The following is a 144,179-nucleotide window of genomic DNA, read 5'->3' as shown; positions in this document are numbered from 1 at the left end:
GTTACTTGGTGCCTCTGTATCCCGTTTTAGATGTATGGCCAAGATTCTTCAACATTATTTGACAAAGAGTAAGGAGCTCCTCCATTGTTCTGGTTAACATTGTTCCTTCAAACAATACCATCATAGACTAAAGTATCAGTAACCTTATTGTTTATTAGAAATGCTTTTGGAATATATGAGATATGGGACTATACTCATTGGAGTTTAGAAGGATGAGGGGTATCTAATTGAAACTTTGAAAATACGGAATGGCCTGGACAAAGTGGATGTTGGGAAGAAGCTTCCTTTGGTAGGAGAGTCTAGGACCCAAGGACACAGCCTTAGTGTAAAGGGAGGAACTTTTGAGAATGGGGATAAGGAGAAACTTCTTCAGCCAGAGAGTGGTGAATGTATGGAATTCACTGCTACAGATGGCTGTGGAGGCCAGGTCATTGAGTACATTTAAGACTGAGATAGATACATTCTTGATTATCAAGGGGATTAAGGGTTACACGGAGAAAGTGGGAGAATTGTGTTGAGGAACTTATCAGCCATGATTGAATGGTGGAGCAGACAGGATAGGCCAAATGGGCTAATTTCTGCTCCTATGTCTTATGGTCTTGTGGTCTTATAATTACTATATAAATGCAAGCTTTTTTTTCTGAAGGTAACTACTTTACAATACAAAAGGTACACAAGTGAATGTTTGATGCATAGTCCTGCATTTTACTGCCCTTTTGGTCTATACGTTTTTATAGACTGAACAGGTGATCTGGCTGCCAGGCACTTGTTAGTGTTATGCCTTGTTTACTCACTGAGTTGCCCATAAAATTGACCTAGAGTTCAAACCCTCTTTCCTTCTGATTTTCCATTCCACATCCCAAAGGAAAATATTGTGCTTCATGTAATGTACTGGTAAGTTTACTACTTCGTAAGGTAACCCAGTGTATTTTGTGTATATTTTCTGCAATTTCTCAGCTGGAATGCCCCAGATAGAAAGGGGAAATCATCTAGAGCCACTGCTCCTGAGGTTTAAAGTATAATATTGTGTGTGAGGCCTTATACCAGGACTTAGTATGGATTGGGCTCATTCTGCTTTCCTGACAGTTGAGTATAGATATTTGATTGGTACTCATTGTTTAGGATCGCACATGGAAATGGCCATATTGATGAGATCGTGTATTCAAAATGCATCAAATCATACTTTAAAAAGAATCAACTGTTTTCAGAAACAATGTGGGGAAAAACTTAGCCAGAATAAATATGCTAGCACATATTTATGTATTTAGTCACAATTATGAGCCAAGCAAAGTGCTCAGTGATGCAGATATGAAGCATGATTTGGAAATGCAAGAAAAATATCATGTGACATCTGTTCTGGAGTAACTCCCATAGAAATTGCAAAGGATTAGAGAGCTGTTTATGCCAATTTATTTCAATGAAGGGATACAGCTCTTGGGAATGGTTAAGTATTATTTCGGAGGATAGAATTCATAGACAGTGGCTGTGTTGAAAAGGCAGCCAGGGCATAGGGAATGGACTGGATTTAACGGTTATCATGGACAGATTTGGATAAGCTCACTTTGTATTTCTACTTTGTTCCAAGGGTGTGAATGATAATTTCACTGCCCAGTGATGTGATCATCTGTGGCAGTAAATTATAACTTAATAGTCAAATTCCAGAATGTGTTAGAATGAAACCATGAATCACCTTGAGAACAGATAGATGCAGCAATGTTAATGGTGCATTACTGACATTCTTTCAGTCATGCCAGAGAGTATTGGAATTCATTTGCACCTGTGACTGATGAATTATCCCTGTTCTCATTTCTGAGAATTTCACCATTAAAATGTCTTCCTTTTTATTGTGAATATCCTCTGGCCTCTATTGAAAGTATAATTGCCATCTTTATAACTTTTTTTTGTACTCTGCTTGACTCAAAAAAAGGAAGAAAGGTAAAGTTTCCTATTCAGAGCAGCAAAGATGTTATCTACCTCTAAGCTTCTGAGAATGCTGCTCTTGATACAGAGGTAATTAACTACTTAAATAATCTGGAATAAACAATCCAAGGAACATCTGCTCATGTCAGTTGATAGTTCCATCTTTCTGCCCTCTAAATAGCAGTTAGTCTTTTTTTTGAAAGGTAGATTTAGACCTTTATATCACAATTCATTGGAGTTAGACGACTTGCGTATCACATAATTATTCCCTACTAAACATTCAACCCAGGTAAATGCAAATGGCCTAAATTTAAATGAAGTGAATGTGAATGTTATATACAATTAAATGGCTTCAGAGTAGTTAAGATTTTTTTTTAATTTACCACCCACCTATGTAGTCATTCATATGGCTTAATTCTCCTCATCACAATGCGCAGTAATGGATGGCTGCATTACTTGCAAATAAAAAATTGTTTATCTTACGCTCTGGACTGCAAAATCATCAGAGGCACAAATATCTCCAAAGTTAAAATCTGTTATCTAAATAAACAAACAGCATAGCAAAGATAGATTAAACTTTGCACGTCCTAAAAGACTGGGCTAAGCATCAAGAGTTATGGAACAAAGACAGTGAAATTAGTTTGAGATATGGATCAGAATGATAGGATAGAACAGTCAACCAATCTTGAGGAGCTCCATGAATGGAGTCACAATAGGACATCCACAGGGCTGAGGTAGCATATTCAGAGAAATGGCCTCACCACAGCTTAAGGGTTTAGAGGCAGAAAGGCAATGAATGGCAACCAAGCAATTCAAGAGAAATAGACAGGTAGTGCACAAGTCCACTAAGATCGCATTCTCTTTTTGTTTTGAAAGCTGGAGGGGGCATTTGTTTCTCAGGGTGGTGCAGTTGGAGCCAGGTTTGTTGACAACACAACAAATAGCTAAGCTGTACCAGGCAGGAGTAAGAGCAAAGGAACACGACAGTGATAAGGGTTCATTTGTTAGGGGAACAGACAAGCATTTCTGTGGCCATAAATGTGACTCTAGGATGCTACATTGCCTCCCTGGTGCCAGGGATATGGATGTCATCAAGCAGCTACAGGATATAATTCTGGGGAGGTTGATTAGTCAGAAGCTATTGTCACATTGGTACCAATGACTTTGGTAGGAAGAGATACGTCCTGAAATCAGAACTTGGGGAGCTAGTAGAAAATTAGCAAGTTGGATCTCAAATGTAGCTATCTCCAGATTACTCCCAGTGCCACTTGCAAGTGAAATAGAAAGATAAGGCAGATGAACACATAACTGGAAAGATGGTCCTCGAGGTAAGGCTTTGGATACTGGGGGCATTGCCACTGGCTCTGGGGGGAGGTGGTACCAGTACAAGGAACAGCTTGCACCTGATTAGAGGTGAGGCAGAGTTCCTTGTGGATGTTTTTATGGTGCTGTCCAGAGGAATTTCACCAGGGTATGGGACCTAAGAGAGAATATTTAGGAGGGATACCAGCATAATCGAAGCACTTGGAGAGATGGATAGCAATAGTATAGATAATAGAAAGTCATTGGTGAAGTCTGAGTAAGGGAGAAAGTAATGAGGTTGCTGTAATTTTATATATGTGAATGCACAGAGTATAGTAAATAAGATTGAGGAATTACAGCTTGCTATGTGGAATTATTATATGATAATAAGAGACCTGGCTCAAGGAAAAGCAGGACTGGATATTAAATATTACTGAGTGCTAAGTGTTTGGAAAGATAGGAAACGAAGGAGGAGAGGTGGCAGTGTTGGTTAAAGAGCTGGAGAAAGGGTGCCAGCTAGAAAAGATGTACAGCTGGATCGAGTCCATTGGAATCAAGTGTCAGTGGTGGAACACTGAGGAGGCAGTGATAATTATACTGCAAGGTTTTACATGCTAGCCTTGATTGGCGATTGTCCTTTTCTCCTAAGAGTAATTAACTGGGGCAGAGCCTACTTCAATGAGGTGAATACAGTCTCAGCCAGGATTGACTGGAACATAGCATTGCTCAGCTATAGATTTTCCTGTCAATGGGTTACCTTCAAAAATGTGTGTTCTGGCCAGCATGCATTCCCTCACAGGAGAAAGGGCTCCATGGGTGTAAACAGAGATGGAAATTAACACAAAAAAGTAACCGTTTACCAATGATGGGTGTCAGGTAGAAAATGCAATTGAAAACCAAGCGAACTAGAGAAGGTTCAGAGATGAGGCGCAAAAGCATGCAAAGTGAAGATGGATTATGAGAAAAGACTGGCAGCCAATAAAAAGTGATCTTTTAGAAGCACATCAATCATAAGATTGGTAAGAGGAGTTGGGCCAATTATTGAAAAGAAAAGGGAATTTTTTTCTTTATTCATTCATGGGATGAGGGTGTCAATGGTTAGGCAGCATTTATTGCCCATCCATAATTGCCCAGAGTCAACCACATTGCTGTGGGTCTGGAGTCACATGTTGATCAGACCACGTAAGGATGACAGTTTCCTTCCCTAAAGGACCCAATGGGGTTTTCCCCCGACAATCAGCAGTGGATTCACGGCCATCATCAGATTCTTAATTCCAGATATTTATTAAATTCAAATTCCGTCATCTGCCATCAAACCGGGGCCCCAGATCATTATCTGGGTCTCTAGATTAACAGTCCAACGTTAATACCACTAGGCCGTTCCCTCCCTACATGTAGCAGCAAGTGACATGGCCAAGCTGTTAAATGAATACAGTACATTGCATCTGTTCTTACCAAGAATATACATGACATCCTGCATGTGGTATCGAAGAATCTCTGTCACTAGAAGGGTTCACAACTAATCAGGAGTAAGTTTGAATGGGGTACTGATTCTTAAAATTAACAAGGTAGTGGAGCTGAATAAAAAGACCCAAGGATTTTGAAGGAAGTGGAAGTGGGTGTAGCAGGGCACTGGTCATAACATTTCAGTCTTTTCTACATTCAGGGAGGTGCCAAAGGACTGGAGAACTGGAAACGTCACATTCTTACTCAAATTAGGTTGTAAGGAGAAGTCCAGCAATTACAAACTGTCAGTTTTACTTTAGCAGTGTGAAAGCTTCTTGAAGCAATTATTCAGCATATAATTCAGTCACATGAAGGAAGGCATTTCTTCAGTAAGAGCTAGCTTGGATTTCTAAAGGGAAAATCATATTGGACCAACTTGCTGGAGTTTTTATTTGAGAGGAAACAGAAAGGGATAGTGAGGGTAATGCTGCTGAGGACTGTCAAAACCATTCAGTACATTGATTCACAGTTAACCTGTGGGAGAAGTTATAGCTCATGAAACAAGATGCAGTACTAACATGGATGCAAAATCGCTGAGTAATAGGAAACAGTAATGGTTAATGGACATTTATTGGGATTGAGGAAGATTTGTAAAACAATTCCCCAGGGGTCAGCATTGGGACACTTGTTTTTCCGAATCTATATTTACAATCTAGCTCTTGATGTCTGGGTGACAATTTCAAATGTTGCAGATTGTATGAAACTTGGAAACATTAGAAACTGTGAGGAGGACAGTGCTGAAGTCCAAAAGGACATAGGCAAATTGGTGGAGTGGGCAGGTAGATGGCAGATGAAGTTCAATAAGGAGGAGTGAGGTGATGCACTTTGTTAGGGATGATCATGGGCAGATAATATAAAATACTGGGTACAGTACTTGAGGGAATGCAGGTGCAGGGGGTATATGTACGTAGATCACTGTCGATGGTAGGACAGTGCTAAGAACAGTTCAACTATTTAGCACCCTGGGCTTTAGTAATAGGATGAAAGAGCACAAATTAGAGAGGTTATGCTGAGTGTCTCCAGGATACCTACTGGTTCTCAGTAGGAGTGTTAGTTTAGTCCTGAGTGCCATGTTATAGGAAGGATGTGAATGCATTGGTAAAAGTGCAGAAGTTTACAAAAGTTATTCCAAGGTTGTGGAAAGTCAGTTATGGGGATAGATTTGAAGTTGGGACTCTTTTCTCCTCAGGGTGAAGATGCTGAGAGAAGATCCGATTTAAGAAAAATTTCGGAACAATGGGAGGCAGGGATTGGGTATATGGGGGAAAACAAACTGTTTATATAATGACAGAGAACAAGAGGGCATAGAGTTTAAGCGATTCACCAACTTAGCAAATACTATGTAAATAAAAACTTTTTCATACAAATAGTTTGGGATTGGAATGTACTACCTGAAAATGTAATGAAGGCAGAGTCAATTGGGGCATTCAAGAGGTCATTGGATGATTATTTGAATAGAAATGCAGTGTATGGGTTTGAGGAAAAGCAAGTCAATGGCAGTAAGTTATAATGCTTGTTGGTGAGATGGTGAAAACACAAAGGGCTGAATGACTTCCTTCTACCCCAGAACAATTTTTTGATTGCAGTTTTTGTAAAAAAAAATTGGAAGACTGTCCAGCTAACAGCACACTTCACTTTGAGAGTCATTGAGAGTGTTGTTGACTCCTGGGGGAAAGATTTTTGTTTGCTGTTGGGAAGTGGGCAATGCTGGCTGGCCCATCCGTATCTGTCCTTGAGAAGGTGCTGGTGAGCTGCTTTCTTTGAACCACTGCAGTCCACGTGGTGTAGATTGAACCACAATGCCCTTAGGTGGGTAATTCTAGGATTTTGACCCAATGACAGTAAAGGAACAGTGAAATTTCCAGGTCAGGATGGTGAGTGGCTTGGAGTGGAATGTGCAGGTGGTGGTGTTCCCATGTATCTGTTGTTTTTGTGCATCTAGATGGAATTGGTCATAGGTTTGGAAGGTGCTGTCCAATGATCTTTGAATTTCTGCAAAGCGTCTTGTAGATAGTAGGAGCAGTGTGTACTCAGTGTCAGTTGTGAAGAGTGTTTGTGGATGTGGTACCATTAAAGCAGGCTGCTTAGGCTTGGATGTTGTTAAGTGTTATATAGAGTGTTGGAGCTGCACTCATCCAAGCAAGTGGGGTCTATTCCATCACACTCCTGACTTGTGCCTTGTAGATGGTTGACAGGCTTTGGAGATTCAGGAGGTGAGTTACTTGCTACAGTATTCTTAGCCTTTGAACTGCTTTTATAACCACTGTTTGTGGTGAGTCCAATTGAGTTTCTGGTCAGTGGTAACCCCAAGGATGTTGATAGTGAAGGATTCAGTGACGGTACCAATATTCAATGCCAAGAGACAGTGGTTAGATCATCTCTTATTGGAGGTGGTTGTTGCCTAGCATTTGTGTATCACTTGGCAGTTGTCAGCCCAAGCCTGGATATTGTTTAGATCATGTTGCATTTGACCATGGGCTGCTTCTGTATGAGAGGAATCACGAATAGTGCTGAACATTGTGCAAACATCGGCGAACATTCCCACTTCTGACCTTATGATGAAGGGCAGTTGAAGATTGTTGGGCCTAGGACATTATACTGAGGAACTCTTACAGAGTTGTCCTGAGGCTGAGATCACTGACCTCCCAACAACTATAACCATTTTCCTATTGTGTCAGGTATGAATCCAAGCAGCAGAGTTTTCCCCCTTATTCCATTGATTTCAGTTTTGGTAGGAGCTCCTTGTTGCCACACACAGTCAAATACAGCCTTGATGTCAAATACAGCCATGACATCAAAGGCTGTCATTCTCACCTCGCTTCCGGAATTCAGCTCTTGTCCGTGTTCGATCAAAGGCTGTACTGAGGTCAAGAGCTGAGTGGCCCTGGCAGAACTTAAACTGGGTGTCACTGTGCAGGTCCTCGCTGGGCGGGTGCTGCTTTTAATCCTGTTGATGACACCTTCTATCATTTTACTGATCATTGAGAGTAGAGTGGAGGTAATTGGCTGGGTTGGATGTGTCTTGTTTTTTGTGTATATACATGGGAAATATTCCACATTGTCAGGTAGACACCAAGAGTCTGCAGGACTGCAGAGCTTAGATCTGATCCATTGGTTGTGGGATCACTTACTCTGTCTATCACTCACTGTTATGTTGTTGGGATGCAAGTAGTCGTATCTGGTGGCTTCACCATGTGGACACCTCATTTTTAGGTATGCCTGGTGCTGCTCCTGGCATGCTCTCTTGTACTCTCCATTGAATCAAAGTTGATCCCTTGGCTTAATGGTCATGGTTGGGGGTGTATGCCAGTCCATGAGGTTGCAGACTGTGTTGGAATACAGTCCTGTTGCTGTTGATGGCCTACAGCACCTCATGGGTGCCCAGCCTTGAGATGGCAGATCTGTTCAAAGTCTGTCCCTTTGGCATTGTGATAGTGCCACATAACACAATGGAGGGTATTCTCAATGTGAAGGAACTATGTCTCCACAAGGCCTGTTTGGTGGTCACTCTTACTGATACTGTATTGGACAGATGCACCTGCAGTTGGCAGATCGATAAAGATAAGGCCAGATATGTTTTATTCCCCTTGTTGGCTCCCTCAGCACTTACAGGGTCCCTATCTAACAGCTATCTCCTTTACGACCTAACCAGCTCAGTCAGAAGCCCTGCTGCTGAGCCACTCATGGTGTTGGAAATTGAAATCCCCTACCCAGAGTACATTCTATGCCTTTACAACCCTGATCGCTTCTTCCAAGAGTTGTTCAGCACAATGGAGGAGTACTGATTCAACCAAGGGAGGATGAGAATCATCAGGAGGTTTCCTTGCCTATGTTTAACCTGAAGCCATGAGACTTCTCAGTGTCCAGAGTCAATGTTGAGGACTCTCAAGGCAGCTCCCTCCTGACTGTACACCACTGTGCTGCCACCTCGGCTGAGTCTGTCCTGCTGCTGGTACAGGACACGTCCAGGGATTGCGATTGTAGTGCCTTACAGGTATGATTCTGTGAATATGACTGTCAGGCAGTGGCTTGACTAATGTGTGAGACGGCTCTCCACATTTTGGTACTAGGCCCCAAATCTTAAGAATAGGTGGCTCAGTGGTTAGCATTGCTGCGTCTCAGTTCCAGGGACCCGGGTTCAACTCCAACCTTGGGTGGCTGTCTGTGTGAGTCCCCTCTGGGTCCTCTGGTTTCTTCTCACAGTCTGAAGGTGTATAGGTTAGGTGGATTGGCCACGCTAAATTGCCTCAGATTGTGCAGGCAAGGTGAGTTAGCCATGGTAGATGTGGAATTACAGTGATATGGTGGGATGCTCTTCGGAAAGTTGGTGCAGACCCAATGGGCTGAATAGCCTCTATCTGCAGTGCAGGGGCTCTATGAACTAAGAAGGGCTTTGCAGGGTCTACAGAACTGTTCTGCTGTTGTCTTTTCTGGTACCTCAGTCAATGCTAACTGGTCTATACAGTTTCATTCCTTTGTCGAGACTTCATAGCAATTGATACAATTGAGTGGTTTATTAGACCACTTCAGAGGGCAGTTGTGACTGAGCCATGTTGCTGTGGGTTTGGAGTCATGTGGGCCACAGCAGATGAGGATTGTAAATTTCCTTCCCTGAAAAAAGTTAGTGAACCTGGAATATGAATTATGTCTGCTATGAATTTGTCTATTTTCTGTAGTTCAGGCATCCACTAATAGAATTGCTAAAATGCATATAAACAGATCCTTCAATCCAACTGGTTTATGCTGTTGTTAGTGCTGCACTTCTTCCCAGTTTTATTTAATTCTATTAGCATCACATTATTTCCCTTCTTACTCTTCCTTAGAAAACTAGCTTTTCCTTAAATATGTCTATGCTCCTCACCTCAATTTACCATGTGGTTGAGAGATTTACGTTGTAACTACTCATTGGATAATGAAGCTTCTGAATTCCCTATTAGACTTATTCATGTGTATTTAAATTTATGACCCCTAATTTTGTTTGAACCCACAAGTTGAAACATCTCTATGTCTCTTATAGGGGAGACAATGGCCTAGTGGTATTGTTGGTTATTGTTGGTCCCTGTTAATCCAGGGACCCAGGTAAGGTTGTGGGGACCAGGTTCAAAGCTAACTGTGGCAGATGGTGGCATTTGAATTCAATAAAATATCTGCAATTAAGAGTCTAATGATGACCATGAAGCCATTGTTGATTGTAGGGGGGAAAACACCCATCTGGTTCACTAATGTCCTTGAGGGAAGGAAACTGCCATCCTTACCTGATCTGGTCTACATGTGACTCCAGACCACAGCAATGTGGTTGACTCTGAACTGCTCGTTGGGCAACCAGGGATGGGCCATAAATGGCGCTTAGCCAGTGACTACCCTCATCCATTAATGAACAAAAAAAATTCTCTTTTATGTTGAAACCCTTTCACTATCTTAAAGACCTTTCTTTGAATACCCTTCCTTCTTCTCTTTCAATGAGAATCACCATCGACTGTTTAATCTTTGATCACACTAGAACTTACATGATATATCTATCAATGTGAATAATACACTCAGTTACAGTCAGCTATGTGTTTACCAAGCAAAGGAGACTGCCCAAAACTATTTCTGACCCAGATCAGATAAAATAAAACAGATGCAGTCTAGAGCCCACACAATCAGCATCTGAAAGAATGGTTATTGAAACCATACACCCTTCTTACAATAATATCTGCTGTATTCCAGCAAGCAAAGTGTTTAATTGTGCCAAGAACACTTTGGTGACTATTGCGAAAAAATAGGTAAGTGAGGGTCTACATTGTGTTATGTTAATGTATTAATGATAATGGTTTAATTATTGACTTTTCTTATCAGAATTTGGTTATCTTCATCTGGTTAACTTATTTAAAGCTGGAAAACACATTATAAGTTATCAAGTTTGGTACACATGTAGTTGACTGTAGCTGAGTTTATTATTCACAGAAATATATCCTTTAAGCTCTAGTATGATTAATTAGCAAAGATTATTAGAAACTAACAAATGTCTGTCTATTTAGCTTGCATATCCACTGCAGACAAACTGCCAGACTGAGTCAAAACATTGTATACATACACAAATGGAGTTATTAAAGGTAAACTGTCTTAAAGACAACAGATAACAGGTAGAAAAGTGGTTAGAGTGCCTTGTGATGAAAAAGTAGACTGGTTGGTGGGTGAGAGGATAGCATTACAGATCGTTGAGAAGGTCGAAATGGATGAGTAATTGGATGAGGTGCAAGTTGGGTCAAGAATCATGTGAGGTTTCTATCAGGGGGTCGGTATATTGGTGTTTCTTGGGGCTTAGGTGTTTAAGTAGGTGGATCAAATGCCAAAGTGAAATGGTCGGCTACCATGGGCTCAAGTGTTGTGAGGAGGGATTGGACATCAGATGGGGGTTGAATGGTGGAGGCATTTGGATGATGGTTGAGTTCAGGGTTGGGTGTCTGGGTGAGTTAGAGTCGGCTGAGAATCTTTAATCAGTGTCATTAACTGGGGGTTGGTGTGAGTAATGCGGGGGTTGGGGTCAAAAAGGTTGCTCAGGGTCAGTGATTTGGTTGTCAGTTTTATACATAGCCAGGAGTTAGACCCCGAATCATCTGAAGTTTCTGACTGTAACTTCAGGGATTTTTTGGAGGGTTCCACTTGCTGGATAATTGCCCATTTTACTATTTAAACCTCCCAGGCAGTTACCACAAAATCAATACATTGGGACTTTAAGGGGTCCCAACACGTATCTTCACTGGGTGCGTCTGGTCTCCCACTATCCAGAGGCTAGAAGATCTTGGCTAATCTCCTTTTCTCTATTCATACGGACTAATGCAGAGTTCTGTTACGTGTTCAAAACAACACTTAATGTTTCTAGAATGATGCTTATTTAGTGACATCCTCTAAACTGACACAAAGCCTATGGATTCTGCTGAGAAGTATTTGGTATGTATGAGCTACCCTAGCAATTTCTGGGAGTTTGAAAGCTGCTGTGGATTAATTCCTGTAAACTGAAATGATAGTGATTGCAACACAATCACTGATGTTTCAGTCGGGAAACTCATCATCATCATCATTAACTGCACTAAATGCCAGTCATTGCTAAGACAAGCAAAATGAATGCAATGTGACAATCTGTGTCTGATTGCAAAAATACAAGAAAATAATTAGCTCCATAGAATTTCTTAAGCTTGCAGGTACTGTCCGACATTTGGAGGAGACTGCACTGCTGGTTTCCACACTCCCGTATGTTCTGCTGTTTGACACATCATTTTTACAAATGGAATCATTTTCAAAAGTTCCAGTAAAATAACAACTCCATCATTGCAAAACATGGGGTGGGGTTGTGGGGGGGTGCGGGGTGCACAGTTCGTGGCTGAACAGGCTGCAGAGAAGATTCTCATTTGCCTAACTGTAGTATAAACTTGCTTCTTGATTCCTCTCCTTGTACAGATACCAGTTTAGGTTATTTGATTAGGTGAAAGACAGGACCAGGTGCTTAATTGTGAACCATGGGAGTATTAGTTCTAATCTTTTACATTCCCTATCACATTATACCCTTATTTTTCAAGCATCTTATCTAATCTATTCTTAAATGTTGTCACAATCTACACTTTAATCACCAGCACTGGTAGTGCAACCTGTTTCTAATTATGTTTTTCAATTTTAAATGTTTTAATCAAGTTACCACATTATTATTTCCGTGAAACAAGACCCAAACGAACAAGTTGTCCTTCGTATTTGTATTTCCTCATACTGGGCGACGTCTTTCTGAATCTGTAATGCTTACTATTGTTTCAGTGTCCATCTTTGAACCCAGAACTGCAGGTTGTATGCTACACTGAGGCCTTAATAAAGATTATTTCGATTGACCAACCCACCTAAGTGTTTGCACTCTATTTCATGGTTATTGGAACTATGCTATTGTGTGCGTATTGCTTGCTAAATACTCTTATTGTAAAATTGAATATTTGTTTTCTGAAATAAGGGTTGTGGGAGATCACTTAGTTCATATGAGAGAGTTTAGTTGGCTGTTCATTTTCCTGGCTACTTCCTGCAAGTGCTGGATCAGTTTAGTAGAGGCAACAGTCTCTCTCCAGTATACCAGCCAAATATATCTATTCTTGCTGGAGCAGGTTGGGCAACTCTCTGGGGTATGACAGCTGCATCAACCCTATCATTAGCCAGTGTTGGCTGTCACTGCTGATTAGAAACAGGAATCTTGATTTACCTATTGGTGCTGAGAACAAATGTAGCTCCCTCAGTTACCTATACTGCTACCTTAACAGTCACCAGCCAATTCAGCACTAATTAGGGAAGGCATTGACATGGTGTTAATGTCACTGGCCATGGTAATCCTGAGCCCCGGGCTGCAAATCTGGGGACAACTGTGTGAATCACACCCTGAAAATGGTGAAATTTAAATTGAGTAAAAGCTGGCTGAACAGCAACCACATAAATATTGCCAATTGTCATAAAAACTCATCTTGGTTCACTTTAGAGTCAGGAAACTGCCATCTTTACCTTGTCTGCGTTATATGTGACTCCAAACCCATCGCATTGTGTTTGGACTTTCTACTGTCATCTGAAAAGGCTTAGCGAGCCTTAATTGTATTGAGTAGCTACAGAATGAAATTAACCACTAAATTAACCAATGAAATTAAAATTAAAAAATATATTTCAAAAATTATTCACAATAAACATTAAACGGTCTAAGTGTTTTTTTAAAAAAGTCCATCATGTTCCATTTGCTTAGTTCACTGCTGTAGAATATTTTCATGACATTTCTGAAACTGTAAGTTGACAACATTGACCAGGAAGAAAACTGTAGAAATGCAAATGTCGTTACACATTACAATCAGCCATTCTTACAATATTGGGAAATCCCAAGTGTACATCAATGTTCAATCACCTAGAAAATCAGACGGCAGGAGTGAACTGAGATCAGATACTATGGAAGTAGCTCCAAGCCAATTTGAGGGGATGGAGAAGCTAGAGGTTCCTGTATACAGTTAGAGAGGCCAAGCTGAGCTTGAAACAGTAAGTTACTAAATATACAGAGCATACATTATGTTCAAATCATTCCAATGGTATGTGTTGTATAATTGTTACGTTGCACTTTTCTACTTTGAAAAGATCCAACCAAATGTAACTGTCCCTTGCTTGCATTAGTTAAAAACCTGACTCCAGTGTCAGTTCTTCTTCAAAATGGCTGCTCCTCAATTGTGGTGTTCAGCTACCGAACCGGGTAACCTCTTCAAATGAAATTGGTACCAAAAATAACAACAGCAGACGCAGCCCTGTCAATCCAGCATAGTCCACCTTAACAACATCTGAGGGCTTGTACCAAAATTGTCCTTTTAGCCTGATACGGTTATGGTCACAGAATTATACCTTTTACAGACAATATCCCAACATCACAACCATCATTCCTAAATATGTCCTGTCCCAGCAGCAGGACAGACCCACCAAATGTGGCAGGGCAGTGATACACAATCAGCAAGGAGCTGCTCGGGATGTCCTCAACATGATAAGGAAACCACCTGATAATTCCCACTTATTACTTCCCTCACCCTCCTCCGGCTGATGAATCAGCCCTCGCCCATGTTTAAAATCATTTGGAGGAACGGTTGAGGGTGGCAAGGACATTGCTGGATGAGGTCAACAGTACATGGCGAGTGAACTAACAAGAGAGAAAAGTCTACTTGATATTATCTTCACCTGCAACAGTTCTTGGGGAGATGAAGTCTTGTCTTCACACTGAGGATGCCCTCCATTGTCTTGTGGGGCCCTAACACTATGCCAAATAGGATAGACTCTAAACTGATCGAGCAACTCAAAACTAGGCACCCATGTGGGCCACCGGCAGTAGAGAATTGTATTTAACCATGTTCTGTAACTTGGGCGGCATGGTGGCACAGTGGTTAGAACTGCTGCCTCACAGCGCCAGAGACCTGGGTTTAACTCCAGCCTCAGGTGACTGTATGCGTGGAGTTTGCACATTCTTCCTGTGTTTGTGTGTGTTTTCTCCCACAGTCTAAAGATTTGCAGGTTAGGTGGATTGACCATGCTAAATTGCCTGTAGTGTCCAGTGGTTAGACATGGGAAATGCCAGGTTGTAAGGGAATGGGTCTGGGTGGGGTGCGCTTTGGAGGGTTGGTGTGGACTTGTTGGGCTGAATGGCCTAATTCCACACTAGGGATTCTATGGTTCTCCATGGCATAGCATATCCCTGTAGTGTTTGGCTTTGAGACATTTTTTTAAATCCTGATCATCAGGGTGAAGTGGACATGACAATGGGCAATTGAGGAAAGCGAAAAATTACATGGAAAGCAGGTCTAGTGCAAAAACAGCCTGTTTTGGCTGGAAGATAATGGCACTGACCTTGGTTGGGGTAACAGACTTGTGCATTTAACACTGACACCTAGAGTTATTTTACAAAGAAATGCCTGGAAAAGTACTGAAAGTACTAAGATGTGGTGATACCGCAAGTAATATTTGATTCAGAATAGTATTAATATTGAAGACTTTGACCCATTTATTGGACTTCCACCGTCAGATTGGGCTTGTGAGACTGGTGACGTGGACCTTCACCATCGAATTAGGGTTTGTGAGATGAGGGCCAAGGAATTTGAGGTGGATCTCCAATTGTCACCATTGCTGGTCCCCGATGAGCTGAAAGGCAGTGGTTTGAATATAGAACATAGAACATAGAACATAGTTTGTATATGTATAAAGCATTTTCATCTAAAGGTTTTATTGTGTGTGTGTGTGTGTGTGTGTGTGTGTGTGTGTTTGTGCGCGCACGCCCATGGTATATATTGTATATGGATTAAGCTAAGAACCAAACAGCACAATCCCATAACCAGTCATGAATGATGGTGGACAATAAAACAACCAATATTGGGAAGCCTAGCTGGCACATCGGTGCAAAAGACAGGGCTGAAGTGTTTGCATCCATCTTCAGCAAGAAGTACTGCATTGATAATCCGTCTTGGTTCCTCCTAAGTGCACAGCAGTACAGATGTCACGATTCACTCCATGTGTTATCAAAAAATAGCTGAAGACACTGGATACTGCACAGGCTATGGGTCCTGACAACATTCTGAAAATAGTAATGAAGACTTGAGCTTCAGAACTAGCCCTACCCCTATCAAGCTGTCCCAGTACATTTACAATACTGGCATCTGTCCAACATTGTGGAAATTTGCCCAGGTATGTCCAGCACAAAAATAGCAGTACAAATCTAATCCAGCCAATTACTGTCCTTTTCAGTTCACTGTCCATCATCAGCAAGCTGAATGGAAGCTATTACAAAGAATGGTGAAGGAACTCAGCAGGTTGGCAGCATCTGTAAGAGAGGAAAACAAAGTTAACACTTTGAATCAGGAATGGCACTTTTTTTGAACTTCACAATTCCTTGATTGGCATTCCAACCTCAATGTTTAATGTTTACTCCCTTCACCAGTGAACACAGTCCCTGCAATAATTTGCAAAGACTCCACCCACAGCACCTTCCAAGCCCATGACCTCTACCATCTAAAAGGGCAAGGACAAAGGATACACAGGAACCCCACTAGTTGCAAGATCAGCCCCAAGCCACACGCCATCCTAACCCTAGAACTATATCAACTTTACGCCACTGGGTCAAAATCCTGGAACTCCCTCCCTTGCAGCACTGTGGCAATATATAGACCAAATGATCCTCAATGGTTCAAGAAACCAGCAGAAGCCCCTTTCTAGGGAAATTAGGAATGGGCAATAAATATCGGCCCAGCCAGCGATGGCCACAATCCATGAACAAATAAGTTAAAAAATTCGTGCGGTTCTATGTTCAGAACGATTATCCTGAGAGTTGTGTATGGCTTACAGTATTACAGTTATCCATTAGTGCCATTTTTTGAAATAATGAATTCACAATGTGTTCTCAACAAAATTACTCAGCCATTTTTTTTTCAATAGAAATAGCAATGTTTCACTGCACGTAATGAGTGAGTGTGTTTACCACAGTTGCTGATGTGGAAACTCTTTGCATTAATAATTAAAATGCTGAATAGTTACATCTAAACATTTTAATTAATCTATCTTGGATAAATAATTAAAACTGTACAATTACACTCAGCATTCAAGCATTTTAATTTATGTGCCCTGCTATTATGGGAGTGACACCAAAGTGCGCAAATGGAGGCACAGGGCTGATCGGTTGAGGTATATGGTTTATATCCCTTGAGTAGCTAATGTGATGATTCACAGGGCAGCATGATTTTGTTTTCCATCAGGCCGAGGTACTGGAGCAGTCAATAATAGCCTGCTCTAAAGCTTAAATTTTCATTTAACTGCTGAGCGTAACAATAACGTTTTATTGATACATCTAGGCGAGGACCTATAACAAAAGCACCAGCAAAGTCACATTAGTCAAAATTAATGACGGGCCAGCACATATCAGCATAGGAAAATGCAAGCTCCCATACTCAGCGGAACAAGTTCTCACAGACAGGCAACATGTCCCACCATTGATCACAACACACCTTCATCGAATACTGCCTTTCACACCATTTGGAGAGTGGACAGACACTTCTGATGGAATTTTCTAGGAGTCTGAATGACGTGAGCTATGGGCAAATTTGTGGCACAATTGAGTGAGAAGTCCAGTGAGACCTATCTCAATGTCGCCAGCAACTTGCTGCACCTTCTATACATTTGCTGAGCCGCAAGGTGAGTTTCTCACCAGGCGGCAGCAAATGCCTTATTAATGCTATGATACATCTCATTGATATTCAGCTTCCTGTGTTACCAAATGTGTTGAACAAGCTAGTCATCACGATTACTTAACAATACTCAACAATCTGTGGGCACCAGTTACATGCACCTCTCATCAATGAACATTGCCAAGTGACTTCTTCACAACTCCCTCTGATCCACTTGCAGGATATATAGGAAGCACAGATGTACATTGCAGAGCACACCATCGGCTAACATAGGATGCTGCAAAGTCACTTTGCACCCAGGTATAGGCACCCAGCTCAAGAATTGGGCCAGGCTCCATCTCACGGCCATCTACTTGTCCTCTTAGCACATGTTCATTTAGCACCTATCTGAATGCTTTCAGCACCACTGCCTTGCTGTGCTGTGCCAATTTGCACAGTCACATAAAAAGGCCTCTTGCCTTGCTGGTCTGCAGAACTCTGTTCAGGGGGATTTACACTGCTACATCAATCTCAAACCTCCACCATGTACTAACAGCTTATGCAGCAAACATACTGCATGTGCAGCAAACAGTCAGCCATGTCTCAAAGCCTTAGGGGAATAGTCCTCACTGAAGTCCAAGGGGATATAAATCAGTCTTGGGGGTGCGGGGACAGAAAATCAAGGACAGATCAAGGGCACAGTCCAGGGGATTGGCCATGATTAGTCATCAGGTTGGGCGATTTTAATCAGGTTGTCTGTGCATCCAGTCTCCAGAGAGTGTGTGTTGGTCAGTCTTGTGGGACTGTGACAGGCAGTACTGTGTGGGTGTTGGCGGGGTGAGGGGAGGGCTATTGCATTTGGGGAGATGTACAAGCATCAGTCAGGAATCTGGGCACTTCTCGTTCAGGGCTGGCTGCTTAGATTGCAAAAGAGGTTGAACCATAATCACTTTATCAAGTCCTTCTAGAGAACCTGTGAGGGTAGAGGAGAGGACAAGGAGGGCTGCTGCCAGTGGAAGGAGACTTGGGAAACTATTGCTCAGGATTAGGGACTGCAGACTTGTGGTTGAGGGGACAATAACAATTTGTATCGATATGTACAGGGGGCAGTTGAGAAGCGTAGGTGGAAAGGGAAGTTTGTCCACGGTCAGGAGCACCCTGACAGTGAGGGAACAGTGTACGATGACATTGACACAGAGTTCCTCAATCACAAAGGGGCTGAGAGGAATGATGGGCAGGTGAAGGCTTATGTATATGGGTTGGGTCAGGACCTGGGGAGATGCAAAGCTTATGATAAAGGTATCAGGAATGGCAGCTGGATGTTGGATGCCTCAGTGAACACACAGCAGTGGCAGCTGGAAGCCACCGGTGTAGAGCAGTTGCTGTTGCCTTCCATTATGCCTGTAAACAAAACTCCTAACAGGGAAGAAAATGGCTCAGAACAAACTCAGATTAGCAGGGCCAGTGACTCAAAGGGCTGCTGTAAAGAGAAACAGCATTACACACAGACACAGACTTGTGGGCTCCCTAATGCATTGGCTAACTGTATGCTGTACGCCTTCCCGCCCAAGACATCACACCAGCATATTTGGACACACAAGCTACAAAAAGCATAGGGATGTTTAGGTCAAAGGGCAATGATGTCAGGATATTTCCCAATATACACATTGTTTATCATGCTCCCATTGGCTGCAGTAGGCTTTCAACACAGATATCAATCCATGGTACATTCTGTATGAACATGGAGTTGACATCATGCTGCTGCCGTTACATTTGGGGTGTGAGGTCGTGTTGAAAAATACCGAGATCAGTAAGAGGTAAAAATAGCATCTGTAGTGGTGCTGTTTGAGGTAGTGATGGAATCCAAAGAACAGTTTTACAGTAGCCTCTCTTATACCCAGTTTCTACATACATGAACATTTTATCACTGTGGTCTCACATAGTTGTATCTATTGTACACAAGTTTGTGAGACATTTGTCCTGGGGAAGCAGAAGATGGTTCAAGCATTTGCTAAATGCTGGCTGTTACTTCTGATGGGATTAGAATGTCTGGCCGGTCTAAACTTGCATAATTTAGAGGTGTTAGTCCTTTTTTCTATAAAGTTAGTAGTGTTAGTGAAAATACCAGGCCTATATGATGTAAATAAGTAAGAAATTAAATCTGAAAGTATAGGGGATATCCACTGAATGGCGATTTGTTCTGGGTAGAGGGCCTGGTAAGATGAGACTGAAATTGATTGAGAAGGCAGGCTAGGTATTTAATGTGGCAAGTTTGGTGAGATATGAGAGAGATCTTGCCAGGCCTCGCAGCGAAAAACTCTCAAAAACTCAGTGCAGTTCCCACTTAACCAAAAAGCATAAGATTTAGCACTTTGTTAATTGATTGACGAAGAGTCAAGAATTGTACAAAATGGCCAAAAATGTAAAGGAACAATTTTTTTTTAATATCCTGACAATTTTTTTCTCTGGCTGCTGGCAACAATGTCCTGGAGAGAAATCTTCAATTCCCGGAAACTCCAGATCAATGACTATCAGCATTAACAAGGACTAATAATAATCAGCCATCCAGTGACTTGTTCAACTGAACTTACATTCATTTTTACTGCATGAACTTGTCTTGAAAATCTGGTCAAATATCATTAGACAAATGTATATCTGGCAACAGGAGTCATTGAGCTAAGGAATGAAAAATCCACACTGATTTCTTCTCTCATGGGCACAGAAAAGTTGAGGACAATTCCATCTCTCTTATGACCACCTTTGCTAAACGTTAGCTAATTTGGCACAGAACAGAGACTGAACTTGGGAAGTTCCTGCTCTGCAAATGCTCATTCTCCCACCACACAGTGCACTTATACCTCAAAAAGCTGTTTAATTTTTTTTATAGCTTCTGGATGAGTAAACTGCTGATTTCACTTTGTAGAAATAGAAATGAGTTAAAGATTTATTATAAGTGTTTTTTAACGTATTCTGAACACTGTGGACCTATAGAACTTTGGTCCATTGATCTTCTTTTTACCTGCAGCCCTCACTTCCTATACCCTGGGACAGAACCTTGTTTGTGTTTTGTAGTTTTGTGAAAAATGTTTCAGGAGACAACCTTCATCAATCCTGCTTATTCAGAACACTATGTTGATGCTTTGAGAATTTGCCAGGGTCAACTGCTTATGTTGCGGGATAACAAAGGGTTGGAAGGCTGAATTGGTGCATCTAATGTTTATGTTTGATAATTAAGTGCGCTGGATTATCTGGATGAATGTTAAATCTCCTCTTCTTCCACTTTCCAGTTGATTGCTATTGCACAGTTTTAAATGATTGACAAGAGTTGAAACATCAGCATGTGTGCTCCTAAGATGCTGCTTGGCCTGTTGCGTTCATCCAGCTCTACACTTTGTTATCTTGGATTCTCCAGCATCTGCAGTTCCTATTATCACTGCTACAATTTTCACCTCACTGCGAAGCCTCTTCCAGGGATGCCTAACCTGAAGAAGTTACCCTCCTCCCTCCAGACAAACCTCAGGGGATCTCTCTCCCACTGCAACCTCTCCACCTATCTTCTCTATCCATCATCGATCCGCCACCCCCTCTCTCTCTATTTATTTCAGAACCCTCTCCCCCTCCCCCATTTCTGATGAAGGGTCTAGGCCTGAAATCCCAGCTTTTGCGCTCCTAAGAGCAGGCTCCTTGGCCTGCTGTGTTCATCCAGCTCTACACTTTGTTATCTTGGATTCTCAGGCATCTGCAGTTCCCATTATCTCTATATCTTAATCTTGTTGCATTCCCAAACAAGGTTTTCCAAAATGAACAGTATGCTTGATACTACGAAGGCAATTGTAAATTCCATGCTAAATTGTTCATTTGGAATGCCAATCGCTCATGAATGAATGGCAGTGACAATTGGAGATGGTAGATGTACTCAAATCTAACTGTTATTACCATGCTAGAGAAAATAAAGTGGTGTCTTCAGGGACTAAGATATTGGATTGAGCAGTAAAAAGGATCAAATCCAATGGCCTTGTTTGAGAAATATTTCACTTTTTCTCTCCTCTACCTCTGAGGTTTTGGAAAATACAACATAAATGCAAGTCTTTCATTTCTTTTCAAAGCTGTTGACAGTGTGCTGAGACTCAGTTTCCCAGTTGTCCTCTCGTACCTCTGCAAAAACCATTCTTCCTGGGTGAAGTTAGACACTGGGAATCAGCAAACCCTTTGACAGATGGAGAGCACCCTAGCTAAGCCTGAACTTTCCTTCACCTAATACCCATGCATGTACTTCCAACAAAGGTCACCCATACAGCAGTTGGGAGTGAAAACACTCATAATTTATTCCTCACTAACCCCGGACTGCTGAAGCTGAAAGCCCAGCACCCTGGATCAGAATAGCAAATGCAGTACAGATTGGGGATTGAACCTGAATAACATTGCTCACTAAATTCTGCAGAAAACTCATAGCATAAACAAGGAAGCAGAAGAGAAAACGCTTCTTTGATTAAGTTAAAACAGCCTGAGTACAAGTAATTGTGAAATGCTTGTCAGAAGAAAAAACTCAGGGAAAAAAAACTCTGGAACCATTACCCATTTACTTAACCTTTCAGACAACTTCAACATTCTTTCAGTGACGATTACATGCATTCTTCCAAAAGATATCTTCCCATTATTAAAATTCCATTTTAAAGTGCATTCTTTATGCAAAACTTTTAGACTTGTTGCTACTCACTTTGTTTTGATATATGACAACACAAATCATTCTGAAACACATTCCACCTCTTACGTAAGTAATCACTGTGAATCATTTTTCTTCTTCCTTCTCAAACATAGAACAGGTTTGCCACAAATCGTCTGAAGGCATTATCTATTTAAAAGCCTGTCTCAAAGTTGCTATTCAAAAGCATCCTGTCTATTTCATAAAGTTGTACAAAATTCCTCCCTACTAGTTCATTCAAATTTTTTTAATTATAGAAAATGAGCAGAAATTGGTTTTCTTGGATTATACCAATACAGCAGCCCAAATATTGTGCAAATTTTTCATTGCAGTATCCTAACTTATTTTGTCTATAATTTTAAATGTATTAAAACTTTTAAAAATAGTGAAAGATTTATTTTGGCAGCTTTAAACATCAATTAATATTACATAAATCACTTCTATTTTGGATGTCTTCAAAATAATTTACTGGTTTTAAAACTTACATTTTTCATTTCCTAATTCTTCCAGGCATTGGTCTGGTGGTTAAAACTGAATAAATTACATTAAATTGTGATGAAAGTTACAAAGTCCTTCTAGCAGCCACAAAGTGTATTTTGTTGCTGTATCCTTTTGTTCACTATGGAAGGAGAATGTGCAAGGATGATTTAAAATAATTTTTCTTACTTAGAATCTTGTTGGATTAACTGACACCATAAACCAAATCACCTACTCTCACGAACTATTAATTCAGCATGCAATTCCAAAACCCCAAATAAATTTCAGTATCAAGTCAGTTTTGTACTACATCCATATCATTTTTAAAAGTTGAATATTCTGAATTTATATCTTAAATTTTAATGTTTTCTCTGCCACCTCCTTACTTCTATGAACTTTCTTGCACCATTTGGCTGCTGACAATAAACATTGTCAATTGTTTGCAGGTCACAGTTGAGATTAATAGTAATAGGTGGAATGGGAGAGGGAGAATTCAGCACTAATGCCATTACAATAGTAGGGTCCGGCAAGATCTTAGCCTGACCTACTTTGTTAACGTTAAAATATTGACTTTTGATGAACTTTACCTATTGTGGTGCTCTGAAGTAAGGCATGAATCAGCAGCAATCACTTGGGTATGCTCCTTGCTTTATCCATTAGTTACTTATACTGCAGCTCAGAGGGAAGTGGGGGAGGGGAAACATCAATTTGATGATTGTCTTTTATAGTTTTAGTGCTGTCATTGTGGAGATTGAGAGCTCTGTCTTTGGATTAGTCAGTGTAAAAGCATTTTAGCTAGTAAGTGAGCACTTAGGGGATAGTGAATTAAATTGCTTGTGTCTAATTCTGTATGTTAGCATGCTGTTCGAAGTATATTAGGATATTGAATAGTAGTAGCAAATTGAGTATTTCCATATTCATCGTTTTAACAATTAATCAACACTTATCGTGAATTTTAACAAAAATCAGCATTTCTTACAGGGCTCACAGATCGTATTTCAATATTTAAATTTACATGCTTTAATCAAAAGACATTCAAAATGACAGCATTCATCTTCTGAAATCGTTTGAAGGTGATTTAAGAAACTGATTGGCCAGCTATGCATACAACAACCAACGCTTTCAAAATAGTTCAAGGAAAGTGATAAACTTAGAGCATGGATCAGTACCTGGTGCTATGATGTTGTGGCCGTAACAGAGACATGGGTTTCTCATGGGCAGGAATGGTTGCTGGATGTTCCAGGGTTTAGAACATTTAAAAAGAATAGGGAGGGGGGAAAAAGAGGAGGGGGTGTAGCACTACTAATCAGAGAGGGTATCACAGCTACAGAAGCTTCCATTGTCGAGGAAGATCTGCCTACTGAGTCAGTATGGGTGTAAATTAGGAACAGCAAGGGAGTAGTCACCTCGTTAGGGGTTTACTACAGGCCCCCCAATAGCAGCAGGGAGATTGAAGAAAGCATAGGTCGCCAGATTTTGGAAACGTGTGGACACAGTAGGGTTGTTGTAATGGGTGACTTTAACTTTCCTAATATTGATTGGAACCTCCTTCGAGCAGAAGATTTGAATGGAGCTGTTTTTGTAAGGTGTGTTCAGGAGGGTTTCCTAACTCAGTACGTTGACAGGCCGACGAGGGGAGAGGCCATTCTAGACGTGGTGCTTGGAAACGGGCCAGGGCAGGTATCAGATCTTGTGGTGGGACAGCATTTTGGTGATAGTGAGCATAACTGCCTCATGTTCTACATAGCTATGGAGAAGGAGAGAGTTAGGCAAAATGGGAGGATATTTAATTGGGGAAGAGGAAGCTATGACGCGATTAGACATGAGTTAGGAAGCATGGACTGGGAGCAATTGTTCCATGGTAAGGGCACTATAGACATGTGGAGACTGTTTAAGGAACAGTTGTTGCGAGTGATGAGTAAATATGTCCCTCTGAGACAGGCAAGAAGGGGTAAGATAAAGGAACCTTGGATGACGAGAGCGGTGGAGCTTCTTGTGAAAAGGAAGGAGGTAGCTTACATAAGGTGGAGGAAGCTAGGGTCAAGTTCAGCTAGAGAGGGTTACACACAGGCAAGGAAGGAGCTCAAAAATGGTCTGAGGAGAGCCTGGAGGGAGCACGAGAAAGGCTTGGCAGAACGAATTAGGGAAAACACAAAGGCATTTTATACTTATGTGAGGAATAAGAGAATGGTCAAAGAAAGAGTAGGGCCGATCAGGGATAGCATAGGGAACTTGTGTGTGGAATCTGAGGAGGTAGGGAAGCCCTAAATGAGTTTTTTGCTTCTGTCTTTACGAAAGAAACAAACTTTGTAGTGAATGGAACCTTTGAAGAGCAGGTGTGCATGCTGGAATGGATAGAGATAGAGGAAGCTGCTGTGCTGAAAATTTTGTCAAACATTAAGATTGACAAGTCGCTAGGCCCGGACCAGATTTGTCCTCGGCTGCTTTGGGAAGCGAAAAATGCAATTGCTTCGCCACTTGCGAGGATCTTTGCATCCTCGCTCTCCACTGGAGTCGTACCTGAGGACTGGAGAGATGCAAATGTAATTCCTCTCTTCAAGAAAGGAAATAGGGAAATCCCCGGCAATTACAGACCAGTAAGTCTCACGTCTGTCATCTGCAAGGTGTTAGAAAGGATTCTGAGGGACAGGATTTATGACCATTTGGAAGAGCATGGCTTGATTAACTGCAGTCAGCACGGCTTTGTGAGGGGCAGGTCATGCTTCACAAACCTTATCGAGTTCTTTGAGGATGTGACTAGAAAAGTTGATGACGGTCGAGCTGTGGTTGTGGTGTATATGGACTTCAGTAAGGCATTTGATAAGGTTCCCCATGGTAGGCTCATTCAGAAGGTCAGGAGGAATGGGATACGGGGAACTTAGCTGTCTGGATACAGAATTGGCTGGCCAACAGAAGGCAGCGAGTGGTAGTAGAAGGAAAATATTCTGCCTGGAAGTCAGTGGTGAGTGGTGTTCCACAGGGCTCTTTCCTTGGGCCTCTACTGTTTGTAATTTTTATTAATGACTTGGATGAGGGGATTGAAGGATGGGTCAACAAGTTTGCAGACGACACAAAGGCTGGAGGTGTCGTTGACAGTATAGAGGGCTGTTGTAGGCTGCAGCGGGACATTGACAGGATGCAGAGATGGGCTGAGAGGTGGCAGATGGAGTTCAACCTGGATAAATGCGAGGTGATGCATTTTGGAAGGTCAAATTTGAAAGCTGAGTACAGGATTAAGGATGGGATTCTTGGGTGTGGAGGAACAGAGGGATCTTGGTGTGCAGATACATAGATCCCTTAAAATGGCCACCCAAGTGGACAGGGTTGTTAAGAAAGCATATGGTGTTTTGGCTTTCATTAACGGGGGATTGAGTTTAAGAGTCGTGAGATCTTGTTGCAGCTCTATAAAACTTTGGTTAGACCGCATTTGGAATACTGCGTCCGGTTCTGGTCGCCCTATTATAGGAAAGATGTGGATGCTTTGGAGAGGGTTCAGAGGAGGTTTACCAGGATGCTGCCTGGACTGGAGGGCTTATCTTATGAAGAGAGGTTGACGGAGCTCGGACTTTTTTCATTGGAGAAAAGGAGGAGGAGAGGGGACCTAATTGAGGTATACAAGATAATGAGAGGCATAGATAGAGTTGATAGCCAGAGACGATTTCCCAGGGCAGAAATGGCTAACACGAGGGGTCATAGTTTTAAGCTGGTTGGAGGAAAGTATAGAGGGGATGTCAGAGGCAGGTTCTTTACACAGAGAGTTGTGAGAGCATGGAACGCGTTGCCAGCAGCAGTTGTGGAAGCAAGGTCATTGGGGACATTTAAGAGACTGCTGGACATGCATACAGTCACAGAAATTTGAGGGTGCATACATGAGGATCAATGGTCGGCACAACATTGTGGGCTGAAGGGCCTGTTCTGTGCTGTACTGTTCTATGTTCTATGTTCTAATACTTTTAGATTGTGGCAATAACCCACTGGTGATAACATTCTGGTTAAGATTCATTCAAGACTGGGTGTTGGGCAAGCAAACAAATAGGATGGGCAACATAGTAGAATTGGGAAAGCTGGTTGCGAGAGAGCTAGGTATCTCTAGTATTTCTGTGGAAGCTAACCCCATTTGTGTGGATGATGACATCAAGGGTTAGCATGTACACAAAGCAGAGAAAAGACAAAAGGGGGCTGTCTGGAGACTCTGGAGGTGATGCAATCGTGTTTGAGGAGAAATGACTGTTGGGGGTGCCCTGGTTTTCTTCATTTAATAGGAGTTAAAACATTTTATGAAAACGTGAATGATTTGGGCAACGGAGAGGAGTTGGAGAAATATACAGAAAGGATACATTGCCTTGGTCTTTCAGATGATATTGGGATGTGTATGATCTATCTTTGAGGTGGCACGGTGGCACAGTGGTTAGCACTGCTGCCTCACAGCACCAGGGACCTGGGTTCAATTCCACCCTTGGGTGACTGGCTGTGTGGAGTTTGCATATACTCCCTGTGTCTGTGTGGGTTTCCTCCTGTGGTCCAAAGATGTGAAGCTAGGTGGATTGGTCACACTAAATTGCCTGTAGTATTCAGGGATTTGTACATTAGGTGGGTTATAGGAGGATGGGTTTGGGTGAGTGCCCTGAGGGTCAGTGTGGATTTGTTGGGCTGAAGGGCTTGTTTCCACCCTGTAGGGATTCTATTCTATCTTTCTGGCAGATGCACAGCTAAATGAAACCGTTCACATGCATGAAATTGATGGTTATTTTCTTATTATGATGCCTTGAAAACAATTAGACTCTGTAACACAAAACTACAGCAGTTAAGAGATTGTGTTCATCCAGCTGCTGCCAAATTATCCTCAGTCTGCATTCATTTAGGTCTGATAGCTACAATGGTACTATGATTAGCTGAGGCACCGATGAGTTAGTGAGGAGACAGATATCTCACATTCTGTTCCTCATTGCCATTCAGTGCAACGTGGTTCTTAATGAATTAGTGGTTAACTAATGGGATTTGACCTATCACTGTACACTTCTACTGAGCTTAAGTTCCACTAGTTTTACTGCTGCCATCTCACACTTAATAAGAACTGTCTTATTTGTCAGCTGAGATGGGGTATATCCAACTTGGCTCTAACCTTACAAGTGAGTCTGGCCAAGGTGACCATCAACAGGTCCAGGAATTGGACATTAGATGAAGTCATAGTTTCCCACTGCCTGCCCCACTTCTGCAGCTACATTCAAGTCGGAGTGTCTCTGCCAAGGGAGCATGCTGTGTCTACCACTATCCTTGAAGCTTTTAGAGAGGGAGGTGGGAATTGCAGGGATTAGAGTGCATATTAAACCCTCCAAATCCATTTCAGTTTAGGTTATTCCCCTCTGTTTCTTCCAAACTTCTCTTGGATTTGTTGTGCACCTCGTGGTAGTGCTTGATAGTAGTTCTTTTAAGTCGTAGTACAGGTGATTTGGTAGTAGTAAATAAGGTGTGTAATAGCATATCTGAACCAAATAAAACCTGACAAGTGGAAGAGAATCTAGTCTAAAGTGCTTAATTTGCCTCTGCTTAATTTTTTTTTATTCTGGAGCCCTGGGTTGTGAAGTGCAGGCTTCATTTTAGCAATTGATCAACATTTGCGAATTTTAACAAAAATTGTCACTGCTTATGCAGTTCAGAAATCACGTTTCAATAACAAAATTGACATGCATTAATCAAAACACATTCAAGATGTCTAAATTCATCTTTCGAATCCATTTGGAGGTGATTTACAAAGTTAAATTGTCCAGCTGTATCTCTCTTTATGCTCCATATTATTCCAGCCAATTGAGAATTTACCATCACATTCCCATTGACTCTAATTTTGTGAAAGCTTCTTTTCCACATTCGGTCAAATGTGGCTTTGATGTCAAGGGCTCACGTTCATCTCAATTCAGCTCTTTCGCCCAATTTTGAAGCAAGGCTGCAACAAGATCAGGAACTGAGTGACCCTGGCAGAACCCAAATAGAGCAGAACTGCACATACTATTACTAAGCAAATGCTGATTGATGATAGTGTTGATGACCTTGGTCATTACTGAGTAAGCTGAAGGAGTGGTAACTGGCCATGTTGGACCTACCTTGTGTGCAGGGAATAACTGGCGATCTTTCAACATTATTGAGTAGGTGTCGGCCAACATTTTCTCTAAGCTGTATGGCTGTCCTGCCAGTCTGAGGGTCTGTGCACACCATTTGGAATGCTAGTTCTGGACTCTCTGCCACTGCCACTCATGAACATTGGAAGCTGAAGGAATGAAAGGGAATGTAGATGCCAACATTGGGGCTCTAGTGGCTCCACCCTCGCCTGAGTAGGGGCATGACTCATTCTGAAGCACAAACCTTCGTTACTGTTGTTGGGATGTTGTCAGGCTCAGCTTTTGCAGTATCTTTGATAGATAATAGTTTGTATTTGAGTGTAACTGATAGTTGTTTCTATTGTTGCAATTATCAGGAATTGTTAATGATTGTTATGATTACAGGAAAAATGTCAGGGAATATCTATTGGAATAATTATTGCAGATGTATTGATTGATTGTGAAATTTAGTGGTCATTCATTGGAGAAAGAGCTTGGCGTGTTTGAAAGTCCTCAGTGTAGTATTTGGTGAAAATAACACAATGATGGGAAGCTCGTGGCCAGCATCTGTTAAATGCCATTCACAAAGAAGCAGAATGTTTTTTTTCTCTTCTGAGAAAGATTTGTGATTTATTTGGATGGAAAGTCACATTGGTTTTGGAGGGATGGAGATTTTTGCAGGCGCAGTTTAATTGTACAGATTGGAAATCAGAAAGGGACCAGCTCCCACTGGGTTTACGCCGAGGTTTGTGCATGTTTGGAATGAGCTGCCCGAGGAAGTGGCGGAGGCTGGTACAATTATAACATTTAAAAGACATCTGGATGGGTACTTGAATAGCAAGGGTTTAGAGGGATATGGGTCAAATGCTGGCAAATGGGACAAGATTATTTTAGGATATATGGTCTGTTTCCATGCTGCACAACTCTGATTCTATGACTACTTTTGAAATTTCCAATCTAGATGACAAGAATCGAATCCTGTAGCTTTCCTTTCACAAAGAAATATGAAAATAGTCAGCATTAGAGTGGAATTCCCATCATTACTGCCTGCATTGCACATTATTACATGGACATCAGTATGTTGTGAATAAATAACAGAACAGCTGTAAGTGTCTCAAAGCTGTCTACTAATTGAAGAACTTATCTCCAAGGTTTGTTTGCAATTTTTGGTATTTTATTTTTAATTGCTTTGGGGAGCTGCAGGGGGAACTTCAAATATCCAGAGTGAAAGAAATATCAGAGATCAACACAGGAATAGAAACTCAGCAGGTCTGGCGGCATCTATGGATAGAAAGCAGAGTCGACAATTTCTGGCCCAGTGACCCTTCATCAGAATTGACTTTAACTAGGAAAAGGTGATATATAGGTTGAAAGTTGGGGGTGATGAACGGGTAAAGGACTAAAAGATAGGTGGAGATGGTGCCCAAAGAGAGAGAACAGCAGTTTGAAAGACAAAGGGTTGGATGATTGTGAGCGGGGAGAAAGAAAAGTTGGTAATGGAAACCATTTGTAGGTGATGCTAGTCATCAACACTCCTTCAATCTCCAGAGTTTAACACAAGCTTCCCTAAGACAATACCAATCTTTGTAAATGAAAAGGGGAACAAGTAAGGCCAAGGGAGAGAGAGACACACAGTGTTAAAAGTATATAGTGCTAATTTGCTATTATTTCTGAAATGAATCTGCAGTACCTGACAGTCCAAGAACAAGCTTTGCCTTCATTGACTCTGGTTCACTCACGAAGTTATGGATGAACAATGCCATTTTCCATGTAATGATTAATGGCCTAGCTTAAATCAAGAAACCAAACAGATTTTGACAGTGACTGTCAAAGTCAATAGCGCTATGAATGTTTTAGTCACTCTGTTTGCTTCCAAGTTGCAGTTGGTGGCTTATATTTACATCCAGGATGTGTCTAGATCCTGTACACGGCAGGTCCTGACAACTTCAGACAAGTTTGGGAAATTATCAGTTTCTTGATGACTCCATGCAGTAACATTACATGACTATGTATATTGTTGTGTTGGATAAGGCTGAAGATATGAGAATCGATGTGAGGTTTTTCAATGGACTTGAAGATGTTAACTGCAAACCAGACATTAGCTGCAAGCCTAACTGCAGCTGGTACTTGGGTGCAGTAATCTATTTGCCTTAACCACTTTCTACAATGTTTTCTTTACTTGACAAAGGTGCAGCACTCTGAAAGCTTGTGACTTCAAATAAACCTGTTGAACTGTAACCTGGTGTCGCGTGCCTTCTGACCTCTGGGAAACATGGCACACCTCTTGTTTCCACAATGTGTGACCTCACTTCAATTATGAATTTACAAGCAAGGCTCATTGTAATAACTTATTTATCAGCTGGAGTGGTCAACAGGAAGGCTTTGGAGGGTCTGAGGAGTTGGTAGGACAGGAGTGACATTGTCACAGTATGTTGTAACCTTCACAATTTTGCTGTTCCCAGGAGGAGTTGTGTGCAGATGAAGCAGTGGATGAATCTGAAAGTCAGTGACATGAAAATCAATACCCTGAGGTTTCTTCCATGCGAGCTAACATGAAAATTCATAGGAAAACTGTTGGTAATGCTTTCTGTTTGGATTGAAATGGCACCCTTAGAAAACTTCCATCACTAGGAACTCCTTAGCCTTTCTGCTAAACCCAATAATTCCAATCTTAAATCTTTGCTTTTCTGGCCTTCATAAACATTCATGCTATGTCACCCAACCACAATTTACAATACATCATTTTGGCAACAGAAACAACTCAAAATGCAGTATCAGGTTTATTTTACAATTGCAGTTATCAACCCTACTTTTAATCAGAATATTCTTCCTGGTTGTACTTTTCTATCAGTTATCGTTGTGCTCAGTCCGGTGCTACTTGAGGTCCGGTCACATCTGACATTGATGGCTACTGATTTTGATGGCTACTGATTTTGTAAAAAGTGTTCTTGAGACTGAGGTGTTTACCATCATATGATAGAAACAATGTTGGCCAGGGATTACACCAGTCTAATGCTTCTGTTGGTAGACTTCTAGACCAGAGGTCATGAGTTTGAATCCTGCCATGATGAGTTAGTTGGATTTGAAGTAACAATTGTTAAATCAATGCCCTTCAGAAATGGGACCTGCTACGTGAAGAAATATTATTAAAGAAGATCCTCAAGATTTGGAAAGAGGCAAGTTTCCTTATTCTTGTCTCAAGTCTAGTGACCCTTTAGTGCTTTGTTTTATATTATTCGTTGTTCTTCTCCCTTGAATGCCCATAAAAGGGGATGAGTACAGATTATGGCAAATCTCGCCCCCTCCCCCCCACCGCCCCTCCAAAACCCCATGCCCTCAGGGACAGACGAGGAGGGCCAACATTGGCATAGAAATGAGTTAAGGGCATTTCTAGCCCTCTTTTCTCAACTTCTGATATTGGCCTTTAACAATATCTATTTCCGATAGTGTCTCAAAAATGTCAATTGTGTACTAGGCATCTATAGTCCCTCTTCCCTTTCAATCCCTCACCCAATCAAACTGGAGCGTTTGGGAGGACAGATGTGTATCAAATATTGTTTTATTTTGCTAACAGCACTGCAATAGAAATTGGCCAAATGGCATACTCTGCTCTCATTTGTTACAATCATATGATTTTCATTTTCCATTGAGGCTGCCCTATCATTCATTGAGAACATGTCTGATCTGATTGTGACTTCAATTTCTCTTTTTGCTTACTTTAATAATCATTGGCTCCATTGTAAATGAAAAATCCGTGTGATTCATCTTTGAATATATTCAATGATTCAGCCTCTATTGCTCTCTGTGAAAGAAAATTCCAAAGTCTGTCAACCCTCGGAGAGGAGAAATTCCTCATTTCTGCTTTAACAGGGTTCATGTACACAGCAGATACTCATGTGACTCAGCCAACACTGTCTATCCCATGCAGCAGGCAAGGATGCCCCAAGTCTTGGTATCTTGGTGAGACCATGCAGATGCTGCGACAATGAACGAATGGGCACCATGCAACAATTGCCAGACAGGAATGTTCCCTCCAAATTCGGGAACACTTCAGTGGTCAAGGACATTCAGCTATCCATCTTCAGATAAGCAGCCTTCAAGATACACAACACAATCACCGAGAGAAGCCGAAAGCCAAGTTCGATACCCTAGAAGGTGACCTCAACTGTGATCTCAGGTTCATGGTGTGCCAGATGTGATCCCATCTCACTGTTTGGTATCTGTAAAATCTTACTTACTGTTCTATTTTGACACCATCACCTTGATAAATTATTATGATCTCTCTACCTTAATTAGTTTGTACAGATTTAGATTACTTATTACTTTAGTTAGACTCTCAACATGCGACTTTTATACGTTTTATGTTATTCCAGTCATTTGATTTGCCTCCAGCACCACCTTATTTTCAATATTTTCTCATTTTGTTTCCTGCCTCATTTAGTTGGATTCGAGGTCATCCCTTCATTTGTTATTTAGTTGTTGCCACTTTACTCACACTGTCTGAACACTCTTGATCAGCTGCAGAGGCCTATTATTCAGCCTGTCGACATGCTACTCACACCAATTGTACAATATTTTGGTCTCTCTGCCCTTGATCTGTCTGTCTATAAATTCTGTGCCTGTGTGCTTCCTTCTCACTTCACCTGATAAAGAGGCAATGTCCTGAAAGCTTGTGATTTCAAATACATGTCGTTCTAGATTCTCCACCAAAAGAAATACTGTCTTATTACCCATCCTATCAAACCTCCTCAAAATCTTATGTTTCATTAGGTCACTCCTCATTCATCTAACCTGTAATAACTCAACCTTTCCTCAATATGCAATCTTTTCATCCCAGTAATTAACGTACCGAACATTCTCCGAGCTGCTTCCGCTGCACACATGTTCCTTCTTAAATAAAGAGACAAAGATTTTACACAGTACCCTGAGTGCAGTCCTTGCAATGACCTCAACGCTGTATCAAAACTTCCCCCCTGTTATATTCCATCCCCTATGTAAATTGCCAACTAGTTGTTATATCTGCACGGTATGTTTTTGTATTTAATTTATAAGGATTTATCGGCAAATGAATGGTGAGAATATAAGTCAAATCATAATAATCAGTCAAATACAAAATAAGAGGAGGGGGTGCAGGTGAATGGAGAACTGAAGCAGCAAATTTTGTGGCAACAACAAACAAAGAAAAATAGTTATAGGGCATTACATTCAGGAGTACAGAATAAGGGTCTTGGGAAATGATACTGATTTTCTTTAAACAATGATCCAGGATTCCCTACAACACTGTATACTTTTGGTTCAGAAATGATAGCAAGGTCATTATGGCTTTGGTGAAGCTGCATCATGGATGAGGCATCTGAACAGATTGTGTATATTAGTAATGTGTACTTTTCAGAAGATTATTGATTATTTCACTGTGATAGACACCTGTTAGTTGAAAATTGTCACATAAAGATTAATAAAAATTCTCCAAGACTGTGAAAAGAGAGAAACTTAAACAGAAAATGTTACAAATATTCAACAGTTTTCACCACTACTGTGGACTGTGTTGTGGTTAATGATCATGTCAACAAGCTTGACCAAGCTGGTGAAAGGTCACTATTGTTTTAGGTCTCATGGTCAGTATATCTGCATGCCTTTAAGAGATGGGCTTATAATATCACCACTGTAAATAGCAGCTGTCCTGTAGATATTGTAAAGAGTGCACCTTTTGATTTCTGTTCGAAGATGATTTATAAAGCTACATTAGCATAGCTGTGCCAAAAACCACAATATCTCTGGGCAGCATGGTTATTCAGTGATCAGCACGGCTGCCTCACAGTGCCAGGGATCCAGATTTGAATCCAACCTCAGGTGACTGTCTGTGTGGAATCTGCACATTCTCCTTGTGACTGTGCAGTTTAGGTGGATAGGCCATGCTAAATTGCCCATAGTGTCCAGGGATGTGTAGGTTATGTGGATTAGCCATGAGAGCTGCAGGGATACAGTAGTGCGGTGAGGTTGGGTGGGAAGCTCATCAGTAATGAGTTGGTGTTGTATTGTTGGGCTGAGTGGCCTGTTTCCGCACTGTAGGGATTCTATGATCTCTCTTTATGCTATGCATGATTCCAACCTGCAGAGAGTTTAACATCAAATTCCCATTGACTCTAAGATAACAAGGTGTGGAGCTGGGTGAACACAGCGGGCCAGGCAGCATCAGAGGAGCAGGAAAGCTGACATTTCGGGTCTGGACATTTCTTCGGGTCCAGACCTGAAACGTTAGCTTTCCTGCTCCTCTGATGTTGCCTGGCCTGCTGTGTTCATCCAGCTTCACACCTTGTTATCTCAGACTCCGGCATTGGCAGTTCCCATTATCCCATTGACTCTAGTTTGTTGGGATTTCTTGATGCCGCATTCTGTTAATTGCAGCATTTTGTCTTTTGCACCGGACCTCTACACCACCTGTTCCCTTCTCCTCTGCCTCTGTTAAAAGTATTAAAAAAACCTATTTTATGACTCTTTTCAATTCTGAGAAACAGTCATACTGAACTCGAAATTATAACTCTATTTCTGTATCTGCAAATGCTGCCAGACCCAATGAGTCCCTCCAGCATCTTTTGTGTTTGTGACAAAGTATTAGGATTGCTTTCAGGAATCTAAAGAGTGATAACCCAATTTCAATTCTTAAATTTAAAAGCAATGCCTCATTGATCATTTGAATGTTGATCATCATATTGAACAACTTACTGCAACGTGAAGGTTTTAGAGGCTGTAAGGATTAAATACATCATTACATATGGTTTAGGTAAATATCTCATATTGGTTGACCTGATGTGTGACTATCTATTGCCTTTACTGCTCTAGAGTATCAGATGCCCAAGGGGAGGGAGTGGGAGGGTGACTTTTAGCTTACAGGGCCTCTGAGAGGCTTTATGATGACTGCATGGAGTAGATCTCAATGTTTAGCTATGCACCAAGCTAATAATTAGCTGTGTTATTCTGGTATCATGCATATTTGTCATTATTGAATCCATGTACAGTGGTTGTCCTTGCCTCTTCAAATGTCATGGCAAACAGATTATACATGCAAGACTGCTACCTTGCATGCCAGTCATCATGCCATTCCTCACTAGGTCATTGAAGTGCTTCCAGCACTTCACTCATGGTTCCACCATGACCAATAGTTTTTCACCTCTTCAAACACCTCCATTCAAGTCTTCGGAAGGCTGGCTGCTCTGTTCTACCTGCCTTCTGGGGTTGGTGATTGTCTCCTCTCCTACTCAACCTGAACGAGTACTTCACATGGAGTGATGCTTCCTCTCACTCCTGTCATCCTTCCACACACTGTCATCTGCTGCAGCCTTGTTTAGCATCCTCTGTCAGCAGTCAGTAGAAAGATTCAGACCTGCCTTAAAGATAGTATCTGTGCACTTGCTGTCAGCACTAACCCAATAGTTGGCAGGTAAGGTCCACTCTGCCACAAGCCAGATATAAGTTGACTGCACTGGGCAAAATATGCAAACTATTCCCACACTCCTGTGCAATAATTTTGAAATGACCTTGATGTCGGATTTAGAGACAATCAGCAAATCTGTTTCTCACTGCACAGAGGCTACCAGCCTTATTAAGTATTACAAGCATTTTCTGTTAGTATTTCAGATTTCCAGAATCTTCAGTATTTTGCTTTTCTGTTACTGAGAAATAATTCAACTTCTTGACAAACTGAATGGTGAGTGAATTGGCTAAGAAGGCCGTGGAGAAGGATTGTGTTGCTAAATTTAAGAAATAACTGGATTAATCTTTGGTGAAAGAATGTAACAGGCAGTTATGACACGGTGTGTGATATTTTACAGACTTTAATAAAAAGGAAAAAATAGACACATTTTGTAACCACTGATGCAACATTTACAACAGGTTAACATTTTGCACATTCTTTACTAAAAGTTGTTGGTCCTCTTTCCTCTTGTTTTCAACCTTTAATTTTCTATTCCTACACTTATTTTTTTTTCCTTTTTGAGAATAATTTCATTTATTTTTGGCTTCCCATTTCTGACTTACACTTGAGGGTGTTTAATTTTCGGCTCAGGTCAGGATTGTATGGTATTTGTCATTTGGTCTAATCTCTGGCACATGAAGCAGTGAATGAAAAAGTTTAGTGTCAGTGTCAGACCAGAATTACAACTAAATAAGTAAACCCAATTGTGATCACTAAGGGTTAAAATTCTAAATTGTTTTAGCTTCAATTGACTTCAGGACGGACAGTTTGACTTAATGTATCAGATAAAAGTAACTTTGTGGTAACTCAAGCAAATGCCTTGTTACCAATAAAACTACATTTAACTCTTTGAATCTCCAAGAATCACACATTAATGCAAGTTTCAATTGTACAAATGCAACACTTTCACACTGATGGACTTTAGTTGAAAACAATGACTAGACATAGAAAAATAGCTTTAATTGCCTGTGATTCATTGCACAAGGAACAACTGAAGTGTGCATACATCTTTAAGGGTTCATTGTAAAATGTAGACATTTACCTGCATCTTATACATTATGGCAAGGCAATAAGAAGGGTTGGCTTTGATTATGAATTTAATCCATGTATTGCTGATGGCACATTAATCTGTTTGTATCCTGAGGAGGTTGGCGCTAATGCAATCTGAGCAATATATACAGAGCAGTGTTATTACCATAAATTGAGTTTTTATCATAATCTCAATACTATGGGGTTATTATATTAAGATACAATATTGAAGCAATAATGCACAAAAAGTTTCAAACTTATTGCATGTTTTAGTAGGCAGGAAAACTGGCAGATTTCATCTCCGCAATTTCAATAAACTGAATTCTTTTCATAGCTTCCAGCATGTGAGCTTGTTTCATCACCTAATATTTTTAATAATGGTTTATAAAACCTAAGCACAGGCTGTGATACAGAAGAATAGGATTAAAGTGGAAAAAAACAAATAAAATATTTCATAATTTGAGTATATAAATAGTTTTGGAAGAAAATTATAAAACAAAATTCCAAACTTTAAGATACCTGCTTTCAAGAACTTTCACCCCACTATTATTTGTGCTTGGAACTCTTAAGTGAGATGAGAGATTAAGTAGTTAGTTGTAAGGTTTGTGTACACTGTTCTCCAGCTGCTATGCTCCCACATTGTCAGGCTCTTCTTCAGGCCCAGACAGAAAAATAACTGGAGGTACGCTAATATTAAACACATTCAGGGAAGTTATTTGGGTGGAGCTGAGAAATAAGAAGCGCATGATCACCTTATTGAAATTGTATCTTGGACTCCCCACAACAGTGAGTGGGAAAGCGAGAAATAAATTTATGAGGAGGCCTCAGTGATCCGTGAAAATACTTGAGTGGTTATGGTAGTGGATTATAATTTTCCGAACATTGACTTGGACTGCTATACTGTTAACAGCTTGGATGGAGAGGAATTTAAGTGTGCACAAGAAAATTTTCTGATTCAGTGTGTCGACTTTCCTGCTAGAGAAGGAGCAAATCTTGGGAAATAAGGCAGGGTGGGTGACTGAGGTATCAGTGGGGGAGCACTTTGGGGCCAGTGACCATAATTCTATTAGTTTTAAAATAGTTATGGAAAAAGACAGACTGGATCTAAGATTAAAGTTCTAATTTGGAGGAAGGCCAATTTTGACGGTATTAGGCGAAAACATTCCAAAGTTGATTGAGAGTGGATGTTCACAGGTAAGGGGATGGCTAGAAAATGGGAAACCTTCAAAAATGAGAGAGCTCAGAGACAGTATGCTCCTGTTAGGGTGAAGGACAAGGCTGGTAGGTGTAGGGCAATGCTGGATGACTAGAGAAATTGAGGTTTTGGTCAAGTAAAAGAAGGAAGCATATGTCAGGTATAGACAGCAGGAATCAAGTGAATCCTTTGAAGAGTATAAAGGCAGTAGGACTGCACTTAGGAGGGAGACCAGGAGGGGAAAAAAGGGACATGAGATAGCTTTGGCCAAAAAGGTTAAGGAGAACTTAAAGGGATTCTGCAAATATGTTAAGGACAAAAAGGTAACCAGGGAGAGGATAGGGCCCCTTAGAGATCAGCAAGACCACCCATATGTGGAACCATGGGAGATGGGGGGGATGCTACCTAAGTATTTTGCATCAGTATTTACTCTGAAGAAGGATATATAAGAAAGAGAGCGCGGGGAAATAAATAGCGACGTCTTGAAATTGTCCATATTATAGAGGAGGAGGTGCTGAATGTCTTAAAATACATAAAGGTAGATAAATCCCCAGAACCTGATCAGGTGTACCCCTAGAATGCTGTGGGAAGCTAGGGAAGTGATTGCTGGGCCCCTTGCTGAGATATTTGTATCAGCAATAACCACAGGTGAGGTGCCGGAAGACTGGAGGTTGGCTGATGTGGTGCCACTATTGAGAAACATGGTAGGGAAAAGCCGGGGAACTATGGATCAGTGAGCCTGACATTTGTGGTGGGCAAGTTGTTGGAGGGAATACTGAGGGACAGGATTTACTTGTATTTGGAAAGTCAAGGAGTGATTAGGGATAGTCAACATGGCTGTGTGCATGGGAAATGGTGTCTCACTAACTTGATTGAGTTTTTTGAAGAAGTGGCAAAGAAGATTGATGAGGCAGAATGGTGGATGTGATCTAAATGGACTTCATTAAGGCATTCAACAAGGTCCTTTACTGACAGTGAAGAAGGTTACCTCAGATTACAATGGGATCTTGATTGCATGGGTCAATGGGCTGAGGAGTGGCAGATGGGGTTTAATGAGGTAAATGTGAGGTGCAGCATCTTGTAAAGGCAAATCAGGGTAGGACTTAACGGTACGGTCCTGGGGAATGTTGCTGAGCAAAGAGACCTTGGAGTGCAGGTTCATAGCTTCTTGAAATTGGAGTCACAAGTAGATAGATAGTGAAGAAAGTGTTTGGAAAATGCTCACCTTTTATTGGTCAGTGCATTGTGTAAAGGAGCTGCGAAGTCATGTTGCAACTGTACGGGACATTGTTTTGGCAACTTTTGGAGTATCGCATGCAATTCTGGTCTCCCTGCTATAGGAAGGATGTTGTGAAACTAGAAAGGGTTCTAAAAGATTTGGGAGGACGTTGCCATGTTTGGAGAGTTTGAGCTATAGGGAGAAGCTGAATAGGCTGGGGCTATATTCCCAGGAGCATTGGAGGCTGAGGGGTCCCCTCATAGAAGTTTTTAAAATCGTGTAGGGCATGGATAGGGTAATTAGGCAATGTCTTCTCTCTTGGGTGGGGGAGTCCAAAACTAGCGGGCATAGGTTTAAGGTGAGAGGGGAAAGGTATAAAAGGGAGCTAATGGGTAACTTTCTCATATGCGCATATGGAATGAGCTGCCAGAGGAAGTGGTGGAGGCAGGTACGGTTACAACATTTAAAAGGCATCTGAATGAGGATATGAATAGGAAAGGTTTAGAGGGATACGGGTCAAATTCTGCCAAATGGGACTAGATTTATCTGGTCAGCATGGATGAATTGGACAGAAGGACTTGTTTCTGTGGTGCATTTCCTTGTGACTCTGCGACCTCAGGACACTTTTGTGCCTTCCAGGTGGGCTGACCTGTGGAATGGTGGTGTGGAGTGGCACACAGGCAGTCATCCTTACAAGGCATCTCACTTTCACTTCATCTCTCAGGTACTGGTTGGTACTCTGTCATCTCACTTTTGATGGGCCTTGATCTTCCAAACATTTCATATCTGACTGATGGACTTGAGTTTATAATCAGACCATGGCTTGAATGGGCTGGATGCCTACTGAAGAGCTATGAAAGGTTTCAAAAGCTGTGTATTCCCACTTTAGCATTTCCCTTTAAGTTTGATGCCCATGCAGTTTTGTAGCAGCACCACTAGCATGCTTTCTGCACCTGTACAAAATTGGAACTGAGCCTACGCAAGTGAGCTAAACATAGTGACTGTTACAAAAGCAGATCTCTATTTGAGTTTGTCTTAAACCTTAACCAATTGTGCCTAATCTATACCATTGGAGGAAAACTTCTGAACTTTGCCTGTGACAGGAGGGTACCAACAAGTGAATGCAACCTGCTCCATGCAAATCATATTTTTGTTTGAAATCACATTAGAATCTAGACCCTGGAACATTTTTTCCTCACCGTAATCTGTGAATGTAGTATTAACAGTATCACCCTCACACTAGCCTGGCTGATTAACTCAGCACAGGCCAAGGTGAGAATTTGAAGATCTACATGATTCAGAATTACTCCACACAGGTACTGTTAGCCACTCAACCTCTGAGAGAGCTTAAACATACATATTAATAATTCAGTGTGCATTTCTGTTAATGAGACATACTTGAAACTAAGTAGTATGACATTTAAAAGCAATCATGCAATTGTCTTCTTGATCCATTCGCTGCAGAGTTCCTAACTTACAACACACGGCAGGAGATTAAATGTTGCTCCTGCAGTTAAATTTTCACTGTCTGTTCCATATTACTAGATTCTTTTATTTCCAGATTGACATAGTTTCAATTCCACATGTTCAGTCAAACCAGCATTTTTTTCCTCACAGCTACTGTTGCGCATACATTTAGGTAGAATACAATCATGATTTTGAGAATTGGTCAGGCTTCTGCATTTTTAAGCCCCTATTGAATTTGTGTGATCATGAATTTTCCTGTGCAATGATTTCACATTGCAGCACTTTACTAGATAGGTAATTGTTATTGATACATATGATTTATGAAATACTAGTAATTCTGGTAATACTGGTCTTGAAGGTAAAAATCAGCAACAAGAGTCAGCTATTTAGCCCCTCAAGCCTGTTCTGACATTCAATGAGTACATGGCTGGTCTATTTGTAACCTCAAATCTACATTCCCATAAGCCCCAATAACCTTTCAACCCCTTCCTTAACAAGAATCCATCTACCTCTGCCTTAAAAATATTCAAGGATTCCACTTTCACATCTTTTTAGGGAGAGAGTTCCAAAGGCTCGTGACAGTCAGAGGAAAACAAAATCATCTGATTACTGTTTTGAATGGGCAACCCCTAATTGTTAATCAGACTCCTAAATTTACTCATAACAGGAAACATCCTCTCGTCATCCACACTGCTGAAGACCCTTCAAGATATTATATGTTTCAATCAAGTCACTTCTTACTCTTCTAACTCCAAAAGATACCACACTAACCTGTTTAACCTCTCCTTATGAGACAATCTGCTCATTCCAGGTTTTTGACAAGTAAACCCTTGAACTGACTCCATTACTCCACATGCTTCCTTACAAAAGGAGGCTATCATTGTGCACAGTAGTACATCTGCACATACTAAAAACCAGTTTAAAGAAAGTTCAATGATACTTCTAATAATGTTATTTGTAGAGTTAGGCTAAATATGATAATCTACATTTTGTGATTTCTCCAGGTTGCTTGAAGATAAATAACAAGCCAATTGAAAAATCGGGAAAAAAATGCCTTTATATTCCTTGCAGTGTACCATAAATTGAACCTGGCAAAATTGCAGTGACAAGTCGACACTGTGCTGAAGAGACCCTGCCAGTTCACAGGGAGGCTTGTCCCACTTAATTTCATGGGCAATTAGAGGTGGGCAATAAATGCTGGCTTTATCAGTGATGCCCACATCCTGTGAATGAAAGAGTGGAAAATTATTCTTCTCACCTGTCATAGACCTGTACAATTTGTGAGTGGCCTGTACAGAAAATGTCCAAAGCTGAAACACTAGGGGGGCTAATAGTCCAAGTTTGTGCTGCAGGTGGCTGCCTCTCCAGCTAGCCAGACATATATAATGCCCTATTTACCACAGACAAGGCTTCCAATAGTGTGACAAAGTCATATAGTCAGCTCATAAAACACTACTTCTAATAACTGAAGGAACATAATCTCTAATAATAAAACTAGTTCATTTCATATTCTGTGATGTGAATTGAGGCTCAGATAGGGCTGTAAACTGCATTTTTCACATTACAGAGAACATTATAAAATATATTTAACTTCTCTAAAACTAGTGTTCCGCTTTGTTTTGGACATTTTGCAAAATAAACCAGTTTCTGTAGTTACAAATATTTTGTCCCAAGAAATGCATAAGGGGCTCATACAAGGTTAATCGGATATGCACAAGGGGTCTCAGTATGGGGTCCTTGGGTCATGCTATTTTAATAGATAATATTCGCCTATAAAGATGAACTGTTGATTGTAGTTGGGGCCTGTTTAAGTCGGGTTTTTTTTACAATATTGAACTGATGAAAGTATGTGCTACCAATCAAAGATTTGGAATAGTCTGCATTTTCTTGGGGACAAGCAAAGTACCGGGTTATCAGTAAGGACAAAACTATGTGTATGGTTTAAAACCCACAAGAAAAATGATCCCTAAAGAAGTAGGCGAGTATATATGTGCCTCTAAGAAGTAGCCCAATAGTGTTGCATCTGAGATGCTAACACTTACATTTTATCCTTTATGTTGTATTTAAATGATCATTTTCTGTTTATATTAGGTCTTTTTGTCAGATCAAAACGATTTTTAGCATATTATTGGAACAACAGAAAGGGGATGGTTATGGCAACTAAAGCGTAATTCAAGCAATAACTCTTTTTCATTATAGATAGGATAACATTTCTACAGTGTATGGTTCTCAATAATTAATAATCATTACCTTTTCCTTCCTACCAGCTTAATCGGTATTAAATTTGCCATGTTTTCCCTTCTGCAGATATTGCCTCCACTTACCCAACCAGCATCCCTCATCTGAGCAGATTGAGCAGTCATTATTAACAAATTCAGCAAATATATTCCAGTTAGAAATTTATTTATAGCTTGATTTGTAACTGATTTTTTTTAGGTTTATGCTAGATAGCATGGATCGTGCATATCAGTTGTCCCGTTTTCCAACCCAAAAATCATAGTTTACATATACTAGCATGGAAGTTGATTGTCCTTTTCAGTCGGGACATGCTATATCTGCATTCGTATTCAGCCTCAGTTTATCATCCCAAAAATGCAAGCTATACTCATTGATACCATGCAACTGGGCACAAGGGATACAGCAGGCAATATATGGTGTATTGTGAAGACAATCCCACACAGAGCAGACCGTGCTCAGTGAGTGAGGAAGAGAAATTAATCTTCCAACAAAACAAATGAATTATGAACTGAAAGCAGAAATTCTTGAACAAGCTGTGCAGTCTGGAAACATTTCGGTCTAGTGGCCCCAGACCTGCTGAGTTTCTCCAGCAATTTCTGTTTTTGTGTCAGATTTTCAGGCTGTTCAATGTTTAATGATAAATGAAACTGGTTTCTAGCTAAAAATTTTAACAATTGCTAACAAATCAAATAACTATGCTGAGGTGAGGGAATTCAGTGTTGGTGAAAATCTGTTCACCAATGAGAAGAAGAAATTCACTCTGAAAATGATATCCAAGACCACATAGGCCACGAGAATAGAGATTTGTAGCAGAATGGGTCTTAAGTAGTCAGCACGGTTATACCATCACCAGAAATACCAAACCCCAAGTGTAAACTCTGAAGAAAGATTTTGGGGCAAAGCTAGTCGCTGCAATTGCTTTATGGAATCAAATTGTCTCTAGGGTTGTGGCAGAAGATTAAGATCGGTCAGAGGTTACCAGAAGTCCTTGATTCCCAAATTACACTTCTCTAGCAATTCATCATGACACAGCAGCAAAAGCACAAGTTCCCATTTTGTCACATTAGCAACATGGATGAAACACCAATTAATTTCAATGTGCCCATAAACCAAATTACGGAATGAAAAGGTTCAAAAATAAATCTTGTGAAAATCATGGATATGAGAAAACATGATTCCTGATGCATTGGCCTGCATTGTCAACCAGATGAAATTAAAGCTTTTGGTAACTTTCAAATGTAAAACCTGAGATTTTGTACATATCCATGACCACAGTTTGATGGGTGAGGGTGGAATGATACTGTAGATTGATAAAATGTAGAATAGGTGCCTCAGTGATTAATGCAAAGAATGTAACTTTTAATAGTGTGGGACATGGAATCATAGAGCTGTCAAGCATGGAAACAGATCCCTTGGTCCAACTCATCCATGCAACCAGATATTCCGAATTAATGTTGTCCCATTTGCTAACATTTTGCCCATATCCCTCTAAACCCTTCCTATTCATGTACTCATCCAGATGCCTTTAAATGTTGTAGTTGTACTAGCCTCCACCACTTCCTCTGGCAGCTCATTCCATGCATGCACCACCCTCTGCATGAAAAAGTTGCCCCTTTAGGCCCTTTCTAAATCTTTCCCCTCTTATCTTAAACAATGCCCTCTAGTTTTAGACTCACATATTTAGATCACACATAACTAATGCGATCAAAAGGAGGCTTAGAAGAAAACAACACCAAAATTGCAGTTATATCAAGGGTTTAACATCTATCATCAACCTTCAGGTATGTGCCCTAACAAGCTATTCAATAATTACATTCACATCTAAAGGTGGATGACAGAGAAAAATCTTTCACCAAGTGGAAATAAACAAGCTAGACCGCTTGATGTGTTTTTCTGAGCTCATAATCTCCAAATGTCATGAGATCATTCAACAAATGTGGAATATCTAGTTCGGTGATGGAAAAGAAGATGACTGAAACAAACACTAAGAATGTTGGAGAAACACAGCACGTCTGGCAGCATCTGTGGAGAGAGACACAAAGTTAAGGTTTCAAGTATGGTTTTTTTTTTCAAAACTATTCAAAACTTGACATCATAGATACCTTTTAGTATCATTTTGCCAAATAAATAGGTATGTTCCAGGAAGCTTTACATTGAATAGAGTCCAATGTTTATAGTTATGAATTTAATAGCCCTGGGAATGATGGATCCATTTGTGGGAAAGTAACAGAGCTAGATTCCTCTAAGAAGCTACTGTCGGTTTACATAATACAGTATTCATAATGTAGAAATTAATCTCCATTTTCACATTTGTCACCAGAACCTGAACAAATATTACTTTCAAACCCCTGTAAATTATATAATTGTAACGTGGCAGTTTTACAAATCTGAGAGAGTTACCAGTGTTTTTATCTATTCAGACTGATGGAATTAATGTTTTCTACCTTGCCTGCCTATAAAGGACTGAAATGAAATAAACAAAAACAGGAATTCCCAGAGAAACAGCACATTTGGCAGCATCTATGCAGAGTAAACAGAGTTAAAGACTTTTCTTCAGAACAATTCTTTGTTTTTTTTTGTATTTAAGTTACTGTCACATCTCTTCTAGAGGTCTCTTCACCTTGAAGAAGTTCTGCTCCTTTCTCCAACAGTAGTTCTGAAGAAGGGTCATTGGACCTGAAACGTTAACTCTGCTTTCTCTCCACAGATGCTGCCAGGCCTGCTGAGTGTCTCCAGCAATTTTCGTTTGTGAATTTTCAGATCTCCAGCACCTGCAGTTCTCTGTTCTATTTTAGGCACTGAAATAAAATGCATTGGTGCAACTACAGTCCAAGCTCTCAATAATTTGGAACTAATTCATGAAAATGTTACAATGGTGCAGCAGATGGTGCTATTCTGAAGTTTAGGCAAAGTTGCAATGTTGCAACAAAATTGTGGGAATTCTTTACTTGTTCTGTACGCTATCCAGAAATGCAGGATCATCACAAAGGTGTGATGGTTCCACTTCTTATGTTGCTGAATATATAATTCTCAATACAGTAATAATGCAGCACTTGAAGTGAGACGGAGTAAAATAAAACAAGGTGGTAAGTATTGCTACAATGCACACATTTTACTATGTATTATAATAATAATTAGAATTCAAAGCCCTTTAAGGAATATTATCTGGAAGAAAACCCTTCAGTACAGAACATTAAAGAATCCACTGCCACTTACACTTGATGTGGGTTAAATCCCAGCAGATGCAGTGGTTTGCTAAAAATCGACCTGCTCAGAGAGGTTATGACTCTGCTCTGGAGCAGGTGGGACTTGAACCCAGATCTTCTGCTTTAAACGTAGGAACATTACCACCGTGCCAGAGGAGACTCCAAAAGTGGGTGTTGATATGGCAAGGAGTTAAGAGGTTAATTAAGTAGAGATAAAGGAAGAACAGACCACAGGTGATTTAGTGATGGATAAAAAATGTTCAGTTATGTGTAACAGCACTTGTGGATTTAAAATAAAAAGGGAGACCAGGCTGGATTGGTGTGTGGTGGAGCTATAAGAATGAGGTATGGGAGTAGGCATTTCAGCCCTTAAGTCTGCTGCACTATTCTGTCTAATCATAGCTGATCTCATCTCAGCCACAACTCCATTTCCCTGCCCTCTCTCCATAACCTTCGACCTGTTACTAATTAATAATCTGTCTCCCCCACAAATTTACTCAATTGTCCCAGCATACAGCACACCCTGGGGTAGGGAATTCTACAGTTTGACAGCTCTTTGAGAGAAGTAATTTCTCTTCATGTCTGTTTTAAATCTGCTAACTTTATTTTAAAACTACGGCATCTCATTCTGGATTGCCTACAAGAAGAAACATCCTCTCAACGTCTACTTTGTCAATCCCCTTTAGCATCTTAGATACCTCAATTTGATCTCCTCTCATTCTCCTAAACCCTGCTCAATTTATCTTCATGAGACAAACCCCAATCTGTGGAATCAATCTAGTGAACCTCATCTGAACTGCCTCCAATGCATCCCTCCTCAAGTAAGAGGACTAAGGCAGTGTACAATTATTCAGGTGCCAAAATTCCATTTCCCTTCCTTATTATATGCATACTAGTTTTCTGATGTGTGTACAGAGGACCTGTGAAGTTTCTGTGGAGAAGAATGGCTGAAACCAAGTGCAGGGAGTTAACATATGACTTCCTGCCAATGTTTTGTGAAATTGAGCCGATGATTAATGACAATTGATGAAAAGGTTGAAGTGGATACTTGGGCATAAGTAACATATTTCTCAAGAAAAAAAGCAAGCTATGGTCATGGCTGGCCATAAAAGTTGTCACTTTCCACCAGAAGAACAATCAGATATAATGTATGCTGAAAGCTAGAAACTCAACAATTGATTGCTGAGGAAGGTCTGGAAAATGTATTAAAAAGTATGGACAAAATCTATAGAAAAGTTGAAACAAAAACAGAAATTTCTGGAAAAAACTCAACAGGTCAGTCAACACTGATGAGAGAAAGCAGAGTTAACATTCCAGCTCCTGTGACACTTCTGCAGAATCCTGTGTTCTTTAAATTATTGAACTATGCTGTGGTGTTGAACGTGGATAGGCTCTTGATATGTATTGAATCATAGAAACCCTATAATGAGATAGCAGGCCATTTGGCTCATTGAGCATCCCACCCAAACCCACACTCCCTACCCTATCCTGTAACGCTGCATTTCCCATGGTTAATCTGCCTAGCATGCACGTCCTTGGACACTATGGACAATTTAGCATTGCCAACCCACCTAACCTGCATACCTTTAGACTGTGGGAGGAAACCAGAGCATCCGGAGGAAACCTGTGCAGATATGGAGAGGATGTGCAAGTTCCACAGTCACATGACAGTAGAGCCAAACCTGGGTCCTTAGCGCTGTGTGACAGTAGTGCTAACCACTGAGCCACCATGCCAGCCTGGTGGGAGTTAGCTCTTGAGAAAGAAATGCAGTTTTGGATCAGATGTGTAGATATATAGATAAATATAGAACATTACAGCACAGTACAGGCCCTTCGGCCCTCGATGTTGTGCCGACCTGTCATACCGATCGGAAGCCCATCTAACCTACACTATTCCGTGTACGTCCATATGCTTGTCCAATGACGACTTAAATGTACCTAAAGTTGGCGAATCTACTACCGTTGCAGGCAAAGCGTTCCATTCCCTTACTACTCTCTGAGTAAAGAAACTACCTCTGACAGCTGTCCTATATCTTTCACCCCTCAATTTAAAGCTATGCCCCCTCGTGCTCGCCGTCACCATCCTAGGAAAAAGGCTCTCCCTATCCACCTTATCTAACCCTCTGATTATTTTATATGTCTCAATTAAGTCACCTCTCAACCTTCTTCTCTCGAATGAAAACAGCCTCAAGTCCCTCAGCCTTTCCTCGTAAGACCTTCCCTCCATAACAGGCAACATCCTAGTAAATCTCCTCTGCACCCTTTCCAAAGCTTCCACATCCTTCTTATAATGCGGTGACCAGAACTGTACGCAATACTCCAAGTGCGGCCGTACCAGAGTTTTGTACAGCTGCAGCATAACCTCTTGGTTCCGGAACTCGATCCCTCTATTAATAAAAGCTAAAACACTGTATGCCTTCTTAACAACCCTGTCAAACTGGGTGGCAACTTTCAACGATCTGTGTACATGGACACCGAGATCTCTCTGCTCATCTACACTACCAAGAATCTTTCCATTAGCGCAGTACTTTGCCTTCCGGTTACTCCCACCAAAGTGCATTACCTTACACTTGTCCGCATTAAACTCCATTTGCCATCACTCAGCCCAGCTCTGCTGCTTATCTATGTCTCTCTGCAACCTACAGCATCCTTTGTCACTATCCACAACTCCACCGACCTTAGTGTCATCTGCAAATTTTCTAACCCATCCTTCTACGCCCTCATCCAGGTCATTTATAAAAATGACAAACAGCAGTGGACCCAACACCGACCCTTGCGGTATACCACTAGTAACTGGTCTCCAGGATGAACATTTCCCATCAACTACCACCCTCTGTCTTCTTTCAGCAAACCAATTTCCGATCCAAACTGCTATGTCTCCCACAATTCCATTCCTCCGCATTTTGTACAATAGCCTACTGTGGGGAACCTTATTGAACGCCTTGCTGAAATCCATATACACCACATCAACCGATTTACTCTCATCTCCCTGTTTGGTCACCTTCTCAAAGAACTCAATAAGGTTTGTGAAGCACGACCTACCCTTCACAAAACTGTGCTGACTATCCCTAATCAATTTATTCTTTTCTAGATGATTATAAATCCTATCCCTTATAACCTTTTCCAACACTTTACCAACAACTGAAGTAAGGTTCACTGGTCTATAATTACTAGGGTTGTCTCTATTCCCCTTCTTGAACAGGGGAACCACATTTGCTGTCCTCCAGTCGTCTGGCACTATTCCTGTAGACAATGACAAGTTAAAGATCAATGCCAAAGGCTCGGCAATCTCCTCCCTAGCTTCCCAGAGGATCCTAGGATAAATCCCATCCGACCCAGGGGACTTATCTATCTTCACACTCTGTAGGATTTCTAATACCTCTTCCTTGTGAACTTCAATCCCACCTAGTCTAGTAGCCTGTATCTCAGTATTCTCCTCGACAACATTGTCGTTTTCTAGAGTGAATACTGTTGAAAAATATTTATTTAGTGCTTCCCCTATCTCCTCTGACTCCACACACAACTTCCCACTACTATCCTTGATTGGCCCTAATCTTACTTTCGCCATTCTTTTATTCCTTAAATACCAATAGAAAGCTTTCGGGTTTACCCTGATCCTATCCGCCAACAACTTCTCATGTCTCCTCCTGGCTCTTATGAGCTCTCTCTTTAGGTCTTTCCTGGCTACCTCGCAGCCCTCAAGTGCCATAACTGAGCCTTCTCATCTCATCCTAACATAAGCCTTCTTCTTCCTCTTGACCAGAGATACCACTTCCTTCGTAAACCACGGCTCCCGCGCTCTACAGCTTTCTCCCTGCCTGACAGGTACATACTTACCTAGGACACACAGGAGCTTTTCCTTGAATAGGCTCCACATTTCTAATGTGCCCATCCCCTGCAGTTTCCTTCCCCATCCTATGCTCCCTAAATCTTGCCTAATCTCATTGTAATTGCCTTTCCCCCAGCTATAATTCTTGCCCAGTGGTATACACCTATCCCTTTCCATCACTAAAGTAAACATAACAGAATTGTGATCGCTATCACCAAAGTGCTCACCTACTTCCAAATCTAACACCTGGCCAGGCTGATTACCCAGTACCAAATCTAATGTGGCTTCACCCCTTGTTGGCCTATCTACATACTGTGTCAGGAAGCCCTCCTGCACACACTGGACAAAAAGTGACCCATCTATAGTACTCGAACTATAGTGTTCCCAGTCAATATTTGAAAAGTTGAAGTCCCCCATGACAACTACCCTGTCTCTCTCACTCCTATCGAGAATCATCTTTGCTATCCTTTCCTCTACATCTCTGGAACTATTCGGAGGCCTATAGAAAACTCCCAACAGGGTGACCTCTCCTTTCCTGTTTCTAACTTCAGCCCATACTACCTCAGTTGACGAGTCCCCATTCTTTTTGCAACTGTAATACTGTCCTTGTATTGCCACACATCCCCCCACCTTTTACCATCTTCTCTATTCTTACTGAAACATCTAAATCCCGGAACCTGCAACAACCATTCTTGTCCCTGCTCTATCCATGTCTCCGAAATGGCCACAACATCGAATTCCAAGGTATTAACCCATGCTGCAAGTTCACCCACCTTATTCCGGACGCTCCTGGCGTTGAAGTAGACACACTTCAAACCAACTTCTTGCTTGCCGGTGCCATCTTGTGTCCCTGAAACTTTATTTCGGACCTCCCTACTTGCAATCTTTTCTATACTTTAACTACAATTTTGGTTCCCATCCCCCTGCTGAATTAGTTTAAACCCACCTGAACAGCCTTAGCAAATTTCCCCCCCAGGATATCGGTACCCCTCTGGCTCAGGTGAAGACCATCCTGCTTGTAGAGGTCCCACCTACCCCAGAAAGAGCCCCAATTATCCAAGAATCCAAAATCCTGCACCATTCCTGCAGCCACGTGTTCAACTCCTCTCTCTCCCTATTCCTCGCCTCACTAGCATATGGCATGGGCAACAAACCAGAGACAACAACTCTGTTTGTCCTAGCTCTAAGCTTCCATCCTACCTCCCTGAATTTCTGCCTTAAATCCCCATCTCTCTTCCTACCTATGTCATTGGTGCCAATGTGGACCACAACTTGGGGCTGCTGCCCCTTAAGGATCCCAAAAACACGATCAAAGACATCACGCACCCTGGCACTTGGGAGGCAACACACCAGCCGTGATTCTCTCTCGTCCCCACAGAACCTCCTATCTGTCCCCCTAACTATGGAGTCCCCAATGACTACTGCTCTGTTCCTCTTCCCCCTTCCTTTCTGAGCAGCAGGGACAGACTCTGTGCCAGAGACCTATGCCCCACTGCTTTCCCCTGGTAAGTCCCCCCCCCGCAACAGTATCCACAACGGTATACTTATTGTTGAGGGGAATGTCCACAGGGGATCCCTGCACTGCCTGCCAGTTCCCTTTCCGTCCCCTGACCGTAACCCATCTGCCTTTTTCTTGTACCTGAGGAGCGACTACCTCCCTGTAACTCCTCTCAATAATTGTCAAAATTCTTAAAAGAAAATCCTAGGAAAGCATTCATTCCCAGCAGCTTTCACAGCTCAAATGGGACATTCAGCAGTTACACAAAGAATGAAGTATTCAGCAGTAGGAGCGATGCAAGACTACCCAGATCAGGCTGAAAGCATCAATCTGAAAGAATAAGAACTTTAATGAGTGATGATAGTGATGTGTCTGGCATTAATAAACAACAAAAATTGAGAAACAATAACAGAGGAATGAGCCTCAGGAATGCTTGGCACATGGTCAGCAGATATTTTAGGTGGGACTGGAAGTGCCAGCATGAAATGAAATGAACTAATTGGAATAATAAGTCTTTTTGAAATTATGCACAACACGGAAGGTTTGGTACAAGAAAATGGTGATATTCATGAGGTGGAGGGAATTGTACCAGTTACAAGAATATTTTGGCTGCAGATTCATTCAGTAGTGCTGTGTCCAACTTTGGATGCATGAGTTTGAAGTGGATTGATTAAAATGTTATCAAGATTATTTAAACATAAAGATTGAAGGATGGTTAAGGAATTTGAAAGTTCTACCTCCTTCAGGTTTTGGGATAACAGCATGCTATAATCACTAAAATGAATGGTGATTATCTAAGAAATAGCCACAGTTAGCCACTTTATCAGCATAGACGTAGTTAAAATTCCTGCTGAAAGATGGAGTAAGGGATAATGTATACACTAAATTTTTGGACAAGATCAGGATAAGATGTGATTTTTGCAAATAAAATATGGAATGACACAGTACAGTCACAATGGTCTCTTATTAGCAAAAGACTTTTATAAAATTGTACCATTAGAATTGAAGGGATGGAGTAAGGAAAATTATTTACTTAATAAATAATTATTATCATCTTGTGCTTCATAGAGATGAAAACTAGATTTAGTTATTCTACCGCAATATGTAAGAAGCAGAAAAGAGTAGTAATGGACAAGGCTATAGAGAAATATATAGGAACCAGAGTGGGGGTACTGGCTAAAGTCCTAACTGACAATGTGGGGAATAATTGTCAATAAGGTAATGAAAATATTAATATTGTGGTAATGAATACAGCAGCAAAAAGTTCCTTCAATAATACAGTGTATGAAAGTAATCCCAGAGTATTAGGTGAAATGCTTCACACATTTCCAGCAGGCCAACCAAATTGTTAACATCTGTCCTGACATGAACTGTCCATGTGAAGAACTCACTGCACTGCAGTAGTCGGAGCTACAGTCTGTGTTAGCTGGTTTTTGAGGGAAATCCAAACATTCCTTCAGTAATGAATGATCATCCCCTGAATTGAGAAAGGACAATAATCAGTTCCACCTTTTCTGGGCATATGAAACCTCTTCTGCAGCTTGCCTTCTCTCACACATGTATAGAAAATACTTCCTTTTGAAATGTTTCACCTTATGAACATATAGCTTCTATACTGATTAACTTGCAGAAGAGGTATGAAGATCTTCATGATCTCCAACTGCAGTAAGGAGATATGTTCTAACATCTCGGTTGCAAACTTTCTCTTTGAAGCCCTCAATGTCTGGGTTGTTTTTGGCCTTCTGAATCTCATTAACAAGTACTTGTTGATGAACCATCTGATTAATAAGACTGACTGAGCCTTATCTGGTACCACAGTTTATAACTCAAATACTCTCCAGCTCTCCAATGCTGTCGAGCTCTCTAACTCTTTCCTTTGGTATCCTTTATCAACTTCTCTAACTTGCTTTTAATCATCAAGCTTTCTTGCTCATAATGGCTTTTGTTTTTTATGCTATTCCCAACCTATGCCACAGTCCTTGTTCGTGTCAAAGTATGACCTCTACCTACCCACTTATTGCATGTACAAAGTCCTTACTAGGGCCATGTTCAGTTCCAGGACTACTTTCAGAAATTGTACTGCAATATCTGGCCTTCCACATCTCCACCTCATTTTGTCAATCCATGGATCTTACCTCTAACCTACATCTTGCCTACTTAGTCAATTGTTGTATTAGCTGGTGGCTCTTCCTGCTGTCCCTGTTATGGTGGCATTCCTTCATTTTGTGGCCCTCTGGCATTATTGTTGTGCCAATTTTAGTTTGACGTGCTGTGGGGCAAACACAGTGGAGTAAATTATTGTACACCTCCTTATTACTTTCCATATTCAGTCAGCCCTTCACTTGCTCTAATTCCTCACTTGTTTATATGAAGTGTATGGTTTTCTTACATTTTCTGTGAATTGTTTAGATTTGGAAAGTGTGCAGTCAATGTCAAATGCTATCCTGGCGTGCACCCTAACTGCTTGGTGGCTCTGCAGTAAAATTAGTATTTTTCCAATAGTACCTAGGACCTTACCCAGCCTTTCTATTCTTTCTGCCCTAATCTTTTGTACCGTATCATATTCTCTGCATTAAATTTATTTCTCATGGCCTCATATGATGCTGTAATACATATTAAATTTTCCGTAAAGCCTCAGTTTTAATGAATACCTGCCTGCCTGAACCTGGGAAAGGAATTCAGATCATGTGAGGGAAGATCATTCAAGGGTACTAATCCACAATGATTTAGGAAGGTAAGCAGAGATTGTACTTTGACACAAACAAGGGCTATGAAGAGTAAGATCAATGAAAGCATTGGCTTCTTGTCTCATTTTAGCAATGTTTAAATTCTGTGTAATTGTTTTTTACTTTTTTCAAGCCACCCTCCATAGGAGACATATAGAAGTCAAGATGATTGATCAGACAATCTATTAGCAATGATTCCAACTGATGCTAACAGTTTCTAGAGATGCTTATATTTATCTCAGTGTATGGTGCTTTCACGGTCCAAGTAGCAATAAGGTGGGAGAAACTGAGGTGCAGTTGTGCTGAGAGCAGAGCTGCTTTTTTGTGTAATTATTCAGGCCTGCTGTTGGGTCATATGGTTTATGATGTTTAAAATCCAGGAATATCTGATGTGGAAAGCCTATCACAGCATTTGCTACTATATTGCCACTTATTCTTACTTCAGTGGGGGAAACAAGCCAGAGTTTTGATGCAGTAAAACTGTCAGGGCAGTCCCTGAGGAGCTTCCTTCTATTTCATGCACCCTCCGAAATATCAGGAGATTTCAGCTTGCTTGACTCCATTTTGTATTTAATTTACATAGGAATTTTATTTTATTTCCAGGCACTGTCTGGAATCTTTCCAAGGAGAAGCAAACAACATTATTAACAAAAAATGTATTTTGCATGAAATACGTAACAGTTTGGAATGCAAGGCCACTATCCCAGAGCATGGGAATGCAGACAGCATTAATCCGATAACAGTTGTAGGGGAAGGCATTGTTGTTTCTTTATCCTCGACCTTGATGGACCTTTTAGTAAGCCTCAGTTACTATTCTGCATTGAAATCTAGCGAATGTGTTGCATGAACATCAGATTTGCTTATTTATATTTCAGATTACTGAAAGCACGGTTTGGGGAGAACTTTTTAAGAGAAATTTCACAGGCACCAGGGACGAAAAGAACTGTGAGCACTAGCCATTACTACTGGAAAGATGGCTCTGGTTTGTAATCAAACAGCAATTAAGTTCATTGAGCAGTCGAAAACTGTACCCTAACTGTAGCCATAAGCTTTACTCTAAACCTAACTATAGCCATAAACTTTACTCCAACCCTAACAATAGCCATAAACTTGATTCTAACTTCAATGTCATGGCTATTAAATTGAAGTAAACAATTTTAATTTGTTTCCTTGTCAATACTGCAGACATTGAAGCACACAGAAGACAAGTCTTGTCATTGGGTCTTTAGTGTGACCTGAAAGAACTTGCTCCCTCAAAGCTAACGTCCATTTGCCTGTGTGTAATTGAGACTGATAACAGCCAAACTAAATCTAACCTAAATGGATGACATTTAGTGAAGCACCAGATCAATAAAAACTGCCTCAAGTTTAAACTTCAACAATTTCTACCAATGCAACAGTCAGACAAAAATGTCAATAATGTGATATTATTGATTTACACTATTTTCCTTCACTGTTGTTATAACTAGCAAGAAAATACATTTGTATTTGGAATATCATTAGTTTTGCAAGACAATTGTTTGGTTTACCCAAAATATTTTAAGATGTAACAAGAAATATCTAACCAGATAAACAGAAAGCGGGACATAATACCAGCGCTTCGTCGGAGGCTCACTGATGATGTTACCTAGAATGGTGACGAAACGTCTGAAAACTAACCTTCCAGCTCAGCGAGCAAACTCACATCCAGAACCTCAACCTGAGCTACAAATCTTCTCAAAACTCGCATGTAACAAGAAATCAGTGCGCAAATAAAGATTAGTCTCCACTTGTCAAGAGAAAGTTTAGTTAGTTAGATAGGAAAACAAATCAAAGGGATCCCCTTTCCTTTAAAACCTGTTCAGTCAAACGATATATCTTAATCTCAAGTTCTGTATGACGATTTGGGACTTTTTTCACTGGAGCAGAGGAGTTCCAGGGGTGACTTTATAAAATCATGAGAGATGTAGATAACATGATTGTCTTTTCCCAAGGATAGGGGTTTTCAAGACTGGGGGCATATTTTTAAGGTGAGAGGAGAAAGATTGAAAAAAAAGTGAGGGGCAATTTTTTTACACAAGAGGGTGGTTTGTGAGTGGAATGAACTTCCAAAGAAAGTGATGGATGTGCGTACAGTCGCAACATTTAAAAAACACTTGGATAAGTGCATGAATAAGAAATATTTGGAGGAAAATGCGACAATTGCAGGCAGGTGGGACTAGTTTAGTTTGGGACTATGGTCGGCATGGACTGGTTGGACTGAAGAGTCTGTTTCCATGCTGTAAGACTCTATGATCAATATATTCTTAAATGATCTTTAAAAAAGGAAGAAGCCTTTTTCTTTATAATAGTAGTGCAATTATTTAGTACAGAGATGTACTTAATTGTTATGTATCTATTCAGAAGTCACACGATACCAAGTTATAGTCCATCAAGTTCATTTGAAATCACAAGCTTTCAAAGTGCTGCTCCTTCCTCAGGTGAAGGCTTTATTAGGTGGCTTCACCTGACAAAGGGGCAGTGATCCAAAAATTTGTGATTTCAAATAAACCTGTTGGGCTATAACCTGGTGTTGTATGACCTCTAACTTTGTCCACCCAGTACAACGTCTGCACCGCCATGCAGCGTTTATGATAAGACATTGAAATTGAAGAAACGGTCCAAGATTTCCCTATATTAAAGACTTATATATAATATCCATGCTGTGACAACCTGCACCATTTCCTATCACACTATTTCTGTTGTGCCTTTTCCATTACAATTTACACTACAGTAGTTTGTTTTCCTTAGCTCTGACTGAGCCCTCTGCATCCTCACCCTATGAAGTTGTAACTCCTATTGCCTGTAGCGTTCTGACCTTCTCTGTCCTTGCTGACTGGTTAAACACTCGACTGAGTGCCAAAGTCTGAGCAGGTAAAGATCAGCAAGTTTAACTTCCAAGCCTTTAGAATTAAAAACACTGTGAGCACCAGAAGAATCTGAGAAGCAAGTGCACAACTATAAAATAATTGGCCCATATTAAATTTTAATGTTTAGAGAGCTGGTTTTGATTTGGTCCCAAAGAGGAATTTGCACATCCCGTCATTTTGAGCACAGTCATGTCTCTTACTTGGTATTAGATGGGAATCTCACTTGAGAGAGATCAGTGAATAGATTCGGTAAATAATGTAACAATAGGAGTTCTCGACTGAGTTTGAGAGGCAAGGCATGATGTTTGTGGATACAAAACAGAAGCTTGCTTACTCTGCACCTAATGATGTTTGTATATATAAATCAAAAAGTGCTCTAATTTTCAGGTCTGTAGTTAAGGTGTGAATGATCTCCTATCCCTATGCATCCAGCTTTTTATTAGCATGCCCACAGTATAAACCAGTGAGTCATTAGTTCAGTACTGTAAAATACACTCATTTATGGCATGGTGACATCTGTTACTTTGTACCTCAGCACTTCTGATATGGCCAAAACTGCTCATCTTGACTTTTTAAAACAGAATGCTTTGAAAGCATGAAACAGAAAGAGAATATTGGAGGAACTCAGCAAATCTGGCATCTGTGAAGAGGAAAACAGTTCATGTTTTGAGCGTTTTCAGGCAATGCTGAAACACTGGCCCTGCTTTTAAATAGGGACTTTGCAAGCCACAGTATTGTGCAGATGATTGCTAAATCTGTATTTTGTGCGTGTAAACATTTTAGCTCATTGGAACTTAGCTTGCTCGTCCTCTTGCGTAATGGTGTGCATTAAGAAAAGTTTTTTTATTGCAAAAATATGCTTTATTCATGGAAGGAAATCTTTATATACATACACAGTTAACAAAGCTGTTCAGTTGTATACTCTGTTTATTTACAGAGAATAAAGTAAACATTGGTATTTTCATTTCTCTATATTTACAATTAACCTTTTGGTATTTAGCTAAGGCATCAGCAGGGTCTTGTTACTGAATGGACCCCTGTTATGCTTTGGCAGAAGGACCTTACACAGTTGTCTTTCCCCACTGTGCCTTGGCAGCAGCTGCCCCAAGCTTTAGTTGCATCCCTTGGAATGTGCCAATCTGCAACACTCAGTCAGGGTCAACCCTTTCAACAGGAAAACCAGCAAGTTTCAGCCAGACTAAAGTGCGCCTTTTACCGAGTTGATGGTCCTTTAGGCACGGTTCATGTTTGACTCGGTGTGCATCCCAGGGAACAGACCGCAGAGCACAAAACACTGTGTCACAGACCTGTTTAGGATGAACTTCGACAAAAACCATTGCATTTCTCTGCAGACTTCCTTCGCATAGGCACATTCCAGAAGGAGGTGTTGGACAGTCTTGTCCCCTCCCCAGCCACTTCGAGGGCAGCGTGCGGTGGTGCAGAGAGTCCTGGCATGTGTGAAGGATCTCATGGGCAGAGCCCTTCTCATCACCAGCCAAGCAATGTCCTGGTGCTTGTTGGAAAGCTCTGGTGATGAGGTATTCTGCAAAATAACTTTGACAGTCTGCACAGGGAACCACTCGACAAGATCCATCTCCTCCTTTTCCCAAAGGGTCTTGAGGACACTACGTGCTGATCACTGCCTGATGGACTTGTGATCAAAGGCGTTTTTCTTCACAAATTTCTCCAGAAAGGACAGATGATATGGGACGGTTCAACCATTTTGAGCGTTCCGCGGCAACAATGCCAAGCCTATCCTTCGCGACACTGGGGACAGGAAGATCCTCAGCATGTAGTGACATTTGGTGTGTGCGTACAGAAGGTTTACACACAGCTTGATGCAGCCACACATAAAGGTGGCCATCAGGGTGAGAGACCATTGGGTACGCTTTCCTCCCTCCTTTGTCCAGTTCTTTATACATAAGGTCCTTGCGGATTCAGTTAATCTTTGACCTCCAGAGAAAGTGGAAGATGGCTGCAGCAGTGTAGGTTCGGGGAATGAGCCAGACCTGCGCCAGACACTACAACACTGAGGGTACTTCACACCAGATGACCAGGCTTTTACCCACAATGGAGTAGTTGCCCAGTTTCTGCCTCACTTTGGTGACACGCTCCTCCCAAGTTTGGGCGCATGCCCCAGCCCCTCTGAACCAAATACCGAGCACCTTCAGGTAGCCTGTCATGCTGGTGAATTGGTTGGCCTCGTTCCCAAAGAGCATGACCTTGCTCTTGCCTCGATTTTCCTTGGCACCTAAGGCCAGTTCAAACTGGCTGCAGATGTTCACGAGTCTGTTCACTGACTGTGGATCTGAACGGAAAATGGCAACTGCACCCATGTACATGGAGGCTTTGACCTGCAGGCCTCCGCTGCCGAGAATAGTCACTCCTGTCAGGCTCGCAACCTTCCTGATGGACTCGGAGCACACAAACAAGGCAGGGAAGAATGGGCCGCCCTGCCTGACTCCAGATCTGTTTGGGAAGATTTCTGATTCCCACCCATTGACTGAGGCTGTGCTGACAATGTTGGTGTAGAGCTGTCGGATCCAATTGCAGATTCCCTTCCCAAAGCTCATTTTGGAGAGCACAGCTCTCATGTAGTTGTGCAATATCCTGTCAGAGGCCCTCTCCTGGTCCAGGCTGATGAGGCAGGTATCCACCCCCCTGTCCTGCACACAGGCGATCATATCCCTGAGGAGCGCAAGGCTCTCAGCGATCCTCCTGCCCGATAAATTACCGATTGGTCAGGGTAAATTACCGATCTCAGAGCAGACCTGGTCCGATTGGCGATGGGCTTAGACAGGATTTTGTAACTTACATTCAACAGTGAAATAGGCCACCAATTTCTAATTCCCTCCCTCTTCCCCTTCTGCCTGTGGATGAGGGTGATGATACCTTTCCTCATGGATTCGCACAGGGTACCTGCCAGAAGCATGCCATCGTACACCTCCAGCAGGTCCTGCTCAGTCAAATCCCACACAGTAGAATACACCTCAGCCGGTAACCAACCACTTCTAGGAGTTTGATTCTTTTTAAAGGATTCAAGGGCCTTGGTCAGCTCATCTGGGGATAGGGGCTGGTCCAGCCTCTCCCTTGTGCTGTCGTCTAAGACCTCTGTGATAGAAGAGTGGAACGTCTGGGAGGCCGTGCTGTTAGTTGGCTTCGGGTCGTACAGTTTGGTATAAAAGCATGTCATGGGCCTTGATTTCTGAAGAAGGGTCTAGGCCCGAAACGTCAACCTTCTTGCTTGGCCTGCTGTGTTCATCCAGCTTTACACTTTGTTATCTCATGGGCCTTTGGTTTGGTTGGGGTGCAATGATTGCTGCTCCTCCAGCCTGGGAATTCTGCTGCAAGGAGGCAACTTCACCATTTCAGAAGTTGGGGAGGTGGTTGGTGGGCGCCTTCTCCTGGCAGACATTATGTACAGGAACACTCCTGTAAGAGTATTAATGTGTACCCCCCAGTGATAAAGCGTGAGCATTTAGCTGCCCTGTAGCAGCTCCCACTGCTGCTGGCTACATCCAGGCTGGTCACTCTTCAACTGCATCATCGACATTAAACTGGATGCCACATCTATCTGCTTGAGAATAGATTTCCTGTTTGTGTCCTGAGCGTTCTTGGTCAGATCCACTGATGAATTGCTGATGTTCTTCTCTGACCACTGCCTTCTGCTGGCCATCTGTCACCTGCAAGATGACCAGCAGGATGGCTAGGGAGCGTGGAAGCTAAACTGTTGGCCCCAGAAAATGTTGACGCGTTCAAAAGGGATTGTGGAGGTTGGAGAACCATGAAGCGCCGCTTTGAGTCTCCGGTGGACTGTTGGGAAACAATCAAATGGCATATCAAAAGGCTCGAGCACTTGCTGGTGAGGTGTGGCTTCCCACACTCCTGCAGAAACAGGAAATTTAATGTTGGCCAGGCAAGCCAATGCGGAAACATATCATGTAGTAAATTTGACAATATGCATGTTAGTACTCATGGTTTTTAAACCCATTTTAGAATTATACAGTTGTTAAAACCCAATGTCCACTTACCAAGATCGTATCACTGGGGCAGTCCCTACATCTCCGTTGTGTGGGTGAGCTGTTGGGTCCTTGTGGGACTGAGTTAGCTGTCCAGTTTCTACATTTCCCCAGTCTGGTGTCACCGGGGCGGAGACAAAGCAGGGAATGTCCAGTTCACAGCCCGACCGGAGGTGGTGGGGGGCGGGGGGGTGAGACGCGGCTGGCGTCTCCTGCTCCTTCCTGGAAACTTCGCTGCTCCCGGTTGCCTGGAGCTGTGGTGTGGAGGAACGCCCCCCCGCCCTTGACTCTGGACAGTGGAGGCCCGGGTTTCCCCTCCCAATATCTGCCATTTTCTGGGTGGGAGGGAATAGCTCCTCTCCTTATCCCTGGTAACTTGGATCCTCCTTTTCTGTTGGTGACTCTCCCTCCATAAGTCCTCTTCGTCAGAAGAGTGTGGCTATCGTGCATCTTCTCCTTCCCGTTTTGTTGCTGTGGGCTTGTTGGGGGTGGGGTGGCACGTGAGGTTTCTTTTTCCGGTTTCTGTTTGACTGTTTTCCACTTCCCCAACTCATCATCACCTCCTCCTCCATTCACTCTGGATTCTCAGTGGAGATTGAGTCTGTTCTGCCACTGTGCTGTCTCTACTGTGCAGCGCGTCCCTCTTTCTGTGTGCACCTCACTTCATTTTTTCCTGCTGGAGGGTGGCCTTTCTGTCCTTTTGGAGGGGCTTGGTTCATGTTGCCACTGCTTGCCATCTCAATGTGTGTACCACTGCCCCCACCCACGTCTTGGGCATGCCTTATACCGGTGGTCCACTTCCCCTCACAGGTTGCAGTTCTTTGCCTGTTGGCAGTCTTTGGTCAGGTGCCCCTCCTCCTTAATAGGGTTGCCTCGCACTCGGCTGCCATGCACACCGACCTCACGCAGGTTCAACAGACCCTCGGCTGCCCTGCATACATCAGCTAACCTCGGATCCCACCAATTGCAAAGCTGGATAATGGTGGACGATGTTCCTTTGCCCTCAGGGTTACCTTGACCTGGTCCATCACACCATTGTTTCCACTTTCACATACCTTCCCAGGCTGGTCAGGATATATGCAACAGGCATCCTTCCCAGGATGGTCAGGATATATGCAACAGGCACATGGGGGTTGTACATTTGGATGGTGAGCATCTGACTCCTCTGCTCAAACAATGACATTGCATTCAGGACAGAGAGGGGACCCTCACCTCCTTTCTCCTCAGATAGCTTCAGGAAATGCTCATATTGCTTCAGGTGGCCTTCTTCCACCTTCTTCACAGTCACTCTGCCTGTGTTTTTGACCCCCTCGGCTGGGGCACAGGTCATTGCTGAGGCCACAGCTATAAGTTGACTTTTCCCCAAATTGGTGTTAGGCCAAAGCTAGCATAAAGATCCACCAATAGCAGGTCAACACAACCTACGGTCCTCCAATGGCCAATAACAATCTTGACACAGCACTGAGCTCAATGGCTCTGATGACTCACAACTTGACACTTAAACTTAACCAAAAGGCTGAGAAGCATTAAAGACAGATAATGTTAGTGTGCAGGTCAACCTAGAGTGAATGTTATAGCAAGCTTCATAAAATTCAGTTTTTAAACACGGCAACTGAGTTCCCTTTGTTCAGAAAACACCTTTGCTGTACATTAACAGGTAAAGCCATTTTTTGTTAGTGAGTTGAAGATCTGATAACGTGGTTACACAATGCAACTCCTTTCATTCAACCAGCCCAGTTCATCCCCACCCCCACTGCATCACACAACCAGCCCAGCTCTTCCCCTCCCCCCCACTGCATCCCAAAACCAGCCCAGCCTGTCTCTGTCTCCCTAACCTGTTCTTCCTCTCACCCATCCCTTCCTCCCACCCCAAGCCGCACCTCCATTTCCTACCTACTAACCTCATCCCACCTCCTTGACCTGTCCATCTTCCCTGGACTGACCTATCACCTCCCTACCTCCCCACCTATACTGTCCTCTCCACCTATCTTCTTTTCTCTCCATCTTCAGTCTGCCTCCCCCTCTCTCCCTATTTATTCCAGAACCCTCACCCCATCCGTCTCTCTGATGAAGGGTCTAGGCCCGAAACATCAGCTTTTGTGCTCCTGAGATGCTGCTTGGCCTGCTGTGTTCATCCAGCTTCACACTTTATTATCCTTTCATTTCCTTTGTTATTATAAACCAGGTATCTACCCTGAAATGTCAGCTTTTGTGCTCCTAAGAGGCTGCTTAGCCTGCTGTGTTCATCCAGCGCCACACTTTGTTATCTTAACTAGTCTTTGCTTCAGTGGTTGAGAACATTCAGAAAATAGGCTATTGCAATTAAATTATTACAGTCATTTGAGGTAAAACCAGAAATTCAAACAGATTCAGGGTGATGAGTTTTCTTTTGGCAATTGTGAATGATAGAACTTACTAAGAGGAGATCACAAGTTTAATTGAATGTCATTCAGTTATAAATAAATAGCAGAGCGTGGGTTCTCTGGATCCCCTATGGAGATGTAATTCAGCTGTGCAGAATAGTTGGGTAACCTATTCCTCACCTTCTTGGTATAACTTCTGAATTTTAAAAATGAAATTCTTATTCCAAAAAAATTGAAATGAGAATTCCAGAACTCGTTGAACATCATGCCTCCTGATGCTGCTACCTTTTATCCTAACTAGTTGCTTGTTGAAAGTGCTATGTGCTATTGAAGTACGATGGCACATCAATGCATCCTCATCTTTTATGAATAGGCCATTTTAGCAAATGTTGAGGCTTTTGTTATGTGACTATGAGTCATTAATGACTGATTAATGGGTAGACTACAGGACAAAAGAACTCAAGGTCACCTTAGATCATTGGGAATGCACTGAATGCTTCCTCTTACAGCAGGAATGTAATAGCACACAAATGAATGGTAGAAAATCCATACAAGAATAAAACATGCTCTCTAACCATGATGGATGTCTGCATAAAGGGGTAATGTGGACTGAAGGTGAAAGTATGCAAGGATACAACTTTTTATTGTAAATTTGACAAAATAAAAACATGAAATGGTAAATGAAGCAGGATCTTTAAAGATGAAAGTATAGCTTAATATTTTGAGTGAAATGAAATATCAGCATTGAAAGATCCCTGTGAAATGTAAACTACAATTTCTTATTTTAGGTGATGACAGATCTGTTTATTTCCAGCAATTTCTACAAACATATCTGTCCTTTAATTTTTCTCTTGACATCTTCCATACTTCTCAATCCAAGTGCAAACAGGGAAAACTGGAAACATTCTTCAACCAGCAGCAAGGGTGCAGTGGTGAGAAGAACCAGTTTCAGGCCATTATCCTTCCAGCAGAGCCAGAGAAAAACAGCCTACAGGTTTCTAGAGCAAAGGGTTCGGGCAAAAGAACAAATTAGAAAGTCTTAATCAGGCTGAACTTCATCAAATAACAAAAAGGATGATGCAAGCTAAAAGAGATGCTAATGTTACAAATAAAAGAAAAGATGAGTCTGGAGGTATAAATAGCTACAGCATGCACGCGAGCGAGAGAGCACAGATTTGGTGACAATAAGGACTGCAGATGTTAGAAGCCAGAGTCTACAGGTGCAAGGCTGGAAAAGCACAGCAGGTCAGATAGCATCCGAGAGCAGATAAGTCAAAGTTTTGGGACAAAACCCTTCATCAGGGCTAGGAGAGCCCAGAAATGAGTAGAAAGAAGGCGTAGGGCTGGGGGAGGAATAGGAGAGGTGGTGATAGGCAGATGCAGGTCGGGGGTTATTGTAATTAGCCCCTCAGAAGGGTGGAGCAGATAGAGAGTGGGAAGATGGACAGGTTAGGTCAGGACAGGAGGGGGAGGGCTGGACATAGAATAAGGCTGGGGTGGAGGGATTTCTGAATCTGAAGTCATTGTTAAGGCCATTGGGCTGTAAGCTCCCAGGGCAAAATATTAGGTGCTGTTCCTCCAGTTTACATTTGGCCTCACTCTGACAGTGGAGGTGGCCAAGGATGGGCATGTTATTGGGGAGTGGGGGGAGGAATTAAAAATGGACAGCAACTGGAAGGTCAGGTTGGTTGGTGCATGCAGAGTGCAGAAGCTCCACAAACCAGTCTGAGTCTGCATTTGGCCTCCCTGATGTAGAGGAGACCACATTGGGAGCAATGGGTGTAGTACATAAAGTTGGGTGAGGTGCAGGTAAATCTCTGGTGGATCATGGAGGATTGTTTGGAGCCTTACATGGAGCTGAGCAGGGAGGTATGGACGCAGGGGATGCAGGGAAAGGTCGTGGGTGTGGTGGAGAAATTGGGGAGTGTAGAGTAGATGAGTGTCATGGGATGAATGGTCCCTGCAGAAAGCAGATAGGATTGGGAAGGGAAATTTTGTTTTGGTGGTGGGGTTTGATTGTAGGTGGCAGAAATGTTAGGATGTGCTGGATCTGGAGGTTGGTAGGGTGGTAGATGGAGACTAAGGGGACTCTATGCTTCTTGTTGTTTAGGAGAAGGGGGTTTGGGGGCAGAAGTGCAGTAAATGAAACAAACGCAGTTGAGGTCATCCTTAATTGCAGAGGAGGGGAAATTACTGTCCCTGAAGTAGGAGGATATCTGGGATGTTTTGGAGTGGAATACCTCATCCTGGGAGCAGATCTGGGAGAGATGGAGGAATTAAGAGTTTGGAATAGCATTTTTGCAGGAGGATGGGAGAGTGTAGTAGGTGTAGTCAAGGTAGTTGTGAGAGTCAGTGGGTTTGAAATGGGTGTCAGTGGTGAGTCTGTTTTTGGAGATGAGGCGGAGGGGTCTGGGAAGTGGAGGGAGGTGTCAGAAATAGTCCAGGTGAATTTGAGGGAGGTTGAAAAGTATTGGAAAAGTTGATGAACTACTTGAGCTCCTTGTGGTCATTAACATAAATGGAGGAAAAGGTGAGGGATAGTGGTGTAGTCGCAGAAGAGGGGTTGTTCCACAAATCCTGCAAAGGGATACACATAGCTAGGGCCCATGCAGGTGTCCACCCCTTTGGTTTGGATGAAGTGGGAGGAAGCGAAGGAGAAATTGAGTGAGGACCAGTTCAGACAAGCAAATGAATTTTGGTAGAGGGGACTGGTTGGACCTATGGGAAAGTAAGAAGCAGAAGACTTTTAAGTCTTCTGTATGGGGGATGCAGATGAACAGGAACTAAGTGTCCATAGTGAAGATGGGGTATTGGGGGTCAGGGAATTGAAAGCTTTGGGAGAGTTGTAGGGCATGGTTTGTGTCACAGACACAGGTGGGGATTTCCTGGACCCAAAGGGGAAAGAATAGAGTTGACTTAGAAGGAGATGAGGCAGTGTTAAGGAGCCGGCAGAGACAATGAGTTAACTGGCACACTCAGGTTTGTGGATTTTGGGTCGGAGATAGTTCCCCAATGCCACGCTACCCATTTGTCAAAGTTGGAGACTGTGGTTATCTGAAATTGTTGAACTCTACTAAATCTAAAGTACAAATTCAACAGTCTTTACCATTATTTTTCCACTTAAACAATGAAGGACTGGAATGTTAATTTTGAACTTGATTTTACTAACTTTCTTTCTCTTGGTTACTACTTGAACTTAAGATTTTGTTCCAAGGTACTTTTGTACTAAAACAGCACCACGTGTGGTGACATTGTACACTTCACGTACTCCTGCAGTTGAGCACACATGACAATAAAGCTTAAGTCATAAATCAATTAAATCAAAAAGTTACCATTGCTTCAAACTTCCCTTGAGCCTCAGGTTGAGGCCAGAGACATCAGGATGTATACAAGGTGGGGAATTAAGATGCATATTTACTTCTGGTCAAGTTACAGGTTATGAAACAAGAATTTATTAATAAAAGTAAGCTGTCATTTGTCCCGGAGACTGCAAAATAGTTGATTTTCTTTTTAATTGAAGTTATCCATGCAGGTATTTTGCACTTGGGACTACTACGGTAGCTTTATCACATTCTCAGTTACTTACTACCTCCACACACCCTTCTCAATCACAATGGTCATCTTGCCTAGTTATGACAATCTAAATTTGGGGCTTGGGTCAAATATGGAGAGCATAAAGCGTCTGCAGGCCTCAGTCCTGCTTTTTAAAAAAAAAATAAACTGCCTAGCTCTTAGATCTCAACAGGTGCCTAGTTTACCTCACTGTAAAACACCTAATTGCACAACACTATTGTCACCGATTCTACATCTCAAGTATTCTGTCACTGATGCCAGTTTAGTCTTTTCCTCATCAGTTTTCTTTTTGCAGATGACTGCCTTGATTGCACTGAAGAAAAATTGAATCAGAATGGCAGCCAAACTGATTGAAAAGAGCAGCATGCCCCATCAGGTCTCTTCAAACGAGCAAAACATTCACCAGCAGTACAGGAATCCAGTAAATTACACTTTGTATGTGCATATAGCTCTCCCAAATCAGCAACCACAGCATCTTGTATTTATATTGCACTAGTAATGCAGTAAAACATCCTAATGTCCTTCATTTGAGCTTAATCAAACTTGAAGCCTGTACCCTGGGTCTCCCTCAATTAACCATAGTAAAATTGCCAGTATAATAGTAGCAGGAGGGAGGGGGTGGGGGGAAAACGTGATCTCAGTGCACTTGAACTCCACATTTTTCTTTCAATCTTACAACAGATTGACTTTGGATAACTTCAATTAAAAAGAAAATCAACTATTTTGCAGTCTCCGGGACAAATGACAGCCTACTTTATTAATAAATTCTTGTTTCATAACCTGTAACTTGACCAGAAGTAAATATGCTGAACTTTGTGCTCAAGGCAGAAAAACAAATCACACAGCAAGGATCACTGGGCGTGATCTAAGTAGTATTTTTGAACATAGAAGTCAGACCAGCCAGATTAACACAAGAATAATAATGGTCAGATTCTAGACAGGATCTTGGTGTGTAAGGGCTTTTCCTTGAGTTATGCAGGAGTAAAATGACAACACACCAAGGTCATACTTGTATACCATGTGATTGAATTACATTCTACTTACTCCCTCTACACACCCTTCTCAATCACAGTGGTCTTCTTGCCTAGCTGTGACAATCTAAATTTGGTGTGTAAGATCCTTGAAGGCATCAGGACAGGTTGATCAGGTGGGTAAGGTATATGGGACATTTGCCTTTATTAGTCCAAGGTATTGAATAGAAGAGCAAACAGGTTATAATGGAGCTCTATGTAATGTCAGACCATTGCTGGAGTTCTATGGCAGTTTTGATTACCACATCCTATTGGAGGGATGTGATTGTACTTGAGGGTGCAAAGGACTTCACCAGGATGTTGTATGGACAGGAGCATTTCAGCTGAGACACACATAGTCAGAGTAGTTTTCTTTAGAGTAGAGAAGACTGAGGGGGTTCTGATTGAGATGTAAAAAGGTGAGGGATAGTGATTCGTTAAATAGAGAAACATCTCCAAGGAGTCAAGAATCAGGGGAAGAGGAGTCTAAGAAACGTGGTTTAAAGGAAAAATTGTATTTGCCCAGATGGTGGTGAGCACTGGCCAGGAACTGTTAAGACAGTTTTTGACCTATTTGGATGAGCTTTTGAAATAGCCTATAGCCTTGGATGCTATGGTAAGTGCTGAAAAGTGGGATGAGATTACAATGCTGCTTGTTGACTGCCATGAAAAAAAAGGTGGTCAAAACATCCTTCTTCTATGCTGCATAAACTGACCAATTATATCCAGCTCGCCAATCATACAGGGCACTTAACACTTCAAAATCAGTAATAGTATGAACTTACAGTAATTAACCACTAATCATATCTTACTAATGTCATCTCGGTATCTGGCAGAGAGTAGGGAAAATAATATTGTTGTAAATGATCAGTCATAATCTAGAAGGGCACAGCAAACTCAATGGGCTGAATGGCCTTTTCTCTTCAAACAAGTTACCTGTAATAAGTCACGGTAATTTCACTGAGATGAGTTAATGAGAATCAGAAGCATCAGAATCTGGAACACATTTTCATATTAGAATTAAATCCGAATATCCTGTAGTACTAAACCAGGCTTACAGGTAACGAAGTGCCATATGTCTGGGGATTATAGATGGGGACTGAATATCAACCTATTTAAGTAACATTTGGCACTCAAAAATCAGCATGTTTAGAAATGTTTTCCCAACACATGCAATTCAGGAATAGTAAAACACCGTGTTATGTCGTAGTAATCAGCCAGTGCCTTAATTTAGTTAAAATTTGGCAAAATATCTTCAGCAGGTACAGGTGAACAAGAGACCTCAAACTTGTAACAATTATACTATGGGCAAGGCACAAAAGAAACATTAACATTGACAACAGCTAATTTTTTTGAAAGACTCAGTCAGATGTGCTGCACTGTAACAGACCCTTTGGTCCACTGGCCTGTGCTGACCAGATATCCTAAATAGATCTAGCCCCATTTACCAGCATTTGACCTATATCCCACTCAACGCTTCATATACACATCTAGTTGACTTTCAAATGTTGTAATTGTACCTGCCTCCACCACTTCCATTGGCAGCTCATTCCATACATGCACCACCCTCTGCATGAAAAAGTTGCCCCATAGGTCCCTTTTACATCTTTCCCCCCCTCAACTTAAACCTTGCCCTCTAGTTTTGGACTCACTGACCCCAGGGAAAAGACTGTCTATTTACCCTATCCACACCCCTTGAGATTTTAAACCTCTACAAAGGTCACCCCTCAGCCTCCAACAGTCCAAGGACAATAACCCCAGTCTATTCAGATTCTCCATACAGCTCAAAACTTACAACCATGGCAATATCCTCAAATCTTTACTGAACCCTTTCAAGTTTCGTAACATCTTTCGTACAGCAGAAAGACCAGAATTAGTTTTCAAAAGTCACTTAAACAGTGTCCTGTACATCATTTCTCAATTCCTACACTCAAGGCACTGACCGATAAAGGCAAGCATACCATCACTATCCTATCTACTTGTGACTCTACTTTCAAGGAACCATGAACCTGCATGTCAAGATCCTTCTTCAGCAACACTCTCCAGGACCTTACCATTAAGTGTCTAAGCCCTGCCCTGATTTGCCTTTCCAAAATGTAAAACCTCATTTATCTAAAATGACTCCATCTGCCAATCCTCAGTCCATTAGCCTCTGATCAAGATTCTTCCATTGTACTGAGATAACCTTCTTCGCTGTCCACTACACTACCTCCTACGGTCACATCGAAATCATTTAAGTGACAAAAAAAAATGGACCTAGCATTGATGCTGTAGCACACTGCTAGTCACAGACCTCCAGTCTGTAAAGCAAGCCTCCACCATCACCCAGTCTTCTACCTTGGAGCCGGTTCTGTACCTAAATGACTGTTCTCCCTGTATTAGTGGTGTAGTGGTATTCTCACTGGATTGTTAATCCAGAGGCCCAGGTAATGTTCTAGGGACTCTAATTCAAATCCCACCATGGCAGATGGTGGGATTTGAATTAGATAGTAAGAGTCTGAGGACCACGAATTGTTGGAAAAACCCATTTGGATTCATTAATGCCCTTTAAAAGGGAAGGAAACTGCCATCCTTACATGGTCTGGCCTACATGTGACTCTAGGCCCACACAAATGTGGTCAACTTAAATGCCCTCTGGGCAATAAATACTGGCCTAGTCAGCAATACCCACATCCCATGAATGAAAAAAAATTCCATGTGATCTAACCTCGTTAACCAATTTACCACAAAGGCCGTTGGCCGTTTGTATAATTTCTACAAACTCTGCTTTTTAGGAAAGAAAGTTTGAAACTATACTAAAGCTTTGTAAATGGTATTTAGAACATAGATAGAACATAGAACAGTACAGCACAGAACAGGCCCTTCAGCCCACAATGTTGTGCCGACCATTGATCCTCATGTATGCACCCTCAAATTTCTGTGACCATATACATGTCCAGCAGTCTCTTAAATGACCCCAATGACCTTGCTTCCACAACTGCTGCTGGCAACGCATTCCATGCTCCCACAACTCTCTGCGTAAAGAACCTGCCTCTGACATCCCCTCTATACTTTCCTCCAAACAGCTTAAAACTATGACCCCTCAATAGGGGTCAGCCTCAATAGATAAGGAATGCTGAAAGAATTACTCCATGTCAAATTCATTGTTATAGTATACTTTCAGGAGCAAAACAGAACATACTGGAAGTTCATTTCCAGTCAGGAGTTCATCAAATTTGGTTCTATTGTTAAGCAGGAAGTGTCTTTCTTTCTACAAAAGATCTTGGTCGTTAATAAACATTTTACAAATATCCACCGTAAATTTGTAAAAGTGAGTAAACACATTGAGTATCTCTGATAGCAGTTAAAGATTAATGGAATTTTTAAAATGTTCTAACCAAGAGCATGAATTTGGAATTCATTTCAAAGCTGTGGCAAATGGAATTCAACTCTATTAGACTGAAGATATAGAAGCCAAATTACTGCGTACAACTCCATCGATTAGCAGTCAGAACCAGGGTAACAGCACTTTCACACTACACAGCATGTAGTGTCAGCTTATCACCAGTGCAAATGGATACTTCCGAACCTGACAGCACTCAAGTTAGAGAAGCCTAAATTATGAACATTTACTCAATGCTGCTTTGGAACTTGTCAGTCAATCATTAAAACAATGGAGAAATGCACACATTAAGAATTAGTTTAGCAGGTGACCAAAAAGCAATTGCATCAGTTGCATAAGAATGCTTTAACTTTTTTGCCCATTCATGAGTCAACCTCAAAAGCAGTGTCATTGAGGAAGCAGATTAGAGATATGTTTAAACTGGCCTATTGTCCAGTTAATTTTGATCATTTATTGTCTTTTTTCAAACTAAAGTGGTATAAATTCAAGTTTTTTTCATTTACCAGATAGCTTTGAACAGGCTTCTAATTCTGATGCCAATGAAAAGATTAGTGTGTAGTTCAGTAAAATATTTACTGAATATTATACACATAGCTGACTTGTAATAGGCCTCCATGCAGCAAAAATCAGTAAAACAGTTTACTCCGCTCAAATGTATGAGGAGCAATATTTACAAAGATCACAGTACCATTAAAAAAAAATCATTGGGAAAGGCATTAATTCTTTTGTATACATTCAGGGTCATCTTCCATAAAAGATCAATTTAGACAGTTCTTGATTAGTAAGGGCATCAAGGGTTATGGGGGAGGAGATTCAGAAACATTAGCCATGATTGAATGCTGCAGCTGACAATATACCATGGGCTTAAGACCATACAACATTGAAGAATTTAGTTGTAAAGTGCAAGGGGAAAATGTTAATTTTGGATTTGCATGTGAGGGGAACACATTTCTAACCACATTGGCCTGAGTGCCAAATGTATTTTAAGAGAGTGTAGATTGGTATTGAGCAAACTATCTGCATTGGCAAAGATAGTGATAATGGGAACTGCAGATGCTGGAGAATCGAAGACAACAAAATGTGCAGCTGGACGAACACAGCAGGCCCAGCAGCATCTCAGGAGCACAAAAGCTGACGTTTCGGACCTAGACCCTTCATCAGAGAGGGGGCTGGGGTGAGGGTTCCGGAATAAATAGGGAGAGCGCGGGAGGCGAACTGAAGATGGAGAGAAAAGATGATAGGTGGAGAGGAGAGTATAGGTGGGGAGGTAGGGAGGGGACAGGTCAAGGAGGCGGGATGAGATTAGTAGGTAGGAAATGGAGGTGCGGCTTGGGATGGGAGGAAGAACAGGTTAGAGAGGCAGAGACAGGCTGGACTGATTTTGGGATGCAGTGGGGGGAGGGGAAGAGCTGGGCTGGTTGTGTGGCGGGGGGGGGGAGGAAGGGGATGAACTGGGCTGGTTTTGGAATGCGGTGGGGGAAGGGGAGATTTTGAAGCTGGTGAAGTCCACATTGATACCATTGGGCTGCAGGGTTCCCAAGCGGAATATGAGTTGCTGTTCCTGCAACCTTCGGGTGGCATCATTGTGGCACTGCGGGAGGCCCATGATGGGCATGCCATCGAAAGAATGGGAGGGGGAGTAGAAATGGTTCGTGACTGGGAGGTGCAGTTGTTTATTGCGAACCAAGCGGAGGGGTTCTGCAAAGCGGTCCCTGAGCCTCCGCTTGGTTTCCCCAGTGTAGAGGAAGCCACACAGGGTACAATGGATACAGTATACCACATTGGCAGATGTGCAGGTGAACCTCTGCTTAATATGGAAAGTCATCTTGGGGCCTGGGATAGGGGTGAGGGAGGTGGCAGGTGTAGCACTTCCTGTGGTGGCAGGGGAAGGTGCCGGGTGTGGTGGGGTTCGAGGGCAGTGTGGAGCGAACAAGGGAGTCACGGAGAGAGTGGTCTCTCCGGAAGGCAGACAAGGGTGGGGATGGAAAAATGTCTTGGGTGGTGGGGGTTGGATTGTAGATGGCGGAAGTGTCGGAGGATGATGAGAGCTCCTCTGGGGAGCAAGAGGCGGCGCCGGTACAGTCATCAATGTAACGGAGGAAGAGGTGGGGTTTGGCGCCTGTGTAGGTGCGGAAGAGGGACTGTTCCACATAACCTACAGAGAGGCAGGCATAGCTGGGGCCCATGCGGGTGCCCATGGCCACCCCCTTAGTCTGTAGGAAGTGGGAGAAATCAAAAGAGAAGTTGTTGAGGGTGAGGGAGAGGGCGAGTTCGGCTAGGCGGATGAGGGTGTCGGTGGAGGGGGACTGGAAGAAGCGGAGGGCCTTGAGGCCATCTGCATGCTGAATACAGGTGTATAGGGACTGGACGTCCATGGTGAAAATGAGGTGTTGGGGGCCAAGGAATTGGAAGTTCTGGAGGAGGTGGAGGGCGTGGGTGGTGTCACGGATGTAGGTAGGGAGCTCCTGGACCAAAGGGGAGAAAATGGAGTCCACCTATCTGGATCTGGAGTCTGGACTTCCTACAGACTAAGGGGGTGGCCACGGGCACCCGCATGGGCCCCAGCTATGCCTGCCTCTCTGTAGGTTACGTGGAACAGTCCCTCTTCCGCACCTACACAGGCGCCAAACCCCATCTCTTCCTCCGTTACGTTGATGACTGTATCGGCGCCGCCTCTTGCTCCCCAGAGGAGCTCTCATCATCCTCCGACACTTCCGCCATCTACAATCCAACCCCCACCACCCAAGACATTTTTCCATCCCCACCCTTGTCTGCCTTCCAGAGAGACCACTCTCTCTGTGACTCCCTTGTTCGCTCCATACTGCCCTCCAACCCCACCACACCCGGCACCTTCCCCTGCAACCACAGGAAGTGCTACACTTGCCACCTCCCTCACCCCTATCCCAGGCCCCAAGATGACTTTCCATATTAAGCAGAGGTTCACCTGCACATCTGCCAATGTGGTATACTGTATCCACTGTACCCTGTGTGGCTTCCTCTACATTGGGGAAACCAAGCAGAGGCTCAGGGACCACTTTGCAGAACACCTCCGCTTGGTTCGCAATAAACAACTGCACCTCCCAGTCATGAACCATTTCCACTACCCCTCCCATTCTTTAGATGGCATGTCCATCATGGGCCTCCCGCAGTGCCACAATGATGCAACCCAAAGGTTGCAGGAACAGCAACTCATATTCCACTTCGGAACCCTGCAGCCCAAATGGTATCAATGTGGACTTCACCAGCTTCAAAATCTCCCCTTCCCCCACCGCATTCCAAAACCAGCCCAGTTCGTCCCCTCTACCCAATGCATCCCAAAACAGCCCAGCCTGTCTCTGCCTCCCTAACCTGTTCTTCCTCTCACCCAGCCCTTCCTCCCACCCCAAGCTGCACCTCCATCTCCTACGTACTAACCTCATCAACCTGTCCATCTTCCCTGGACTGACCTATCCCCCTCCCCACCTATCAGCTTTTCTCTCCATCTTCAGTCCGCCTCCCGTTCTCCCCCTATTTATTCCAGAACCCTCACCCCATCCCCCTCTCTGATGAAGGGTCTAGGCCCGAAATGTCAGCTTTTGTGCTCCTGAGAAGCTGCTGGGCCTGCTGTGTTCATCCAGCCTCACATTTTGTTATCTTGGCAAAGATTGATAGTTCATTAGATTACTCAATGTCAATTTGTTTGTCATCATCTGAATTGCTGGCTGAAACAAATGAGGGTAGCCTAGCAGGAAGGGCAGCATTTCATTTTGCAGCTCAGTATCAACTTCAAGTACTAGATGAGCTATGGAAACCAGATCAGAAGGGATCCTTGGGTGGATTGCTCAGGCAGCGGGGTTTCTTTTAAAGGCTCAAATGAACTAATTTAAAAAGGTTATTCCCCTCAGTCATAAGATGACCATTACAGCAAGACCAATGGTTACCCATCCCTAGTTGACCTTGTGGTGCATGGCAGAGAGTCACCTTGAACTCCTGCTGTGGATGTGGAAATATTTACTGTTGTTTATCCCCACCTCGAGACAGTTATCCAAAAGTGTGTTCCAAATCAGGAAGGCATAGGAGGGGATGTTTGGATGGGGCTGGGAAAACAAACCAGTCCTGTTGGTCTCCTCATATTTCCCTTATTTGCCAAAGTTCAGTTGATTGTGTAAATGCAAATCCTGGAGAAAACTTGTTTGGTAAAATGGAGAGCCAGAGATGGTAGGCAGACTTGAATGCGGTGCTCAGTGGTAAAATTAGCAGTTTTAGCACAGGTTGTGATAGGGCTATTCTTCCCAAAGGGGACTTGGAATTGGTGGGAAACTGGAGGCAAAGTATTTTGACTCAATGTACCAAAAACAAAAATCTGCAACATGGCACTTAGTTTTCACAGGACAGCAGTGAAACAAGGATGACCACACTAGTTTGTGTAGTTCTAAAGAGGCATTCAATTTAGGAGATTTAAAGCCAAGTACTTCTGAGCCGTTTTATGCATTTCCTACATTACAGCACTGTGCTCAGTTTGTACATTGCAAAGTTCCATAAAGAACTAGGAGATAAGTCAAGTTTGTCGGTTAAGGAGATAAATTTCCATGGCACCTTACTCTTCAAACTGTAGAATAGAATCAGTTTGTACAGGAGGATTAAACTGAATTTTATGTACAAGCAGCTATTGATAGGAAAACCCATTAGGACTTCGACTTCAAAACTCAGGCTTTTGTTTACCTTACTTAATTCCTTAAGAACCAGCATTTATATACAGCTAATTTGAACAGACCTGCCCAAAATCAACACTATACTCAGATGTATATAAAAGGAGGAAGAAAGATGCTTCAAAGGGCATGCAGAAGCTGGGAAATTGCAAACAGTGCAACTTGGCTGCACCTCAAAATATGCTGCTGTGGAGCAGTCCAGTTTTCTTTCCATTTGCAAGCAATGTCTGGTGCTGGCTGCTCATTTACAGAGGATTACATATTAGAATTTGTTTTTGGTCATTAAAAATGCTGTCATAAGCACTAATTTTATTGCAAACTTCAGTTCACAAGTCTCCAATCCACTGACTCCTGACAATATAACTACAACCAGTGCAGGTGTTTGTTTCAAGATAATAAAATGTGAGGCTGGATGAACACAGCAGGCCAAGCAGCATCTCAGGAGCACAAAAGCTGACGTTTCGGGCCTAGACCCTTCAGAGAGGAGATGCTGCTTGGCCTGCTGTGTTCATCCAGCCTCACGTTTTATTATCTTGGAATCTCCAGCATCTGCAGTTCCCATTATCTCAGGTGTTTGTTTCAGTGGCTTTGCCTCAAATACAAGGTCAGATCAAACTGCTTAGAGTTTTAGAGGTCAGCACTGAAGCACCCTCCAGAGACACTTTACACCAATTTATATCCCAGGGTTTCCAAAACATGATTAATTCTAAATTTAAAAAGTTAATTTTATTTGAATTCACCACTTGCTTCCCCCAATAGTGTAACATTAACTTGTGAAAATGCAAATTGTGGTGATGGAATTATTGCCCGATGCTTACCAAAGATGTACTTTTAAACTTGAGAGTTAGCTAAGCTTTCCAAGTATAATTGCCTGTTACATAACTATACCAATAACCCTTTATACATAGATTCATGAAAATGTCATTACACAAGTTACAATCAAGTCTACACTCGATTAGAAATATTTTACACAATCAAAAACACTAATGAGCACTTCACTGACTTGTAAAAATATCCAGGGCTCATTGGCACTATAAAGCCAAGTTAACAATCTGATTTCAGTACCACTAGAATGGGGAAAAAAATCAACTCATTACATTTCAACTTCTAATGCCATTGTTTTTGAATCACCGTTCTGCACCAAGGATTCAGACAAATTCATATCTGTGCATGTTCTTTTACTCTGGGATTGTATTCTTGATTCTTCACATTATCATGCAATAGTATAATTAAATATGAATGACACTACATAGGCTGGCAGAAAGATTCTTAAACTGGAGTGGTCAGGTTTGCCCAGCAGAAAGCACAGGCCATTTGGTGAGGGAGGTGGTGTGTACACATTTGCCCATGTCGCCTTCTCAAATTGTGCAAATGCTGCACAGATTAAATGGACCGATTATAATCACTGCCTTCATTTGTTGTACAGTGCAGGAATTGTTCAGTTATCTAGCCTCACCTGACTTAGAGTTTGATCATTCTGCCTTGAAATTTGCAATTAAGCATGGCTGGGGGAACCACTAACATCTAGTCAATGCTAGAAGTATTATTATTCCAAATTCAGATTCTGCCACCTTGTAAAAGACAAGAGAAAGCCAGACAACAGCTAAGTTCTTACATGAAGAACTGCAACCAAATGTAAGGTACCTGCAAATTCACATTTGCAGCGTAAAGCAAAAGCCAAAAGTCTGGCAAAAAAAGTTGTACATATTGCACAAGTGCCACAATCATTACACCCTCAATTGTTGGGACTAGAATTTGATACATGTACCAAATCAGGACAATCGATCAAGGTCTTTAAGAAAATAAATTTCAATGAAAAATTCTAACTTCAATAGCCACCATCTAAAATGCAAACTTTCTAAGATTGATCAATTTTACATCTGAAGTAGTGGTTCATTTCAGTATGTTTGTGGGTGAGAATTAAAAAAGTCGATGTTCACAAGTAGGAACATTTAATTTTCTTTAATGCACACCAGTAATAATAAAATTGCATTACACTTATGTAAAATAAATGTTCCAGTTTATATATACAGAAACACTGTACATACCCTCCCGGACCCAACATCACAAAACATACAGGCAAAGCACTGCCCAGCTAAACAGCACAGCTGTGCATCTAAAATCTTAACTGCTCAGTGTTGGAGAAAGTTACTTTAATCCATTCTGGACTAACTGAAGTGTCACAAGCAAGCTGACAGATGCTTTCCGTTTTTGTTTAAGTGTTGAACATCCCACAACACTTTCGAAGGCCATGGGCAAGTCATTGAACTTGTGATGAGAAACTTCCATTCATTGCCCCTTCTTCATAGTCCATTTGGCAGAGGATCATGTTATTCTTCAGAAAAAATTTGTCACCTACACAAAACCTAAGAGGAAGAGAGAGGTTACAAGTTTGAGGAAGTTTACACAAAGGGTGGTCTCATGCTATTTTTCACAATGTGCTGACCCATGTATGCATCAGTATGAGAATATCCACACAAAGCAAGATGTGGAGTGGTCCTCTAGCATTCTTTCAGCCAAATTACAAACAGGATCTGTTCATTTAGGCATAGAGATTTTTGCTGTATGAAGTTTACTGACACATTTGACAAGGCGATTGCAGATAAAGAACAAAAACAATACAACATAGGAACAGGCCCTTCGACACACCAGCCTGCTCCAAGTCCTTAGACCCATTACTTAGAGGTGCTATCTATTCTTGTTTGCCACCCCTTGACATGCACCTAAAGTGTTGCTATGATGCCTGCTTCCACCATCTCCACTGGCAGAGTTCCAGGCATCTGTCACCCTCTGGAAAATCTCCCCTGCACTTTTCCCCATAAAATACCCCCCTCACCCCACCTTGAAATGGTGCCCGAATTTAATTGACTTTCCACCCTATGCCTTGATAGGGTGGACACTCAGGTGACCCTTCAGCCAACTTTACAGTAACAATCCAAGTTTATCCAACCTCAGAACTCAAAACCCTCCAGATCAAGTAACATCCTTGCAAAATCATCTCAGCACCTTCTCCAAAGCATCCATGTCCTTCTGGTAGTGTGGCAACCAGAACCACATGCAGGATTCCAAATGTGACATGAGTGTACAAGTCCCTACAGTGTGGAAACAGACTATTTAGCCCAACAAAGTCCACACTGCCATACCAGAAGAGCATCCCAGACAGATGCCATTTCCCATGTCTATCTCACCCAACCTAAACATTGCTGGACACAATGGGCAATTTAGCATGGCTAATCCACCCATCCTGCGCATCTTTGACGGAGGAATGAAACCCAGACATTGTGCGAGGCCTCGCACATTCTCCCAAACTAAAGCTTGATATAGCTACAAAACCTTGCCAACTCATTTGATGCCTTGGCTGATGAAGGTAAGTGTGTTGTATGCCTTCTTGACCACCTTATCCACGTGCAGTGCTGCTTTCCAGGGATCTGTGGACCAGATTTCTGTCATGCTCCTCAGGTCATTTATTGTACAACTGGTACCTGAAATTTTATATTCCAAAATGCAACACCTCATGGCCAGATTAAACTCCATTTGCCATTTCTCTGCCCAAGTCTGTAATCTTTATCTCACTGTATCCTTTGACAATCCTCACTCTGCAACACTGCCAATTTTGGAGTCATCTACAAATGAAAATAAGACAACCCATATTTCCCTGCAGATCATTTACATTAAAAAAGGCCCCAGCAGCAATCCTATGGAACACCACTAGTTACTGATCTCCATTCTGATAAGCACCCTTTGACCATGACAACAACCAAGCCAGCACTATCCAGATTCTACAATACTCTTTGTATCAGCCTGCTGAGGTACCTTGTCAAATGCCTTGCTAACGTCTATGTAGACAACATCCACCACCTTTCCCTCATTGTCACATCAACAAAAAGGTGATGAGACAAGAGTTCCTCACAAACCCAAGTTGTATATTAGGAAACAATAGTTACATCATTGATTCGGATTACATCCTGGATGGAGTTCAGATCTCATTTTGACAGTTTGAATTGGACAATTGTGTCATCGAATGATGCAGCTAACAATAATGACTGCAAAAAAAAGCTCCAACTGATTCAGGTTAAGAAATCTTTTTCGTACAAAACTTAAGTCTTCAATTTCAGGTTCCATTTCAACAGTTCATCTTTAACTGTTTTCAGCTCAGTTGCACCAAACCAAGTTCCCGTTGATTCAAAGCCGATCACCAGTTGCACCACTTAAAATGGACAATACACAATGCATACTTCATTGTGGTTATTATGCTTAAGCACTGGTATGGCAATCAGCAACATTCAACTACTTATACCCAGAAATAGTTGCTGCATCAGAAAACAAGGAAGATGTCCTTCCAGTCACAGTAAGGGTCATGAATTGTTTGTTTTCCTTTCATAGTTACATGTTAACCAGTTGCCCCAGTCAATCCCAAGGAGATCTGGTGTCAATTTCCTAATCAGTCATGATAAGCACTTCCTTCCTACAGTCATGCCAACAGGTTGGACAATAAGCATCATGTCGACAAACAGGGATGCAATTTTCTATGCCAAAATAATCCTTTAAATATTTCTCAAAACATAAATCAAAATCTAAAAAGCATACTCAACTCCAAGGTACATTCAGCCTCTAAAAAAGATGTCTTATAAAGAAAATTTGGCTCTCCATTTCAGAACTCAATTAACAAACAATATGCCATATTTACCCAAGCAAATTTAAAAGTTAGTAGGTATCTTTAAATGTTCTCGGCATATTGAAGTAAAGCCATATTACAAAAAACGTTAAATGGGCACTTCCAATGTAGGTTTAAAAAACAACCAGGCAATTATCCATTTATTAGGAGGCCAAGTGGTGCCACAAGACTCAAGATTTTTGAGTTAATCCTAAGACTACTTTGCCCAACGGCCTAGCGGATCAACCTAATTCTCTGCCTTCCCCAGCTTACCTCTGATTACAGAGCTGACAGGCAAAACAGTCCAAGTGGTAGACATTTTCACGGGCCCTCATCACCATCTCAAAGGCAGGGATCAGTTTACTGCATGCTGCACAATTTCCTGTGGTACCAAAAAGCCTGGACGAAAATGGGGAAAAAAGGATTGGATAAGCTCAGCACAAGCCATTTGAAGAACAGCAGCACAGTATAAGCTTTGCCAGATCCATTTACCTTCTTAGGTTACATCGTTTGTAATACAAAATCCTGGGATTGGTTTGAAAGCTCAAACTAGGACAAATAATCCTTATTTTACATACATGCACACTTCACTTCAGGATTGGTAGGTTAACTCTCAGCCACTTTAGCAGATTGGCAACACATCCACAATAAATGAACTGTTATACATTCAAGCTGCCTAAAGACCTGCATTGTTGACTAGATGCTGTGCGAGTACAGAACTAAAGAGTCACATTGATGTTTGTCTGCAGCAGCCAGCGTCTATTCAGCTAGGCAGAAAAGATGCCGTATCATTGAACCCGTGAAAACAGTTTTGACCCCAACTAAATTATCCCTCAAAATATTTCAGCTATTCATAGTCTTAGGTACTCTCAAATAGTAAGGTTGTTATCAGCTACATTTATGTACACAATGGAAAGCAACTACACTTTTATTGAAATGAAACTGGCAAAGGCATTTAATGGCCCAGTCTACATGCATGCTGATGTAGAATTTGATTACTGTATCTTGTCCATCACTTTGGGGTGCTGTAGGTTTCTCAAACTCCTTTGAGTGACAGAACATGCCTGTCATTAAAGTAAAAGAGAATCAATTTCCATTTTCTACCTCTAATTATGTAACATTTTAGATAATTACAGCCTGTAAATAGGATCAGATACTAATAACACACACCAGTCTGAAAGCAGAGAATGTAAACTACACACTGTCTACACTGCTTATTACATGGCAAGACAATAAATCTAACTCCATTTGGATTTAATGATGTGCAAAGTAGATTCAACACATCCATTTCAAGTCACCAATTCAATAGGCTCTGAATTCTGGAGTCAAGGGGTTGATTCAGATTTTTAATGTTCTAAAACAAAATTGGCAGTTTTCAAAAGACTGTGTAGAAGTCACTTTCTGGATTTGGAACATTGATCACAAAGTAAACCTCACAGTTTGGCCCATAAAGATTTGTCTGACAAATGAATATTCAGAAAGGCACCTCCAAGCACACTGGCTTCTGAGAACTCATCAACATGTTCAAATTTGCATTTGTCACCTTTAATCAGGTGAATTTAAGTTTACATTTCAACAATGTAGTAAATAAAACATCCCAACATTATTCTATTTTCCCATTCATCTGCAATGGAACCAAATCTCCAGCTTCAATATTGTACCAATGTGCCTGTTTCTTCCCTTTACCCCAGGGAGGGTCATCTGAGTCAGCTTCCAGTTTCAGATCATTGGATATTTACTGTCCAGTCTCCTGAAAATTTTAGTTACTTTACCACATCCTTCCCCATACTGCCTCAAATAACTGAAAACTGATTCAGTGTCAAAAAAAGTTGCATCTTAAAACTACACAATCCATATCCATTCCATAAAGACCAGCAAATCAATACAATAAAAAATTTTGCCACCCAAAATTCTGGTAGAAACCATTTCACATGTATACCCCAATAAAAGCAACGGCTATAAATGTAGGTGAGTACAGCCAGCCAGACATTCAGATGTTACAGCACAAAATTAAGTCTGACAAGTTAGCTAGCATAAATCAATGGTAGCTTAGACTATTCTATTCCCTTGGCTATGCAAAGAAAGTCCCTTCTTTGGAGGCTGCCTGACCATGTATTTACAGCATTTTGCTTAATTTATTTTCAGTTTTTCATGTTTTTGGATCTGTCTCAGCCACTAAAAGTCAAGCATTTTATGCAAAAGATTCTACACCCCTATGCATAAATTGGTAAAGAGCGTTTTTGAAGGAGGGAGCCGATTTCAACTAGAATTGTACATCAATTGTTCATGTGATTAGTTGTGGCTAGAATGATAAGTAGCATTAATTTATAATAAATTGGTAAGCTTCTGGACTTTACTCCACATTATGCTAACCTGGCTAGTTAATTGAAAATTTTGCCAAATTGAATACAATTGACATTTGACAACTCCAGAAATATCAGGACTCATTTCCAGTGCATTAGATTAGATTCCCTACAGTGTGGAAACGGGCCCTTTGGCCCAACAAGTCCACACTACCCCTTGAAGCATCCCACCCAGACCCATCCCCCAACAGCCCACACACCCCTGAACTCTACAGGCAATTTAGCATGGCCGATTCACCTAACCTGCATATCTTTGGACTGTGGGAGGAAACCCACGCAAACACAGGGAGAATGTCTGTGTGGGGTTTGCACAGTCGCCCAAGACTGGAATCAAACCCGGGTCCCTGGTGCCGTGAGGCTGCAGTGCTAGCCAGAGCCACTGTGGCACGATATTCCATATAGCCAAAACTTGTTACTGAAGTCCCTAAGTGATTATAGTGAAACCAAATTGGAAATTAGTTAACACCACAAGTTCAGCTGAACTCCAGCAAAATCTGCTGCCAAACTGTCTTTAAACATTTTGGTTGTTTAAAGACAACTAGTAATTTTACAATCACAAGGAAAGCAAAATTTAGTGGTAGCCAAGTTTAGTTTAATAACTCATTGAATGCAGGAATTACTAACTGGACACAACATTCATAAACACCCCTAGATGCCCATCACCTGGGACTGCTGCAGTTTGGGATCTACGTATGTAAACAATGCTATTAACAAGCAAGTTCCAGGATTTCAACCCAGTGACATTGGAGGTCAAGATAGAATGTGGCCAGGGAGGTGAATTTGCAGAGTGTGGTATTCCCAGTATCTGCAACCTTCTTCCTTCCATGTATTAGGAGGTGGATTTGAAAAAAGGTGCCTTTTCTGAATTTCTGCAATACATCCCAGCACTATTGCAAAGCTTTGGTGGAGAAAGTATTAATGTTTGTGGATATGGTACAAGTTAAACAAGCTTCATCTTGATGGATGGCCTCATTGTTGAGGCTGACTTATGCAGGCATATGGAAGTTGACCCAAATTCCTGATCTAGGCATTACAGATGGTGGACAGCCATTTGATGGGGGGGTGGGGGGCAGAAAGGAGAAGAAAAAAAAAAAAATCAGGGAATGAGCAACCCATATCACCTGTCATTGTAGTGAAATGAGAGGCTGGATGAACACAGCAGGCTCAGGAGCACAAAAGCTGACGTTTCGGGCCTAGACCCTAGGCCCGAAATGTCAGCTTTTGTGCTCGAGATGCTGCTGGGCCTGCTGTGTTCATTCAGCCTCTCATTTCATTATCTTGGATTCTCCAGCATCTGCAGTTCCCATTATCACCTGTCATTGTAACCACTATTTATAAAGATTCTAAAACTGTTCAACCAGGTTTGATCCACCTCTGGGTCAGGTGGTAGACCAAGAAGGGATTCAATTCCACAAGAGAAGTGGTACTTGGACAATTTCCCACAATTGGGTAGATGCCAGTGTTGAAGTTGAACAGCTTGGCTAGGGACAGTTCTTCAGCATGAGTGACAGGGGCAGCATCAGAACGTTTCCTTGCTTTTTTAAAAATCAAATAGGATCCCTACAGTGTGGGAACAGGCCATTCAGCCCAACAAGTCCAGACTCTCTGCCACCCTATCCCTGATGACCTTTCGTTTTCCATAGCTAATCCACCTAACCTGCACATCTCTAGATTGTGGGAGGAAACCAGAGCACACAGACATGGGGAGAATGTTCAAACTCCAGTTGCCCAAGACTGGAATTGAACCTGCATCCCTGGTACTGAGGTAACAATGTTAACTGAGCCACCGGGCTGCCCTTTTTTTGATCTAATGCCATGGGGCTTCATGGGATCTAGAAGAATGTTGAGCACTTCAGGACAACTCCCTCCCAAGCGTATATTACTGTGCCATCATACTTCTGGGTCTGCCCTGCCAGTGGGACAAGGTATATAGGGATGGTGTGGTCATATGGGACATGGTCATGATCTCATACCAAGCCATTATACTGTGATTAAATCAGAAACAGTTCATCCAATTTTGGCACCAACTCCCAGATAGATAGCTCTGGTGAGTCAACATAGCTGTTTACGGCTATAGTTTTTGGTGCCTATGTTGAGGCCAGATGGTCTGTCCAGTTTGTTCTTAAAGGCTGTTTACTAGTTGATCCAACTGAAATAGCCTAGCAAGCCAGAGGCCAGACTGACTACACTGTGGGTCTGGGTTCTCATGAAGGCCACACCAGGTAAGGAAAGCAGATTTCTCTTCCCAAGGAAAAATGTGAACCAGGTGGACTTTTATGATAACTAACAAAGGTTGTCATGTTCTACTTTCAGTGCTAGAGGCTTTTAAAGTGATGCAATTGCTACCACCTAATGAGATTCAAACACGATTTCTCTTCCAGCAAATACCATAACACTATCACCTCAAAAAGAGAGATTAAAACAAATTTGAAACTATAGTCAGGTTGATACAAAATCATTTTTGCTTCCTAGTCTAATTCACACCATGAACAGATAAAAAAATGGCACTTGACCGCACTCACTTTCCTTTTGTCTTTTTTTTTTAAAAACAAAAAAGGTCTGCAGACAGCTTGAAGGACCACAGAGCTCCTTTTCATTGAGGTCAGTATCTTAGTGAATGTCTGAATGTTCAGACTTCTGCCCTACTCTTGTGGAAGGAGAGAAAACAAAGCTGTGCAGGTATTTCCCCTGACACGGTAGTTGTATTCTGTACAACTTCTTGGTCAAGAAAATCACATTATTGGGAAGTCACCATAGAAAAGTCACTTGTGCAGGAGAAAGCTTGTATTATCCAAACATCCACTACTCAAAATTACTTACAGCCAATTCACATTAATGAACATATTGCAGCAGAAATACCTGTACACCAAATCCTGCAGAACATTGCAAACCCACAATTTGGCTAGATTTTCCAGTGAAGTTATCCAATTCCTGTGTCCCATTCAGACTTTTCCTCAAAACTGCTTTAGCATTGCTTCAATCTGTTCAACTTTGAAACCACACTAACCTGGACAGCAAGTTAAAAACCAATCCATAGGGATATTCATGGGTACATTGTTAAACGCTAAAGGGAGGGACTGCATTTTCAATGTGGCCAGAGATAATGGGAACTGCAGATGCTGGAGAATCCAAGATAACAAAGTGAGGAGCTGGATGAACACAGCAGGCCAAGCAGCATCTCAGGAGCACAAAAGCTGACGTTTTGGGCCTAGACCCTTGAAAGGTGTGGGGGGGGGGGGGGGGGGGTGGAAGGAGAACTGAAGATAGAGAGATGATGATAGGTGGGGAGGGGATAGGTCAGTCCAGTGAAGATGGACAGGTCAAAGAGGCGGGATGAGGTTAGTAGGTAGGAAATGGAGGTGCGGCTTGAGGTGGGAGGAAGGGATGGGTGAGAGGAAGAACAGGTTAGGGAGGCGGGGACAAGCTGGGCTGGTTTTGGGATGCAGTAGGGGGAGGGGGAGATTTTGAAGCTTGTGAAGTCCACATGGGAACCGTGCAGCCCAATGGTATCAAAGTGGAATAGGAGTTGCTGTTCCTGCAAACTTCAGGTGGCATCATTGTGGCACCGCAGGAGGCCCATGATGGACATGTCATCTAAGGAATGTGGGGGGGGGGGGGGGGGGGGAGCGGAGTTAAAATGGTTCGCGACTGGAGGTGCAGTGGTTTATTGCGAACTGAGCAGAGGTGTTCTGCAAAGTGGTCACCAAGCCTCCGCTTGGTTTCCCCAGTGTAGAGGGAGCCACACTGGGTACAATGAATACAGTATACCACATTGGCAGATGTGCAGGTGAACATCTGCTTAATATCAAAAGTCAATACAGTATACCACTTTCCATCATGGGCCTCCTGCAGTGCCACAATGATGCCACCCGAAGGTTGCAGGAACAGCAACTCATATTCCACTTGGGAACCTTGCAGCCCAATGGTATCAATGTGGACTTCACAAGCTTCAAAATCTCCCCTCCCCCTACTGCTTCCCAAAACCAGCCCAACTTGTCCCCACCTCCCTAACCTGTTCTTCCTCTCACCTATCCCTTCCTCCCACCTCCAGTTCCTATCTACTAACCTCATCCCGCCTCCTTGACCTGTCCATCTTCCCTGGACTGACCTATTCCCTCCCCACCTATCTTCTTTTCGCCTCTCCCGCCCCCCCCCCCCCAGCCCCCCATTTATTCCAGAACCCTCTCCCCATCCCCCTATGAAGGGTCTAGGCCTGAAATGTCAGCTTTTGTGCTCCTGAGATGCTGCTTGGCCTGCTGTGTTCATCCAGTTCCACACTTTGTTATTTTCAATGTGGCCACAGCTTTCAAACCCAATTGTTTCAGTGCTAGATGTACATAAATTTGTTTAGATCTTAAATTTTGGATGATGCAAATTAGCTCTATACCAATTTTCAACATTAAATCAATGTCTGTTGTCAAAGTTCTCTACAAGCAAATATTATGCAATACATTACACAAGTGAGGAAATTGCTCAGTTCCAGCCAGATTTCAATCCAAGGCTCACAATTACACTGGTTATCTCTGCTATGTACATCCATGAATCAGCCATTAGCAAGTGTTGTGCTTGTAAAAGAGCTCTTTAATGTGAAAGCAAACAACAGCCAAAAGTGCCACAACCCAATTCATAATGCAGCAATGTGTGAAATTGGATTAACAAGTCTGCAGCCAAGAATCAATTCTAGTAGAGTAGATAAGGGGGAAACCAGTGGATATTGTTTATGTGGACTTTCAGAAGTCTTTCAATAAGAGATCCAACAGATTAGCATGTCAAATTAAAATACAGGATTGGTGGTAGACAATGAGAGTGGGGTATCGCAGAGATTGGATCCCACATATAACTACAATTTGAACAAGGGAACTGTGTAATCAAGTCTGCAGACAATACAAGTCTGGGTAAGAACATGAGCTGAGGGGACAATACATATGCTTGTGATATGAATAAGTTGAGTGGATAAATGCATGGCAGATGAAGTGTGTAAATGAAGGGGCTATTTTCATAGGAAAAATAATATAAAATGCCAATGCTCATTCACAATGCAGTAATAAGACAGTTTATTACTACTTAGAGTAATTTGGTTAGGAGGTGCAGTGAGAGCTGTGTCTCTTTATAAAGAGAGTCTGTGCGCTATGTTGATCTTCAGCGACAGGATTCAAGCACAGAAATGTCTTACAGCAATTGTATGGGACCTTGGAGAGATTACACCTGGTGTTGTGTACACAGATTTGGTCCCTTAGTGTTCAGCTATAAAAAAAGTAAAACAAAAAACATTTACCAGATTGGTAATGCATCAGTCCTGCTAAAGAGGTAGGATTAGCTAATATATTCATTGGCATTTCAAAGAGTTGGGGGATGGAGGAGAGATCTCAACCCTATGAAATCATAGCAGGACTGGACAGTAAAATTTAAAATGATGTTCCTAATGGTCAGGCAGTTAAAAATCAGGAGCTCCCAGTTTAAGGGTGCAGGCTAGGCCACTTAAGACCTAACCAAGAAGTTTCATCCAGAGCAAGTCTGTGGAATTCAACACAAAGCAATTGATGACAACATTGAATGTTTAAGAGCAGTTAGATGTGGTTCTTCTGGCTAAAAAAACCATCAACATGAATGGGCAGAGTGTACCAATTTGGATGATCATCCAAGACTGTTCTGAACAGCAGGTCAGATCAAAAGGGTAAGTGGCCTGCTCCAATCGTTTCTAGATTCCCAAATCCTGAGAATTTACACGCAGTGACAATTATCAAGCCATTTCAGTGCAAAAAATTAAAAATGTCCACTCATCACCAAGGTTCCTACAATTAGCCTTCAAACTAATCCTTCAGCTAAAACAGTAGCTACCATATTAGAGGAGCAAGTTTAAAAAATATAAAATTTCAACCATTTAACCCAGCAGCTCAATTGCTCAGACAAGTTCATAATATCTGCCAAAGGTCCACAACCAGAATTACTCAGCAGTGCCTGGTTTTGATCACCAGCCATCTTTTTCACTGAAAAATGATAATTGGTGGTTGCCAAATTAAAAAGTGTCAGGAACTAGCAGCATTAGCAAGGGGGTGGCACCTGAGCAAAAAGGTTACGTTACACACCAACCACCCCCCCCCCCCGCCCACTAAAAGAGAAATATTTTTTATTTATAACTGACATCTTTTCCACTGGCCATAAATCCACAGCTGCATCATTGCAAAGTTCACATATATTCTAAATTATGAGAATCACGATAGAAGGATGACTGAGCATTGCACAACAGTCGACATTGCAGTTATGAAAGATTTGGTGTACACAGCCAACTGTTGTATGCAAGTTTTGTATCCTAAGAGAAAACTTGGGACAACATTTCATTAAGACGTGGCAACTGGTAACAATTATTCATCAAGCCTCTTGTAGGATTAAGTCAACAGAGTGCACAACAGTTTTGGATCATATCCCAGATGCAGATCTTGAATGGATGAGCATTTAGATAATGAAATCCCTTTAAATTGTAAAGGGTCTCTTCCCATCCCCTGACCAAAGTAAAAGATCCTTTACAATATTGTCACAACACTCCTGAAAAAAGTCAAATTCACTAAGTAACAGGGGTAAACAAGCAGCACTACGACTCAGCCTGTTGCACAGCCAAGTCCTCAAAAAGCAAGGGTTAATTCTGCATTAGGATGTGCAAGTAGAAAGGTTCTTAGGGAGCATTGAGTATTTAATGTTAGACCATTGTTGAAAATGTTGCTGTCCACAAGGTTGGGGAATGGGTTGGGCAGGGGGGTGGTGGGGGGAGGAGTGGAGGTGGTGTGGGAGTTGCTTTAGTCCTTATTTAAACTTAAGGGCGTACATTCAAATTTTGAAATGTCTGTAATTTAACCATTCAAGTCTTATCATTTTAGCAAGTCTCATTAGAAGAACTAATCTCCTTGAGATGTGCAGAATTAAATGCACTCCCCCAGATGTGTCCTGACCAAGGTGTTTTTTAAGAATAGAAGCATAACACTTGATCATAACACTTGATTTTCCAACATGCCAATAATTACTACTTTTTGCAGAGCCAAAAAAATGCAGTACTAGTTTCTAGACAATGGAAAAGGGCTACAAAGTAAAAAAGATAGACTTCAATGTTGTAAAGTGGCTTGATTGGGTTTTTTCAATCCCAGTGCCAAAATAGCTTGTAACAAAAAGGTCAGATCTCCATTCCTTTTGTGGAACATCCCACTTGTCAATATTTGTGGCAATAATCTAGTAGCAGACAAGGGCTAAAGTTTTGATCAATTTCAGGAAGAAATATTGTCACTTGAAGACTCAATTATTTGAATGGAGTCTCAAAAGACAGCCTTAATCTGCTCTAGCATATTTCTTCATTTCAAGGGATATGCCATCATAGCTATGAGCTAGCAGATTTTTTTCCCTTAGTTTACCTTAAATAGTCTCTACGACAGAGAATTAGGTTTGCTTTTGTGTACAGCGTTGATCCAACTTCTCCAAGGCGGCAGTCACAACAGGCACATTTTAGACAGTCTTCGTGCCAGTATTTGTCCAGTGCCTTTAGCAGGTAACGATCCTTGATCTTGCGACTGCAGCCAGCACAACCCTTCTGCTTTCCTTTTGGTTGTACAGAAAGCATTGGTACACCTACAATTTAAAAAAAGATTTTTTTTAAAGCCAGAAACACTTATTTGAAATGCTTCTCTCCAAAAAAACTTTGCCAGTCAAGGTAATCGAAGTAGTTTACTCAAACTGTGATTAATTTTGATTGGAGGAGTTAAAGTTTCTTTCCAAAAGGTGGTAAGCAGAATACCTAACAAGTCTTCAGTTTTCTAAAGTGACAAGATCTCGGGTCTTGAGAATATTATCCATGTGAAAATACTGCATTTGGCAACACCTTATAAATAAAAAGCTCATTTAAATATAGTGACATGACCACACGACCCCTCAACCATCATTTTGCAGTTCAAAAATGCTTTGTTTGCTTTAAAACGAGATATGCAGTCAGTTCACAGAAAGCAAGATCTCAAAACGGCAACTTTGGTGACCAGGATGTGTGTTTGATTGAAGGAACACCAGGATCATCTGCCAAATAAAACCAGCATTTTATATGCACTGAAAACATCACAGAGCCTCAATTTAACATCTCACTTCAAAGTTAGTCCTGAACTAAGGTTCACTTAGTGCCACACAATTGTCAACTTTGGGCTGAGGTTTCTGGAGTCTGAAACCCACCAGTAACTTGACAAGAAAGCATGAAGCCAATAACAAGCAAGTTTTAAACTGAGTCACTGGCAACACACTCTCATTTGACCTTCATAAATTTGAAGATGCAACGGCACTTTCGGCCTCAGCCAAAGAGACAATACCAAATTTCCACAACATACAAAAAGGCAGCAGTTCCTGATTTCACATTGTTCCAGGGATCTTATGCCAAACTGTATCCCCATTTTCCATGGTTGTGCTCATATTACATTGATGTACTGAATGTGAGCTGATATTTAAATTCAGTAAGGACAAATTAAAGTGGAAAAAATTAGGAAAGTTGCATATGGCCACCAACAGTTCAAGTTGAAAATGCTCAGGACTTAAATGTACAGGCAACATTTACATTCCTCATTGGTTAGACGGAAATTGGACAAAATTGGCTTCAACTGTTCATTTGGGAGCCCGGCTGTCCCAAGAGTACACTCTAGATATTTAGTGTAGCTATCTGTGCCCAAATAAATATCATTGCTAAATTAAAATCTAACTTTGCATTTCTGATAAGCATCCAATGAGTTTACTAACTTAAATGAATCTGTACTTTTTGAAAACAGTTTAAATGCTAAATTTGAAAAGCAGAACTACCATTCCAAATGTACAAAATGGTACTGAAACAGGAGCATGATGCCATTAGAAATAGACTAAATCTGAGGCTCACTTGAATCAAACAGGGCAGGTTTGTCACAGTCCAAAAATTTTACTTCTATTCCCTTCAAAGCCTGAGAGGGCCTACAGTTGGAAAATGCAAACACATTTAGCTGAAAGCCCAATTTTGAATTGAGAGATTGTCCTTTCTCACAATTTTATGGAAGGAAATTTTTAAAAACCTGATTCATTGCATATGGGAAGTTCCTACCTTTGACAATATTTTCTGAAATATTTGCTAACCGGTCTGCTTCTTTTTTCTGTGCGCTTTATTGGTAACATTGAAAATGCCAATCCTTAAATCTGATCTTCCACCCAATACAGAGTTGTGAACGGTCTACCTCAAGCTCCGTTTCCCACATTATCCAGAAGTCTATTGTCCTTGATATCTAAATCCAGTGTTGCACTGAAACTCTGGTACCAACCACCTGGGCTTGTTGTTTGGGGAAGGGAGGGAAGGGTTCCTCCTTTCGACTCAAAAACAGTAGGAGAGAGAGACAGCCTCAATTAGGGCACTTAATTGGTCAGCAAAAATTTAGGAACTGAATCCAAGAGCTGTTTTAATCAGTGTTAGATAGGCCACTGAAGAGAACCTTAAGGAGCACTTGTTATTTACAGCATTTGTCTCCTAGACTTGTGTTAAACTGCCTGATTCTCCACCCACTCAAGGAGAGATCAGACTGGGTGCAACTAAAGCAAATATTAATTTTCAGAATCAACTTAAAAGAATTGTTCTCAGCCTCAGGATATATTCAATGGACTGACTACTCAACCATCTGGAAGTAGAGAATGCTAAGATTCACGGCCCTCAGTGAAGACATATCAATGCAAAGCATCTCCCCAGCAGAGCACAAACCCAGCACTTACCCAGTCAAACACCTAGTACAGAGCAGGAATTGTACCTGGGCTCTGGATTTATAGTAACTGAGCAGGTCCAAAAAGAGCCAAAGTGATTTCAATTACATGACCTGGAACCAGAGCATAGGGCTCAAAGCAACAGTCTTGGCATTCAATGGATCACATGAACATTAGGTCATTTTGTTTTGACTCATTCTTACTCCATGGAACTCTGGTCTAACCTACTCATGGCACAATTCAGAGGTCACTACAGGACCTTTTAAATTCCTGAAACATCCGCCCTTGAGTAAAGGGACAAAAGCTGCATACAACATTTCAATGTGGTCTCAAGGCTCAAGAGATTTGGATACTTGACTGGTTGATAAGGAGATTGCCATCTGCCAATATCATGCACCATTTAGTGTATGAATTAGTTAATTTGAATATGTGTTAGAGACAAAAAAAGGAAATACCATCCTTCAGAGTAAGCAATATGACCAGTTCAGTGATCATTTAAAGAGGATGGGGATACAGAGACAAATTTTAGTAAAAAATGCAGACATTGTAACTGATGGCTCTAGAAACTAGGAAACAGCCTCAGTCCCGTAGTAATGTGAATTTTTAGTTAAAATTCAACACAACTGGGCTATTTTAAGAGGGGAAATTAGGAAATGCTAGAAAGCTATAATTTTGCCTCTAGTACACTAGTCACAGGTTGTCAACTTATTAGATAAGGCTACTACTGGTAATGGATTGAAGGTAGTGAAAGATAGATGTAGTACAGTTGGTGACTGAAATGCCAGCTGTTTCGGCTTGATTCTCAACGGTTGGATATCAAAATTCTTAGACTTGGTCTGCCCAAGTACCTTGCATTTTCTGTACTCAAGCAGCCAATTACTCCAACTTTGTAAAGGTTCAAGTCTAAGTAAATCAAGGATCAAAGAGTGCTCATGATTTGGTATGACAAACTCAACTAGCAACCTGAAAAATGACCTGAAGGCTCCATTTACATTTGGAACAATGGGTACAGTTAGCACGTATTACAACAATCAAGATCTTGTTATACTTTAAGAAATTGAACATGGGGGCAAGTCATCATGAGTGCCTGACAGGGATGTGGTAATAAAAGGTGGTAAAATTGAGGAAGAGACAAGATTTAAACAAACCAAGCTGCCAGAATTTTCAGCAAGTGAGCAAAAAGTTATCTAATTCACTTAGTTCAATTGATGCAATCTTCATATCATGCTTTTCCCCACAGTGGGCTTGCTTGATTAAAGCCTTGCTATTTTCCAGCACTTCTAGATGCTCTCAATAAGTATTCCCATAGGCTTTGCCTGTAGCCCTCCACTTCAGCAGCTTCACGTTCCACTTCAAAAAAGGAATTGATAGTAAATAGAGATCAGAGATAATGGGAACTGCAGATGCTGGAGAATCCAAGGTAATAAAATGTGAGGCTGGATGAACACAGCAGGCCAAGCAGCATCTCAGGAGCACGAAAGCTGACGTTTCGGGCCTAGACCCTTCATCAGATGAAGGGTCTAGGCCCGAAACGTCAGCTTTCGTGCTCCTGAGATGCTGCTTGGCCTGCTGTGTTCATCCAGCCTCACATTTTATCATTGATAGTAAATAGATGTTTTCACCAGCCTGATTATCTGGGCACGTTAATGAATTGCTTGGCACATCTCTGTAGGAAATTGAATACTGTTTCTATTTGTCATAGAAAAATGGTCTAGCTTCTCTACTTTCAGAAATATTGTCAATGTTTATACCTAGCATCTGCCTTTTCATAATGTGCATTTTCTACATCAGTTCCCAAGAGACAGATGAGTTAAGCCCAGTTCAGATTAGGGCAGAGGAGCAATTTGTTGTGGCAATTCATTTTTAATGAAGTTTCAGCAACCGAGAATAGTGAAGATGGGATAAGTAACTAGAACTGGTATACATCTACAGTTCACAAGTTCAGTATTTGATTCTTGCACAGCTTTTAGCCCATATCACTAATGTACATTTGAAAAATTATTTTTCAAAAATCCAGCTGAGCAACTATTGCACAAAAGACTGAGGGTTGCACTTGTGCTGCCCCTCCCTATTCAAGATCACTTTCAGCACCTGCATGTGCACATCTAAATTGGATTACTACAATGGTTTCTGCCCCTGCCACCCTTGTAGGTGACAAGTTCTGGAAGGGTGCCAACTTTTAGGTTAAAAAACCATTTCCTCATTTTCTGTAAAGTGTCTGTCACCATAAATCTATTCTGTGATAGATCCCTTCAAAATTCTGTCTATGCCCCTGTTTTTAAACAAAAAAAATCACGTACCCCTCAGTCTCCTCTACACCAAAAGGAAAACAACCCTAGTCTGGTATTTTAAAATCCCCAGCCCTGCCACCAGGGAATAAGCATCCTCTGCACACTCTCCAGTGCTATTCTATTGCTCCTATGATATGGGTTCCAGAGTGGCGCACAATACTCTAACAGATGGTTAGGCCACAGCTAGAGCTCCAACGTCACCGCCCAACTCTTAAATTGTTAGCCATGACGCACAAAGGCGAGTATCCCAGAATGTCCTTCATTATTCACCTGGCCTGCTATCTTATTGGACCAGTAGACAGACACCAAAAAATATCTTGCTGATTCTAATATTTCCTGGGTTGCTACTGTTCATGTATTCAGTCTGGTTTGTCCTCTTACCCAGACTGAATTCTATGTCACTTCCAACCTCTATCCTAAGGCTATTTAGCACCTCAATTTTCATATCGCAGACTTACTGATCACTCTCCTACATTTCAAGCTCAGTAGTTTATGTAAAGACATCACAAGGACCTGAATACCAATCTGTGCAGGATCCCACAGACTTTCAGTCACAAGAACACTCCTTAAACATCACACCGCTTGCTGCCACTCAGCAAATTCTGCAAACTGATTCCTTGAAGGGTTTGTTCATTTAGGAAGGTTGAACACATTGGGCCTACATTTGTTGAGATTTTATTCAAAGATTGAGGGACTGGGCAGTAGATGCTACAGCTCTCTCCCCTCTTGGGGAATCTAGAGCTGGGAGGTGCAATTTCAGAATAGGGCTCTCCCATTTAAGAGGGAATAATTTCTTAACCAATTTCTTTGGGTTTCACCACCTGAGTGGGGCCACATTGAATGTGTTCAAAGCAGAGTATTTGTTGTAGGTGAAAAATTCAAACTTAAAGTGAACATGTAGGAAAAGAGGACTGGAGGCTTACAAGCATCCTAGTGCTCAAACACCAAAATGGCTAACTCCTGCTTTTGTAGTTGTACAATATGCAGTTACAACCATAAAAAAAACACTTTAAATTCACAGCTTACAGTACTAATGTCACTTCAAAAAGTGACTAATGGATGATTGTTCAGGATTTTTTTAAATAAATGAGACAGCTGGATCAAGAGCAAATTTTGACCATTTCTAGGGAGACAACCTGAGTCTCAGCTTTGTTCTCTCCCAGATTTAAGTAAAGCAGTTCATTCCCATCAAAAAGGGGAGTTGATAGTGGCCACGTCCATGTACACAGATCCTTGAAAGTTGCCACCCAGGTTGACAGGGCTGTTAAGAAGGCACACACTGTTTTAGCTTTTATTAATAGAGGGATCGAGTTCCGGAACCAAGAGGTTATGCTGCAGCTGTGCAAAACTCTGGTGCAGCCGCACTTGGAGTATTGCGTACAGTTCTGGTCACCGCGTTATAAGAAGGATGTGGAAGCTTTGGAAAGGGTGCAGAGGAGATTTACTAGGATGTTGCCTGTTATGGAGGGAAGGTCTTACGAGGAAAGGCTGAGGGACTTGAGGCTGTTTTCATTCGAGAGAAGAAGGTTGAGAGGTCACTTAATTGAAACATATAAAATAATCAGAGGGTTAGATAAGGTGGATAGGGAGAGCCTTTTTCCTAGGATGGTGACAGCAAGCATGAGGGGGCATAGCTTTAAATTGAGGGGTGAAAGATATAGGACAGATGTCAGAGGTAGTTTCTTTACTCAGAGTAGTAAGGGAATAGAACGCTTTGCCTGCAATAGTAGATTCGCCAACTTTAGGTACATTTAAGTCATCATTGGACAAGCATATGGACGTACATGGAATAGTGTAGGTTAGATGGGCTTCAGATCGGTATGACAGGTCGGCACAACCGAGGGCCAAAGGGCCTGTACTGCGCTGTAATGTTCTATGTTCTATGTCACTGAACAGGCAATCCAGAATCCCAGGCTGTAGTTCAGAGGACAAAATTCCTTTTACAGTAGTCATAAGTTTACTAAAACTTGAGAAACCATTATGTCCAGCATCAAGATTTAAAAGTTACTGAAGAGGTTTGAAGTGCTTACTGTTCCAATTATATTTTTCAACAGTTCAGTGGTCATGCCTGGACATCCTCAATCCACTGAGGACTGAATTCCTAGTATTTACTACAGCCAATACAAGTCCTTCCTTGCCAAGAACCTTCACAAGCACGAGAACAATTAAATGCAACACTGGGCCCACATTTGTCCTGCTCCTCAGCTATGTGCAAAAAAAAAATAGCCTAATGCTGAATTTAAGAACCTACTTCAGGTCAGTAACGCCACTTAAAATTTACTTGAACCCAAGTCAATTTTCTACCTTTGGTTGTGGCAACTTACTTTTAGCCACATCTCAGGTCTCTTCTTCAGCCTTAAACGGGCATGATCTGACGATATTAACTTCAAAAATAGGTGCACTATTTAAATATGCGTTTGCATAATTTGAAAAGTTCCAGCTTCGAATGGTTGCAGTTATGATAGCTAAGGTTGAAAAATTAAGTTGTTAAAGCTACACTATTCTGGAACAAATTCTAGAAGGTAGAGAGATGACACTGTAAAATAAAGTCATGGAGGTATAACAATTGAGTTTCTTACATTGCAGAGGATGTAGTGAACAAGAGTAGAATATTCAACTATCAAATCCCCAACGTAAGGTTACACACCCATCAGCAAACTGAAAAAGCTGATATTTTAAAGGTAGTTTTTAATAGTCTTATTTTGGTTTAACAACCAGATTTCCAGCACACTGCATTAAATAACTGTACAATAATCTGAACATTGTGCCAGTTTAGTGGCCTTTACCATATTAAGGGTTCTGAGAACAAATTTGAGCTTACTGAGTCAGAGGGAGCTTGTTTTCTTTAGCTGAAAATACAGTAAAATCACTCAAAGCTAGTAAGTAGCTATATTTTAAAAGTCCTACTTTACAACATCCTAAATGCATGTAGGCCACTTAGCTCATGCTTGCTCTGCTATTCATAGCATCGTGTTGTACATTCCCATTTACCCTCAACCTTGGAATATTTTAAAAAAGGTGAGGGTAGATTCTTATTAGACAAGGGAAAAATCAATGTCCATACTCCACTAAAAGGCAAGGTTCCAAATATCAACAGAAATCCCCTCAACTGTTTGCAAAGGATGACGACCCCAATTCAAAAATAACAAGCATCACCCCATTCTGGATTTGCCCACAGGAGGCAACGTTAAGTGCAGTTGAGGAACATTCCAGATTTTACACCCAATCAAGTCAACTACTCAACTCCAGTTGAAACAAGTCCAGCCTGTCCAACCTAGAAGGCAACACAATCATTCCAAGTATCAATATGGTAAACTTCAGCACTGTCTCCAATGCATGTCCTTAAACAAGATGACAAAAGCTACATGTTAATGAGACTATATCTCCAATACTAACAGTATAACTTTTTTGTACACTTCCTCTCAAAGTAGAGCATGCCATCAGCTTTCACTTTTATTTGCATATTGTCAATGACTTGCAGTAGAGTATCCAGATCTTTGATGTCTGTTTTATTGTTCTTATCAAAATGACCTTCATAGTTTCCCCACATTATGCCCACCTAATCTACACTTAGTCATTCAATACTTGCTCTTCCTTCATTTGTAAAAGGTCACCATGCCTTAAATCCCCTCAATCTCTCCCAAGTTAAATCCAAAGTTTATACTAATTAATTCCTTTTTGCTCTAATACCTTTGCGGAATCTTGTACTAGACTTCAAAGTTTTAGAAGGCATTTGACAGGCTCCTTATCCACAGCACAATAAATTTCTTCAATAACTTGTGTAGTAAACATGGCTTTCTTTTCCACAAAAGAAAATCAAAGTTTCCAGATTATCATGCCCACTTGGAAACAAGGTAATTGGTTTCTAATACCTTCCACATGACATCAAGTTAAGTGGCCTATAGGTTCTTACATTTGATAGATTCAGGAAATGCTCCAGACTAAAGAAACCTTGCAACACTTATAATGCATCTATTCCCTCAATGCACCTCCTAACAGTGCAGTGGAGGCTGGGACATTAAATGTCTTCAAGGCAGAGATCGATAATCAAGGAATCAAGGGCTATGGGGAGAGTGCAGGGAAGTGGAGTTGAAATGCCCAGCCAGGATTTAAACAGTGGAGTGGACTCGATGGGCCAAATGGCCTTACTTCCGCTCTTGTCTTATGGCCTTAAGACTCCAAATGGAGTCCACCAGCGTCCACAAACTGGACCAAATAGCTCAAGTTTCCAAGTACTGTATCGCTTGATTGTGATTTCCCCAAATTCCTTTGTTCACCTTCTAATTTACAGACATTAGGGGCTTATGGTATCCTTACCTGATGCAAATATTTATCCACTACATCTACCATTGTCTACTATTAACAGCTCATTCTCAAGAGTGAATGTACACTCGTTTCTACATTTCAGCTAGGTTCTAAAGCTGTAATTCATCTAGATTAAAGCATTCTTTACACCCTAACCAGTTATCCAAGCTGCCAGTCATTTTAATAAGCTTCTTCCTCAAGCTTGATATTTTAACCAGATTGTGGGCTGTCCTCAATTCTACACAGGAGAAATTTAATACTATACTATTGATTCTCTAATCTAATATCCTAGTTCACTTCAGCTAGTTTGCCCACTGTTGTCCTGTTGAGTTTAACATACTTGTCTTAGACCTCATCTCCTCCATTTCAATCTGGAAAAAAATTCAAATCACAATGGCTGGCACCTAGAGGTGCCAGACTTGGGAGATCATTCATGGTGTCCTATTACACATAGGAAGTCTAGTAAGGCCTTCTCTGGCTGGTCCCAGAACATACTGCTCTAAGTAACTCAGTTCTTTTACGACCTCAAGGGCCTGATTTTTCTAGTCTAGTTTATCACCTATTGCAGTCCTTTTATCACAAGCACCCACTAGTGTGCATTGTACGTTCTATTACTCCATGGTTACTGTTCAAGAGCCTCTAGATCACTCCTGATTAATTTCTACTCAAAACACTACATCCTGCTTGGGAACAAAGTCCACCCTTAAATATTGCACCAAAACCAACTTCGACAAGAGTTCAGTGATAACACTTGTGTAGCCTATTTCTTTGATCTTATCCCTCAATATTCAGAGCCAAATTTGGTCATCCCACAGCCATGTCTCTGACGACTACTAGTAGCTAGACAGAAAACCCTCAAGACCTAATTACCCCAAATCAGGAATCTTGTTTTGATACAATGTACTATGGAAGCTTTCATTCTTTGGAAGTCTAAAAGTCTAAATGGATTCATTGAACACAATAGAAAAAGGAGTACTAGGCAGCCACTCAAAACCTGCTCCACCATTTTGATGTGATCATGGCTGATCTCATCTTTGTCTACTTTATGCTCTTGTCCACTCTCCATAATCCTTCAACTCAAATCTGTATCTCCTCAAATTTACTCAATGTACCAGCATCCACCACGAGCTAGAGGTAGTGAATTCCATAGACTCATCACCCTTTATGCCAGTTCTCATCCGTTTTACACCTGCTTTGGCCAACAGCCTAAACAACTAGGCCCAACAGTTTGTGAACAAGACCTGATGGAATACAGCAAAACCAACATTATCACAGTCAAAAGCAAACAAGGAACAGCCCAGGCCTGTCTCACAATTGACCAAAAGGTGCTCAACTTCAACATCTGGGTCATAACTCTCCCAAATACCTTAAGTACTGAGCCAGGGCAATAGGGAGAGATATGTTTGTGTACTCCCAGTTAAGGCCAGATCCCCCAGCACCATGAAGTGATCAGATCTTGGCATGGGTACATCTAGGATGACTTGGCCTAACCACATTGGACATTCTGACCCCTGCCGTGACACCACTGGCTGAAGTCCAAACATTCCAGAAGGGCTCAGAGAAAATAAGGAACGTTTGGTGGCCATTCCCTCAGTGGAGGCTTCATGGGAGACCCAACCACATACCAAGAACCAGAATGCCCTGCCAATGGAGCTCTGAATTGGATCCAGCAGTCCACCCATGTTCAGAGCCATTAGCATGTTTTTCAGACAGCCTGTGGAAGAGAAAGGTTTACCTAATGAGTTTTTTTTTAAAAAACTCAAACTACATTTTAAAATTTGAACTGCAGTCATTATCTGTGGACCTGGGTATGTACTGGAGTAGTAAGCTGGTTGAAGTGTGCAGAGAATTTGGGGCAACACCATTACTCTAAACTTGTAAGACTGATGTGCAAAAAAGTTCCCTTTACCTATATTACTAATTCTAGTTGTCCTTTCATAAATTCAAATGGATTTATGATTCAAGTACTTCACCACAACCTAGAGATTACAGCATTTTGCCTGATATGACACATTGTTTCATTTTTTTTTAGGAAACAGGATTTTGTCATCTCCCAATCCTCAGCAATTGTAGTTGAATTAAATTGTAGAGGCTAAAAATCCATACATCCATCTTGCGTCTTGCTAAACCTAGCAAATGCAAACTGTTAAATTTGGAGAATTTGTCACTAATTTGTCTCTTAAAAGTAGTCTAGCAAGAGATGTTAAATTCCTCATTCTTTCTAGTTCCTGGTTTCATTTTTCCATGTAGTCTGAAGACTAATCAAGTTCTTATTCTAACTTCATCCACATTTACTTGTGTAGAATTAAATATTCCCATAATTCCTACCTATTGCCAATTCTCCTAATTTGCTGAACTCAATCCTCAATTCCAAATTTTTGCATTTTTGCAAGCACAAGCCTCTTGATTTAACTTCTCTAGTTCCAAGTTCACTACAGCTGAGCTGTATTTGCTCCAAATAATCGTGATTTAAAATACTAAAAACAATTCAAACTCTTGAATAAAAAGCTCTTTAATTCTAGGCATTGGGGAGACTACATTGAGATTAGTCAACACCCGAAATTTACCAATTAAAATCTAGGTCATAATCAAGAGATAATTGAGCACAAAAGCTGCATTTTGCTGTTCAAACCATAAATATGGTCTAGTCAGAGCAAATCTGGTTAGCATGTAGATATTTCTAAAATTAACTTGTTCAGCAAGTAACATCTAAAACAGGTGGGATTTGAATCTGGGCCCTTGGTCCAATAGTAGGGGCATGCACTGTAGAACCACGATGGTTTTAATCCATTAACTCCAATCATGGAGTCTCCTGCTGTGACACTCCGTGTACCGCTGAAGTCATAGCCTTGGGTTTCTAAGGTTTTGTGGAACCTGCCTCCCTATTTGTACAAGACAGAAAATTGCTGCATGTTAGTCAATAAGTTTATTCAAGATGCTTTGATATTACCTTTGTATTCCTGATGCCACTTACTGGGGGTGACTGGATATTGCATGAATTATTGTCCAATAAACATTCAAATGAGCCAAAACAATAGTACAAATTGGCAGCTGACAGGGATTGCATATTCTTCTGGATTTTCATATCTCATGATTAGATTACACTTAAAACTGGTGATAAGCTAAATGGCTAAAGCTCAAGTAGCTTCTCACCTAACAGCGTGTGGGTTAATAGGATTGGTGAGGACTTCAAAATGATAAGGTACATGCACTGCTGTCAGAACAATTTACTGACTGCTGTTCTGGAACAAGCTCTTACTAAATGCAATTCTGCTTGATGTATACTCAACTTGCTTGTCATTAAAAGTTCAGTTCTGATCATTAAGTAGAATTTTAAACTATCAAATAACTAGCTATCAGTTCGCGTAGCTTCCATAATTCTCTGACTGCACACTTCATGATTCCATCACAACTGGATATCAAAATCAGTTGTTATAGAACTGTCATTGACCTCAGCTCTTCCCTCCAGCTTCCCCCTCCATATTGTCCATTCCTCACCTCTAACCTTGAACAGCTTGCAACCTTCCCCAAAAATCCAGAAACAGAACTGCTTTGGTTGTAACCATTGTTTCAAACTGTTCTGACTGAATTTATGACTTAAGATTTTCTCCTTTTTAAAATCATATCTCTCCCACATGATCCTGATGTTCTACACTGCATCAACTTCCAGTTTTCAGACCTACCTGCCTGCCCATTGGTAAGGGACAATTTCAGCACAAGGAGATAGTTATCTTGGATGGATGTCATAGTCCACGGCATCTCTGGATGAGTTCCTCACAGTAACACCCTCAGCCCAACAGTATTCAGCTGCTTCAAATGAACCTCCCCCAAGAGGATGGAGCAGAAATGCTTGCTGATGACTGCACAATATTCAGCACTAGACTGCTTCAGTATTGCAGGAGTTATGTTCAAACTGCAATAAAATTAAACAATATCTAGAGATAGTAATAACTGATGCTGGAGTCAGATAACACCATGTGGAAATGGAGGAACACAGCAGGCCCAGCAGAGGAGCAGGACAGTTGACGTTTTGGGTCAGGACCCTTCAGGGTCATTTTCTGAACAATATCCAGGCTGGTGCTGACGGGTGAGGAAAAACCCAACATTCATGTCACACAAAGACCGCCTCCAACAAGGGAATCTAACCATGAACAGCGATACAATGGTAATGCCATTGAATACTGAAATCCCACTAACATTCCAACAGTTACCAGTGACTAGAAACTGAACTGGGTTGCTGGGTCACAGTCAAATCTTGGAACTCCCTCAACAGCATTGTGGCTCCAAATACATCACTGACAATAGATCACTGCCACTTTCTCCAGAGCAACTAGGAATGGCCAATAAATGCTGGCCTAGTCAACATCCACATCCAACGTGAATTTAACCAAGTTAAAAGATGGTCTTAAGGCTGTTTCTTCCTCAAATACAAGAAATTCTCTAGTTGGATGAACCCCAGTCATAAAAAGAAGTTGCACCCTCAGTACTTGCATGGGCCTTAATTATGCCAGGCTTTGTATAACATTCGCTCTTGTCCTCCTTTCCTCTTCTCTAATTGATGCTGCTTCTTGTTCTCAGTAAGGCTGAACATTGAAGGTGAAATGTTGGCAGTAGAAACAAACATCAGGAAATGTAGCTGCTCAACTATCTCTGGAAAAAGACAAGTCTTTATAATTATTCCATCCCACACAGCAAGTTCTACTTAAGGAACATAATGAGAGAATGAAATCCTCATACATTAAGTGCTCTAGATATATTTGAGGGTTTTCCTTCCTTCCAGGCACCCCCTCCCCTCAATCCCTTTGCTCCCCCAGAGATGTTTAGTGTCCCTTTGCTCCACTGCATTGGAAGGATCATTTTGCTAAAAATCTCCTTTAAGTGATTATTTTGAAGGAACCACCGACGTCCTGGTATGCACTCTGTCCTAATATCTGTCTCCATGGTTTCATACCTCGTCTAATACCTTCCTCACCAAGATCCACGCTCAGGTGAAGCAGCACTTGATGCTTCATGTACTATATTCACCGCTCAGCACACCAGGACAGTGTGGTGGCTCATTGGTTAGCACTGCTGCCTCAACATCAGGGACCTATGTCTGAATCCAGCCATGGGGAACCATATGCAGTCAGCATGTTGTCCTTGCATGTGCAGGTTAGGTGGATCGGTCATACTAAATTGCCCATAGTATGCAAGGATATGTTGGGTTGGCTGTGGTGGATGCAGGGACAGGGTGGTTGATCTGAATTTGATGCTTGAGGGCTAAATGGCCTGCTCCCACACTATGGGGATTTTATGATTCTCTTGAACACAGTCTCTTTTGGGGGTTTGGGGAGGGGTAACAAACATGTCTGGGTTACACTGTCTACAAGCACAACCAACCCTCCGGTTGTTTGCCATTTTAACACCAGCTTGCATTAGCCTGATCTGCTGCAGTACTCCATGGGAAGCTCAAACTGGAAACACTTTACACCTTCAGGATTACAGGTCAACATTGAGAAAGAAAAACAGACTGTTCCATTTGATGTTTTTAAGTGCCAGCTGTATCTTTTTATATTTTTGCTCTTGATTACAGCAAACCTTTATTCTACCAATAACATTTTCTAGATCTATACTTAGTTTCTTTTGTGACCATTACCACATTTATTGCCTTTATTCAGTGGCGACTTTTCTCCCACAGAGTAACTGATCCCTGGTTTTTGTACTTTTGAAGCTCCTGTTTCAACAGCACTAAAAAACCCATTTATATCTACAGTTCTGAAGTTACATTAGGCTTGACACAAGCTTTTTTTCCTCTAGACACTCCAATCCAAGTTTGTTTTTATGCCATTTTAAAAGTTCCATTCTATACCATGTTTAACCTTAATGGGACTTAAGTTAATAGGCTGTCATAGAAAATCACTTCCATTAATATTGATTTTATCAACAGTACATGGGGAAAAATGGTGTTTAAAATACCAGGAGGATAATATGCTTCAATCATCCTTGGTGACTTGATGTATTTTTCCCAAATCAAGGACAGTGAGTTGTTAAAAAATTGAACACAGGAGTTAACATGCTTGAACTCTAGTATGTTATCATTCAAGTCATGGATAATGCAAGAAAACCTCAGCAAATTTTAAGAATACAAAAAGGAGATCATTTTACACTAGCCATGCAGGTGAATGTTATTCACAAGGAGGGACAGACAAATCAAACTGCATTGGCCACTCTTTACAACACTACTGAAACCAGGCCAGGAGAGTCTCTTTATTCTTTGAAAGCTTTAGCTTTCTAAATAGATGAGTTGTTGATAGCATTACATCTGCAACATTCACTGTTCAATGCTCGGTAGCAGTTCACCTACCTACCAGATGCCTTGCAGAAATTCAGAAAACCCTTAGGACAGTACCTTCTAGCCCTATGGCCACTTACATCGACAAGGGCAGTGGATACATGGGAATGTCACCTGCAGGTTCCTCTCCAAGCTGATCACCCCAACTTGGAAATAGTCAAAGGGGTGGTGATACAAGTCAAAATCCTGGAATCTCCTTAAGGGCATCAGGGGTCAACCTACAGCATGTCGACTGCAGTGACTCGAGGAGGCAGTTCAATGACCTTCACGTGCAACTGGGTTGAGCAATAAAATGGCCAGCGAGAAATACCCATGTCTCATGAGTGACTCAAGGGTCAAGATATTCAGGAATCACAAGTTTGGTGCCATCATGAATTAGATTTTAAAATTGGCATCTCCATGAATCCATCTGGAAGTCAGCAACCACTGGTAAACTATGCAAATATCTGGAGACCTCGGCACACTGATCAGTGGTCAAGGGCAGTAATGCAAGATTTCTCCTATCAGACACAATGTGCAACTATTAAACGATCACCACCCTTTGAACAGATGCTACAAGTGCAGAACATTCACTTTCACCACTCACCATCATCCCCACCCATCAAGTTTTGTACTGCATCTGATCGGAAGAAACTAGTTTGGTACCCCAACCTCTCAAATAGATCAGATGCTCAGTACTTAAAAACATGGAGTAACACTGTAGTGGCTCTTGCTCAGAAAATTATGTTGTAATACAGAGGCTGTTTATCCCGTGACAAACTGACTGATGATTGGTTTGTTGCTTGTTAAGAAAACTGGTGTTGCAATACATTGTGTGGCATCCGTTATACAAGAACACAGCAGGTGCAGGTCTGTACCAGGAACAAATCTGCAGCTACTCTTTCTCCCTCAAAATGAGGGAGTCATCTGGAAGTCACTGCCCTGGATATATTTAAGAATTTCCAGTCTAGTTCCTTACTTCAAGGAACAAAGGTATTAAACCAAAATGAATTCATATTGAATCTAGAGCACAACAGGTGCCAGCTAATGATCACAGTTCAGAAGCATTACACAATGAACGAGAAAAGCAGTTCTGGAGAGTGAGGCTTTAAACAACATTGGAGGCCACTGAAGTTTACTTTGAAACCATTTGGCATAGAGTCTTGTGATATTTAAAGTGGTCCTATTAGGGAGGATTTTGGGGACAGCTTTAAGATATGCCATCGTGATTTGTTTTAAACTTGTACACTAATGTTTACACCATCAGCTATTATGTACCTTGAATATTCTGCATTATGCTCCATCTTTCCTCAACTGTAATAAAATTGTTTCTTTGCCTGGGCTGCTTCACAGCTTTCTAAAAATTGGCCCCATCACTTCTTAGCCAATTACTGTAAAGTGTACTTTGTCCGTTTCTACACAAATTACTTCAGACAGGCTTTTAGCATTAGACATTATGAAGGAAGAGGAAGAGATCAAGAAACTTGTCTGCCTGAGCACTTATGTAGATGCACCTGCAAAAACACCAAAGGCAACTACAACTAAACTTTTCAGAGATCCAACTATTTCCTTCATCTGCATAAGCAATGAATTTTACAATAGCAAATTGAGCAAAAATTAAACTCCAAATTTAAGTCCAATTAAGAGTTGAAGGCTCAAATCCAAATATCAATTTAAGCCCCAAGATATTGGAGCAGTTAGCAATCAGACAAGAGCAGCCTGCAATCATCCCAATTTGATGGAGAACTCTGTCAGGAAGATTAAGTAGTTGATGAGTTTCAATTTGGTGCCATGAGAACTAAATTGGAAGCGTGGATACATGATTTTGAGCAATACATTTAACTTTCAAAAATGTGTTTGAATGATCTACCAATGTATTTTAAGCTGACATGGAGATCTTACAGCAAATATAAATTTTGCTTTATCATGAAGCTGGGCAAACAATACACCACTCCTGTTTATAGAATTCAAGTTATAAAGGTCATTTACATCTTAAAACAGGGCAAATGTTACTTAAATAATAGAAGATGTGGAACTAATTGACAAACATTGATTGCTGAACAGAGAACTAGGGATGCAGGAACTAGTTCTTTGAAGTTTGCAATGCAAGTCGATAGTGGTTAAGGCAGTATTTAGCACGCAGGCCTTCATTGCTGAGAAGATTGAATAAAGAGTTGGGATGTCATACGGTTGGACAGGACATTGGTGAGGCTTCTTTGGAGTACTGTGTACAGTTCTGGTCACCCTGCTACGGGGAGGCAACTAAATTGGAGGGGCTCAAAAAAGTTACTGGGATGTTGCCAAGACTGACTTTGTTCACCGGAGTGTAGGAGGTTGAGATGTGACCTTAGAAGTGGGCAAATTCCTGACAGATATGGATAAGGTGAATATCAAAAATGACTTTTCCACTGGGTACGGAAGGTCAACACTAAGGGGCATAATTTTACGGAGAGGGGAGAAAGATTTTAAAAGGAGGACCCAAGGGGCAACATCAGAGAGAGAGGTTCTTATATAGAAGAAGCCAGGAGGAAGAGGTGGATGCAGGTACAGTTACAACTGTTAAGACTTTGGATAGATATGGGAGCAGGAAAAGGTTAAGGGGGGGTATATGAGCCAGATGAAGGAAACAGTGAGACTAGGAAATATCAGGAAACTGTCAGCATGAATAAGTTACTCTGAGGGGTCTGTTTTAGGTGCTTATGACTATGACTGAAGCAAGTGACAACTTTCTACTCATTCATAGTATGTGGGCATCATTGGCAGGGCCAGCATTTATTGCCATCTGGACAAGCAGGGATAGGCAGTCAAGATTCAGCCACCTTGAAGGTTTTGATCACAATGACTGACAACCAGATGGTTTTTTGCAGCAATAGACAGTAATTACTTGGTAGTCATTAGGCTAGATTTTACTCATGTAAAATGTCACCACCTGCTATGGTGGGATCTGAACCCATGCCACAAGAACATTATGTCTTGCTTACTAACTCAGGTGACATTATGCCACCTCAAGAGTTTCAAAGAACTAGAATCTTGGAACAGGTAAGTTTTACAAATTTATGTACTAAAAAAGTCATACATTTCATAAATGCAAATCCTTTTCAGGGTGTACTTAATTTTCTCATTAATGCAAGCATAACAATCCATTTTCAATGGATGAAAACCAACATTTGCATCTATTCAAATATTTGAGAGAATGCAAATAATTGAAATACAACATCTGAAAGCTTCTTTCTTCAAAGTTCTGTAATCCATTTTCTTTTAAAAAGTCACCTCCAGAGACAGCACAAAAGTGTGAAGTGGCCAGCATTGCTAGGTTGATCATGGTTTGAACTACTTCTATGTCTTCAGTCTTCTGCTATTCTGTACCCATGGAAGTTAAAGATGTTGGGTGTACACACTACGGCACAACTTGATCCTACTCAGCTACAGCTGGCTTTGCTTTGTCCAGGCAACCATTTGCAATGTAAATGCCACTGAACTCCTAAGCCAGTGTACAGAATATGGATTCTAATTCTTCCATACTTGTCCAGTCACAATAGCATTTGACTCATTAAAGTCAGTGTATATTGAAGTGTCTAAAACTTAAGTCAGAAATCAACTGTTTCCTTCAGCACCTCAACAGACCAAATACCAGAAGGGAAAGGCTGTAGGCCATGCAAACAAGGAGTAAGCCATTCATGGATTGCATTCCTTCAAAGAATCTCACTTTCAAGGACAAATCAATGCTGGCCTGGCCAGCAACAGGGAAAAGGCTCAAGCCTGCTCTATTTGATATCAAGGGAGATCAGGCTGAAACTTAACATTCCTAACTACTAATAAATTTTCACCCCCTTGCTTACCAAGAATCTATTCATTGTGACCAAAAAGGCTCTGTAAAAGGAAGGAACAGATCCAAATCTTCTAGATTCTCCTGGAAGAGGCATCATCCTTCACATCTACTCAAGATTACATACAAGTTGGTCAGGTCGTCTCAAAACTCAGGCAGATGCAAGCCTACCCTGTCCAACCTTGAGGCAGGCTACCTACTCCTAGGATGGTCAACTAACTTTGAATTGCATTCAACATTTGCATCCTTCCATAAATAAAAAGGAGACCAATATTGTACAGAGCACACAAGATGTGCCATTTTCAAAGATGGATAACCCCCAATTATATTTGATACACCCAATTCCACTTCAGCTTTCTAATTTTTAGTGCAAATATTAGTATGGTGCATGCAAGAGGAATAAGTGATGGTATTCCTCTTTCAGATACCTATACTGATCTCCTGGCAATCTCACAAATGGTAACGCCTTCCTGCTTGTCCTCCAAACAACACAAGCCTCTTCTGTTTGAAGACTATCTTGAATTTTCTACCTGGGTCCAAACATTCTGACCTGATGCTAAAGCTGGCAGAGTCTGTGCTGCACCTAACATGTACATTTTTCCCCTGCTTCATTAACATATGCAGACACTCAGCACCTGACCAGCATGCTGACAGCATTTGCAGCACTGACTTCTGGAGTAAGAAGCCACTACTCCTCATGGACCTCAGGTCTGCATAGTAGTTGTTAGCAGGAATGCCAAGGCTTGTCTAGTGGTTTTTCAAAATGGTATCAGTTACAAAGGTACTTCTGTTTAATTAATTATATATTGCGTTTTCCAACCACCTGTCAAGTAGGCCATTTTGCAGAACTGCACTAGTTACTGATTTCAAATGTTACTGTCTTGTTAGGAAAATAAACTTGCTTTCTTCAGGCTATGGTATTTTCCTGGAGAGAATGACAGACACTGTCAGCCCTTGCAGTGGTCTGAATTCTGCCAGGTTCGTGCTCAGAAAATTTGATCGGATACCCAGGAGCCAGATCGTTGTCAGCCTGGTACTGTGCCATCCAGAATTCACAGTAACCGGTTCCTGACTAAAATTCAGTCTGTACATATTTTCTCTCTTTTGTTCTTCTAATCAACCTGTTCAGAGACATCTACTACACACCTCTGGAGCAGGTGGGGCTTGAGAGCAGGCCTCCCAATCTAGGGTAGGGATACTACCACTGCCACAGGAGACCCAAGCCCATTGAGCAACGCATTTATTAGCCTCACTTGGTCAACATGTGCCTTAAGTTCCTGAAGCTAGTGAAAGCGATGCATTTGCAGTCATGCAGCAATATTTTAATCTTTGTTCAGATCTCTGCTGTTCCATTTAATAGTGAAAGAATCACATCTCATGTTGTGACCAAGTACAGAGGCAAAATGCAGACTGGCTCCTTGGCAGAATAAAATATCAAATTCAACAAGCTATCTTGCTCATTTGACATATCCTAGTGACATCTTCCACAATGGGTTAGATCCTCAGTGAAGAATGCAATGTTCAAACCTGAGGAGTATCCAATCAAGATTAGTACAATAGTAACTTCAAGGATCTTGTGGTAATATTGGTTTTAGCATGAAGTTTTAACAATTGTATAACAGTTTCCAACTGGATTTGTAATAATAATTATCCAATGCCACCAATTCAGATAATTTAAAGAAACTTCCTATTTTTTCCAACTTGAATTCAAATACACAACTGAAGTGGGTGAAAAGAAATGAAAAAACCATGAGCTAAAGAAATTGTAGTACTCAACTGATGGCCTTTCAAAAACTTGAGTTTTGAGGCTCAATATAAATGCTGATAAACCAGCTAAACCAGTAATGGAGATTGTATTGTTCTAAACTTACTCCAGGCTTAAAAACTCAAGGCCACTTCAAATACTTATGTGGCAGGGACATGCAAACCAACCTGTAATAAGGGAAAAAGTTAGTGGCAAGAGATGGCAATAAGCATTTAGTTTGAGGAAGTTACTGAAGCCAAAAACTACATGCAGTCATTTACCTTTTAGCAGAAATTAGAAGTCAAGCTGTACAACTCAGTACAAGTTAGAAGAACATTACTGTCCACTTCTAATGACAGATCACCTTGACAACTTCAGGCAAACAGCATTCTTAGATTTCAGACCATACAAAAACACCCAAAGCCTAGATTTCAGTTTGCGAAATCTGAAGCATGTTAGCATTTGCAAGCATTTTAACCACACAGTTTGGTACCATGCACTCAGTAAAATGGATTCATAATTTGCTAAAGGCTTTGATTAGGTACATTTGTAAACATTATAACCAAAATTAGCATCACTTGCGCAAGAGTGTAAATCTGTAACTTCAGATCTTAAACATGTCAGATTTGAAGCCAATTGATGTCCTATCAGTATATTGGAATGCCAAATACAGCACTTGATCAATTAGACTGAAGTGTTAATATACACACATCAATGCCTTCAGCTGGTAATGACGTTTTTAAAAAGGTTCACATTTTTAAAAGCAAAACTGGAGGTTCTTTCACAGGTTTCAAAATTTGATCATCTGATAATAGGATTGCCTATCTGAACAGTTTAAATTCTAAAGTGTAAAGCCTATGAAGCTTAGCAAGCAGCTTTATAGAAAAAACTGGACTGAGCGCAAATGATCAATATAGATTTGAAAAGGGTTAATGAGGTGTCAATAAAGCATTTCTGGTTTAGCTCAGGAACCAAGTTTACTTGCAGTCCTTTCAATTAACAGATCTGCATTTGGATCACAATGACATTGCATATTGTGCTATACAGAGACGCTGCCATCAATTTCAGAACCAATTCCAATCCATCAGTAAACCATCTTGCATATCAAGCACACTCCATTTTAGAGGGTGTTATAGACCCTCTAACATCAGCTCTTAAAGGTATAGGCAATAACACTTAAAAATCTGTTCTAAGAAATATATAAAACCACTTTCCAGTTAACAGTTATTCTACACGATTACTTCAAGGGCCACGTTTTAAAAACTAACATACAACCGAAAACATTTATTCTATCCCTGCAATATAAACACTTCACAGTAGGATTTAAAAACAGGACTCATGACTAGACAAAATATGCCATGCTCACATTAACTTTGTCTTTTATAAGATAAGGCATATCATTACTCAACTAACCAGTTTATGATCCAAATGTTGACAAATTAAGTGCAAACAATTCAAGAGTACTGCCAAGTTCATGAAGCAAAGGTTTGGCAGAATTTAACATTTAACATTTCTTTGCTAAATAAATTTGAAATTTAGGACTACTTTCAAGCAAGCATCTATAAGTTGGTTAGCAAAAAGGTGTTCTATTACCATGATAACTATGACAAGTGTAAACAGTAACAACACAAATAACTATCACAACCAGAATTAAGTAATTCACCAAAACCATCTTTCCATGGAGGAATAAAAGGCCATTTAAATAATCAAGTAAAAAATTCCACTCTCATGGTTGTGATTCACTCAACCAGCTCTACCTTAATGGCAGTCACATCATCTCTGGTTGGTGAGTAGAGACTAAAAAAAGTGACCTGTACCTGCCTATTACAGGTCAATGCCAGGAGACAAGGGTAGATTCAAACTAGCAACTACAAACTGAGGAATGGTACAGGTAGAATTCTTCCAAGACTTGCTATAAAATCAATACAAAATGCTTCAACCTCCTTTTCTTAGAAAAAATTAAGATCTACACTTTATCAAAAAGAAGTTAAAACAGAAAACAGGTAATAATCGATTTTCAGCTATTCTTCACAGCAACCAGTTGAGCCCAGCAAGCAAAGGGTGAAGCTTTTATGCTATAAACAGCAGGTGATCTTGCTCTTCTGCAAGTCCTAATGCTACTAAAAGCCACTCTTAGTGTACTATAATTGGGCTTCAGTAGTTAATGTAGTATTGACTGCATTATATGGCAGTGTGTATCCTCTTTTACTAATGCCATTTGTATCGCCTTTGTACATTTACCATATTGCTTAGCCAATATCTGTTAAAAGCAATCCAAATCATGAATCATACACAAACTTTTAGCAAGGACAAACATCCAAAGCAGAGAATTTACAATTGACTTGGTACAGAGTCCACTTAGAGAAACAGGATTTAATAGGGCTGACTGTCATTTTTTGTGCTATGGTTTTCATCAACTGCAATCAGTTCATACTCATCATTTTCACCGACTTAACGCTCCCAGCACTATGGTATTGGTGACTTTTCCTCGCCTTACTGCAGCCATATCGCGCAAAGTCCCCACGTTAAGCAATGAACCATACGTCCCCCGTTATCCATGATATACATTACAGGCGCTTTGAAGTATGCAAGAGCGTGTTTGGGGGGGGGGGGGGGGGTGGTTGAGGTGATGATGGTGAATGAGGAGAAGAGTGGGAAGGAAGGGGAACGATAAAGCATTTCGCACATTAAGCTCTACAGTCTTTGAAGAGTTAAAGGAAGAGTCGGTTCACTTCGCTCGTATCGACGGGAGCACAGCAGGCAAACAGCCGTCTTAAGTCCTACATTAAGACCGAATCACTTTTCAGAGAAGCTGAGGGCTCATTAAAGTGCTTTATCCGAACCAGGAGTGGGTTGATAAACATACACGTGTTTCTATATTTAGTCTGATAGAGAACATGTACAGCGGAAAAAAGGAGCGAAAGTATGAGGCTGTTGGGAAAAAATGGATTGGAAAGTAATTGCATTAATTGTGTCAATTTCATCTCCGTAGCAACGGGGCAAACGGCAGCAACTGATCCGGACAGAAATACAAGGACAGAACTGGCTGCACTCGCTTTTTACCAACCGCGGGAGGAAAACTGAAGATAACTCGATGCAGCTTGATATTCGGTAATCCGCTCACTGATCTCTAATCCGTACACGTCGCCCCTGCAACTTCTCACGGCAGAATCAAAGCAATTGCATGATTTCCAAGCACAGACTTTCCCCATTTCCAAAATGGAATGTTTGCAGCACTGTAACCGGGGGAAGCAAATGCACAAGAAGCCATCAAGTGAAATCGAAAGGGGGGGGGCGACGTTAAAAGCAACTAAGGGGGGTAAGAGAGAGCACAAATACGTACAAAAGAAACGCAGTTTAATGTTGCACTAGGAACGAGAACATTCAATCGCTTCTAGAACTGAGTTTGTGGGTCCGATCAGGGAGATGCACAAGCCGAAACCCGGTCGGGGGGGGGGGGGGGGGGGGAAGAGAGGAGGAGAGAAAGAGAAAGAAATAGACGCATTGTTTCCACACGGCCCGGTATAAACACGGTAAGAACATGTGAAGAGCATTTCGCAAAGGAAGAGGAACAATATAAACAGACCGTAAAAGTGATCACACAAACCGCTTCCATCGCCGCTGTTATTTTGCCAGGTTTCATTTCACGAGACACAAATCCCTGTGGGCGGCGGGGGGGAAGGAGGGGAATAGAAAGAAGAGAAAGAATACGGGTTTACCAAAAAAAAATCCCCCCACCAAGCAGCGTGGCTCACCTTCCTCCTTGTCAAGTACCATCGTCCTCTGGACGCAGCGGAGTCCGGGGCACGGCGCTCCCTCCTCAGCGTCTCCAGCGAACGAGAATCGCTGGCTGAACTGCTGACAATCTTCTGCCTTTGAAGATCGAAAGAAGTGGTGACAACCGACTTTTTTTTTGGTTTTTCCCCCCCCACCACCAGCACCTCGGTTAATGTAAAACACAACAGCCCCACACCTTCAACAGCCGGTACCTAGGAAGAAAAATCACACTCAGCCGCTCTCAAAAGCCGGCAAACAGCCACCAGCAGCCTTTTCCTCCAATTTATGTGGTTCTGTACCCTTTAGGGTCCCTGGCTGGCGAATAAATGCACACATTTCCCAGTATTCCTCAGGTTCCCTGGTTAATTAAATCAATTCATTATGCTCATATCTGATTAGCAGCCCCCGAATCAATTATTCAATACACAAACATAATTGCCTGTGCCAGAGGTGTCTAAGTTTTAGCTTATTTAACTCCAAGGACACTAATTACCCCTAGGGCAAGGGAACTTTTCTCATTAATTCTGAGAAATACAAAAGCCCATTTAAGGAGTGTGCGTGGTTGACTCACAAAGGGAACATTCTGTAATACACGTGCATTTAGCAATGGAGATTGCGCGAGAGAGAAAGGGGTTTGGTACTAATTTATAAAATAGGTAATCTTATTTCTTCCAAAGGTACAATAACGAGCCACCCTCGAATCTTTTATTAAACCTTGAAACAAAATGGGATGGGGAGGGGGGCGGGAAGGTAAAAGTGGAGGGCGGGAGATCGTTAAACTGGATTCTTACCGATTTTTTTTTATTAAAATGACAGAACAACGGGTAGATCCAAGATCGTTCCCTCCAACTACAACCCCCCCCCCCCCGCTTCCCCTTTTTAACATTCAATCCAACTTTAATCCTAACCATTAGGAACTGGGCATGCAGAGCTGTCCAGCCACAGTTCTAAATTACAATCAAACGGTTACCAATTACACAAATTATTGACGGCAGATTCTCTTTTCAACTGCAAATTAAGGCTATTAAGAAAGCCTTTTTTAATGCAAAAGTGACTAATTAACCAACGGATGGGAAGTCTGCAGCCCAGATATCAAAAAAGTGCTCTGTGCACATTGCGGAAACACAAGGGAACCAATTAGTTTAATTATCAAAACAGCTAATTAAAATTGCACAGTTCCTAATTAGTTCTTTGCTTTTTCCTCTAATTGACAGGATGGAGATAAATGGGCAGCCGATGAAAAAAAAAGAAAACAGAGAAACTCTGGTTGAATATTTATGCTGACTTTATCTCGGTCTGTGTGGCAGCCTTGAAACTGGGAAATTAATGACCTTAATTCCCAAACTCTTTTACTCTAACTGCGCTCCCCTCTGCGTTCCCTAAGCATTCTGATTTTTATGGGTCCAGCCACCCCGCCAACAATTTACTCGGGGAAATAAAAGCCCTGGGAGGTGGGGATGATCCAACAATTCACTGCCTAATGTGACAGTTCCCAGTTAAAGACACAGGGCTCTCTTTGTACCTTACATTTAATCGCTGCCAGAAATCTGATCGTCATTACATTCTCTTTTCAAACCCGTTTCTCCTTGTTGCGATCTTCGCTGTGACTCCCCCCCGCCCCCCCGGCCAACCTTTAATCACGTTAATTAACCGTCTATTGTCTTCATTGCCTGGGGAAGGGGAACTTGTCACAAGTGAGCCGGCGGTTTTCATTTGCAACTTGATGTGTTTTGATACAAATTCCACGGTAGTAACGCCGTGCTGAACAAGCCAAACACAAACGCTACCAGGCTCTTCTGAATGTGGCCTTCCCGCTTAGGAAGGTTGTTAACTGATGTTAAGAATCGCTTCAATGAAGGGCAACCCTATCTATCATGGCACCAGCTTAAACGGTTGCTGATGTTTATAATAAGCATATAAATGGTTTCATAATTTTTCCTTCAACTTCCCCGTCTTTAAGAGATATTAAGTTTACTTTCAAAAATACAACTTTCCTAGCCATTTTAGCTGAACTTAAATCCCACTCCCCAGTGAAATCACAATGCAACTAGAACTCGTTGCATCGGAATTACAGATAGAACTGTCACACTACTGAAGTTTTTTTTGGGGGGGGAGGGAGAAACCGATGCTTTACGGTGACTAATCTAGTGGAATTTTATTTTTATTGTGTACAATTCCAAGCTTCTAATTGGTTTCCTCACCTTCACACCTTGCAGTAAAATCTACCCCCACACGTTCTATGCGCTGCTTATTGATTGAGTTTCATTTGCAGGTAGGGACAATAGTTTTCACGTGGAATGCATTTGCCCGAAAAGGCAGACATCCTTTGTGACAAAACCACTTTTATCCACCTCCTGCAGCCCTGTGCCGTGTAAAAATCGAACTCGTTTTGTCGAGATCATTAGGAGTTTGGTGAACTCCACATTCTAAATTGCTAATAATTAACTAGCATTGACTGACATTGTGCTCACAGTGATATTTCCTCACACACATATTCTGCTAGATCCTTACAGTATGAAATATTTTATCACATGACACAACAAAGGAAATAATCGCCGTCACACTACAATAAGTCTCCCATTTCAGATCCTCTGTGGTGGTAATACCATCCAATGGTCAGATGGCATTGCAGTAGTGAAACACTTTCCAGGATGCCGATTTTGCACTGTTCTGGGAACTTGACTTCATGTTTTGCCATGGAGTTAAGTATGTTTGAACTACCCATAAAATTAATAATTCTGGGCTCAAAATAATGCTGGAAAATTGAACTTTGAAATCAGGATTTTCTGCATGGGGATTATTTGCATCTAGAGAAGAGAAAAAAGACATTATAAATGGTTACATGGATACCACAGTACTCACTGTTGGTAAAAATACTTGTTAAAAACTTAGTATTGGAAGCAAAGTTGTCTCTATGTCTATGTACAAACAACTGGATGATAGATCCAAGTTTATTCCATTTTTCTGAAGTCGCCAAATGATTATGCAATCTTTGTTCTCTAGTTTCTCAATGTTTATCCCAGATTTTTGAAAATGTCAGATAAAACATTGGAAATAATAGTACATCATGAAACACATCTTTTTCAAAAATCACTTTTTGGGACAAATTACGTGATTTAAGGGATAATATGACAAACAAAATATACCCTTTACCTGGCCACACATGTCACTGTACAATTGTATTCAGCTTGGTTTAGAGGAGAATAGTCCCACTCAAGTCCAAAAGTTGTGGGTTTCAGTCTAACCCATCCAGAAACTCAGCTATTCCAGCACTAACCCTAATTATTCCATGGAAATAGTGCTGCAGGTATAAAAATCAATAAACTAGTAATCAAGAGTCCTAAGCTGATGTTCTGGGCACATGGGTTCAAATCCCACCATGGCAGAAGTTTGAATTCAATAAAAACCTGGAATTTAAATAAATAAATCAATAATAGACATTTATTGTAAAAACCCATCTGGTTCACTAATTTCCTTTAAGGAAGGAAGCTGTCATCCCTTCCTCTGCTGGTTTCCAAATCCACAATAATATAATTAAGTTTTGACTGTCCACTGAAATGATCCAGCGGGCCATACAATTCAAGGACATGTAGGTATGGACAATAAATGTTGGCCCAGCTAGTGAAATCCAGATCCTATCAACACATTTAAAACAAAGCTGATTCACTGCAACGCTGTCCTTTGGGCAAGATACAAACTGAAACTATTCCTGCATTTTCTAGTAGTTCACCCAGCTGCTCAAGATTAATGACACTACTTGAAGATATGTCTTGAAATATCTGCTTATGCTGGTCAACATTCCTCCCTCAGTCAACAATACCAAGTACCGGATTAACCAGTCTTCTGTCTAATATTTGAGATTTTGATATGTGCCAAATGGCTACCATTTTCTTCTAATAGCATATGGAAAAAAATTGCCTTCACCTGACTGTCCTCAAATGACATGACAGTAGTGCTTCCAGGTGATTCACTCTACATGAAGCACAGATGTGACCAGATGCTATGGGCATTCTATGAAGTAATTTATGCAAATTGATTGAACTATTTATATGTTACTCATGCACATGTTGGTTACATATAATTTTAATATTATTTTTAGAAGTGAGTTAAGTATTTTAATCTTTGTATGGTTAAAAATATTTACACCAACTTCATGAATCATTTTTGTCACAAGTAAAATTAATGTCTGATCTCAACTGTTTAAATTTTCAGTATGGCAGCTAGGCACTTAAAAGGTTGAGGAGCAAAACAGATGACATCAGCCTACAAGTTTATAATTCATATTAATATTAGTAAAATTCAAATCAGTTATATATGCACAATTAGTCTCTGGTTTATTACCCACATGACAAAAACATTCAGATTACATATACATCAATTAATTATGCTATTTTGCATATGGAATAAATTACATATTTGATATTGGTTTCCTTTGATTTATTACTGTCTACTTGCTAAGTGAAATGCAAGCTGTACTTCATGCAGCAGTGTTGTTTGCAGTCTTAACTGCAGTGAATCTGTTATGCATCTTTCTATGGTTGTTAAGGCTTGCAGGATTTCCTCAATTTAATGGTTGGGAGACTGGTGAAGTGGCACCACCCACATTGGGTTCTTATGAGTTTTGAAGGCATGGGAAGTGCCAAAAAGCATTGTCCTAAAGATTGACTCATACACATCGTTCTAAGATCATACTAACTGAAATAAAAACTGTAGTCAGTGTAAGGTCATATTCACTTGGTCACTTGTGTGAGGATATTTCCACAGAAATATAGGTTCCTGTTGGATTCATTATGAACATATCTTGTAATTAACTTTGAATTACTAGTATTTGAATAAACAAACCAACAAACAAAAACAACAACTGCATTATAACTCAATAAAACTCAATGATTGTATATATAGGTCAGAATTTTACTTAAAGAGAATGACCAGAAAATTACTTGTATAAAAAGCTGAATTCAACTGTTGAATCAGAATTTTGTTAGGATTGGGTAAATGCTTATCTAATACTGGCAAACCATATTCTGGCAAATGTAATTTGAATTTATATTTTAGTTATTTTCCATGATGCCAAATATGAGGATCCTGGCTAATAGCTAGCAATGTATGTTTCACCTCTATTGTTAAATTCCTTGGTAACTTAAGAAAACAAAACAACACATGCAAGACCGACTGAAAGTATGTCATATTGTTAAAGGGTCTGCACACAAAAACTTGTTAATTCTACTTGGCTAATTTAGAATCTATCTACAGTGGAAAAGAAAGATTGAGACAGTTTGGAGGAACATACAAAATGTAGCAACAAATAGGGCTTAAAAATTGCAACGGGTATTATTTTTTCTAGAAGATAGAGCCAATGATGTTGAAGAATAGTTTTATTATTGATAGCCATTTAAAGGAAGCAGCCAGTTAATGTAGGCATATTTTCATATTTCAATAGTTGGTTAAAATCCAGTTTCAGAACAGCAGCCAGCCTTCCACTTATCAATGTATCACCTTTTGTCTAGCGTCATAGAATTAAATGATTATTAGGCTAATGTTTGAGTGGCTATGTATTACAGATTCATGTCTGTGGGCAGCTGGGTTGAAATTGGCCCAAATCATTTCACTCGAGAGCGGACACTTGGCTAATAATGAAAAGAGATTTCTATCACGTCTATCTGGGTGAGATTTGAACTCAGGTCAGAGACAAGAATGGACAAGTTTTGACCAGCTGTGTTTACCAGCTTCCCTGGAGACAATGTACTACTAAATTTCAATAGATAGTGGGCTTGATTTTGGCCCAGTCTTGACACTGCTCTTCTGGTTTCAAAGTAAAGTTTAATTAAAAAGAAATGCTGCCTTCCTTTGGTCAGCACTAGATGGTGCCACTGTAGGTTTTCTGCAATGCGCATTGCAACTAACTTTTTGATGGAGGTCGTTCCACAGGTGTTTGGCATCTTATTTACATGTAAAAAAGTATCTAATACCCGTTCCAAGTGCAGACCAGCACATCAAAAAAATGAATCTCACAAACTTTGCATTGGTATCAATACTGATACAGTCAATACAGGCCAACTCATTGTTAAGTTAGTATTATTTGAGCTAATCTTATGCTTAGAAAATTGATACAGTGCACATTAAGTTCTGTGTATCCCTATAAGTTTAGAAGGAGGAAACATATTGGTGTCTTTAAATGGTTAGGTGAGAAACACATTTATAGAAAATTACATTTCCACCAGTTTGTTGCTTCAGTAACTACAAAAAGAAAGGTCTATTGCTGCAGGAACTTGAAGACATTAATTTACGGAACTTCAATAAAAGCATGCTTTGCTCAGCACACCAATGCAAACACCACTTTGCTATTGGACTTGCTTTTTCAAAAAATTCTGTCATGTGTTAATTAAAATGTTCTTGAGGAATTCAATTAGAATGGGTTTGGACTTGACCTTGTGTAATACAGGATGGTTTATTTATGGAATGTTCTCTATTTTGGCTTCCCGTTGAAAGGCACATTACAACACACAACATCTTTCTCTGAAAAAGAATAGTTTTGATAATCGTTTGTTTTTCATTGTATTTTAACCCCCTTACACAAGATAATAGAGTGGTCCAGGGGACAAATGCTGTTTGGTGTATCCATCAGCAGTTGTGTTTGAGAGTAGAAATTCACAAGCCATTTTCCCCTTGCTTGGTTTTGATACATAAAATCTACAGTGTAGAAACAGGCCATTCAACCCACTGTTACATGTCAGTGAGTACTACATTTCACAGCTCTCCACTCAGAATACTTCATTTGCATATACTTTTCTATTCCTTTGCTTTTCCTCGAAGGTTACCCCTCGAAGGCACGGAAGCTATTTGTCTCATCTATTCGATGTACCATTTCCACATATGAATCACTCTCTCAGTAAGGAAGATAATAACTGAGATCGGGGAAGCCCAAATGCAGTCAAATTGGGTTTCAGAAGGTCGCTTGGTTCTGACTCTAACATTCTGGTCACCTCAGTTACCCCTCAGTGTCCTCTACTGAATCCAAAGAATTGTACTTAATACAAAGATGTGAATGTAGTTTTGTGCCACAAAATTTTAACCTATGCTGAGCTCAATGTTTTTGTGCTTTTGTTTCCCACCTGTTATTTGTCCATATGGCAGCCCTTTCACCCAAACAGCTCGCACAACAAAGAATATACATGTTGGCGCTCTAAATTCCATCAATACGAAGACCACTTGTGAGAGAAAATGTGAAATCAATTTTTCCATTGCTATGGTAGAATGCTCCAATTTTGTGAAATGAAACCCACTGAGATTTGATTTAAATCTCCATAAGTTTGCCTCAAGGATTCAATTAGGAACACAAGAACAGAACAGGCAAGTTAGCCCCTTGAGCTTCTTCTGCCATCCAGAGAGATCATGGATGATCTCACTCTCATACCATATACTGGCTTTTGCTCCATTTCCCTTCATTCTTTTGGCTAACAAACATTTATCAACCAGATTTTTAAAATGAATAATTGATTCAGCGTCAATTGCTGTTTGTAGAAGACTGTTACACGCTTGCAACGTCTCTCTGCTTGAAGCAATGTTTTCTAATTTCATTCTTGAAATGGTCTGGCTGTAAACTTTACCCTACACACCTTAGCCCCGGACTCAAAATTGTGGAATTGGCAAGTGGTCTTGGTATGTGAACCCAGAACAACAGATTTTAAAGCTTGGGGTTATTATAGCTATGCTGGTGGATTAGCCAGCACTTTTCACAGAAAAAGATATTGTGAAGCAAGCTTCCTCACTCCACCACCCATTTCACCAACATTACCTCACTTGAAGATGCAGCTCTTGCTGGGAATCAGTTCCACAGGAGACAACAGCATTTCACTCTTTCAATCAAGAGACTGTTATAAAAAGATATAAACCCAGATGGTGTGCGGCAATAGGCTATTAAACATAGGGTGCATCACTGGTGCCTCAGTTTGATTGTAGTCTCAACCAATATTCTCAACTCAATGAGTATTTTCCAACAGAGATCTCTTCATCTGCTCAGGGAGTGGAAAACTCCTGCGACCATTTTTATTACTGTGACTGATATTCTGGATCATATGTGCTAATTCAGCATGGAGCAGGGATTTAAACCTGGCACCTTTTGATCCAAATGGTTCAGTCTCCTACCAAGTGTTGCATTAAACCACTAAGCCATTAAGAAACCCTTGGTAGAGAAGTTTAACCGAATGAAATCGCAGCTACTTTTGCATCTGGAGGAGTTAGTAACCTGAACCAAGTTTTAAAAAAAAATAGGCTTACTTAATGCTGGTTTCACTAAACTGTTAAAATAATTTTTAAAATTGACAGGACAGAACAAATTTATAAATGCGCTTTTTTAATTTAAAAAATCAATATCAGAAGCTTAGAAATTATTAGTAATTCACTAACATTGCATTAAAAAGTTGAGAATTTAAAACATACTTATGTATATAGTATTCCTGACTCAACGTCACAAAACATGAAAAGACAGTTGCTCAAAGGCCATTATAGCACAACTCAATCAGATTTGTGGACCACCCAATCGTTAGATATTTATAGAGATGGAATTTATGAGTTAAGTAACTTGAGTCCACAAGTTTTCATCTTAAATGTCTTGGAAACTAGGCTCTGAAGTGTCATGTGATTAGTGAACCTCATCTACCAAGGCTGAATTTGTATTGTATGACATTACAGCTGACGTGTGCAAATTAATTTGAGATGGACAGAGTTCAATAACTAGCCCACCCATGTAATCGGGAACTTTGAGAGTTCAAGGAATTGCCTGGAATGATTACTGGATTATATTCATTTGTTGTATTACACAGACCTCGCTGTCAATCACACTGGAAGTTTAATTGAGAGGGCAGAAGCAAGGTTGTTTAGACAGTTGCTTATTCAGTCTGCCCTCATAATTACCACTCAAAATGAGTGCATACTAAGCAGCATGAGTGCAAGCACACTTTCTGCTACTATTCGCCAAATCTGAAATGAAATTCAGCATTAAGAACTGCTTTAGTCCTATCCTGTACATTAATTAATGTACAGTTGGATAGAACGAGAAGCATTTACAATTCATTCAAATTCTACTTGCTTAATTTTTTTGAACCAGCCTCATTAGGAAGTCTAGCACCAAAGACTTATGTTTGTAATATTTTAGAGTCACAGAAGTTGTCAATATTGTACACATGTATTTATTTATCTCAGTGGCTTAGTTGATCACAAGATCTTAAGTTCAGGTCCCACTGAGGACCTGAGCATAAAACTCTCACTGATATTCTATTGCATTCTTGAGGTAGTGTTGGGCCATCAGAGGTACCATATAAAGGCAGGTCTTTGTTTCTTTTATTAATGTATATTTTTATTGCTGTGCATATTAAATCATCTTTACTTGGGACTAATTATTGTCTCTGACCAGAACAAGTATCATCTTGACCCTGCACTAAATAAATGTTTCCACATTGTTTGTTGTAGCACGTTGGGTTAATCACATGATTTAGTGAAAACACTTCCACAGAAGGTAGGAGGGACTCTGAGCAGCCAAGTCACTCCGGGGAATCCTCACACATATTGAGTACAGCTAAATGTGTAGCAGATGAAGTGGTACAGGCTGCTGCTTCTTTCTCACCTGCTTGGTTGAGGAATGGCACACCATAGGTGTGGAAGGAGATGAGATGAAAGGATCGTTTAAAAACAATGTAGTTTATCAGGAGCACAAATTGTATTAAGGATCACATTAGGATAGATCGGTGGAGATCAGCAGCCTTTTAATAATGAAGGATTATAGCTGACCTTATAGAAGTTTATAAAATCATGAGAGGCATGGATAGGGTTAATAGCCAAGGTCTTTTACCCAGGGTATTGGAGTCCAAAACTAGCCGATAAAGGTATAAGGTGCGAGGGGAAAGTTTTTAAAGGGACTTCAGGGGCAACGTTTTCATGCAGAGGGTGGTACATGTATGGAGCTGCCAAAGGAAGTGGTGAAGGCTGGTGTAATTTCAACATTTAAAAGGAATCTGGATGGGTATATGAATAGGAAGGGGTTAGAGGGATAGAGGCCAAGTGCTGGCAAATGGGACCAGATTAATTTAAGATATCTGATCAGCATGGACAAGTTGGATTGAAGAGTCTGTTTCCATGCTGTACAGTTCTATGACTAAGTCATTTTACACCTTAGATGGTTCCACATGAACATGATTGTTTGATTGGTGTTCTGCACAATGAGTCCATGATTGTTCTTTGTTTTATCTTTCACAGGATGTTAATCAGTGTACATATTGTAAATATCATTGCACATCAGAGCACAACATTGCTTAACTGAAATTAACTTGTCCTCTTTCACAAATTCCTCATACGCATTAACAGCTAATTCTGAATAACCACTAAAATAAGTTTTTGCTAGCATTGATTAACATAGAGCATTCCAATCAGAAGAACACACAGGGTTAGATGGCCTTTTTGACACAGTGATAAGGCATCAGCATAAAAATGGGTAACCTGGGAGAATTTCATTAAAGTTCGCGGTCAGAATTCCAATGTTAATTGGTTTGCAAAGATTTTATGTTAACTTTGAGACCGAGCCTCCCTGGAATAAAAGGACAATACAAATTACATAAAACCATCTACTTTAAGTTCTAATAATTAAATAAAAATGCAGCCGAGCCTAAGGTGTGCTTGGTTAGTAGAAAGTGGGCTTTATATAATTTATACACCAGCTGTTGCAACAGTTTTTTGTATATGCTTTTCTAGGCCATTTCCTTTCTGACTGTGTCTGATGAAATTCTGCTGTGAGAGACTTGGGGGGTGGGGTGGGGGTGGTGCAGGAGTTGGTGCTGTGTTGGTGAATTGAAGGTTTTAATTCCTCTGGTGTTTCTGAATGGAAAGGCATACTGGTGGGAACATTTGATAGAAGGTCTGTAATCAGAATACGCTTGTATTCAGCCTCTACAATACCGAATCTCATCAAATGTTAAAGCACAGGCATGTGTGGAAGGATAGAATTTCAAGGTTTTAGACTGTCCCCATTTTAGACACTCCTCCGGGAGCGTGTGATTACTCAGGTTTAGCAGTTTATTGCCTCATCTTTCAATATCCAGTGAAGCACAAAATTCTAATCTAAGTTGTTCTTTCTACTTAAAGAAAAGGCGTCGAAATGCTCAGAGACTTTAGTTAACATTGTGGTGAATCATTTCTTGCTCTGATTCAATACGATGTGGGTAAAATGATTTTCTGATGTGAACAGGCAGCCCATTATTGGTGCAGTTAACATATTTAAAAAGAACATCAGAAGGTACAGGCTGTGCAATCCAAAGAATAATTTGGATCTTTTACTGTTTAAAGAAACAAAAAGTTTTCAGTGGATCCAAAGCTTATTATCATTATCGGGTTTTCATTACAGGACAGGCTCGTTAATCTGATTTTACTTTCAAAGAATCATAACACTTTTGTTTGGCCACTGGATCAATTTAAAATTGAATGTATATGACACTCCTTTGTACTCAGATTTTTAAAGCAAGATGTTTCAAACATATGCACACAGAAAAGATAATGTTAAATATTTAGAACTAAGCTTAGCATGGAAATTCATCCTATGCTTTCTATGATTCTGGAAGAATGAACCAATTATTAATCACTTTTTTTAAAAAAAAGCTTGTGGATACACATACACTGAACACTCAAACTGGTTTCCTGAAGAGTAAGTGTCAGTTTCAATGCCCCAGTACTACTTCTATTTTCAATGTCACTTTTGTCATATTAAAAATGATCTCTTCCTTACTTAGTTATGTGCCTGACGTTAACAGATTATTGCAATAACGTTTGAATAGCTTACCTGTTTAAAGACATCCATTCAAGTGAGGATCATATACCTGCAGATTTTTGCAGCTTTCAATACACAGCCTAGAAAAACAAACAAAAATCAGAGAGAAATGTTCATTATTTAAAGAGTTATTTTAATGAGATGACCAAGTGTGCCAGAAGAGAGCATGTCTTTTACGTACTGCCATCTTCCACTACTTTTTATCCAATTGTGCAATTTTCTGTGAAAATTAAATTTAATTATCCAATTACAATGATTATCTTGCAGAAGCTGCCCACAACTGTGCCTTTATTATCCAGTCACAGCTGTTACATAACACAGCAGAGGACTCGGTAATTATTGAATTGAATAGAATTAGGTTCATCGTCACATGTACTCACATGAGTACAGTGAGGAGTTTACAAGTCGCCACTTACAGCGCCATCTTAGGTGCAAAGGTACCTAGGTACAGTGTATTAGGTACAAACCAGAAAAATAATGAAAACAAAGTTGTAAAGTTAAACATAACAATCCTTATTAAAAAGTCAGAAAAACAAAGCAATCCAGTTAACAGTTCAACACCTAAGTGCCTGGACATGCTGGGCTGTCACACCTCACAGAGGGTAGACCTCCCCTGCTTGGGGTCAACCTTGCCCCTGCTGCTGTCCTGGGCTGCCCACTCTCATCACCTTGCAGCCTGTTCCTGCTACTACTACTGCCATGTTCAATGACCACTCAGTGAGGATTGTAACAATTGAAGAGAGGGGAAAAATATCAGAAAATTTGAAAAGAATCTCTGAAGAAGAGTGAATGTCAGCTTTGGAACACTAAAAAAAAATCAGCATACTTTGTGTATGTTTTATGCATCATTAATGAGGTATTTTTGCTGATGGCATCATCAAAACTAGTGGCTAGGAGAAGAGGTTACTGGGTTGGATATAAAAACTATGAATCAATGGAGCTACAGCCATTAACACAGAATTTGAGTGATTGCATATTTTTAAACAATGTTAATGTTGTTGATTTAGCTCCCTTAGCATCTTCTCCAAGTGATTTCCTTTAATGATACTATCATATATAGTGTTTAAATTCATGGCAAGTAGAAAGAAGGTATTGATGAGATTATTTTAGTACTATCGTGAAGCGTGGTTTTGTAGGTGACATAATATTTTATGCAGTTTGTAAAAATACCCTGATATAGGAATCATCACAAAAAGCCTCAGTACCTCTTCACAAAATAAGAAAGCAATGAATGAAAAACACATTTTCTCATTAAGTCCATACCTTCTACAGACTGTATATATTCCTACTGGTGTCTACGCCATTACTTAACCCCTTGAGGGAAGTGTATAAATATTCCCTGATTCCCAAGGTGTTAGATGTAATATTCAATTTATTGATCCATTTCTAAATCTTCACTGGCTTGTTGCTTTGACAATTATTACTCCACACACTCCAACTTCCCCAGATACACTGGAAGTATTGTGCTGTATGCATTATTTTAGATTCTCATTCTTTAGTATCTCCTCGTCTATTCTCAATTAGATGCTTCTCTTCAAAATAACATGACTGTTTTAACTTCAACCACTTTCACTGGCAGGCTGTTTCATATGTTTACTACTCTGTGATTGAAAACATGCCTTAACATTTAGAATGAGACTTATTAATTTTATATCCATGAACTCTATTTCTGACATCGTGTAACTAAGTGAAAACTTGTCCATATCAATGCTAACTCTGCATTTCTGGCACTTTAAAGACCTGGATATCATACTCCTTTTATCTTCTTTTCTCCAGTAGAAGTAAACACTGTACAAGTTGTACAAGATTATCATCATATTTTGAGATGTAAATTTATGTTTATTCTCTGAATGCTCTACAATGCATCAATATGATCAATTGATGCATGGTTAGTAGAATAGTAAGAGCTATGCTAAGAATGAGGCCTAAAAAAAGAAAATAATCAGCTTAAAATTGCTCGTATCAACTGTCAGATTTTTCATTACAACTTAAAATACAGTTCAATGTAACTGCCAGAAATTAAACAAATATTCCCATTATCTCAGCATTCACTAACTGGCATATATTGTTTATCTGTTTCCTAGAAGTCTGTTTTACATCATATTTTGTTTCTCAATATAATGTCCTGACCAAAAGAAAAACTGAGACAATGACAAGAATAGACATATGGAACATATCCCCAGTTATAGTGAAGTCTAAAAAAAAATGGACAGTTCTAATCTTCTGTTAATATTGAGAATTTCAATAGCAATGTGTCTACAATCCTCGAAGGGTTTAATGAAGCAATAACAAATGTCTGCATGAAGTCTACCAGGAAATTGATGGTAGGCAGGTTTATTAAAGGGTGGCCTCATAGTCTTCATCTCAAAATTGATCAGGTATCCTCAGTCACCTTATACATTGTTCAGCCGATTTCTCCCAACTTGAGTATTCATTTTATTTATCATTGAATCATTCCATTCTTAATTGCCAAATATATTCAACTGTCAAATAAGTCAATAACTAATTATTAATTATATTCACTAGTGAATCATTCAATTACTGGTTGCATTTTCTGATCAGTTCACCATTAACAAATTTCTTCATTTTCAAGTTGTTAAACAAGTCTTGATTATTTGTACCATTCTCCGATCGATCAGGCTATTGTTTGATTTTGAGTACATTCTCAAATGTCAAATACAGGATGCGTCCTTCAAGGTAGCAGAAAATCAAATTAGTTGATGACATTCCTCAGTCACATATCAAATTCTGTTCTTCCATTATTCCTGTTCCTGTGCTCAACCATATTGACTCACAGCTAACCATAGTGCCTCAATTTTAAAATTTCTATCTTTGTTTGTCAATTCTCCCATGACCTCAATCCTCCTCATCTCTCTAATCACCCTACACATTCCCATCTCTAATTCTTTTGCCCCTTTAAATGTGTTTGTTAAAATTTAACTCTTTAATTGAGAATTTAGTTATCCGCCCATTGTCTCATGCGTGTAAGTCTTCAATTTTGTTTGATAATTATCCTGTGAAGCAGCTTGGAACATTTTAACTATACTAAAAAGTGTTATATCAATGCAAGCTGTTGCTGTTCACCAGCCCAACTCTAATTACTGCCTGTCTTCCAAACAACCTATACTTAATTATTGGATATTCTCCAACCAGTCCATCAATTACTGAGTATACTTTTCAGTCAGTCAAATTGTCCTCAATTACTGTGTATATTATTCAATCAACTTACTTACCTCAATTACGAGCTATATTCTCAAATCAGTCTGTCTCAGTTACCAGATATAGTCTCAAATCAGCTAATTCTCAATTTCTAGCTAAGTTCTCCACTCAGCCCAGTCTCAATGAGCCAGTATATTCTATATTAATAGCCATGAATCAGATGCTGTCTCCCATCAGCCAATATCACAATCACCAAATATGTTCTTCAGTCAGTGATCTCATTTCATCTCACTTTCTGGCTACATTCTTCAATTAGCAGATCCTCAATTACTGGCTAATTGTAATAATTGTTATTGGATATATTCTCCAATCAAACAACCTATAACCTGCTATTCTCAAATTAGCCTATCCTCAATTATTGTCCAATTTCTGAATTTGGTCTATCTTCAATTACTATTATAGCCTGCATGGAAATATAATTACTACATTTGGGTGTATGCGGTGCAGAGGTAGTGGCCCTACATTTGAACCAGGAGGCCCAGGTTCATGCTCCAACTTCTCCAGCGGTGTATAATGGCATGTCTGAACAGGTTGATTAAAGATATCTGTAGTGGTTACATTAACAGACTGTTAATCCATGAACATCTAGATGAATAATTCAGAGAATGAAGGTCCAAATCCCTCAATGGTAGTTTGATAATTTGATTTAATTTTAAGAAGAAGGGAATAGAACCAACTGATACTAGTAAAAGTAATTGTTTTAAGGGCTGTCATGTTAAGCCTTTTGGCACAGTGGTAGTGCGAACCTGGAGGACTGGCTTCATGTCTCACTTGTCCCATGCGTGTGCCAAAACATGTTTGAGCAGAATGATAAAAAATGGTTAATTTAATCAACTGTAGAACAGATTGATGGAAATATCCAAACACCCAGCTGCTTTTTTGTTGGAGCAGTGATCATCTCCCAACTCCTGGATAGAAAGCTTTAGTTCAAGTCTCACCTGCTGTAGAGATTTGTGATAACATCTGAGTAGGTATATTTGAAAGTATTTCAGATTCAATTCAAAGGCTCTTGTTATACAGTGATAGTGTCCTCACCTCTGAAACAGGTAGCCCAGGTTCAAGTCCCACTTACTCCAGAAGTGTGTGATAATATCCCTGAACAGGTTGGTTGGAAAATAAATAAAAACCTGATTGAGCTTTTAGGGCACTGCAGTAGCTGGAGCATATTCTGTCCCTCTCCAACTCCGTTTCAATTTAGTTCCCCTCCCTCTGTTGCTACACTTCATTTATTTTTGTTATTGTTGCACTGGCACTGCTGGGCAACACTTGTTAGTTATTACTGTTTAGTTGTTTTAACAAGTTAATTTGGATATTTGGCAGTGGATATCTCAAAAAAAAATCAGCTGGTTTACTAAAGTCCTGTTGTGGAGGAAACCACTTTTTGCTATTGTTTCAACTTCATAACACTGTTGTCGACTCCCAGCATTGGCTGAAGGAGCCTAATAAGCCATTTCAGAACATCTGGAGATGGGCAACAAATGCTGGCCTTGTCAGTGATGCCCATATCCTCAGAGTCAATAAAAATAAATTCTCCAATTAGCCAGTCCTCAATTATCACTATATTTTCCAATTAGCCTATCCCTAATTACTGGCCACGTTCTCTCATTAGCTTATTCTCAGTTACCAGATGTATTCACCAGTCAGTCCATCCATCCTAAGTTGCTGGTTACATCCTCCAATTAATGTGTTTTCAATTATCAAATAATGTTTTAAATTAATCAGTTCAGCTGCAATATTAGCTGTATACTGCAATTAAATATCACTGTATATATATTCTAATCAGCTCTTACACAATTATCCATATATCCTAAACCTCATCTGCTCATTCTCAATCACATTGTATTTCTTCAGTTGATCTGCCAGTCTCAATTTCTTAGGTATTGCACATTGCTGTTCGATGTTCATGAATAGGAAAGAAGTAATTTTTCTTTACAGAGTTCCTGCCAACTTGTTTTGTTCATGTGTGACATTGCTCTCATATCTCTGCAGTGTGTAACAACATTATGATATGAAGGCACTTCAATTATATGTGAGAGTACTGGGGTTTCATTTATCTGACAATACTTCTGATGATGATGATGATGATGATACAACCAAATCTACAAAAACATGGAAATAACTTTTGAGCAATTGAGTTGGTGCTGCCAAATGAAATCTCATGAGCACTGCACCTTTGAAAGCATATATTGACTTTGGAAGGGGTGCAGTGAACATTTACCAAATCAATACCAGGGATTATGTTATGAGGAGAGATTACACAATGCATATTGTGGTTCCAATAACATAGTTAACAGTTCAATATTGTGAAAGGAATTGTGAAGGTAGATAATGAGAACCTCATGTATTTGTGGGGAAGTCTAGGAGAAGGGTATATAACCTTAAATCAGGGACAGGTGGTTTAGGAGAAAAATGAGAAAAATATTTTTTAGGGTAAAAATAGGAAAAGCCTTGAACTCTCTTCCACAAAATTTAGTAAATGCTATCTCAGTTAATCATTTAAAAGCTGAGATCAATACATTTTTGCATGTCCAAGGTATCAAGCAATATGGAAATGTAGTTAGGATACAGTTCAGCTACGAATGAAGGAATAAGGGAAGAATGGAGTGCTCCTGTATTTAAATATCATTGTCAAGACTTATTTTGCTATACCTGGCTGTAGTGATCAAATGAATAATGTTGTTTTCAAATGATAATTTTAATTAGCTAGGCTAACCGCTATTAGTCATCTGGATGCCTTGAGTGCTCAAGAGACTGTTGATGATGAACTGAACTATTTTGTTCCCATTCACACCTGCTTCTTGTTTAGCCAAGGCCCTTAACCTTCTTGAATCACCATTTGTTAAACAGACACAATCAGATGTTTGTTCTTTCATCAAAAGAGAGATTCAGGAAATGCTAGTAGGAGTTTGTAGATGTTTCTGCTTCCTTCGTGGATCATGGAGTACCATTTTGCCACTAATCTATCTTTTCACTGCAAGATTCAGTGCAGCAGAAATTGGAGATGTTTCACAGAGGTGAAGGAAGTAGATGAGTTGATCTTTGTCCATGGCAGACGATGTGGTGGCATGACTCAAACACTTACTGTACTGCACAAGAGCTTGGTAGTACTGTACAGCTTGACAACTTCCAGTTATGTAGAAGAAAGTAATTTAAATTTCTGGCTGCAAGTGATCTCCATAAATAGCTTTAACTGCACTGAAGTTTTAATGGCAATGCTTAAACACCTCGATTAAATTACGGCTTTGTTACTCACTCTCATCTTACATTATTCAATATGGAATGAGCAGGTTGATTGCATGTTAACTTGAGGAGGAACATTGACATTAAATGTTAGATGAAACCACTTCATTTTTCATTAAACATTAGAATAAAAAGAAGAAATATATGACCAAAAACGTGGAGCATCTCAATAGTTAAACTTCAAGGTAGGTCACATTGATTGTTCAGCAGAATACCATTATATTGGATGCAAATAGGTGATGTCATGTGGACACTGAGACAAACATGTAGACATGCTAGCACAACAGATGTACGCGTTTTTTATTCCGGTAACCTTAGTTCCTATGCTCAGGTTCTTATTAGCTTAATGAACAGTCAGTCAAATTAATCTGAGGTCACCAAGCATTCAAGCATTTTGAAATTTAAGTTAAAAGAACGCTTGGACAGGAAAACAACACAAAATATAAAACTGTCATGTCAAGTGACAGGACGCACCAGGCATGGAAATCCAACATATTCCTGCTTAATGTTTGGGTGTACTTACCTTGTGTTCTTCCATGCCCAGCAGTCATGATTACTATATCACATCAGGTGATTTTCAGCTTCTTAAAACCGTTCCTTAAAAGTAACAGTGCTTCATTAAAGTATTAAATGCAGAATGTATGAGCAGAATATAATTCCATTGGAGTCAGACACCGTCTATCTCATCATTTATGCGATCCTTCTTCTACCAAACCAAATTTGCCAACTGCTGGTTTTAATGGAGGCAGGGTGGACGAGTGATGACCAATGCCTTCCTAAGGTTGCTTATTTAACTATTTTAGTGAAGCTGCTTGCCTCAGATTCTATCACTCTTCCAGCTTTTGCACTAGTAGCCTGAGTTTCCCAAACCTTGGAATAGCTGGGAGGTAAAGAAATGCAGGAAGTGCTTAACTGGCACAGCATGTTTCCTAGGAGGTGCAGCAGTGCCTTACCTTTGACATTGAGCTATATTGGAGCCCCAATGTTTGAGAATGTATCCCCACCCCGTGAATAGAACCTCTTGCTTCAACACTTAATCTGCTTCAGTGTGAGCATTGATTCCATCAATCACCAACTGACTTTGAGTGATGAAGGGTCTAGGCCTGAAACGTCAGCTTTTGTGCTCCTGAGATGCTGCTTGGCCTGCTGTGTTCATCCAGCCTCACACTTTGTTATCTTGGATTCTCCAGCATTGCAGTTCCCATTATCTCTGACTTTGAGTGTCCCAGTTTAACTCCAATCTATGCCTGACACCCACACCCATCCCACCCAGATTACACCTTGACCATCTGGCTCACAATATAACTTACCTCTAATTTGGAGCAGATGGAAACCTATTCCTAGGCTGGAGATTCTCCTGGTGCATTCCTCACCTGACAGTGGACTTGTCAATCAGTCTGGCATCTTGGCAGTTAGGGAACCTGACTCCACAGCGCTCAGAAAAACCTGAATTTCTGGTTTGTGTCCTATCCCTCTCCCCATCACTGGTCTGGAAAACATCTTTCAGTAAATATTAAAGCTTCAGTGTCTTTTGTTCTCAGTTGATCCTAACCCAGTCTTCACCTGACATTCACATATGTACTTCAGTTGGGATTACTGATTAGCAATTTTTATACAAGAAACTTGTTGATTTTTTTTTAATCTACCCTTAGTGCACTGACACTGAGATTAATTATCATGCCCCTATACTCCTGTAATGGCTGAGATCAGGCAACCAAACATGATTTTGGGATCTAACCTGGTATTTACCTGATCGAGAGATAATGGGAACTGCAGATGCTGGAGAATCCAAGATAATAAAGTGTGAAGCTGGATGAACACAGCAGGCCAAGCAGCATCTCAGGAGCACAAAAGCTGACGTTTCGGGACTAGACCCTTCATCAGACAGGGGGATGGGGAGAGGGTTCTGGAATAAATAGGGAGAGAGGGGGAAGCGGACCGAAGATGGAGAGAAAAGAAGATAGGTGGAGAGGAGAGTATAGGTGGGGAGGTAGGGAGGGGATAGGTCAGTCCAGGGAAGACGGACAGGTCAAGGAGGTGGGATGAGGTTAGTAGGTAGGAAATGGAGGTGCGGCTTGAGGTGGGAGGAAGGGATGGGTGAGAGGAAGAACAGGTTATGGAGGCAGAGACAGGCTGGGCTGGTTTTGGGATGCAGTGGGGGGAGGGGACGAACTGGGCTGGTTTTGGGATGCGGTGGGGGAAGGGGAGATTTTGAAGCTGGTGATGTCCACATTGATACCATTGGGCTGCAGGATTCCCAAGCGGAATATGAGTTGCTGTTCCTGCAACCTTTGGGTGGCATCATTGTGGCACTGCAGGAGACCCATGATGGACATGTCATCTTCCACCCCAACCTCAAGTTCACCTGGGCCGTCTCCAACACATCCCTCACCTTCCTGGACCTCTCAGTCTCGATCTCAGGCAACCAGCTTGTAACTGATGCCCATTTCAATCCCACAGCAACCTAGAATATACCTCCTCCCACCCACCCTCCTGCAAAAATTCCATCTCCTATTCCCAATTCCTCCGCCTCCGCCGCATCTGCTCCCAGGATGAGGCATTCCACTCCCGCACATCCCAGATGTCCAAGTTCTTCAAGGACTGCAACTTTCCCCCCACAGTGGTCGAGAATGCCCTTGACCGCGTCTCCCGCATTTCCCGCAACACATCCCTCACACCCCGCCCCCGCCACAACCGCCCAAAGAGGATCCCTCTCGTTCTCAGACACCACCCCACCAACCTCTGGATACAACGCATCATCCTCCAACACTTCTGCCATCTACAATCCGACCCCACCACCCACGGCATTTTTCCATTCCCACCCTTGTCTGCCTTCCGGAGAGACCACTCTCTCCGTGACTCCCTTGTTTGCTCCACACTCCCCTCCAACCCCACCACACCCGGCACCTTCCCCTGCAACCGCAGGAAGTGCTACACTTGCCCCCACACCTCCTCCCTCACTCCTATCCCAGGCCCCAAGATGACTTTCCATATTGAGCAGAGGTTCACCTGCACATCTGCCAATGTGGTATATTGTATCCACTGTACCCGGTGTGGCTTCCTCTACATTGGGGAAACCAAGCAGAGGCTTGGGGACCGCTTTGCAGAACACCTCCGCTCGGTTCGCAATAAACAACTGCACCTCCCAGTCGCGTACCATTTTAACTCCCCCTCCCATTCTTTAGATGACTTGTCCATCATGGGCCTCCTGCAGTGCCACAATGATGCCACCCGAAGGTTGCAGGAACAGCAACTCATATTCCGCTTGGGAACCCTGCAGCCCAATGGTATCAATGTGGACTTCACAAGTTTCAAAATCTCCCCTTCCCCCACTGCATCCAAAAACCAGCCCAGCTCATCCCCTCCCCCACTGCATCCCAAAACCAGCCCAGCTGTCTCTGCCTCCCTAACCTGTTCTTCCTCTCACCCATCCCTTCCTCCCACCTCAAGCCGCACCTCCATTTCCTACCTATTAACCTCATCCCACCTCCTTGGCCTGTCCGTCTTCCCTGGACTGACCTATCCCCTCCCTACCTCCCCACCTATACTCTCCTCTCCACCTATCTTCTTTTCTCTCCATCTTCGGTCCGCCTCCCCCTCTTTCCCTATTTATTCCAGAACCCTCACCCCGTCCCCCTCTCTGATGAAGGATCTAGGCCCGAAACGTCAGCTTTTGTGCTCCTGAGATGCTGCTTGGCCTGCTGTGTTCATCCAGCTTCACACTTTATTATCTATTTACCTGATCTAGTCAGGATATTTCACATAATTTACTCCTGGAGTCATCAGGAGTTAAAGCTTAAACTGAAAGGAAGAGAAACAAGGACGTTTTCATTCTGTATAGCTCTATTATTGAATCACCTTGTAATAATCTCTCTACAGAAGAAAGGTCTTTGGAAACAAAGAGCTGCAAAGCAGTAGGATTAAACAGTGCTTACCTCAACCTGACAGTTATATCTTTCAACATTAAATTTATAATAACCTTACCTAGTATTCCATCATACCAGCAAAAGAAATCCTTCTTTGTTCTCTCGATCAATTTAGTGGTCTCCCTGCAGTGATTCAGTTTTCATTTCAGGATCTTTCATCTGCATTATAAAATTAATCAAACATTTTTAAAAAAAATTAGATATTATTAAACTCTATGATATCTTATGTAAAAAACCAGCTAAGGAAACGCACTATGGCTTTAGAAATATTGATATATTGCTGTGGAAATTAAAATAATATTTCAGGAGCAATAGAAACGAAAAATGTTAAAATTTATTTTCCACCTAATATTTCCCATAGCTTTCCCACGTATTAATGTTCTCACCATACTTTGGAGTTGGTCATGCTGTACATCAATATTTGGTCAAGATGGCAACAAGCCTTCAAGCCTTCAAGCCTCTGCCATTGCCATGAAAGAAGTTTTCCAATTTGACAATAACATAATCTGACTGTGTGGAGGATCTACTCTCCCTTCCTTCCTGTGTAGTCCTTGATTGGTGACACATCCCGATGAATGGATCCAAGATTACAATTCATTCTGTCTGGGGAATTGTGATAAAGTACGATCTAGATATTTTTCTTCCCCAACTTGCTAGAACAAGCCAAAACTTTCTTGACGCCTCCAACCTTGGTGTGACATGACACCCCTAAGGCACCAAACCCTCCTTTCTCCCCATTGGACCCTGACTGACACCAATCATGAACCCAAATCCCTCACCTTTTCCAGAATGGACCGAGCCTAACCCAAACCTCCTCTAGTTGGACCTGGCCTGGCACTCTCTCCCTATTGACTTCCATCCTGTTGCTGGACCTGACTTGATTTTCCTCTTTATACCCCACCATCACCAGATCCAACCCAACAATATCTAAGGAAGGATGTGCTGGCCTTGGAGGCGGCCCAGAGGAAGTTTGTAAGAATGATCCTGGGGGTAAAGGACTTGGCATAAGGGGAACATTTGAAGACCCTGGATCTGTATTGGATGGAGTTTAGAAGGATGAGGGAGGATCTCACTGAAACCTACAGAATACTGAGAGGCCTGGATAGAGTGGACATCAAGAAGATGTTTCCACTTGTAGGAGAGACTGGCACCTCAGGTCACAGCCTCAGAGAGAAGGGACAACCCTTTTGAGCTGAAATGAGGAAGAATTTCTTCAGCTTGAGGGTGGTGAATCTGTGGAACTCCTTGCCCCAGAAGCCTGTAGAGGCCAAGTCATTGAGTGTATTTAAGACTGAGATAGATAGATTCTTGATTAGTACTGCGATTAATGGCCATGGAGGGAAAGCAGGAGGATTGATTTAATGGCAGAGCAGACTTTATGGGCGGAATGGGCTAATTCTGTTCCTATATCTTACAGTCTAACCCAACCCAGTCCAAAGCCTGGACTCCCCTGCTGCTGCCAGACCCAAAGACCCTTGAGCTGACACCCACTTCCCTGTCTGCCCGCTGGGCCTGATTTCTCCCAGCAACCCTGACAAACCCTAAACACTAGCAACCTACTACACTGCCCACTTGGCACTGTAACCTCTTCCCACTGGCTCATTACCTCTAACTCATCTGGCTTCCTACTGCTGACATCCTAAACTAGTAGCCTATTTATCTGGCACCTGACACACCTGGCACCATATCAACGTGGTAGGCTATCCTGTACCTGGCTGGCACCCTATGTCCCAGCACCCTAACATCACGCTTACCTTATATACTTATGGACAGCTGCCAAAGTGGGCTCCTGGACCAATACATTTCAGAATATGGCAGCTGACTGCTGTGAGAAGAGGGTGTTGTTTGCCTTCCTCTGATGGTTCTGTACTACGAAAGAACTGTTTGAATGAAAGTACAGATCCACATTTCTGTGCAAGTCCAGAATGGAATCTCCTTTCAGAAGAGCAGAGCTCCCTTTTTTCATAAGAAAAGACGGTCAATCTACATGTGTTTGCCTCTCTCTGGAAAACCCACTCCAATCATATCCTTCAACTTGTTTAAAAAGAAAACAAGAGGACTTTTTTCCCTCTTAGTTATGCTATAAACAAACGCTCTACATAAATTATTAAATGTTTATATTTGTAAGACTATGTTCCTTCTATCTGATATTCTAAACTGAACATATGTATCAAACTAAAGGTTGTATTCCACACAGAGCTGGTCACAGTTCTCCAAACAGACACCCTATTCTAAAAAGCAAGTCCTAAGCAATATACCTTTAGGTTAAATATAATAAGTGTCTAAAAATAGGTGCTGAGCACTTTTCCAGTTAAAAGCAAACTATGTGACCAAGCAGACATTGTATATGTCCAGTTACATGCAATTTAGACTGGACAATCAGACTGTAATTTATTCAGGATGCTTAGATGACCACATAAACTACGAGAGGAAAGCTTGAGTAATTTATAGATGTCATTTGAACCCATGGTATTAAATTACACCCCTACAATTTCTTCAATAAATATTGAAGTCTTAATAAAATGAAAACAATGCCAGTGACAATTAGAAGAATCCCTGAAAATGGCACTGATTGAAGACTAAGTTAAATGCAGTGTCATCATTGCAGAATAGTGTTACATGACCTAAGAATGGGAATAATCAGAAAACTATGCAACCTTTCCAGCACAGAACTATACTTAGGCAGAACATGATGTTCATCACATATTCCATTCAGAATAGTTCTAATAAATTTTCATTTTAAAGATGAATTGATCTTAAGTACTACAATGTTAGTGTTAGATAGATTGTTGCTTCAAATAGTTAACACCAGAAAATTTTCACTGCAACTAGATTCACTGATAGTTCTGTTTTATAACACAGATGGGGAATGAAAACTGTGGGGTTTGGTTGTCCTATAACTTTTGTTCTGATTCCAAATAACTTTTGTTTGCCTGCCTCCACCTGTGAGAAATATATTCAGGGAAGCCAGAATAACAAACTCTCGAAGTATTCAATTAACAGATTTTCATAGCATTTCACTTGTATTTGTGAAGTTTTAATTGTGACAGAAACCCATATATAGACAAAGGCAGAGAATAACTTAACTGAGAGTCAGGTGACATTTAGAATCCACTTCATTTTCATTGCTTACAATTTTAATGGAAATTCTTCATTAAATTTTCACCTAATATCCAGCTTTTAACACTTATCATGACCAGTATCGAAATGCTTTATTATTAGGTGTAGAATCATCAATTACAAATTTGAAGGATATGTAAACAATCAGGCTCATTTTGATTTTAATAAATTCATAAAACAAAATATTTTTCCCATCTACCACCTATGGTTATATTGAATTAGTTGTCAAAAATCTTAATCTTCAGAAGGCTAAAAATTATCAGCCAGCACTGGTGGTCAAAGACCATAATAATTTGTGCTGTTATTTAAAAAAAATTCATTTATGCAGACTGACGTCCTGACATAACAAAGAATAATAAATCAAAAATACTCCCCTCAAGATTACATTGTAAATGTCAAACTAGACAGTAAATTGCAATTAAAGAAGGGAAATTGCTTCAAAGAAGCACTTGATTTCTAAATGAACAGCGAAGGATTTCTTAAGCATTTAATGATGGTTGCATTTACTCAGCTATTTTTAGGCAGAAGGATGATGATATAATTTTAATGTGCTTTGTAACTCTGTTTTGCACCAAAAGAATAATTCAGAAACTAACCATCAACTACCTGGGAAAACATCACAACACATCAACAGCTGTTAGAGCTGACTTGAAGGTTAAATATTAGGAACAAATCCAATTTCTCTTGTCTGTTCATCCCAGCAGTGTGTTATATTACATTGGATTGTGCTTATGGAGTGTGGGATATGAAGTAGACTAATCAATCCCCTCTGCTCCTGTTCTCAAATTCCTCTCATATCAGGTCTGTGCCCTCGGGCATCCTTGTGGTTTCCAAAAGCTAATTCCATAAAAATCAAAATTGCGACCTGCAGCCAACGGGGGAAGTTATGTTGTTCCCTCATGATTAATCTCCTCTTGGGTGGCTTTCAGAATAAAAACATGCAAGCCGCCGCCTCATGGATGAGAGCTTTTCTCTTCCAACAAACCTTGATCTATGCAGTCAGAGCACCAGAAAGAGTACTTTTCTGATGGCACCTCCTCCTGACTGAGAACATTAAGTGTAGAATTCTACTAACCAACTTTCATCATGCTTAACTCCTTGTGAAGTCCGTATATCTGACAGTTACAAATTAGGACTAGCAAAAAAGTACAGACATGAAGAAATACCATTGTATAGTTGATAGCAGTAATTGGAAAATGTTTAATGGGAGCATTCTATTCAGAAGATTTTATTTCTAGCTGATTTTTTTGGATATTTAAATCATTTTCAGTGCATAAATTGACGTTGATTGATTGGATAATCTGATACATAAGAGCCATTTCATTGCCATAAGGATGTATTTATTGATAGTTTTCAGATGCATGATATTAAACATTATCAAACGTGTGTCAGTTTGTAATCTGCTTGAATTTTTATCGTTGTAGTATTTCAATTGCTCAAATTTTCCAAGCAGCATCAGAGCCCTTGTTCTAATGCTGACTGGACAGAAAATTACCTAATTACCTGCACAGGACTTTTCTGGCCAAAGTTCTGATGGAGGGTCCTGTAGAACTCCCTTAGTGCAAGAATTTTGAAGAGAATCTGTGGTGCAACATTGTCCAGTCTTTACAGCCCTAGCTGATGTATTCTAATAAATAGGGGCTCATAGATCCCAAAGCTTTTCAGCATGCTACTGAAAGGAGTGGGTGGGTCGCCCAGCTGGTGGGCAGGATTATTAGATTGGTTTGGTGGATAGTGGGGAATCCAGTGGTGGAGGCTAATAAGGTCAAGTCAGAGGATCAGTGCTAGGGGAGTTGTGTTCTGGTTAGTTATATAGTTGCCCTGGAATTAGACCAAGATATTTTGGTCTTAACATTTCCTGGGTAACTATTGAGGTAGCTACGTCAGAACTGTCTAACGTTAATGGCTCAAAGTCAGATACAGGGGCATCTTAGGAGGGTGCCAGGAAGCAGTAGAATTGCCAATTGGAAGTTCAAACATCCTGCGCAATTCTGATAGAGTCAATGTGGTGGGATGTCTATGACATCCCAATAGTCAACCTGAGTCAAGTTCCTGGTATCCAACAATCCAGATGCTGGAGGATCTGGACCAATGTTAAATTCAGATATTGCACTAATTAACAGTTATGGAACAAACATTTTTATTTTATCCATTCTTGTGAAATGACGAGGCCACAATGACTGGGCCAGCATTTGTTTCCCATTGCTAATTGCCCTGAGGAAAGTGATAGCCAGCTGCCTCCTTGAAATGCTTTAGGCCATGTAAGAGTTTCCACTGTGCTGTAGGGAAGTGAGTTTCAGTATTTTCTATACAGCAACACTGAAGGAGCAATGATATATTCCAATTCATATTGGACAGAAATTTGCAAGTGGCGATTTTCCCATACATCTGTTGTCCTAGATGGCAGAGGTCACAGATTCAGAAGATGCAGTCAGAGAAATCCTGGTGAATTACTGTAGCGCATCTTCTAGATGTTGCACACTCCTGCCAAGGTGGGTCTATGGTAAACATGATGGATAAGGGACCAGTCAAGCCCTAAGTGGTATCAAGCTTGTTGAGCTTCTTTGGAGTTGCAATTGTCTGGGAAGTAGACAGTTTTTCATTATATTACTTATTTGTGCATTGTTGGTGTTGGACTGGAGGTGAGTTCCTTGCTACAGAATTACTATCATTTGACCTGCTATTGTAGCCATATTATTTATATGGCTGGCCCAGTTCAATTGACCACTTGGCAATGGTAACACTTGATAGCAGGGTATTCAGTGATGGTAATGCCATTGAAAGTCAAAGAGTAACTGTTAAATTCTCTCTTCTGGAGATGGTCTTGGCATTTGGAACTTGTGTGATGTGATTGTTACTTGTCAATTATCAGCCCAAGCCTGGGTGTCATATTGCTGCATATGGACATGGACGACTCTATTACTGGTGGCATTGTAATTGGTGCTGAATATTGTGCAATCACCACCAATCATCTTAACTTCTGATGTTATGATGGAGAGAAGGTTATTAATGAAGCCATTGAAGGTGGTTGAGCCAACGACACTACCCTGAGGAACTCCTGCAGAAATGTCCTGGAATTAAGATGATTGACCTCCAACAACCACAACCATCTTCCTTTGTGCCAGGTATGACACCAACCAGCAGAAAGTTTTCCCTTTGGTTCCTATTTACTCCAGTTTTGCTAGAGCTCTTTGATGCCATGCTCTGTCAAATGCGGCCTTGAGGTCAAGGTCAGCCACTCTCACCTCGCCTCTGGAAGTCAACTCTTCTGTCCACGTTTTGACCATGCTGTAATGTGATCCAAAGCCAGGTGGCCCTGGCAGCACCCAAACTGAGCATCTGTGAGCAGGTTATTCCTTTTCAATTAAATTACACTGACACCCCCATCC

At 41.0% G+C, this 144,179-nt stretch overlaps 1 protein-coding gene across 8 annotated transcripts; it reads right to left on the bottom strand.

Annotated features, from left to right (window-relative positions):
- Window positions 1-78,421: 78,421 nt before the first annotated feature.
- Window positions 78,422-127,330, bottom strand: lmo1 (LIM domain only 1). Of its 8 annotated transcripts, none has more exons than XM_048545852.1 (5): window positions 127,298-127,330; window positions 115,452-115,569; window positions 90,889-91,102; window positions 81,402-81,527; window positions 78,422-78,840 (listed from the first exon to the last, which is right to left on the bottom strand). In XM_048545852.1, the coding sequence occupies exons 1-5, from the start codon at window positions 127,313-127,315 to the stop codon at window positions 78,735-78,737; spliced, it is 582 nt and encodes a 193-aa protein (XP_048401809.1). In that variant the 5' UTR covers window positions 127,316-127,330; the 3' UTR covers window positions 78,422-78,734. The 8 variants fall into 8 exon arrangements, with proteins under 8 accessions (XP_048401809.1, XP_059508027.1, XP_048401810.1 ...); XM_059652044.1 differs by lacking the exon at window positions 127,298-127,330 and adding an exon at window positions 117,001-117,016; XM_048545853.2 differs by lacking the exon at window positions 127,298-127,330 and adding an exon at window positions 116,265-116,317.
- Window positions 127,331-144,179: the final 16,849 nt, after the last annotated feature.

Source organism: Stegostoma tigrinum, chromosome 17 (genome assembly GCF_030684315.1).
Source record: "Stegostoma tigrinum isolate sSteTig4 chromosome 17, sSteTig4.hap1, whole genome shotgun sequence".
Lineage (NCBI taxonomy): Eukaryota > Metazoa > Chordata > Chondrichthyes > Orectolobiformes > Stegostomatidae > Stegostoma > Stegostoma tigrinum.
The sequence above is the reverse complement of the archived record's forward strand: the minus strand, read 5'-3'. Positions and strand labels throughout refer to the sequence as shown.

Excerpts from the sequence above, each read along its gene's own strand:
- lmo1 (XM_048545851.2), bottom strand. The coding sequence starts at position 114,908 with ATGGGGAAAGTCTGTGCTTGGAAATCATGCAATTGCTTTGATTCTGCC. Across the intron at positions 91,103-114,763 it reads TCTTCAGTTTTCCTCCCGCG|GTGTACCAATGCTTTCTGTA; the intron begins GTTGGTAAAAAG and ends TTTAAATTGTAG. Across the intron at positions 81,528-90,888 it reads TGTCGTAGAGACTATTTAAG|GCTTTTTGGTACCACAGGAA; the intron begins GTAAACTAAGGG and ends ATTTTCGTCCAG.